Source organism: Panthera pardus, unplaced genomic scaffold (genome assembly GCF_024362965.1).
Source record: "Panthera pardus isolate Hobbes unplaced genomic scaffold, ASM2436296v1 HiC_scaffold_13, whole genome shotgun sequence".
NCBI classification, from domain to species: domain Eukaryota; kingdom Metazoa; phylum Chordata; class Mammalia; order Carnivora; family Felidae; genus Panthera; species Panthera pardus.
This window is the reverse complement of record NW_026526688.1, coordinates 167,354,022-167,480,897: the sequence shown is the minus strand read 5'-3', so window position 1 is coordinate 167,480,897 and position 126,876 is coordinate 167,354,022. Positions and strand designations below refer to the sequence as shown.

General features: G+C 35.6%; 2 protein-coding genes and 1 long non-coding RNA gene across 7 annotated transcripts; 1 reads left to right on the top strand and 2 right to left on the bottom strand.

The window, feature by feature from the left end:
• Window positions 1-6,657: 6,657 nt before the first annotated feature.
• LOC109275571 (uncharacterized) lies at window positions 6,658-19,426 on the bottom strand. The gene is made up of 3 exons (XR_002084254.2): window positions 19,108-19,426; window positions 8,154-8,372; window positions 6,658-7,000 (listed from the first exon to the last, which is right to left on the bottom strand). It is a non-coding gene; the product is annotated as an uncharacterized LOC109275571 (long non-coding RNA).
• An 84-nt stretch (window positions 19,427-19,510) lies between these two features.
• Window positions 19,511-43,846, top strand: GUF1 (GTP binding elongation factor GUF1). Of its 5 annotated transcripts, none has more exons than XM_019412993.2 (17): window positions 19,511-19,880; window positions 21,331-21,442; window positions 21,783-21,931; window positions 22,189-22,269; window positions 23,139-23,216; window positions 24,259-24,342; window positions 26,186-26,250; window positions 27,260-27,463; window positions 29,294-29,433; window positions 30,945-31,068; window positions 31,421-31,553; window positions 32,385-32,528; window positions 33,427-33,560; window positions 36,813-36,914; window positions 38,357-38,476; window positions 40,072-40,108; window positions 41,108-43,846. In XM_019412993.2, exons 1-17 carry the CDS (start codon window positions 19,716-19,718, stop codon window positions 41,243-41,245), a joined length of 2,010 nt encoding a protein of 669 aa, XP_019268538.2. In that variant the 5' UTR covers window positions 19,511-19,715; the 3' UTR covers window positions 41,246-43,846. The 5 variants fall into 5 exon arrangements, 4 of the variants coding, with proteins under 4 accessions (XP_019268538.2, XP_019268519.2, XP_019268527.1 ...); XM_019412982.2 differs by lacking the exon at window positions 19,511-19,880 and adding an exon at window positions 19,905-20,022; XM_019412986.2 differs by lacking the exon at window positions 19,511-19,880 and adding an exon at window positions 19,915-20,103.
• A 298-nt stretch (window positions 43,847-44,144) lies between these two features.
• On the bottom strand, window positions 44,145-74,716 carry GNPDA2 (glucosamine-6-phosphate deaminase 2). Its single transcript, XM_019413010.2, has 7 exons — window positions 74,624-74,716; window positions 71,392-71,553; window positions 64,831-64,932; window positions 62,918-63,100; window positions 56,689-56,873; window positions 50,617-50,791; window positions 44,145-45,165 (listed from the first exon to the last, which is right to left on the bottom strand). Exons 2-7 carry the CDS (start codon window positions 71,513-71,515, stop codon window positions 45,104-45,106), a joined length of 831 nt encoding a protein of 276 aa, XP_019268555.1. The 5' UTR covers window positions 71,516-71,553; window positions 74,624-74,716; the 3' UTR covers window positions 44,145-45,103.
• Window positions 74,717-126,876: the final 52,160 nt, after the last annotated feature.

The window sequence follows — 126,876 nt, the reverse complement described above, 5'->3', positions numbered from 1 at the left end:
CTCTTATTTCTCCAGCAGAGCCCATCATGGATATACTAATGTGATCCAGTAGTGCTTATTTGCAGGGCATGTTCTGAGCCAATCCTGACCATTTCTGAGCCAATCCTGACCACCGAAAAGCATCCGACCCATTTCCATCCCGAGAAGCTACGTGAGTTGGTTCCCTCTATATCTGCAGGTCATATCCAGGAACCTTCTCCCTAGTTCTGACCCAGGTAACCTGGCTAATACTCCCCAATTCTATCTGGACCTGGTGGTTTTGTATCTAATATCAACTTCATGGCTGGAGGTCAAGTTCGTTTACGATCTGCTTCATGCTGATTTCTCTTTTTAGGACTAAGACTTCACATGTATCCAGACCTCAGTAACTGAAATCTGGTGTTCAAGGGTAAATATATTTGGCAGTTAGAAATTTTCAACTAGAGCCAAAGGCAAGAATGGTAAATTAAATAATTTTTCCCCACACTATTTTAAAACATTTGGAGTTTGAATTTCTCTGATCAGAGCTGCCCTTTACTAGGTCTCTACTTAGGTAACCGTAGCTCACACATTTATTGAGGATCTACTCTTTAATGCCAGACTGTGTTCCAGATGTCATACAGAAGTGGACAGACTAGACTCTGTATTTTAAAGAGATATAGTTTAGTATAGATTCTACTGTATCTGCAATAAATAAAAATGACTAGCAAGGCATTGTTCTATGAACTTTAGGTTTAAATCATTTAGGTCTTGCAACGAGCTTATGAAGTATTATTATCCCATTTTAGAGGAAAAGAAATAGACATTAAATACCTTTCCTGGGTGGAAGCTAGCAGGTGGAAGAGCCAATGTTTGAAACCTGTTATGCTAAGCTCAGAGCCCACATTATTATCCAAGATAATTTCAGGAATCAACTGAACTCTATCAAGAAGTTAGCATATGCCATTAAGATGGAAAGTGCAAAGGGGAGAGGGATTCGGTATTCAGTGAAGGCATCTTGAAAAGGTCATTTGGATTGAGACTTGGTTGTTAAGAAAGAAGCCATTTGAAAGACTATGTGAAGAGGATTTAAAGCAAATTCTCTGGGGTGGCAAGGAATTTTGCAGTTTGTGGTTTAGAAAGTGAGCCAGGTGGTAGTCATTTTGAATTAGAGAAAAGTTGAAGGAGATGGAAGGAAGTCAGTGGCATAGGCAGAGGCCAGATCATAGAGGACATGGTAAGGAGTCTAGATTCTATTAAACTTGAAGTGGAATGCCACTGCAGGATTTTAGGCAATGGGATGATATGATCTGTTTTTGCAGAAATTGTTTAGGAGGATGTTGTGGCAGTAACACAGGCATGAGGCACAGGTGGCTTGGACTAGGACAGCAGTGGGCACGGGAGAAACTGATAGAAGATTCTTGGCAGCTGAGGGAAGGATGAATTGGAGGGGTCAAGGGTGAAGCAGGCATGTAAGTAAGTTCATTCTGGGGAAATGATAAGGTGTTCTAAGTGGATAAGGTCCCATGGAGCTAGGACTGAACAGGTTAAAAAGATATGTGGAAAGATTTGTTAGGGTTCAACTTCTGCTGAAAAGGAGGGGAAAGAGAGGGACAATTGTTGAAGATGATTTCTGACATCAGAATTCTGACAGCTTCCTTGTACTAATGTATTAATGTTATAGGAAAAGGCCAAATTGTTATATAGTAGCCAAATTTAGATCATCCTGCTTTCTATTCCTTCTTTCAAAGTTCTTTGTGTGAGAACCCAAGTTCCCTCCTGTAACAGCAAGGACTCAGAGTGTATTCTTTTTTCTGACATACAAATTCACTGACAAGTTTACCAAAGATAACATTTTCAATTTTAGTCCATTGAAATTTTAAACTTATTTTGTGATTTTGTGCTTTTCAAGTTAGTTTTCCTTCATGAAAAACCAGCTTGATTAAATGAACTGCAGAAATACATAGACCAAAAATGGCATATAAAAATGAAATTAATCTAAGCCTCAAGTGAACTATAAGCCATGAAACATTTATAAACCAAATGACTTCATTCTCCTGGTAACTGCATTAATGAACCATTAATACATATGCCAGAATACTGTGAAGCTACTCTTATAAATGTAACATTGTATGTGCATAAAATATGCATTTAAATTTTTTTCCATTAATGAATCATCTAATATATAGAGTATTTGTATATATACATACATATCTCTAATACAGAGAGAGAAAGCTTATTTTATTTTTTATTTATTTTTTAATGTTTATTTATTTTTGAGAGAGAGAGAGAGAGAGACAGAGACAGAGAATCCAAAATGAGCTCTGTGTTGACAGGAGAGAACCCAATATGGGGCTCGAACTCACGAACTGTGAGATCATGACCTGAGCCAAAGTCATATGCTTAACCAACTGAGCCATCCAGACGCCCAGAGAGAACATTTAAATCAATATTATAAATAGTCACAGTTTCATCAGTTAATTATTTTAATTCAACTACTTAAGTAATTATTTCTGAGTTCTGAGTGATCAAAAAAATGGGATAATATGAAAAAAGGTTCTTACCTGATGCAAAGAGCACTATGTTCTGCTTGCAATTATTTTCCTTTCCTTTCCTCTTTTCCCATTCTCTCTCCCTCCATCCTTCCCTCCCTTTCCTCTCTTGTCTCTCTAAACTCTCTCCTAAGGTGATCTTATCCATTTCGTTGGCCCTATACACCATCTCTGTATAGACAGTTCCTGAAGTCATACACAGCGCTCACCTTTCTTCACAGCCCCAGACCATTTGTTATCTCACAGCCATAACCGATTTTAGCCAAACTCGTTTTTAAAAATCTCGACACTCCCCAACTGAATACTCTCTCCTCCATTCCAAGAAATGGAATTGCAAACCATTTACTCACTTAACTCTGAAATCATCTAATTCTTCAATGAATGCTACAGATTCTACCTCTAAAATGTATCTTCCACTAACCAATTCTCTCCATCTCCACTATCACTGTAGGTTAGGCCACCATGTTCTCCCACTTAGACTTCTGTTTGTAGTTACTTGAAAAAGTGATGGGGCACCCGGATGGCTCAGTCGGTTGAATGTCCGATTTTGGCGCAGGTCATGATCTCGCAGTTTGTGAGTTTGAGCCTGATGTCAGATTCTGTGCGGACAGATCTGGAAGACAGATCTGTGCTCAGATCCTGGAGGCTGCTTCGGATTCTGTGACTCCTTTTCTCTCTACCCCTTCCCTGCTCCTGCTCTCTCTCCCAAAAATAAATAAACATTAAAAAAAAAAAAAACCCAAAAAAGTGAGATGTCCCTTTTAAAATAGCACATTGGTAGATTGTAGTAAGTTTACATAATAAAGACTATTGAAATTGTACCTTTAATGGCATAGTGACTTGCCAAAATGGGAGAGGGGGTAGGGAGGGTGGAGGGGTCTCTTTGGTTGTTTCTGACTGCAATTAACAGTGGGAATAAGGAGAATTTTCATCCATAATTTCTTATTCTGTTTCTGGTGATCTGTCAGGTGTTAAAGAGATTGTGAGATGATCAACAGTTTTACCTGAAACAATTCACCCTGTATCTGACAATTAGGCAAACATATATGTGTTAAATTAGAAGATAAATACTTAGATGGACGGATAACAATCACTACTTTTAAATTTTCATACTTAGAGCCCAGGATTTCTAATGGTATGTATCAGTTTAAGAATCACATAAGATTATGACATCCTTACTGTGATCTTTTGGTATAAAAACAGAGGCTCAGAAAGCTACATGACTCTTGCAAACTCACACACCTAGTATGTGACAGAACCTAGCTTGGACCACCAATTCTCACATCCAGCCCTGTTTTCCTTCATTTCTCAAACTGTTTCTCCCAAAAGACTGTCTGTGGCTGTCCAAAATACTGTTGTTAGAAACGTACCTTTTTGGAAACACTAAATGATATTTATGTGCAGCCTTCAAAAAATATTGGCAGAACAGAGATGCCACTGAATGACGATGAGAAAAACGTATCATTTTCTACCCCTGCAGACAAAGAAATGGATTGTTTGTTACCAGTGTTTATCAAGTAATTACTTAATTTTGGCAGTCTGTATTGCAATTTAGTGTACAATGATTCCATTGTAACCATAAATTACTATTCTTATTAAGGTAGAAATAATATGATACAATCTGTGTTCCATTACTTTCTTTTTAGTTTATTTATTTTGAGAGAGAGCACCTGTGCAGGAGCGAGGGAGTGTGGGGGAGGGGCAGAGAGCAAGAGAAAGAGAGAGAGAGAATCCCAAGCTGGCTCACCAACTATGAGATCATGACCTGAGCCAAAACCAAGAGTCGGGCACTTAATTGACTGAGGCACCCAGCAGACTCCTGTTTTTGTTTTTGTTTTTTTAGTTTATTTCCATTACTCTTTTAAAAACTATATTTTGGTCAGTATTCTCTACATGCTCCTTTTGTTAATACCACCTAAGATCTGTTTCTGATCATGTTCCCATTAAAAACCATGCTGCTTCTATTTTATAAGTCTGAAACTGCAGCCCTGAATATTACATAGTCAAATGAAAATGGGCATAAAATTCTGTTCCAATGCATGAATTTTAAAGAGCTCAGTGTGTTCTATGCAAGAAGATAGAACTACAAGGTTTTCCCTCATTAACGTTGTCATAATTTATTGTTGTGTTCCAATTTGGCTATTTCTTGTTAGCTTCCACTTTTGTCTGAGAAAAAATGGAATCGAGCAGAATTATTACTGAACACATGAGGTTTTTAGTTTGGCAATAATTAAACACTAGCAAAAAGATAATTTGCATCTGAAATTATGAAAGTTGATGTGAGTAGTAGTTGAGTTACACATTCTTAGTAACCATATTATTATGAAATCTTTTTAAAATGTAATAACAAAATCCAATTTATATACATTTAGCAGACCAATAAAATTAATTTTTATAGGAAATCTTTCCTACTAATTACATAAATTCCTCCACAAGGTATCTAACCACATGGATCTTAGTGCTCTCATCTGAAAAATAAGAATACAATTAGGGACACCTAGGTGGCCCAGTCAGTTGAGCGTTTGACTCAGCTCAGGTCATGATCTCACAGTTTGTGAGCTCAAGCCCCACACTGGGCTCACTGCTGTCAGCAAGGAGCCCGAGTCAAATCCTCTGTCCCCTGTCCCCTTATCTGCCCCCCCCCTCAAAAAAAAAAAATGAATAGAATTTATACCTACCTGTTAGGGACTATTTATTTTATCTTATCAAATTCATTTTATTTTTCCATGTTTTATAATATACCTAAGTTATTAAAATGAATACACATATGTAACACACATTAGTATATATGTGTGAGTATAAATAAATTTGTGTATAAAACATGAGTTAAATTATACAGGTTTTTGTAACAGGAATAATTAACACAATGTGGAGCAAATAGTAAATCCTCAGAAAATATTATCTGTTATGATTATGCTTCTAGGTGGAAATAAAGTTGGAGAATAACAGGTAACTATATTCACTCTCTGTCCAATATTTATAGCAATTCACCACATAAATATTTATTAATGAATTCTTCTTTGCTATTACATAAATCTACACGAAAAAAATCCATTTCACTAAAAGAAGGTGATGGGTATCTTATGTATACAAATAGTGATTACACATGAAAGATTACTTCAACTTTTACCTCTTATTTTTTAGAAAGAAATAAAGATTTTAATGACAGACTAAGAATGGACTTTCTTGCCAGTACACCACTTATTATTTTGATTAAACTCTCTCAGATACCAATCAGTAATGATGCAAGCATATCTTATCTATATTTCTTTCAGCAATGAAAGGCAAAATCTATCCCATGCTCTGTCATAATTCTACCTTTGCAATTGTACCATTAGATTTTTTCAAGGTATTCCATCACACTGAGTGGGTAAAAGGAGTTGCAGCAGTTTGAAAAATTGACCAAATATTTTACATATATATAAATATATGTATATGTGTGTATGTATATACACATATATATGTATATATACATATATATATTTAAATGTAATTCTTAACATAGAAATTCTATTTCATAAAACAGTAGCTCCACTTTTTGGCACTAGGATATCACTCATTACCTACAGCTTAAATTTTTAATTTAGTGGACATGTAGTCAAACATTGCCTTAATATACAGGTGTCCTTTTACAAACAAGTCTGTACTTTGAAGTATTTATATTTTCATTCACAAACTTGAGCTAGGAAAATTAGTGTACTTAATGACAAAACGATATCTTTAATACAATTTTGTTTCTTTTTAAAAAATATTTTGGGTCTTTGGTTTAAAATGGCACTAGGCTAGAAAGTTGCCTCACAATTTCTAAACAAGATGCTCATGGGGGTTTAGAAAAAGATAAATACTCCACAATCCCAAAAAGTGATGCTTAGAATCAGCCTACTGCCAGAATCTGGGTAGAATTTCTATGATAAACTTGATGAGTCTGCAGTGAGAAAAATGACTTCTATCACATTCTTCGCATCACGCAGGACAACAGTCATTCATATGAAAAGAAGGAGGTAGATTCCTGAGATCCTTGGAGTCGTAGGCTTTATACATATTAGAAGAAAAAGCAGCCGTGCCATTATGGTAAGGATTCTACTTTTTTTTTTTTTCCCAATGTCTATTTATTTATTTTTGAGAGAGTGAGGGAGGGGGGAGAGAATACATGGCGGGGAGAGGGGGAGAGAATTCCAAGCAGGATCCACACTATCAGTGCAGAGCCTCATGCAGTGCCAGATCTCATCAACTGTGAGCCAAAAATCAAGAGCCTGACGCTTAACTGACTGAGCCGCCCCAGGGACCCCAGGATTCTGCTTGAGTGCCAGTGGCAAAATCCGGCCACCTGCTTGTATGCTGATACATACTTAGAGAAGGCTTCTTCTAGTGAGAAGGAGGCTCGGTGTTGGGGAATACCATGAAGAGGAGTTGCAGCAGTAGCACTGGGGTGGAAGCTGTTGATTGTCAAGGCTGATGCATCTTGGAACTACCGTCTCCCCTCTATGCAGCTATTGGTAGTGTCAAAGATAAGAGGTATTTAGTGACAATTTATATTGGGGGAATAGAGCTTTTCATGTCACACAGTACTTTCGCTGAATAATCTGAGGATCCAGCCTACTATAAAAATCCAACAGAAGAACTACCATTTGTATTTATTCTTATCCAATGAGAAACAAACATTAAGCTTTACCAGTATTTTGTATACAAATCTATACTGTACCCTCCTTCTTTTCCAGGGCTCATCTGCAGTGTTAGTGAGGTCTTGAGGGAAGAGTCGGAGCCCACAGCTTAGAGGGGTTGACAGGAGTGCCCGTTTTCATCCCTTCCCTTTTGTAGGACAGCAACATATTGTGGTTTATAAATGCCCACTAAATAGAGTAATGGACTGGATTTGTGTTTAACTTAAATTTTCCTCACAAGATCACACATGTCTTCAAAGTCAAAGTCAGAGAACAGATTAAATGAGAAGACAACAAATTAGAACAAAACATAAGAGGAGGAAGCTGATACCAAAAAGGAGTTGGGTTATTTAGGAAGCATGTAAAGAAGCCATTTAGTAAAACAGAATAATTTAAATCCTCAATGGAAATGATAGAGTATAAATGATAGTTCAGAAATTTTAATCAGGGCTGTAGAGAATACACTTAAGATATTACCTTCTAATTCAGAAGAAAAGGACAAAGAGATTAAAATGAAAGAGAAAATAATAGCAAAGAAATAAACAATAACAGGCAAAAATTTAAAGTATTAATAATTTTAAACTAAAACTAGAATTAACTTTGACCCATCAAATTAACATAGACAAAATTAAGTGAAAACATCTAGTTTTAGTAAATATGAAGGCAATCAGAACTCTCTTAGAGTTTATTTTAGTGTACATTGTATTTAAAAATCCATAGCAGGTAATTAGGCATTGAAACACATTATAAAACTTGTATGTTACCTGACTTATCAAATCCAATGGAAGGAATTTATCCTAAGAATGTAATCAGGGACACACATAAAGTAAAATCTCCTACTGGCATGAATGTCTAAGGGACTAGTTAAATAAATCATGATACACCTCTGCAACTGAACACTTTGTGGTTTGAGGCCCATTAAGGATAACTGCAAATTCTTTGACACTCCTCTTATTAAGAAGTGGGATCTATTTCTCTTCACCTTGGATATGGGCTGGCCTTAGTGACTTGCTTAACCAATAAAATGTGGTAGAAGTGGTGTTCTCAGATTCTCAGAGTTGGGTAATAAAGAAGAAGCTATTCAGCTTCTGCTCGGGTCTCTTGCAACACTCGTTCTTGGACCACTTGCCATATAATAAGACCAGCTATCCTGAGGCTGTCATGCTGGAGAGGCTGTGTGAGGACACCACATGGAGAGGTCCTGTAACCAAAAGAAAAAGAGATGTTGGGCATTTTAAGTCTCCAGGTTTTCCAGCCATCCCAGTTGAGGCCACAGTTATCAGGAAACAGAAAGAACTCATCCCTGCCAAGTCCTGCCCAAACTGCAGATAGATGAGCAAAAGGAATGGTTCTTATTTTAAGCCACTACATTTTGGAGTGGTTTGTAATACAGCAATAAATAAGTAGAACATGATTTGGTGTGTGGAATTGGTATAGGGGCAGAAAATTCTTCCCTTCTTCCTTCCAGATGCTTTGGTTGGCCTAATAATTAAATTGACATAAGCCAAAAAAAAAATAAATAAATAAATTTGTGAAGAATTGATGAGACAAAGAAGTCTGGGCTTAGGATAGTAAATTAGTGAGGAAGATGGCACCTGGGTGGCTCAGTTGGTTGAGCAGTTGACTCTTGATTTTGGCTCAGGTCAAGATCCGAGTCATGGGATCAAGACCCGTGTCAGGCTCCATGCTGTGTGGAGCTGCTTAAGATTCTCTTCCTCTTTCTGCCCCTCCCCCACCCATTGTCTCTAAATAAATAAATAGATAGATAAATAAACATTTAAAAAAGAAATATACTCTCAAATTCATTTGGCAGAATTGATTTTCAGGACTGACCATTTTACATATATTCCTCAAATCATGTAATAGCCTTTAGAACTTACATGAGTTCATTTTAGTTAAATACATATATTACAGTGTTATATATGTTTTACATATATGTTCCTATATACATGAAGTTAGAAACAGTAATAGCTCACAGTAATTAGCATCACATAGTGATAAATTAATTGCTTAGCAAATACTAATGACAAACATTTCTATTAAGAAATAGACGTAAGAAATCCTTGGCATTTCCACAAAGGAATTGAAAAATGTATGTCTATAACAAAGCTACACGTTGATGTTTATAAGCAACTTCATAACTGTCAAAACTTGGAAGCAACCAACAGGTTCTTCAGTAGGCAAATGGATAAATAAACTGTGATACATCCATACAATGAAATATGCAGCACAAAGAGAAAGGAGTTATCAAGTCATGAAAAGATATGTAGGAAACTTAAATATATATTACGAAGTGAAAGAAGCTAATCTGGAAAGGTTATATACTCTATAATTCCAACCATATGATATTTAGAAAAAACAAAATTATGAACACATTAAAGACCAGTGATCTCCAAGGGTTGCAGGACAGTGTTTTTATATGGAAATCTCCTGCCAAGCAACTGTTAAAGCTGTGGATTTTAGGCTGTGGATATCATACTATAGTTCTCATAGAATAATAGTGATATTGAGAGATCTTATTGGAAAGGTTGCTTTACAGTTGTTGTAGGAAGCATCTTATATGGTTCTGATTGATACCAGCATCCTGGTGTTCATGTTTTGTATACCTTTCCTTGAGTGTAATCTGGACAAGTAGCTTGGTTCTAATCAGTAAAACATGACAATGGTCATGGGGGGTAATGGCCACAATTAAGTTACAAATCATTGTGACTTCTGTCTTGTTGGGAGACTCTATCTATTGTCTGCATGGCTTGCACACTTTGATGATATGAGCTGCATTGTGGGAGAGGCCCAGGAGGCATGTAACTGGGAGGGCTCCAGTAAATAGACAGGTAAGAAGTGAGGATCTCAGTCAACCCAATCTGAATGCTGCCAACAGTCACTGAGTGAGCCTGGTGACAGACCCTTCTCTGGCTGCAACTTCAGATGAGATGCTAGTTCAGATGAGATTCCTAGTTCAAACACCTTCATTGCAGCCTTGTCATAGGCTGTGAAAACAGGGGACCCAAATAAGCCATGTGAGGTTTCTTGACCCAGAAACTATGAGATAATGAATGTGTGTTGCTCTGTAACAATAGATAATAAAAGATCCTTTTCAGTAAAACTGCTTTTATGTAAGTCCTTAAAAAAAAACAAAAAACAACTAATTAAATGAACAAAACTCATCTTCATATAAATCATGCCAATTTTATGAAACTCTCCTTTTCTAAGAAAGTCATATAATTCATCTGGCAAGGCAAAACAGTATCTACTATAATGTGTCTTCTAGATGTCAGACACTCATGCTATTTCTCCCTAAATCATCTGTTATGATGAAGAAGGGAAATGGGAGATATGAGATTCATCCAACAAAACCTACATGATACCAGAGGACCTACAGCTCACCTTTTTCTAGAGGGAAGGACAGTATCAAATTCCTTCACTAAGACCACCACAGAGTTTTGTGTCAGAGATTTCCCTAGTCATCATTTCCTTCAGACACAGAGGTGTACATACAATAATGTAAGATGGCTTCTTCCCCCATTTGACCTCAGGCAATTTACTTAGCTTCCCTGGATCTCCATTTTTTTATCAATAAAATGAAGTTTTTGGATTATATGATGATGTATAAAAACACCTCCCATAACTACTAAAATATTGCAAATAAGTGCATCTAAAAAGATGCTACATTCTTGATGTGGCCACTCCAGAAGCTTCTGATAAGAGACTATAATCTTTAATGCAAAGTTGTTGGATGTACAGCCTGAATGTGCCAACAATTTATGCTCACACATTTTATTGCAAACTTAAATCCTCTGCAATCCACAGAGATTCTTTCGAGTAGAGCCTCTAGGCTTTTTTTTTTTTTTTTTTGGACACTTGTTTTTTCATATTCCTAGTTCAACTTTAAAAGTATTTATTCCTCACACAAAAAACCTTAAAATACCTAGGAATAAATCTAACCAAAGACGTGAAAAATCTATCCACTGAAAACTATAGAAAGCTTATGAAAGAAATTGAAGAAGACACAAAAAAATGGAAAGAGATTCCATGCTCCTGGATAGGAAGAACAAATATTGTTAAAATGTCAATACTACCCAAAGCAATCTACATATTCAATGCAATCCCTATCAAAATAACAACAGCATTCTTCACAGAGCCAGAACAAATAATCCTAAAATTTGTATGGAACCAGAAAAGACCCCAAATAGCCAAAGCAATCTTGAAAAAGAAAACCAAAGCAGGACACAACAACCCCAGACTTCAAGGTATACTACAAAGCTGTAATCATCAAGACAGTATGGTACCAGCACAAGAACAGACACTCAGATCAATGGAACAGAATAGAGAACCCAGAAATGGACCCACAAACATATGGCTAACTAATCTTTGACCAAGCAGGAAAGAATATCCAATGGAATAAAGACAGCCTCTTCAGCAAGTGGTGCTGGGAAAACTGGACAGGAACATGCAGAAGAATGAACCTGGACCACTTTCTTACACCATACACAAAAATAAACTCAAAATGGATGAAAGACCTCAATGTAAGACAGGAAGCCATCAACATCCTTGAGGAGAAAGCAGGCAAAAACCTCTTCGATCTTGGCCGCAGCAACTTCTTATTCAACACGTCTCCAGAGGCAAGGGAAACAAAAGCAAAAATGAACTACTGGGACCTCATCAAAATAAAAACCTTCTGCACAGTGAAGGAAACAATCAGAAAAACTAAAAGGCAACCGAAAGAATGGGAGAAGATATTTGCAAATGACATATCAGATAAAGGGTTAGTATCCTAAATCTATAAATAACTTATCAAACTCAATACCCAAAAAACAAAGAATCCAGTGAAGAAATGGGCAAAAGACATGGATAGACATTTCTCCAAAGAAGACATCCAGATGGCCAACCGACACATAAAAAATTCTCAACATCACTCATCATCAGTGAGTTACCACCTTATACCTGTCAGAGTGGCTCACATTAACAACTCAGGCAACAACAGATGTTGGTGAGGATGTGAAAAAGAGGATCTCTTTTGCATTGTTAGTGGGAATGCAAGCTGGTGCAGCCACTCTGGAAAAGAGTATGGAGGTTCCTCAAAAAACTAAAAATAGAACTACCCTATGACCCAGCAATTGCATTGCTAGGCATTTATCGAAAGGATACATGTGTACTATTTCGAAGGGACACATGCACCCCCATGTTTATAGCAGAACTATCAACAATAGCCAAAGTATGGAAAGAGCTCAAATGTCCATTGCTGGATGAATGCATAAAGAAAATGTGGTATATATATATACAATGGAGTATTACTTGGCAATTAAAAAGAATGAAATCTTGCCATTTGCAACTATGTGGATGGAACTGGAGGGTATTATGCTAAGTGAAATTAGTCAGAGAAAGACAAAAATCATATGACTTCACTCATATGAGGCCGTTAAGAGACAAAACAGATGAACATAAGGGAAGGGAAACAAAAATAATATAAAAACAGGGAGGGGGGAAAAAACAGAAGAGACATAAATATGGAGAACAAACTGAGGGTTACGGGAGGGGTTGTTCGAGGGGGGATGGGCTAAATGGGTAAGGGGCACTAAGGAATCTACTCCTGAAATCATTGTTGCACTATATGCTAACTAATTTGGATGTAAATTCAAATATAAATAAATAAATAAAACTAGTAAAAAAAAAAGTAATTATTCCTCATAGTCGTTACTCTAGAAGTGACAATTCCTTTCCTTCAGAGCAAGAAAGAAATAAAAAAATGTTCCACAACAGGGGCACCTCGGTGGCTCAGCTCAGTCACTCAAGCATCTGACTCTTTATTACGGCTCAGGTCATGATCTCACAGTTCATGGGATTGAGCATTGAGTTGGGTCATGGGCTGATAGTGTGGAGCCTGCTTGAGATTCTCTCTCTCCTCTCTCTCTGCCCCTCCCTCTCCCTCCCTCTCTCTCTCAAATAAACAAATAAAGATTAAAAAAAAAATTCCACAACTGCCAAAGAGAAATAAGCACAAAACTGAATGATATTCCCTATGGTAACTCACTTTTAAATAAATTAATATTTATAAGGTGTTTAATGAATCTAAAACTAATGATAGAAGTCAGAGAAATTAGAAGAGGAAAAATAATCAGCACTGTACAAATAATAATTTACAAAAGAAAATCAGAGAAGCAAAAAATAAAGTAGGTAAGAAGCAGATGCTAAAGTGATTTTCTAAAAGACAAATGAAGTCACAAAAAATTAATTCCCTTAAGGAATAAAGATCTATTTTTCCTTGGCATTCTTGCTCTTAGACGTGCACTCTCCAGGATTGTTTAGTAATCCTTTAATGCCTATAGAGACATTTATTAACACCAATATCCACCATTGTTTCATTTACTGTCAGCACCTAGTTTTTCTTTGGGAGAACACCCTGCTGAGGTTTGAGGGCCATGTGGTTCTGACCAGAATGACAGCACATTCTCTGGGAGAAACACTGCAATAACCTTCACTTAGCTATTGCTGTACAGTTTGGGTTCTGATACTCTCTTAAACACTTCTAATCTTGGGGCACAGAGCACATGAGTCTTAATTTCAAGGTCGTGAGTTCAAGCCACATGTTGAGCATGGTGCTTGTGAAACACGGGCCTACGCCGGCCGACTCCACCTTGTTCTGTGTCCCTCACCTTGACCACGCCTCCTCCCCTTGAGTAACCTCCTGCTCACCCATTCAAACTTCCCGATCAAAACATGCCTGGAGACCTGCGTAACATGACTCAGACCCTTCCCCAGCTAATTGGCTGAGGCCACAGCCATTACCTCACCAACTGCCCCTAGGCCCCAATAAAACCTTTGTGCTTTTGAAACTCGCTCTCTCTCCCCGGCATCTCACCGCTGCATTGGTGCAGGTAGGGGATTGAGCTCAAGCTAGCTCGAATAAAGGCTCTGTGCTTTTGCATCGGACTCGGCTCCCTGGTGGTCTTTGGAGATCACGAATTCTGGGCATAACACTTGCACTTCCAACCTTATGCCTCCCCATATTTTAGGAGGATAAAAATTACACATTAACATCCATAATAAATTACTTATTTAGGAATTTAACTTTTTATAACAAAATCGATTAAAATGTTTAATTCAGTATTTTCTTTAAGTAAAATACAAATGTTCACTGATATAGCTTTTGGAAAAAGACAGCTTTCATAGTTTTACTAGTGAAGATCTGTGCTCCCAAATATATGATATTCCAAAGAGTACAGCCATTGTTGAGCATTCCCTTGTAGTTACGAAAGCTACATGCCTGAAGGACACAGCAGCCAGGCTATTCATGTGTGACATAATTTGGTGCATGAGTACTATATCATTCCAGCAGGTCAAGACATTAGGCTAGGTCATCAAACAGGTTTTTGTATACCCAAACAATAAATATAGGAATCCAAAGACAAGTCATTTCAGTTATTTCTAAATCCCTGAATCAATAAGTTTCATGGAGGAATTTGTGAACCAGAAGCTTTGCTTTTAAGGTGTTTTTTTTTCCTCTTATAAGTTTATTTATTTTGGGAGAGAGAGTGCAAGGGGGGGAGGGCAGAGAGAGAGCAAGAAAGAATCCCAAGCAAGTTCTGCACTGTCAACATGGAGTGGTATGTGGGGCTCAAACCCATGAGCTGTGAGACCATGACTTGAGCTGAAATCAAGAGTTGGATGCTTAACTGACTGAGCCACCCAGGCGCCCCACTCCCACCTTTTTTTTTTAAATCATAAAGACTAATACACCATGAAGTAGTTGAATTGTAAAGGCAGTCACAAGAGTCTCACTGGGGCAAAACAAAACAAAATGGTGCCTCTTCCCTTGTATTCTTAATCTTCTAAACCAATAGATGATATCTGTGATGAATGAAAACCACAGGCCAGTTGATACACTTCAAGTGTGAAATAGGAAAATCTTTTTTTTTTTTTTTTACTTTGGTGTTCTAAAAGTTGCCTTTTTCATATTCAATTCTCTTTTCAAGGCAGGCCAATTTTACCTTTTAGTCAAATTTATTTCTTCTCCATCCCTACCCTACCACTGCCCTAATAAGCCATCATCATTTATCTCTCAAACCTAACTTCTAACCTGCCTTCAAGCAGCTGTCAGATTGACCTACATGAAACACTATCTAGCCATGTTACTCCCCTTGCCTAAAACCTTTCCAAACCAGCAGCGGCTGTAACCACCTACAACATGAAGGCCACACTCCTCCTTCCATGGTCTGGCTTCTGATTTCTTTTCAAGCTTCATCTCTTTCTGAATTCTAAACTCCTGCAACCTAGAAGTGCTAGAAGTTTCCTACATGTATCATGCCTTTCCTCACATAGGATCTGGAATGCCATGCTCCACTTTGAATTATCAGCCTAGCTAAGATCGGAACACCAACTTAGGTGGCATAATTTTGTGGCCGATGGGATGATTTTGAAATCTATCAGAGTAGTGTTTGAATGTCCCTTTGTTACACACTATGTATGTGGATTCAAACAAACTATTTAACCTGCTAAAGCCTCAGTTTCCCCATCTCTAATATAGGGGATATAATACTGATTATAGAGTTGTATTGAAGATTAATTGAGAGAGTGTTTATAAAATTCTTAGAGGAATATGTGGCACATACTAAGTCCTTATAAGTGTCTATAAATTCACTTTCAGATGAAGACTCTTCTGAGACCTCCGCTCCCTGACTATGAAAGGTGCCTCCCTTCCATTCTCCTGCAACAACCTATCCACATTTCTATCATAGCAATTACAATATTGTAATACAATTATCTTTCATATAATGACTTTCTTCCCTTGATGGTGAATCCTTTCAGTACCATAACCACATCTATTTCATTTTTGCAACACTGAATTAATACTGTGCTTTTGGATACTTACCGGAATTTCTAAAAAAAATGTAAATGCGCACCTCACATACTATTCCATGACTGTGAACTGTTTCTCTCATTTAACAAAAGAGTATCCTAGTGTGTCAAGTTATTTTCTCAACTAGTTTATTTACTACCCTCTGACTTCAAAAACTCCCACAGTGGTTGTCATCATCTTTTTATGTATGGTTTGCAAAATTCTAGCCCTGAACTTTTTTCCCAAGCACCTGTTAGATACTGAATATCTAAGTGTCACATTCTAGTAAACATCAATTCATTTTCCAGTATACCAAAGCTAGAAAATGTGAAGTCATCCTGGACTCCTACCTCTTTCTACATCAAATTAACCCTGTTAATTCTGTCTCCAAAATACCCACCAATTACTCTTTCATCCCTGTTCTCTGCCAGTGACTCATTCAGGCCTTTAGCGTGTCTCACCTAGATTATAAAAATCGGAGCCTCCCCTCTCTCTGTCTCCATTTCTCTCTCATCACTTCATTTGCTTTCCTCTTCAGTCTACTTACACCCCATTGTTACAATAGGTTTCTGAAAACAAAAACCTGATGTGTTATTTCCTTGCATACAGTACAATAGCTTCTGGGCAGGAAAATGGTGAAATGCTAACTAGCAAGACCTTTTTCAAAGTTCTTCACCAACTTGACTGAAATTGTTTTTTCCACACATAACTCCTGCCACTTTTCTCCCTTTTTCCTCAAATAACTTCGATTTTGTAATATGAAAGTATTTATAAAGCCCTAATTCGAAAATACATGAAACTCTAAAAATTATCACAGATTTTAAAAACTGACTTAAAAAATGAATTCTAAGCTGTAGTTTTCACTGGAGACACACGGTGGCACCATTTTAGCTGCCTAACAGTATTGGAGGTCCTTTGTTAAGGTCCCCTAAATACGCTTTTAAAGTTGTGCATGTGCTTGTGAGGACTGCTGTGATGTCATCCTAAACATTATTAACAGTATGCTAGGGTTAAAATGCTTCACAGTAACTTTGAAGCAAATTTAGAGGTGCTAGAATTATTTACGTATTAGGATTTTATTTATTATTCCCTTTATTATGGGCTAAATTGCCCCTCCCCCACCTCCAAATTCATATGTTGATGTTCTAACCCCAGTACACCTCAGAATGTGACTCTATTTGAGGATAAGATCTTTAAAGAGGTAATTTAGAATGAGGTTTTTAGGGTTGGTCCAAATCTAAAATGACTGGTGTGCTTGTAAGAGGAGATAAGGACACAAAGAGGTACAGAGGGAAGGCCATGCAGAAACAGGGAGAAGACAATCACCTATTATCCAAGGAGAGAGGAGGCCTCAGGAGAAACAAGCCCTGCTGACACCTTGATCTCTGACTTCTAGACTCCAGAACTATGAGAAAATGCATTTCTATTGTTTAAGCCAACCAGTCCGCGGTACTTTGTTATTGCAGCCCTAGCACACTGAGAAGCCCTTTAAACATGTTTTAAAATACATGTATACAATATACATAAATACAATAGTTGTGGATTGATGTAACCAATCCAATGTAACCAACTGATGTAATACTAAGGATGTAATCTCCCTATTATATAGTTATTCATGGGGGAGAGGATTCTTGATTTATGTCAGATTTTAATTATGTGAGTTCTTCAGAAGTCCTTGCCTCAAAATGCCACTGTCCCAAGTCTTGCCCATTTCCCTCTACCGACCATGAATTCAATAGTTCGTATGTTTTTACTTATTTTCCCTTGCTCAACAGACTTTAATGGAATGGTTAAGGGTGCAGACTCTGGAGTTAGACTGTTTGGGGTCACAGCCCACTTCATCACTAACTGTGTAACTGTGGGAAGTTTCTTAAAAAGCCACATTTTTCTCAGATGTCTGTAAAAAATAGTCACAAGAATACCAGCATTCCAGGGCCCTGTAAGGCTTAAACAAGTTGATAAAAACAAAGTTGTGTAGAGTAGTACTGGGAACATAGTGGGTACAATTATGCTGTCCACAATCCCTCTGCTTGGTTAAACTATAGTAAAACTTTTTATCCTTCCAGGCTCAGAGGATAATATACCTCCACTTTGAAACTTTATTGACTCAACCTTCCCCTTCTCCCAGATTGAAAACCAAATAAACTTGTGCTGTCAAAGATATTGCAGAGGGATGAGCTCTGGTTTCAAATACAGATTTTTCCATTTTACCTATTATGTGATTTCAGACAGTTTGCTTAATTTCTTCGAGTTCCCATATCAAGTCCAGTACCTGACACAACAAATGCTCAGTGAGTATTTTTCTAATGAATACACATCCGTGGGTTCGGGAATGTAGCATCAACCCCATAAGATATTGCAGTGTTCCCAGAATGTGGGACTAATGGAGGTACCAAGATGACTTTAGGTGAGACAGACATGGCATCCAGAACACTGAATCATACAGAGAAAATTCTTCCAATTTTATTTCAATACCGCTAATTGAGTCAAGGAGAAAAATCTTTGTTTAGTGCTATGTTTCTAAATTCTTCTGTAATGCCTGCTAATCCATGTTTTCAATCAAGAGAGATTCAGAGCCTTTCACAGGTAAGATGTTAGCATTGAATCACATTTTTTAAAAATTAATTACACTTATTTTTACTGTTTTAATTTATGACAGGTCATTCTTTTTCTATTTATAGTAAGGATACAAATTTTTCTTTTAAAATAAATTAAGTATCAAAGATAATTTGATTTAAAGAAAAATATTAAGTATATAAAAGGAGTATAAAGATATGGTGAAATCGATGAGAATAATATTCAAATTACTGCTGTTTGGGCAACACCGATTTCTGTAAAGTACCACGAATTATCATGTTCATTGTACTTCAAGGTACCTGTAAAGTTTATTCTCTAACAAAGGTGACAGTAATTAGTGTTGTAACAAGTACTGTTTTGGTTAATTAATAGGAGTCCAAGAACAAACTAGAACCAATACAATGGTGAACTCAACACAGCTGCTGTTACCATTCCTCTGTATCGAACACTAGATAGTCCAAAAAAGCTCAAAGGTGATAGTGGGGGACAGACACTGGTCTCATTATCTCTTATCATTACCACCCACCTTACTTAGCCAGAGCTCTGCCCTCTGCAAGGTCAGTATTTGTTGACATCGTAACTTGAAGATGATGGAGACTTCTGGGAGTTCAGTGTGTAACTTTTTTTCACCTTCTCTCCTGTCCCAAACTTTCCCAGGATACATTATTGCAATCAATTTTACCACCCGTGTCCTTACAGGTGCACTAAAATATTAGCAATATCACTAACAACACGGGGACTCTATTTCGACTTTAAGACTTTCAAAAACAGTTGCAATATTATTTGCCATTTGATAGGAAGCTAAATGCCAACGCTGTTTCGAGCTCCAGACTGACACTGCTGGAGAGCGCTTCCCCTCACGTGACTCCCTTACAGCCCCGCGCAGAGGCACGCCGGCGTCACGACGTCGGGCGACGTGCAGGCGCCGAACAGCGGCGCTGCGTCCCCTGTGTCGCACCGGAGTCAGTAGTTGGGCGCAGTTGTCCTCGGCAGCTTTTCTTCTCCGCCGGTGTGAAAAGGTTTAGGTCTTTTTCGCCGGATCTTAGCCGGGGGCATCTTGCAGGAAATCGCGCTACCGGCGATGGCGCAGAACTGTCTCGAGGTGCAGACCTGACGCCTGCGTCGCGCGAAGGGATGTGGACTCTTGTGGGTCGGGGCTGGTCGCACGGCCGCGCGCTAGCAGTGTGGGCCGCAGGGACCGCACAGCGGGGACGCCTGGAGCCTCTTCCCACGCCGACCTGTGGGGCCCCTGCCGAGTTCAGGGCTTGGGACAGGCTCTACACCTCGGCTGAGCGCAAGGTGACCGCCGTTCGGCTCTAATTAACTCTGTTTTAAAACTTGGGAGGGCGCTCCTGGCGGACTTGGACTCGTGAAGGGCTTCCTAAACTACCTGTGGACGCAGGTTGTGATTCTTTAAAGGCGGCAAAGCTGAGAGCTCAAGGTGCGCTCTGGGTTCTGAATCCTCCACCACTCCCCAATGTGACCTTGGACAAGTCACGTTCTGACTTTCCTAGTTTGTAATGTGGGTAACTATTGTTTATTTTATGTGACCCCAAACAAACTTGTTTTCTGAGCCTTTGTTCTTGTGGTGGAGAAGGCACTGGTTGATAACTATGAAGAGATACAGTGTAGGCAGAGAAGTAGAGTAACTGGATGCAAGTTATGAGTAATTGGAAAAAATAAGACTTAAATGTGATTAATTGCCCTTTTCTAAAATGCCTGGGGAATGTAAAATGAATTTATGTTGCAATTTCAAGTTCTTAAAAGTGGTATGGTCCTGTATATCTTTTTAATTGAATGCCAGTTGAAAGATGAAGGGGAGGAGGAATCCACTGGGCAAAAAAATTAGGTTGAGTTTTTTCTTAGAATTTCTTTCACATGTAAGTTGCACCTTCATTGTCTGCTTTGTATTAGAACATTTATAAAGGTCACGACTATTGTGGATTTCACTGTAATTTTCCTATTTTTAATGCTGGTTATGAAATACAGATTTGATTGGAAAAATAAAATATTTAGGGTACAAAAAACCAGACATACTCTACTCGTATACCCACTTTTAGCAGGTTGCAGTGAGGCTTCCTAAAGCATTAAAGATGATGTATGCAACTAAAACTCAGGAGTCACATTCTAAAATGTTTTTAAATTTTAAGTGATAAGAGTTTTTATTGTTTGTTTTTTGAGAGTTTTTTGCGGATGTTAGAACTTTTTTCTCTGTCCAAATAAGTTGTCAAACAACAACAACAAAAATATAAAACTTTTGAAGATAATATTAGGAGCACAGGTTTTTAACTAGATATGATTGCTGGTTAAATGTATTATGGGGGCAAAGAATTTCCTTTTTTTTCTCCTTAAAACATTTCTGTAGCTTTTGTTTGTATGTTTTTGTTTTTGGCCTCAAGAGGTTTTGTTAGACAAGGTGCTTGCTCTAAGCTTTTTCAGGAGCTCTAGGTGTCTTGGGTTCTTCATTCATGAAAGTCATTTTCTCGGTGGTGGGAATATTTATAAGGGACTCTTAATTAGCTAAGTTATCACCTTAACAGTGAAACTCATGTATTTGATGAGTGCTATTTTAATCAATTGTTTGTAATAAGAGTTTAGCTGTATATCTCTTTATTGTCAGAGGAATAATATAAATGTTATAAATGAAATTGTTCAAAGAAGACAAAAGGAACATTTTTGAATTAGTATGTTTGTTTCCTATCATGCAAAATGTATACTCATAAATGTTTCATTTCTCTCTTCTTTCTAGGAAAAAATTGACATGTCTAGATTCTCTGTTGAAAATATTAGAAATTTCAGTATCATTGCACATGTGGATCATGGCAAAAGTACTTTAGCTGACAGGCTCCTGGAACTAACAGGTATTTTCATTTTATAAATGGCCATGAGTGATTAATCATTATTTTTACCATGCTTTTTGAAGTTTTATTTTAATTTAATTTTTATTAAAAAAAAACTTTTAGTGTTTATTTATTTGTTTTGAAAGAAAGAAAGAGCTTGAGCAGGGGAGGGGCAGAGAGAGGGAGAGAGAGAATCCCAAGTGGGGATTCACAAACTGTGAGATCATGACCTGAGCTGAAATGAAGAGTTGGTTATTTAACTGACTAAGCCACCCAGGTGCCCCAATTGGTTTAATTTTGTATCCAGTATTGTGTCTTTTTAAAAGCTCTTAGAAGTATCAATAACTATTTCTATTTATAGGCACAATTGATAAAACAAAAAATAATAAGCAGGTTCTTGACAAATTGCAAGTGGAGCGAGAAAGAGGAATCACTGTTAAAGCACAGACAGCATCTCTTTTCTATAATTGGGAAGGAAAGCAGTACCTTTTAAATCTCATTGATACACCGGTAAGTTGAGAAATAACTTTGTTTTTATTACTAAAGTCAGCCTTGTATTAAGAGTGCAAACAAATCCTTGTTCAGTTTTTGAACTGAACATTAAATAAACACTTATTTCCTCAGTGTTCTTATGTTTGAGTAACTTGTTTCACAAGCATCCACTAAAAAAAGAAACCTATTAACTTTCTATCAAGAGGAGTCAGTAGGTTTGGCATAAAAAATAATTACGGCTGACTTCAGAAGTATCAATAATTTTTGTTCCTCAGGGCCATGTGGATTTTAGTTATGAAGTATCCAGGTCCCTCTCTGCATGCCAGGGTGTTTTACTTGTGGTTGATGCAAATGAGGTAGGTACTTTTAATCCTATGTGGTGTGACGTGCTCCTTGGTTGTTCAAGAGATTTTCCTTAAAATATATTTTGGAAGTAGAATTTTTATGCTTGAAAATACAATTTATTGTATTAGTTAACCAAAATCATATGCTTTGGTCCTGTTAATTTGAAGTTTTATTGCACTAAAGCAGTCTGGAATGGACTAGTCCGTATTTTAAACATTTTATGCTGATCAGAACTGTTAAGAGATTTATCCTTCCAAAAACTCAGTTTATAGTAGTTCTTAATTTGGGGTTTTAATACTAATTTTTAGCAAACCTTGAACATGAATTTATTTTAGAAGTCATTTTGGATAATTTTAAGGTAATAATTTGGGAAATGTTAGGTTTAAAGAAACATGCCAATAACATTACTAAGTTCTTTTGTGGTATAAAGATAAACAAAAACATATTGAGTGATGATGTAAGAGTTGTGATATACTATTTAAAGTAAGCTTTTGATGTATTTCAGCTTCTCATAAACTTTTCATTCTAAATCCGAAGGTATTTGTTGTGTTAGACCTTTCTTGATCTTTTCAGGGAAGGTCAAGGCCTACCTTATATGTATAGTACTAGGTTTTATAAACTGAACTGCATGAATGTGTTCTTTGGTAAGCTTTTAGGGTTCATGTTGCACATTTTTGTCCCTAGTCCGAACAGTGTCCTCCAATAAACGTTTCCTGAAATGAAAGGAATTTTCACAAGGAATCATCCAGATGCATGGAAGTATAGATACCATAGTTTATACCTCTGCTTTTGGGGAAAATGTGTGGGATGGTATTATATTACAAGTTTTATGATAGTTGGTAGGTGGTCATATCAGTATCTTGTGTCTTGATATTTCTAGGGTATTCAAGCCCAAACTGTAGCAAACTTCTTTCTTGCCTTTGAAGCACAGCTATCGGTAATTCCAGTTATAAACAAGGTAATTCCAATGAGACAACAATGCTGTTTACTATTTTACCTTCTAAAAGTAAATTTAGCGTTTGATTATTTGGTATACTATTTTTATATGAGGGATCTTGAACTCTATATTAAATATATTGGTAGGATTTACTTCTTTGAATTTGCACACAATAGGATTGGCAACTCAAATTCCTGTATCCTTACATGTAGTTTAGAAGACAGTCTCCCTGAATTACATGGAGGGATTGAGGGCTATTTCTGCAGGAAAGGAATACAGGCAGGGCAGCCAAAATATGTCTGTTACACTAAAGCATAGATAGGAAGGGTGCCTGGGTGGCTCAGTCAGTTAAGTTTCCCACTTCCACTCAGGTCATGATCTCATGGTTTGTGAGTTTGAGCCCTCTGTCGGGCTCTGTGCTGACAGCTCAGAGCCTAGAGCCTACTTTGGATTCTGTGTTTACCCCTCTTTTTGACTCTCCTTGACTCATGCTGTCTCTGTCAAAAATAAATATAAAAAAAATAAACATGGATAGGAAAAGAAAAGGCACTTATAATCTTCGGGGAAATAATGTAATACATGAAACATAACAAGTGCTAAACTGAGCACTGTTGTTAAACTTTAACTTTTATGTTTTAAAACTAATAAAGAATCTTAATTTAAAAATCTACATTGCATTTAGTTGAATTTTTTGATATTGGAGTTAAATTTAAAAGAGGCAAAGTTGCCTGACAGGTAAGACAGTTTGTTGTCATAAGTTATATCTAACTTATAAAGTCAGTTTACAGTTTGGTTGACAAATTGTTACTGAACACTTCTCCTGCCTTGAGTTGCCAGCTGCCTAAATTTTTTGCACGCTCTGCTATCTGCCCTTGGTTTTTCAATGGCTATACTTGTTAAAATTGTATTGCCTGTATCTAGGTTATTTTAACCTTTTTGAAAAGAAAAATAGAGGGATCAATTAGCTTATAAGTATGCTTTTAACTATTTCCAAATACTATTAATATGTAATACATTTTATTTTTACTGCATTAAGTAAGGCATAATGATTTTTTTTTTAAAGATTGATCTGAAGAATGCTGATCCTGAAAGGGTTGAAAAACAAATTGAAAAAGTGTTTGATATTCCAAGTGATGAATGTATTAAGGTAAGATACCCCCCCCTTTTTTTTGTGAAGACATAGTTATACTTTTAAAAATCTCAGGTATTGGCCTAGTGAAATTTCATAGTATTTGAGAGTCCATCATTATATAAAGTTTTCATAGTTTTACAAAGTTCTTCATATTTCATTTGATCCTCCCAGAAATCCTTGTTACATGGTTATGACAGGAATTTTCTTGTGATACAGTTGTAAGAATGTTTTTTTAATGTTTATTTTTTGGCAGGGAGGGGCAGAGAGAGAGAGGGAGACAGAATCTGAAGCAGGCTTCAGGCTCTGAGCTGATAGCACAGTGCCCAGTGTGGGGCTCTAACTCACAAGCTGTGAGATCGTCACCTGAGCCAAAGTCAGATGCTTAACCGACTGAGCCACCCAGGCGTCCCACTTGAGATACAGTTGAAAGAACTAAGGCTCAAAGATTTTATTCCATTCTTAAGAGTAAGATCTAGAGAGCTAATGTGCCAGGACTAAAATGTAGGCCTTCTGCAATTGATTGCAGTAGTATTTCTTGTTAGCCATTTTGTCCCTATGGAAATACTTCCTTTGACGAGCAGGTTCAAACCAATTTTAAGACATTTGTATGTGTTACAAGTCGGGGAGAGGCAGAGAGAGACAGAGAATCTCAAGCAGGCTTTATGCTCTGTGGAGCCCAACTTGGGGCTCTGTCTCCCCAACAGCGAGATCATGACCTGAACTGAAACCAGAAGTTGTATGCTTAATTGACTGAGCCACCCAGGTGCCCCAAGTTAATACTAGTTTCAATTTGAATTTTCATTTTCAAGTGATGATTTAAGTGTTGAATAGCCACAACCAAACTGTGCTGTGCTAGTGCTTGTGTAGTAACTATGTTAGTGTAACAATGTAATGTTTAGCTTCCACTTTCAGTCTTGTTTGATTTTTGAAAAGGCATATTTCAGGTGATAACTGTTTTTTATCTATTTAACCTTAACACAGTGGTTGATTACATACAACATTGTAATAACTGAAGAGCAGTATTTTTTTTTTTCCTTAGAGACAGATACACATACACAGAATTTAATGTTTTTTATTATAAAGAGGGACCTCATATAGCAGTCCTGGAATTATGGTTTCATAACTTGGGTTATGTTTTATTAAAGTGTAATTAACTATTCTGATTTTAATGCATCTTTACAAAATTTATTCAGGTACTTATTTGGTAGGTGTCAGCTAGGAGCACAGCAGTGAGCAGAATAGACAAGACCCCTGTCTCAGTTCATCAGAGAGGCCTCCCTAAGTTACTCTGCATCATAGCATCTCTCTGAGAAAAATGTCTCATTGTATTTACATTCTCCTTGGGGAGACAGTGATTTAATAAGTAAAGAAAGAAGTAAGCATAGTAAATAATTGAATAAGACAGGTGTTGTCATGGATATTCGTTTAACAAATTGTGGTGTTTTAGGTGGAATGCCATACTTATCATCCACATATATTGTTTATTCTCTTCACATGACGATCTTGAGATTTAGGAAAAATATAAATAATCATTTATTAGATGAGGAACTTGCAGCTCAAAGGAATACGTATTGGTCAAAGTCATGCATTCCATACAGTCATAACTACTCAGATTTTTTAAAACTCTTAGACCACTGTTCTTTCAATACCATAATAGAATGCTTTTGTAATTTAATTAAAGAACTATAGAGTCACCCAACTGTAATGGAAGGACACTTGACGTATAGTATAAGTTTTGTGCTTCCTTTTACTACTTTCTTTAAATTGATAACTGTTAGAATTCTTTCTTTTTTCTGATCATAAAACTCAGTCACCAGGTAGAAAAATAGTATTTAAATGCTTATTTTTTTAAATTTAGATTTCTGCTAAACTTGGAACAAATGTTGAAAGAGTTCTTCAGGCAGTCATTGAAAGAATACCTCCGTAAGTATTTTGCTATTTTTCTATAGTTTGTTTGTTTTTAATGGTATAAAGACTGTCAGTCTGATGTGTTCTTTTAAATTTTTTTTTTTTTAACGTTTATTTATTTTTGAGACAGAGAGAGACAGAGCATGAACGGGGGAGGGTCAGAGAGAGAGGGAGACACAGAATCTGAAACAGGCTCCAGGCTCTGAGTGGTCAGCATAGAGGCCGACGCAGGGCTTGATCTCCGGACCGCGAGATCATGACCTGAGCCGAAGTCGGACGCTTAACCGACTGAGCCACCCAGGTGCCCCCTGATGTGTTATTTTAGATTAGCCCATTCTTGTGGTTGGAGAGGATAAGTTATTTATTTACTTATTATTTATTTAATTTTATTACCATTTTTTTAATGTTTACTTATTTTTGAGACAGCACAAACGGGAGGAACAGAGAGAGAGGGAGACACAGAATCCAAAGCAGGCCCCAGGCTCTGAGCTTTCAGCACAGAGCCCGACCTGGGGCTCGAACTCCTGAGCTGTGAGATCTTGACCTGCGCCAAAGTTGGACGCTTAACCGACTAAACCACCTAGGTGCCCCTATTTTTTTAGAAATATTTATTTATTTTGAGAGAGAGGGTGCATGCCAGCTGGGGAAGGGCAGAAAAAGAAGGATAGAGAATCCCAAGCATGTTTCATGCTGTGAGCCTGACTCAGGGCTCAATCCCATGAGCCCCACTAACTGTGATATCATGACCTGAGCTGAACTCAAGGGTCAGGCACTTAACCAACTGAGCCCACCAGGCATCCCCTCATAAATCATTTTAAAACAGTCATTCATTTAAAACTTAAGGTTGAATTAAAACTGATTTAAAAATAGGCATTGTAATTTATGGGAAGATGTTTTTATCTTGACAGTTATCAGCCTTTCTCAGGTATAAGAGTAAATTAAGCATAATATTTGAGTTGAAAATAGACATTTTATTAAGATTTTAAATTTGTTATGTGTGTGTGTTTTTCCTTATTTTTAATAGTCCCAAAGTACATCGCAAAAACCCCCTGAGAGCTTTGGTATTTGACTCCACCTTTGACCAGTATAGGGGCGTGATAGCCAATGTAGCGTTATTTGATGGAGTGGTTTCCAAAGGAGATAAAATTGTATCTGCACATACTAAAAAGATACATGAAGTTAATGAAGTTGGAGTTCTGAATCCTAATGAGCAGCCAGCACATAAACTGTAAGTAATCTACAATAGTAATTAAAATACATTTGTATGTGTTTCTATCTCTGCCTTTCTTAGATTGATATCCTTAGTCCCAATTTCATAACTCAGACAAAACAAAAAACAAAAAACTTACCATTAAATGCAATTAAATATTAAATGCTTTTGCAATTTCATGTGTGAAGGACAGTATAAATTTGATGTATTTTTATTCCTTTTGACTAGTTGTGACAAATTTTATGATCCTAGTGCACATTGGGTCCTATATTGATATATTTGATGAGACAGTGAAAGAGATGGTTCTGTCACCCATATATATCCACATTATACTGGGTATTAGTTTTGATACTTAATTTTTTATAATTAGATTTTTCAACATAAAAGTAGTGAAGAAAATTTGGTAATTCTTTTCTTTAGTATGGAATTCATGGTAAAACTTTGATTGGGATCCATGGCATGTGGGGATTAGCGAAAAACTGAATTCTGAGTTCACTTACAAATATTTGCCTGCCTACTCCATCAGTATTCTGGGTACTGATGGGATAAATCACCTGGTACATACTTGGAGCATTCGAAGGTCTTTGTTTCCTCATCTGTAAAAATTAAGGTAGTAAATCAAGTGGGTATATAGTCACACTTGATCGTTTAATCTTGTATGTCTAAAACTAGCACTATTTTGCTCGTTACATTTTTTAATTGAGTCATAAAATCTATTTTATTTTTATTCTTTTTAAGTTTCTTTTTTTTTTAATGTTTATTTATTTTTGAGATAGAGACAGAGCATGAGCGGAGGAGGGGTAGAGAGAGAGAGGGAGACACAGAATCCAAAGCAGGCTCCAGGCTCCGAGCTGTCAGCACAGAGCCCGACACAGGGCTCGAACTCACGAGCTGTGAGATCATGACCTGAGCTGAAGTTGGATGCTTAACCTACTGAGCCACCCAGGCGCCCCTTAAGTTTCTTTTTAATGTTTATTTATTTTTGAGAGAGAGAGCAAGACAGGACATGAGCGGGGGAAGGGCAGAGAGTGAGGGAGACAGAATTGGGAGCAGGCTTCAGGTTCTGAGTTGTCAGACTCAGACAGAGCCAGACACAGAACTCGAACCCCCGAGCCATGAGATAATGACCTGAGCCAAAGTCGGACACTCAGCTGACTGAGCCACCCAGAACCCCCCTAGTCATAAAATCTATTTTAATTTTACTCAAATTGAGGTCTCAGTTACATCATATAGATCATAACATTGACTATTACTGTATCTTCACTAAAGATTTTGGTACTTTATCCTAAATGTGAATTAGTTTGTTATCATGTAGGAAATTTGCTTAAAAAAAAAAAAAAGAACTAGAACTAAGGTAAAAACTCTGAAATTTTGGGATCTGCTCTTTTCCTATAAGAGGAACGTCAAATTGACGTCAGATTTGTTTAAGAGTTCACATTTTTCTGCTTGGTTAAAAATCTATTTTTTTTTTTAAGTACATTTGTGACACAATTCACTAATAAAATAGTGTTTTACACTATAGGAAACATTTGGTGTTTTTGCACTTAGTTTTACTGTGTTTACATTATATTTTAGAAGCTGTTGTTTAATTTGCAAAGGTGGGCAGAGTCATGAAGAAGACCATAGACTTGTTGTGTTGCAGAGGTCCTTGATAATGGATTGTAAAGCATGGTATGTTCTTTTGCTGGCAATCCTTAGCATTGAGAATTGTGATATGTAATACTTACTTTGAATTAGACAAGGTTTTGTTTGGAAAGTGTAATAATTTCCTGGAAAGGTAGAGCTAATTATGAGTTTGCATTTGAAACACTAAAGCAGTCAATATTTCCATATAATAATTTTATTTAGATATGCAGGACAGGTGGGCTATCTGATTGCTGGGATGAAAGATGTCACTGAAGCACAAATAGGAGATACATTGTATTTACATAAACAACAAGTGGAGCCCTTGCCTGGGTTTAAATCAGCGAAACCAATGGTATTTGCAGGTGAGGAGCTCACAAATTCAAAGGATGAGGGCCAATTTGTTGTGTAAACTGAAATAAAAATTACTAGAAATACTCATTTTAAATAACAGCTAAACTAGAATTCTCTGCTTCTTTTAGATTTTTTGTGTGCTATTCATGTGTATTAGTTAATTTCATATGTGTAGTGAAACTTTATGTAGGAAATCATTTCCTAAACTTTTAGAACTTAGAAAATACAAGGGCTTAAGAAATAAGCTATCTGATGTATTAAAGAGCATAGTAATATGAATCTCCTTCTTGTTTTCCTAGAGAGTAAGTCATTACATTTGGAATATTTCTCTCTTTTTTTTTTTTTTTTTTTTTAAGTGTATTTATTTACTTTTTGCTGGTGGCAGTGGGAGAGAGAGAGAACATGAGTAGGGGAGGGTCAGAGAGTGAGGGAGAGTGAGGCTTTGCCTGCCAGTGCTGAGTCTGACACGGGGCTTGGACTCGCAAACTGGGAGATCATGACCTGAGCCAAAATCAACAGTGGGATGCTTAACTAACTGAACCATCCATGAGCCCCTGGAATATTTTTCTAATTAGGATGTTTTTATCACTAATTATCAGTGGACATTTACTGAGTGCCTTCCTGTTAGTTGGACTTTCTTTAATACTGTACAGTGCTGAGGGTGCTTAGGTGGCTCAGTTGGTTGAGCATCTGACTCTTGATGTCCACTCACGTCCTGATTTCGTTGTTTATGAGATCAAGCCCCTTATCAGGCTTCATGCTGAGTGTAGAGCCTGCTTGGGATTCTGTCTCCTTCTCTGTCTGCCCCTTCCCCACCTCAGAATAAATAAACTTAAAAAAAATATATTGTACAGTGCTAGTGTAGATAGTGGATAGTGGGGATAGTGTTACCCCTCCTGTGTATAACTTCACAACCTTTTACTACTGTGTGGTATTACAGACGTTTGAAAAAGAAACACCTGATTGAACGTCATTAAGTTACTCTATGCTGGGTATCTAGCGTTTGGTTTTCTCCATTTAGGATCTTGCACTGGGAAGTAGGAAGTTTGTTTATGCCCACTTTTAGGCAAAGTCAATCATATCTTTGGTTTTAATAGATTATCTGCCCTGAAGAATTAAGGATTTGGTGTAGTTTTTATTTTTACTTGTTTTTTTTATCTACTAATGGAGTTTCATTTGTAGCTGTGGAATGTCTTCAACTTTTGTTTCTTGAAATATATTTTTCTTACAATAGGTTTAATTTTCATGGTTCTTCTTTATTTTAATTATATTTGTGCAAACACATAAAAACATCACTTGGAGTGTGAATCCAGTTGTAAATTCATAAGGCTTTGAAACTTAAAGATATTTAAAGCCAATGTAACTTAACATTCAGTTTTTTTAGCATGCCAGTTCTTGTGGTCAGTGAAATATAGGGAAGTAATTTAAAAGGTAAATGATTAATTTTGATCTTGGAAGCATTGTATATTTAGCTTTTAGGCATATTTTCACATGTGATAATTAGAAATCATTGTGTCCTCAGGAATGTACCCTATAGACCAATCTGAATATAATAATCTGAAGAGTGCTATAGAAAAACTGACTATAAATGATTCCAGTGTGACGGTTCATCGAGATAGTAGCCTTGCCTTAGGTGCTGGCTGGAGGTAAGATTCTATTACACCGTAGTGTCAGATTTTTATTGAAAAATGAAGTTTAAGTGGTTTACTGCTCCTGTACATTTGATTACTGAGGATAAGTTCTTGTTAGTGTAAAGCTAACTAAAACAACCATCTGCCTATTTCACCCTGTATTCATGTCCTGTGGGTAAGTTTTATAGCAATTTTAAATAGAATCCCAATGGAAATTTTGAGTCCTATTTAATAACAGCATTTAATTATGGTGTGAATTGCTTGAATGACTTTTGATTCTACCCTTCCTCCACAAAGTAAGACTATGTTCATCAAAGGAACTAGACCCCTGAGACAGATATTTGGAGCTTGGCTTTTTCTCCCCCAGGTTGGGATTTCTTGGACTTTTGCACATGGAAGTTTTCAACCAGCGACTAGAACAAGAATATAATGCTTCTGTAATTTTGACAACCCCTACTGTTCCATATAAAGCTGTTCTTTCATCAGCAAAATTGATAAAGGTACTGTTGTGAACCAGCATACATGGGAAAACTAAATACGTGTGTGTGTGTGTGTGTGTGTGTGTGTGTGTGTATGCGGAATGCAAGAGAAACTTTTTAGTACACCATTAGCTGAGTAGCTATTATGTGAGCTATTTCTTGATTAGTAGATATTAAAAATTGACTTACCTTATGACTAATGATAAAGAAGCCGCTTAACTAATCCATGCAGTATTTTTCTTAACCTGATAAAAATCTGTATATTGTCAATATTAGCCTGTTACTGAGAGTAAAAAGTAGAATTAGTAATTTAAATACTGTTCAAAATCTAGCACAAAAATGAAGAATATAATTTTGGTCATAAGTAGTTTATCTTATGAAAAGTGAAGCATTTATTGCTATCTGGCTGTAGGAAATTTTAGATTTCAGGTTAATGAGAGAGACAATACTGTATTCCATCTAAGTGGTAATATATTCATTCTAAACAAATTTTAACATTGGCATCTGTAAATATCTTCCAACAAAATTAACTTAGGAAGCTAATGCCTTATAATGGGCAGATTAAAATGTACTTTCACATCATACTATTTCTAAGTGGTACATGAGATGTATTTAGTAAATGTCGATGAACACAATATATTACTTATGAAAAATTGTTACTAAGTGGTTATAATTCGATAGTTTTAAAATATAAAGCATGTTAAGGTAATAGTCTAACCTTGAGGAATTATTTTGTTTTTATTCAACAAGTGCAATAACAAAATAAATGCTAACATATACTGTAAAAATTGAAAATTTTAAAATGTAATTATTAAGATCTTGCTTAGCTATTGGTGGTTTTCTTATTTTTAGGAATACAGAGAAAAGGAAATTACAATCATCAATCCTGCACAATTCCCTGAAAAATCAAAAGTAACAGAATATTTGGAGCCAGTTGTTTTGGGTACCATTATCACACCAGATGAATATACTGGGAAAGTAATGATGCTTTGCCAGGTATAAATGTAATACAATTTAATATAAAAGTAAATTTAGTCCTCCCTAACTGGTTCCTGCTCAGGTTTTGAAAGATTTCCTTCTGCAGAGCACATTGAATTTATAAGAAATTTTCACAAAGGTCTTATCTACATGTGTATATATAAAGAGAGAGGTGTATAGATATCTATACTTTTAAAATCAGTTTGATTTTAAGTAAGAGAAAATAGAATTGCAATTTTGATCATCTGTCTTAATTTACTGAGTTGATAGTTTAGCAAAGGAAACAAACTTGATGCTTATTTATACTGACTAGCTAAAAGAATAATTTAGCCTTTTTATACTTGAAATTGAGGATAGTTTGAAGGATAACTATAATATTTGAGACTTCTGACTCAAGTTTTTGCCACATTGTAATAAATGACTTAATCCACAAATCACAGTCCTCAAAACAAACCTATTGAAATACTCTGACCTGTATTGGAAAGAATTCTAAAATGATTACTAGTGGACTTGCACTTTAATTCTGTATTCACAAATTAGAAAACTTTGGTCAGTCACTTAATTTCTTTGGGCCTAAGTTTTTTTATTTATAAACCAAGAAATTAGAACTTTTACTTTATCTATAATTACATTTGGTTTATTTTTGCATACTATGTAATTTTAAAAAGATAAAATTCTTAGATAAAGACAAAGGATTAAAAGCTTTAGTAATAAATATGTTATATACAAAATAGTCCTCTGTATTATAAGTATTGTTTTCAGAATTCTAGTAGACCATTAAAGAAATATTCCTTCATTTTGCCACTCTTTATTAGGATTTGTAAGGAAATTTTTAAATTAGTAATCAACCTCTTTCTGTATTCATTTTAAACCATTTAAATAGGTTATCATTAAACACATTTTTTTTCTTTTTTAGGCTCGAAGAGCAGTTCAGAAGAATATGATATTTATTGATCAAAATAGAGTTATGCTTAAATATCTTTTCCCTTTGAATGAAATTGTGGTGGATTTTTATGATTCTTTGAAGTCCCTGTCTTCTGGATATGCTAGGTAAAAATTTAATGAGAAATTGAGATACCTGGACAATTCGTTTGAAATATTGACCAGCATGAGTATTCTAATACTCTATTTATTTAATAATCTCTGCTCTCTTGAGGATAGTTGAGAAACCACTCTAAGGATAGAAAGTCTTGGAGCAACCTTGTAAGTGTTAGGGAGTACTCATAATTTGCTTATGGAAGAATGAGTTCCTTTGATTCATCAAGCTATTACCCTGCTTTTAGGAAAAAAAAATATTGTAGTATCCCCTTGATAAAAAGAGTGTACTCCCCCAGTCCCTTAGAATTATATGTAATTTCAAGAAGCTACTATGATGGAGTGCCCGGGTGGCTCAGTTAAGCGTCCAACTTTGGCTCAGGTCATGAGGTTCGTAAATTTGAGCCCCGTGTCGGGCTCTTTGCTGACAGCTCGGAGCCTGGAGCCTGCTTCAGATTCTGTGTTTCATTCTCTCTCTGTCCCTCCCCTGCTCATACTCAGTTTCTCTCTCTCAAAAATAAATAAAACATTAAAAAAAAAAGCCACTGTGATCTCAGTGGCACATTTAATATATATTTGTAGTTATGTAATCCTAAGAGCACCTCTATACATTTGGAAAACAGAAGTACATATTTAGTCTGTAAAAAATGGTCGGTGTGCCCTTGTATCTGTGAACACTTTAATAACTTGTTCTTCCCTGGAATAAGTGATCCACATTATGAAAACCATGGTCTCATCCCCAGGAGTACATGGAGGAACAGCCCTCTAGAAGTGAAGGAAGATTTAATACTAAGTAACAACTCAATGCATAGCATTTTGGGAATAGTTTATATTGGGGTAAATAACTCTAGATGCCCTGAGTATCCTGAAATCTTAAATTACTGGAATATAAATATATTTTTATAAATATATATACATTTAATTTGTATATATTTAATTTAATATAAGTTTAATTATTTAAATTATAAATTATTTAAATATAAAATAAATTAATATATTTAACTTAATTATAAATATATAAATTACTGGAATATAAATATATTGGAATACAAAGAAAATATAGAATATGCTGGGGGAGTAGAAGGGAAAATGAATATTCACATCTGTAAAAAACACATTCAAAGAAAAATTACAGTACTCAAAGAAACATGCTACAGTGACCTGGAAATTTAGCTTTATGAAAAGGAGCTTTTTAATGAAAAAGTCATTATAACCCTTGATACAAAGGAGTATTCTTTGTGTGCGTTTGTATTGAGAAATTATTTTTTTCTGCTTTGTCACCCAATATTTTTCTTCTTTGTCTTCTTTCAGACAAGAACTTAAATAAGTGGCAATGGGATTTAAACTAAAATGAATTGAGGCAGCATGTTATTAAACAATTACCGTAATTAAAAGATCACTAAGCTAAGTGGTTATAAATAACATTTTAAACAAAAGCCTGTCAATTGTAGTTTGCATTTGGATACCACTGTGTGAATTAAGTGATCTTAAAATCTTTTAATTTAGAAACTTAAATTTCAGATTAAATGAGAGAACATGTTTAATTTTGAACTATGTAAAAATAAAATAATGCCAGCTTCCAGAATTGAGGTAATTTTTATGTTCAAAATGTATCTTTTTTATATGCAGTCAATTCCTTACTTAAAAAAAAAATCCATCATAGCCTAGGTTATCGGCTTCTCATGGATTGAGATTAGGAACAATTTCTCTTAAACCAAGTGGCAAGAATCTTCTGCAGCTGGGTCAGAAGAGGAAATTCCTTTCTTATATAAAGACTATATTGAAGCTGCTTCTGACACTTACTTTGATAGACCTGTTTGCCCTCAAACCCCAAGTAGCCTTTTGGAATTCTGAATGTGTTTCCTTCATTCCAGTGGTACGCTTGAATGAATATTTTGAATAGAGGTTAGGTTTCCATTGGGCTGGCTTAGAAATACAGACATTTGTATAATGGCTTCTTTTGAAAAAATGAGTGAAGAAATTGTAAATTTTTGGAGCACAGAACATTTTTAAAGTTGTAAACGGGTGATATCTAGGGACTATGTCTAGGTCTTCTTACCTCTGTTTGTGTTCTGCATAGTCCTTATGATGGTATATAATAAATGCTTAATAATGTTTGTTGAAGAAAAAGGATTTAGCAAAACTTGATAATAATCTGGTTTTAGAGAGTATGAGTATCAACTTGTCACCTTCCTGCTAAAAGCTTTAGAAACCAAACATTTGCAACTCTAGGCATGAGTTCGTTTTCCAGTTAAGACAGTTTAAGACTATCCACGTTCTTATCCATAACTGAAAAGACATGCAAGCATAATTAAAGTTTTCTTTCTCATTGGACCTCAGTTTTGTAAGTTAACTGTGTTTTAATTGGCGTGATAAGCTTTGACCATATTGTTTAATAGTAAACAGCTGATGCTAACCAAGTGCTTCTATGTGCTAAGCTAGGCTCTGTTCTAAGTAGCTTGGGGGCGCCTGGGTGGCTTGGTCGGTTAAGCATCCGACTTTGGCTCAGGTCATGATCTCACGGTCCGTGGGTTCGAGCCCCGCGTCGGGCTCTGTGCTAACAGCTCGGAGCCTGGAGCCTGTTTCAGATTCTGTGTCTCCCTCTCTCTCTGCTCCTCCCCTGTTCATGCTCTGTCTCTCTCTGTCTCAAAAATAAATAAACGTTAAAAAAAAAATTTAAATAGCTTGGTTTTTTTTGTTTTTTTTGTTTTTTTTCGTTTTTTTTGTATTAGGTACTATTCAAATGCTTTATATGTATTAATTCATTTCATCCCTAAAAAAGCAGATTCAAACTGAATAGCAATATATGAAGTCCGAAAGTCTTATTTATGACGACTCTTTATCAAAGCCATAACATTTATTTTACTGGCAACAGAAAACTAAACAGAAACCCAAACTTAGTGAAATTCTGAGAATTAATATATTCTATTGTCTACAGCCAGCAAGCAGCTGTTGGGAGGAAACGTTGGGAAGAATGTGACATTTGCCTTCATTGTCCCATTTTCCTAGACTGGCTTACCAATTTCTTTTCCTTTCCCCCATAAAGCATGTTCCCCTTGCTTTTGCCTCTCATTTCATAAATGTGAAAAGATGAGGGAGTTTGTTTCTCACTCTGGTCATTTAGATCTGTTTATGTGAAATGTATGCTTAATATTTTGATAGAAAGTTGGGTGGAGGATAGGGGAAGAAAAAAGATATTTTGCAAAGAGAAATAATCTGTTGGGAAGTATAACATTTATCTACCACTTGGATATTTTTCCTTCATAGTTTTGATTATGAAGATGCAGGCTACCAGACTGCAGAACTTGTAAAAATGGATATTCTGCTGAACGGAAATATTGTAGAGGAGCTGGTAACTATTGTTCACAAGTAAGTTGAATAGAAATTAGCATTCATGGAATGTGAAAGTAACCACTTTTGACATGTTTTTAAATTATTGATCATTTTTATTTGACAATGACATTTTGAAAACTTAAGAGTAATTCATTAAATTTTCTTGTACTAGTTTCTCCTTCCATTCTTTTTCCATGCTTCTTTTTTCCAAACTATTAAATATGAAAAAAGAGAATTATAGTAAAAAAGGATAATGTCATGGAAAGAAATGTTTTCCTTACCAAAATAGGACAAAATAAATGATTTTTAAACTTCATGATAGGTTTAAAATTGAGAACAAGTTTTTATCTTCATAAAAAATTTTTAATAATGAAAAATGAAATGCCTTACGCATTGAACAAATAGATTGATAAAAATAATGGAGCACTTGTTTAATAATCATGTTATGTTAAACCATTCTAAAACTATATTGCGGAGTACTGTTAAGTGACAAAAATGCCTACTAAATAAAAAGCCAAACATATATACATTATGTTCCAAACTGTAAAATAACAAATATAATATATATGCAGAAAAATAGCTGGACGGATATATGTTTAACACAGAGATTCTAAAATGTTTAACATTGGTTTTCTATGGGTGAGGGGAATGGTTTTTATGTATGTTTTTCTAGATTTTCTGTAATAGGTCGTGTTATTTTTGCAATCAGAGAAGTCCTATCATTCAGAGAGAAGCGATGTTTATGACAGATGAGTTCCATTTGAACCTCCTGAAGAAATCACCTTTATTGGGCACCTGGGTGGCTCAGTCTCTCTCTTTTTTATTTTTATTTATTTATTTTTTTTTGAGAGAGAGAGTGCAAGCAGGGGAGGGACAGAGAGAGGGAGACAGAGAATTCGAAGCAGGCTCCAAGCTCTGAGCTGTCAGGCCAGAGCCCAATGTGGGGCTCAAACTTGTGAACCGCAAGATCATGACCTGAGCCAAAGTTGGAAGCTCAACCGACTGAGACACCCAGGTGCCCCAAGGTCAGTCTCTTAACTCTTGATCACATCAGCTCAGGTTGTGAGTTCAAGCCCCGTATTGGTCTCCACACTGGGCATGGAGTCTACTTAAAACAAGAAATGGATTAATCCAAAAAAAAAGAAAGAAATCACCTTCATGTTTATTATACATATAGGCTAGAAAGCTACTTTGTTATTATTTTTAGTTTTGAGAGAGCGAGCATGAGCTGGGGAGGGGCAGAGAGCTTGCACAAGCAGGGGAGGGACAGAGAGAGAGGGAGACAAAGAATCTGAAGCAGGATCCACACTGTCCGCGCAAAACCCGATGCAGGGCTCAGGGCTTGAACCCGTGAACCACGAGATCATGACTTGAGCTGACACTGGACCCTTAACCTACTGAGCCACCCAGGCACCCCTAGAAAGCTACTTTAAATGTTTGTATTTAGGATGTGTAAATAGTTGCATTTTCTCTCTCAGAGACAAAGCACACTCTGTTGGCAAAGCCATATGTGAACGTCTGAAGGATTCTCTTCCTAGGCAACTGTTTGAGATAGCAATTCAAGCTGCTGTTGGAAGTAAAATCATTGCAAGAGAAACGTGAGTTGAAATTCATTTTTGTTCCCTGTTTTAGAAATGATAAATGGTTAGAAATGATATGACTTAAGAATGAAATAATACTGAAAAATTTAACTTCTCATTGGCCTAAGCTTTATTCCTACTCGGGGAAATACTAAACTGGTTTTTAATTCCATTTAATTAAGTGATGACTGTTATAATGATTTACTTAAATTTAACATTTTAAGCTATATTATGTATAATTATTAACATAATGGACATTGGTTTGATGAATTGCTTTATTTCCATTCATTTTACTGAATGACTACTGAATTTCCTGAGTTAGGAATAGTGTATAAGCTACTAGCAATTGAAACTTTTGAAGAAGTTTTGAAAAAAAAGAATTGTTGGAGATATTCTTCCAAAAGACAAAATTAAATTATGATTTTTACTTAAAGCACTTAATATTACTTCCTCAGAGTTAGCAGAATTATAAATCAGAAAGATGAGAGAAGAATGCTAATGTATTAAGCTTTGTATTGTAGGTTGATTATGTGATTCAGTAGACATGGAAAATAGGCTAATTTATGTAGGAAACTGGTCTTTTTTATGATATGTGATCTATAAATTGGGACATGGAATAAGCTGTTCTACTAGTAACAGTAAGTGCAAGAACTATCTGGTAGCATATTTCTTTCCTTGACTTCTGGGAAATCAGAAGTCTTTCCTTAGCTGGAAATTGCTATTCAGTTGTAGTTTAAACCCAAACTTGCATGTGTCAGTAGTGGTGAAGTGACAACCACCGTTTTTATATAGTCTTTGGATAAATTTTATGCCTGTATTTGTAACAAATTTTTCTTTCCTAACGCAATTTAGCTTTAGTTAATTGTTTTGAGTTTCGTGAATACCCGGAGATTGGTCAGGAATTGATAACCAGGGAACATCCTGGAAAGTGCAATTTAAAATATCAAATAATTCTAACATAAGTGTGTTGAAGTAGAATACCTTAAAGGAAAAAAATAGATTTTTATATCCTACGAATATATATAAATGGAGCTTTTTTCAAATTTCCTGTCTTCTACCAAATGCTGTAGAAATTTCTTAATTCTTATCCTTTTAGAAGCACTATAGAAAGATTAGTTTATAACTGCTTGAGTGGATATATTAAAATTATTTACTTTTCCCAGAAAAGAGTTTTATAAAAATAATATATTCTTTATATTCCTAGTCACTCTTCACCCACATTTGGTAGAGTTAGTGATGTGATGATAACCATTTTTAAATTTTTTGGTAGTAGTGCTTAGTAGTAGTTTTAGGTTGAGCCAGAAATTACTTTGTATAATTCTTATAATTAAGGTCATATAATTAAGGCTTGAATTTGGCCTAATCAAGAATACACACAAGCCTTGACCTTTTTTTATTTTTAATAAAATTTATGTTGATGTTCATGCTGAATTCATTTTCTATTTTATGTCAAATACACCCAAATAGATACAAGAGCATTTGAGCTAATTTTACTTACATATAACATGATCATTTAAATCTTTGGTAAAGGAGAGATTGTTTTTGAAAATAAAGTACTTTTAAAGAGTGTAATGAAATTATGTAATTCTTATATAAAATTTCCTCTTTTACAGTGTGAAAGCCTATAGGAAAAATGTTTTGGCAAAATGTGTACGTATCTACCTGTATTCTACTTTGAATAATAGATCTATTTTATGGGTTTAAAGTCAAAAGCAGTATAAATATATTGGTTTCCATTGTTTTTACAATAACTTTTTATTTCATCTCTAGGTTTTTGGTTTTTTTTTTTTAATGTTTATTTTTGAGAGAAAGAGTGTGAGCAGGGGAGGGGCAGAGAGAGAAGGAGACAAAATTTGAAGCAGGCTCCAGGCTCTGAGCTTTCAGCCCAGAGCTAAACATGGGGCTCAAACCCACCAACCATGAGATCATGACCTGAGCCGAAGTTGGACGCTTAACCGACTAAGCCACACAGGGTCCCCTAGTTTTTTTTAAATAGGTAAATCTCAGGTTGACTAACATATTGATTTTGATAACATTCTTATTCCATCTTATTTATAAAAATTTCCTTATATTAAGTACTGTGTAAGATAGTATTTTGTAACAGTTAAGATCAGGATAACATTATTGACCTAATTTCCAAGGAGAGATTTTGAAGACAATGACTGTGGGAAGAGTATGGCAGTTTGAAATCCACCTCTCTTACATTGCTTTGTTGAGGTGTCTTTTCTGTTAAAACGTTTTCTTAACTCAGTTATGAGAATTAACCAGTAAATGCCTTTTCTAAATCCTTAGCATAGGGACTGGCACATTTGTGCCTATGTGAGTTTATTGGACTATAGATAAATGATGCAAAATTTCAAGACTTGAATCAGTAAGAGGATTGATAATTCTTCTTTGACATGCATAACATAGTACTAGATTTCATTGGTGAGTTTCATCTCATCCAAAATATAAATAAAGCCTTTATCATTCTTTGAGAAGATGTTAAATTGAGATCTATGAAAGGATTAGAAAGGTAACTGCAGATGTGTATCTCATGGGTAATAATTGTAAGGTTATTGTAATTGTGTTGATGTCTGTATGTAATTGTATGATTAATTTTCTATGGAGTAATTTGTTGGACTTCAAATTTTTAAAAATATTTTTCAGTATGGTGGTGATATTACCCGAAAAATGAAACTTTTGAAGAGACAAGCAGAAGGAAAGAAAAAACTGAGGAAAGTTGGCAACATTGAAGTTCCAAGAGATGCCTTTATAAAAGTTCTAAAGACACAATCTGATAAGTAATTGCTGGAAAAAAAATATAATGAATTTTCATAAATTAAAATTTGTGTATCTTTTTTCTTAGTAGCTGTATATGTTGACAACAGAGTGAAAATTATAAAACTTGCTTGTTGCTTTCAGGGTTTTTGGGTTTAAATAACCTATTAGCAGGGGCACCTGGGTAACTCAGTCGGTTAAGTGTCCTACTCTTGATTTCGGTTCAGGTCATGATCCCATGGTTTGTGAGTTCGAGCCCCACATCGGGCTCTGTGCTAGCAACTCAAAACCTGCTTGGGATTCTCTTTCTCTCTCTGCCCCTTCCCCACTCATTCCCCACCCCCGCCCCCTCAAAAATAAACAAAAATAACCTATTAGCTTTTCTTTGAAAAGGAAGTAGTAGATGGATAAGAGCTTGGATTCTGAAGCCATATTGTCTGGTTTCAAACTTCTGTTCCACCACTCACTGGCAAGGTAGATTGTTACTTAATCTCTGTTTACTCTTTAGTAAAATCAGGATTATACTATTATTTACCTCCATAGGTTGTTGGGAAGTTCATATCAGATAGTATGCTTAGAATATTCAGAAGAGTGTATGACACAATAGTATGTACTTAGTGAATCTTAACTATTTTGTTTTCACGCATATTTTTTTAAAGTTTATTTTGAGAGAGCAAGCACACATGAGCAAGGAAGGGACAGAGAGAAAGGGAAGGAGAAAATCCTGAGCAGGATCCTTATTGTTGGGGCAGAGCTTCAGGGGGCCCCATCTCACGAACCAAACTGAGATCATAACCTGAGCTGAAATCAAGAGTTGGACGCTTAACTGACTCAGCCCCCCTGATGCCCCATGAGTATTTTTCTTACACTGAAAGTCCCCATACTTAAGATTCTCTCTAGTTCAACCCCAAGATATTCTCAAAATCACCTTATCAATTTATTGTTAGCTGGATAAATTTAGATTTATAGGAGTTATTGAAGTCAAATAGCATACTAGCTGGACATGTGCTGTTTAGTTTTTGTTAAAATTTTTATAAATATTTGGAACTAGACAATTTATATACACATCTAAATTAAAATTAAGGGTAGGAACTGTCTTAATTTTATAATTAAAATGCATTTGGTGCAAAATGATGGGTATTTGGTATTAGCAGCAGTATTAATAATATTATTAATTGCTAGATTTCATAATTGAAAATTGGAGCTTTAGTTAATTTAGTTGAAGTCACACAGGCAGTAAATGGTTGTCATGCTTTAAAATATGTCCTTTTAACTACCATGTTTACCAAGTTAATGAACAAATGAGAGGGCAGATGGTATTACAGTAAGAGAAATAATTTAGCGATTTAATTTTGTCCTCTACCTTGAATGTACTGAATGACATGTCTTTTGGGGATAAGACTATTGATACATGTTATACTAAGGTTATTACATTATGAAGTAATTCTACAGAAGATAGGATTTATTAAAATTGTGTATAGAAGTTAATTACCTGTGATTTCATTCTTATATAACCTTAGATATCTTTCCTATCTCTTCTAGCTGTATTAGAACAGATGAAGTATGAAATTCTGTAACAGTATTTTGGAAAATGGCAGTTTATTTGAAACTAGAAGAGCATTTACATATAATTTCTAATACAGAGTGTTCTGTTCTACCATTACTTTCAGGAGAAAGAAGCTGGTACCTGACATGAAGTATACACGATGTGTGTACTATGTAATATTTGTGTTTTATTAGTAGGCATAGAATTTGGACACATTTAATTTTCTTCCTTTAAGCTCTTTTTAGGAAGCAATTTTACTTAAAGTAATAAAATATATTTTTCAAATTTTTTAATATAAGCTTAAGTTCTCTCCCCTGGTCACTCTACCAAACAGATGATTTTCATGGTTTAGAGTTGTGTGCCTTCTAAGTGTATCCCTGATAGGACCTTGCTATACTAAGATTTTTGCAGATACTACAATAATGTAAATGAGTATTAGAATAGCCACCATTTATTGAGTTTAATATTTGACAGCCACTGAACTGAGCTCCATAGGCATCGCGTCATTCAGTCTACACACAGTCAAGATACAGATACTATTACCATCCTATCTTACAGGGCAAGAAGCTCAGACTCCCACATTGCCAGTGTCATTGACAGAGCTAGGATTTAAACAGTGGTTTCTTTATCCAAACCCCACCAGTTCTTAGCTACCATAGTTTATTGCCTTGTGGAAATATCTATTAGCCTTCTTAGTTCTTTACTTAGCAGCAGCTTGGCCTCTGAGCTAGGGAGCTAGAGTCACCAGAAATCAGTTTGCTTGAGGACCTGAACCTAAAACCAGCACCTAACATCAGGGGCAGTGATGGAAAGATCTTCTAAACTGTGTTTCAGCTATCCCATTTAAAGCACAGAAGTTAACTACTGAACCATGTACTAAAACAGGTATCTTTAGCTATTTCACTATAATACTAGGACATTCTTAGTTCAGATTGTTTGTAGTAAACGGTACAATTTTATTACCAGGTGTGTGACTGGAAGATTATACTGACATACTAGTCATTTAAAGACCATCTGTAACACTTAAGGTTATTGTAACTGCATTACCTGTAATTAAAGGAGCATATTTTATTTTAAATGTTGTATTTATTTTTAATTTTTATTGTTAATACATTTCAATCACATTTCAATTAAGGTATGCTTAATTATGTTAAATAATGTTCTTCTAGGTGCAAACAAAATATGCAGAAGGGAGCATTTTTTATTCCCCAAGGAGTGACTAAGAAATTATAGGTAGAATCATTGCCTTTTCACTTAGATCTCCCCAAATGCATGATGGCAACAAACAAAAATAAATGCAGGCTCAATACAACTATTAATGTTGGAATCTCTCAGATGTGTGTATTCAGTTTCACTTCTGGAAATAAAATTTAGATGGCATTTGTTTATTATAAGCTTTATTTGAATTAAAGATAGAAAACAATGTAGTTTTATTTGCAGTTTAATGATGCAAGTTGTTAATGGCAATCTAAAATAGTTTACAGTAATTCCTTTTATATATACTTTATCATGTTATCTTTTTAGACATATAAGTAAGGAATAAAGCTAATCATTTATGAAGTTTAACAATAATCAGAAAATTGTCTTCAAAAGAATTTCCTTAAGAGTGTTGCTAGGTATAAAGTTCATAATTGCCAAAATACTTATTAAAAGCATGAACCCAAGTCATTAAATAAAAATAAGAGCACATTTGTAAAAAAAGTGCTGTAGAAGGTGGTGCACAAAAATCATGCACTTATACATACTTTCCAAAAGGACGTAAACTGTACTTTTAGGCACTGTCATTTCTTCAGATTTTCTGTTCCAACAATATACAGCAGGACTTTTCATGTCCAGATGCCACTGCAGGAAGGGGACTAAGGCAACCACGTGCAGAAAAGCTTGTGTGTAATGCACAGAAAATACAAAGATTACATTCCAAAACTAAAGGTTTGCAATGATTTTTTGATACCTGAAAGGTGGAGTGTCTTTATGTGATTAAAAAATAAAATTCTTGAGAATGCCACCAGATTCATATGAATGATACTTGATGTATATTCTTCACATTTAAAATGACTTGAAATTTTTAAACAGACATTTCATTTCTGCACTGTTTTATAGAGTGGCTGTGTGGCTTCTGTACTTTACAATAACAGCTATTTGTGAGAGCCAACTATTTCTCCTAAACCTTAGTATAAAATGGACACATTGTAAATATGGAATGTTTAACATATAGGTATTGGACTTCAAAAATGACAGTCTTCAAAAAATCCCCATGTTTTATCATATTGCATAGCTGAAAATTCATCTACTTATAAAAGTGTTCTGTTCATTCAAGCAGAATTTTGCTCCAATCTCCTTCAATTTCCTTCTTTCATACTGTATAGTGGATCCACAAGTTTATTGTGCACATGCATTAAACCTTAAAGAAAAAAAGCACAGTTCTAGTTTTATTTTTAATTTTGAATTATATCTCATTTACTTTAGAAACTAGAAGAGTTTATAAGACACAATAAGTATATCATTTCCTGTCTGATACAGAATAAAGTTTTATTGAAAAATGAAAATAGAAGTGTTCTATAATGGTTAGTTGTAACTACCTAGCAAACAGCAATTTACAGTATTTATGGAGCTGTAGATCTAGGATGTGTACAGATTCTTTGGGAGTAACCAGAAGTAGAAGCAGTTCTTGTCTTCAGAGCTTCAGTATGGCAAAAATCACAAATGTGAATACTGACTTGATGAATACACTTTAATTGTATCTGTAAGTGTGTTGAATTTGATCCTCTGGCATTTCCTCTACCAGACTCCAGCTAGGGACAGAACTGTTGTTACACTAGGATAGTATTACCCTATTCCTTCATCTGGAAAATTATTTTCCATTATTTTGGCGTGTGTGTTTACAGTAATAAGCCACACTGAAGGAAGTTAGTGAAAAAAAAAACAAGGTACTATTAAAAAGTTGGACAATCCAGGGGCGCCTAGGTGGCTCGGTCGGTTAAGCATCCGACTTTGGCTCAGGTCATGATCTCACGGTTCGTGGGTTTGAGCCCCGCGTTGGGCTCTGTGCTGACAGCTCAGAGCCTGGAGCCTGTTTCAGATTCTGTGTCTCCCTCTCTTTCTGCCCCTTCCCCACTTGCACTCTGTCTCTGTCTCAAAAATAAATAAACGTTTAAAAAAAAAAGTTGGACAATCCATATTTAAACGTTAACAAAAGAGTTAAACTTAGAATACAAGAAAAAATAGAGCAGTCAGTACTGAGCCATCTCTGACTCCCAAGTGCTGAGAATTGGAAGCTGCCCACCTGGCAGAAATCAAGTACAGCCCCAACTCTTAGGATGTAACAGAGCTAGAGACGGTTCAAGGAGTCTTTGAATCTCCCACATTAATATACAAATGTGTGTGAGCATGTGTGCATTTTTTTCTGAGGACAGTCTCTTCACCAGATTTTCAAAGTGGCCCATGACCCAGAAAGTGAAGAGCCATGACATGAACCCTGGTTTTTCTTTTTGCTCTTAACCCCTACCTTCCATTTTGCTTTAAAATTTTTGGAGTATAATCTGCCTGGCTGGCTCAGTTGGGAAGAGCAGGTGAGTATTGATTTCAGGGTTTAGTTCAAGCCATACGTTGGGTGTAGAGATTAAAAAAAAAAAAGTATAATCTAGCCCTGTTTTATCAATACACTTTAATGGTTCTCTGTTCTATTAACAGGAACTTTTTCTGCTGCTTTGTTAGCTCTTCCTTACATTTGTGCTATTGCTTTTGCCATTTCCTCCCAATCTAAATGCTACTATCCATTTTCTGGGGCTTTGAATCCTATCAAGTTAGAAGTTAAACTATGCTATTTAACTCTTTCTCCTTATTTAATATCCTTTGGACTTCATGGGGTTATTTATAGAATTCACTGCTTAGATGGTTTCATAGTCTTGTGTTCTCCCATCTATCTACCTATCCGACTATCCACCATTTATCAAATGCCTCCAGTATACCAAGCAAACTTCTAGACAGTGAAATCATGCAGTGAAAAAAACTTAAGTCCCCACCTCTATGGAGCTTTTATTTTAATGAAATACATTTTATTTTCTCAAATCACTTAATGAGCCAACTTTTTATGATACTGAGTCACCTACTTGCAGATAGGTATACTTGTTACATTTCTTTTTGCTAACACTATGGGAGACTATGTATTTGAAGGCACTTAAGCCCCTTGGCTGATGACACTAATTGGTAAATATACTTTTATGTTTACCAAAAATATACACTAAAAGGTAATGTGTATAGTGCAGAAGAAATATTTGCTAATAAAAACTATCAGATGATATCTCCTATTTAAAATAGGATTTAACTGAAAAGTTTAATTCAACAACCAATATGTAAAGAGCAGTAAAATGGGGACTAGAGAAAGCCAGGAGGAGAGGGAACAATAAAGACAAAGGTAATTTTAGCCACTTTGTTCAGAAGATGTATTCTCTTATGGAGAAGTAGCTATAATAAGGTTCATTCTACTTGATACAATTCATCTATCATTTACTTACAGCTTTGATCATGGAGATAATACATTAGAGACTTAAAACACAAAACAAAATAAAAGTTCAACTCTATAAGATTTAACTATATATTGGCTGTAACTTTTAAACTTAAGGCTGTTTCCAAACTAGAAATTATTTTGAAAATTTTATTACTTGCATTTTGGAGGACACAAAGAATTTACTATGACCTAAGGTTAAACTGACAACTTTCAATACAAGAATTTGATAGAAACAAACCATTGCTATTTAAATCACTAACAGACAAAAATAAATTGAATACTAAAACGTATAGACTTCCTGACATGTTGCCAGAAGAAGTGAAATGTCATAGATTCTAAATGTCAGTTTTATGGTTTTGGCTCAATCTGAACTCATTCAACCTCTGTCAATCTATTGGAGCAGGGCCTACAAAGGATGAAGCCAAAAAAATGTTCACTATGATGATGATGTCTTGAAAATACATTCTCTTAACATAAAATAAGTTTTATATAAAATTAGCAAAAACAAATCAGAAAACATTCAATATTAAACTATATTTTCCTGTGATTTACTGCTATCTTTTAAAAGGTATACCTGTATACTGAAATAAACTTCCATTAACTAATGATTTTTATTTTAGATGCAGTTAACCTAGATTTTCATAGAGAGCTAAATAATTAGAACCCTTTTAGGCACTTTTTAGTGATGGTAGAAGAAAGAGTAGTGATGTGAACACAATACGAAGAATTATAGACGGTAACCACAAGATTCATATTCTCCAGTACATCTTGAAGTGATAGAATAACTCAATGAAGATATGGAAAATATATAAAACTACATTTGAATATGCATAAATCTATGAATATTCAGTTCTACCCTGTATTAAAATACCGTACTATGAAATGAGGTCTGATATAGCCTGAACAAGATCTCAATTCCATTTTTCTCCATATTGGAGGCACACTGACTGAGGCTGATACCCTGAACCTCTTCAGAAATATATGCAGCTCCCCTGAGGTACAAAATACAGTGTCTTCAAAAGAGCAGTGCAGTGATTTTCTCATAGTCTACACTTCAAGATGTTTCAGAAGAACTTAATCTGATAGATGAATTAAAAGAACAAAATATATATAATCACCTACCTCCTGTCTGTTTTAAATTACCTTTAAAATAGGTCGGAAGCAATTATTTTAGTATGAAAACTAAAATTGCTTTTGGAAGCAGTTGTTATAGTATGAAAACAACCCAAACAAACAGAAATATGGTTTAGATAGCCAATTTATACCTATTCTATGAGGCAGCGTAAGAGTGGACAAAAGCCTAGACTCCAGATAAGCGTGGTATCACTTAACCCGCTCTACCCACATACAAACTGACTTTGGGTGACAATATCTATATTAAGCCTGTGAACTCATGTATAAATGGGATTATATAAGAGTATCCACTTCATAGAATTGTGCAAATTAAGTAAATCAAGTATAATCCATTTAGAATAGTGACTGGTCATTTAATTATTATAGGCTATTGAGTATTTCATTAAATATTTGCTTCACATAAAATGTAAACTTTTTCTATAAAAAACAAATGGAGAAAGTCTGATAAGCACAGGGGTTTGAGGATTGCTGGTATATTAAAATATGAGAATGTTAAAAAGAATCTCCTTAAAACCGGCATTAAATAAAATATGTGGATAATGGGGATTCCTCCTGTTAATTTTTTCAAGGAGTCTAGTATTTGTAATGAAATCCAAAAGACTACATACATGGGTAAAACTCCATCCAAGAGCTCTGTCATATTCACAACTCATGACAGATATTTCTGCTTTTACCTGCTAACTTATTAAACAGAAATTTTTCAGTTTAATTTGATATCTGTGTGGCTTGGCAAAAAAAAAGTAATTTTGATGAAAATATAAATACTGGCAATAATAAGGAAATGTTTAAGTGAATTATGATACATCTACTTGACTATTATATAGTCATTAAATTTACTTTTGAAGATTATTTAGTAAAATAGGAAAATGCTCACAACAGTTAAGTACAAATAGAAACCATATAAACATCAAAATTGTGTTTGTTTACTGTTCATCCAACTTCCATCATTTGTGCATCACCTTCAAGATTTCTGCCACATTCACACATTTACATGAACTATAGAGTTAATTTAAAAATTTCCTTTAAATTGACATAAGTTACATACTATATTTCATGAATGAGACACTGAAGACTATAAGACACACATTATTTTATGTACCATTAAGAAAAAAAATGCTACCAGTAACTGACAGTGACACGAATTTTAAACATATCCCAGTTTCAGACAAAACAGATGAAAAAAGATGTCTTAGAGGCAATAAAATATGGTAACTTCTTTAGCCCTGTCAAAGCAATTATATTCATGAAATATAGGTTTGATTGGTTCAGTATATTTTTCCTAATACATGTTAAATAAATACCTAGTTACTAGCGTAAGAAAATTAAAAATACATATTCATTCATGTAATAACAGTATTACACATAACTACATACTTTGTGAATTACTGACATGTGTGTGTCTCTATATATATGACCAGTTATATTTTCGTATCAGCTACAGGTACTTTATAAAGAGCACCTATTTATACAGCTTTTCATGTGTATATGTGGAATTCACTCTTAAGCAGAGAACGGGTTCTAAACAGTATAGTCCTTGAAAACCTGTTAAATCACCCATTACATCAAGCACTTGTGGTTTCATGTATAAAACCTGGTACAGCAAGGTTTAAGAATTACTGAACTAGACTGCAGGAAGAGTCAAAAGGAAAATCTACATGCAGAAGTCTGGGCAGTCAAACCCTGCTTACTTGCAGAGTTTATTCCATACTGTTGACACAGAACCATTATAACTACATGGGAATAATTTGAATTTGTGAAGATTAGATGAGATAGTGGGTGACCCAACCTATCTGCTGATTAGGTTCCATTTTAAACATAGCTTGGCGAGGAAGATGGAACAGGGAAACAATGGAAAAATCAGAACATATATACATTTCCTTTTGGGTTATCTAATTTTGCATATACAATTATGAAAGTAAATATTTTATTAAATTTGGATTCAAGAAAAATATTGTTCACTGAAAATACAGATTGAAGAGATTCTCTTCATGAAAAAAATAGGAAAATATTCTGAAAGCAACTATTATCTGCAGTGAGACTTTTCTATTTTCCTTAAAAAAAAAAAACAAAAAAAAAACTGGCTAGTGTGTTGGTAAAAAGCCAGTTTTCAATAGGCACAGTGCAGGATGTAACTCCACAGTCTCATTAGGTTTTAACTGTCATCTATAATGGAACGTTCTCACAATCTGCTTCTGAAATTTCAATGCTCACCTTTAAAGTATTTCACAGTTTTAACTCTTAATTCTAAAGTAGCATCTTCATCACACACAAAAATAGTTCGGGGATGCTGCTGGAAAGCGGAAACAGTCCACATGTGATTTACTCCTTCTTCTATTGCTTTGTAGAGAGCAAATGCCTTGTGTGCACCTGTTATGAGGATCATTACCTGGAAAATCATGACCATTACATATTAATTCTTAAAACATGTTTCAAATGACGAAAAAGCTTTTTTTTTTTTTTTAAAGAAACAAAGATGCTAGCACCAATATTCTTCTGAAGGCAAAACAAAAATAAATAGCTACATATTTCTTCACAGTTCAAGAGTTTTATTTCTGTTCAAGATAAAAGGAAAGCATAAACTGTATCTCTCTTCTGGTATGAAAGTAAAATAGTATCTTATTATAGAGTATTGCTGAATATACCATAATGCATAGTTATTAATATATTAAATACTGACGTGCAGAAGAGACCTGGGAGAATGAAGAAGAAAGGAAAGGGCTGTTTTGCAAAAGCAGAATTACAAGTCAGCAAAGAATTTATATAACCAAGAATGATATACCAATTGCTCTAGTCCAGACAAGCAATACAGTAGATATTACTTTGAAAGTAAGAGAAAGAAGCCTAAAGACTATTTCATTGAACATGTGCTATCTAAAGTTGTCTTGAAACAAAAACTAGATTTAAAAAAAGGATTAGGGATCTACTGAAATGCAAGAACTGCCCTTCAGGCACACATGACTGAGAATACCCTTATGAACTATAGAAAATCCAAGCTCTTGGTCCCCAATTCCTACAACCTATAATTCAAAGAACATGTGCAAATGAAAGTGGCTATGCATCAGAATGAATCCCTACCATTTTTAGCACTAAATCAATCCTATTTTGTAAGTTAATCTAAACAATATATGTAATCTTTTAAACATGACTTTTTCTCACTGGAATGGTTAACTAAAAAATGAATATTAAGGTGGTTTTAATTCAAAAATATTGTAACAACATAAAAATTCTGCTTTGCCTATTTTAAAACCACACTTCTAAACTAGGAAGAAATTAAAGATCAATGAAACAGATACTATACTTATTTTATCAAGATTTAATACTTTTCATTTTGAAGCTATACATACTCATTACTATTAGAGCCCATGAACTGAGAGATATGTATGAATTTCTACAAATGTTCTTACTGAGATTTCTTGTTCTTAAGTATAAAGATCTAGGCTAGTGGAAAATTCATCACATAAAAGCTTTTGTTTTTTTAAACAAAAACTGTATTTGATATAACAAGGTAAGCATAACACAGATTAACAGATTTGTTAATTAGTTTTCCCTGCTGGATATTAACCAGTGTTTTGTACTGTTTTGTTTCTTAAGAGTAATATATGTGTTATAGAGGCATTAAAAAAAATACAGGTTCTTTGTTTCATCCTGTCTTTCAATTTATAATCTTTGGAGTTAGGACCCAGGAACCAGGGTCCCCTAAGTGATTATTAAGCAATCTGGCAGAAGTCCTTAGACTAACACCTGAGAAGTCTCTACCAAGTTTCTTTCATGCTTTCTTAAATCTAGTGATTACAGCATAAAAGGATACTTTCTCAAGTTTTATTTTAAGACACCGTCAAAATATGATTTGGTGGTTACAAAGTTCAAACACTGAACTTAGCACTTTCCTTGAATTACCTCATTTATCTCCTCAAAACAACAGCATGAGATACTGTTCTTACTCACATTTTACAGAAAATGAAATAGAAGCACAGATATTCTGCAACTTGCCCAATATTCCTGTAAGACTAAGATATAAACAAGTCTTATTCCAGGGTCTATATCCTTAACTACATTAGATTGTCTCTTGAGAAATAAGGAAACTGTTAAAAAGTCTGCCAATTAGACAATATGAGCTAACTGTCATTACTGAAGCAAATAATGTAAAATAGTAATGGGAGAAGTGGCAACAAATTTCTGTGTTGAATGTATACTGTGAAAAAACAAAGACAAACATTTACCAATGAGTAAGGGTAAATACACAGTATTATGAAAAGAGTGAAATGAAAGGAAGCTGCTGAACGTCCGGTGTGGGATGAAGAATTACTCATTAGTGTGTGTGCAAGCCTAAGACATACATAACTTTTAACTGAGAATTAAGAAATATCTAGAAGAAATGAAAAAAATATTGCTCTCGGAATGTAATTTGATGGTGGTATGTGATTAGTTTTACTCTACACACTCCAGTATTCTCAAGGAAAGTATTTCTCACATGAAAAAGCTTTAGAGTAGCTCCTATCTGAAACCAAGTCTTTAAAGATAAGCAGGAAAGCTCCACACAGGGGGCATGTCAGACAGTTATGGGGTGGTCAGTAAAAAGCTAGAAATTTGATAAGGCTGGAGTATAGGAAAATGAAAGGAAATGCTTGAACACTGGTGGAGATCTGATAATACAGAATCTTTTTATGGCAGAGAGGCTAGGCTTCATTTTTTGATAGAATAATAGGGCATCAGAGACTCTTAATTACATAGGTAAGTAATAAACTGAACTATGGTTTTGAAAAAAATAATTCAGAGTGTAACACACAGAACGTGATAAAGAATGGATATAGCCATGATTTAGAATGGGTTTGCAATAATTCTTGAAAAAACTGATATAGGCTTAATAGGCAGTGGTGATGGAGGGAGGGCAGGATCCTTATTTACCTTTAAGTAGTTTATTAAATAGTTGGAATTTGGTGACTCATTAGATGTAGAGAAGATGCTGAGAATGACCCACGTTTCAAGCTCAGATAATCTTCATGGTGAGTGCTGTTATTCACCAAGAGAGGGAATATTCAGAAGGGAAAGGCAAATTTGGTAGAAAGATAAATTTAAATTTTGGACAGTGTAAGTATATAAGGAGTCTTTAAACATCTCGATGTCAGCTAGAAGTTGGAAATATGAAACTTGAACCTTCAGAAAGTTAAGATAAAGATATGTATTATTATTACTGTACTGAGAGTACTTTATCTTTTTGGAATAGTAATAAAACTACAGAAAGAAGGTTACAAAGAGTTACTGCTGTTGACTTATTAAAAAAAAAAAAAAAAAAAAAAAAAAAAAAGTCTTGCTCTAAATCATGCAGAGTGGATATACAGTTCCAGGATGAAACCCTAGGGAACAACAATATTCAAGACGCAGATGAAGGAAGAACAGCCTGGGAAGCAGACTGAGAAGGAATGCTCAGAAAGAAAGAAGAATGCTAGAGTTTTATGATGGAAGGAATGGTCAACAGTCGTAGATGATGAAAAGACACTCAGTTGGACCAGAACTGCAGAGAAGATGCCAGTTTTAGCAATGAAGAAATCATTGGTGACGTCAGTGATTTCTAGTAAAGCAACAAAATCAAAAGCAGATTCTTAAGTTTTATTAGTTTTTCTTATGTCATCTTAAGAATAAATATCTAAAGCATTACAATAATATATAACAAATATAAATGTTACAACGGTGAAAAAAATTTATCTTTTCTTTTGAAATTACCTTTAGAACATATGACAATATCTTTAAATATACCTCAGTAAAAACAAATTTGAATCCTTTGAAGGCAGATTTAGCTTTTGACAAAGAGCCAAAAGTCAATAAAAATCAGATCTGATGGTTCAAGTAAATAACCAAGCTGTGGATAGAACTAACCTTGTCTAACATGAATCATGAACATAATGCATTAAAACTATTTCCCAAAGTTATTAAATACTTATTATATTGCGGGCATTGTAAGGTACTAGATATATATGACCTATAAACTCACAGGATTGTAAGTTAGTAAGAAAAAAGATATTAAACCAGTAAACATACAAGAACAATCAGAAATTGTGAAAAGTGCAAATAAAGGAAAAGAACAATGGTCTGAGAGAAAATAGAAAAAAGTAACTCTGATTATGAGGATTATGGTTAAGAAAGGGGTTTATGAATGTTGAAAACTGCAAGGTGCCATTTCAGCTAAGCAAAGTCCAGAGTAGAGCATTTCACACACACCATTAGTGTGAAGGCCTCAAGCCAAGGAAAGAGTGATAAAGTAGTGAAGGGTGTGGTTCCTTATCTAGTTGACAATTCCCAATCTTAAAGAAACCTGTAATAACTTCCAGGGTGTCACCTCCAGGGTGTGTACAGAGGTCTTCATTAACTGAGTTGCCAAAATGAGGCTGCTTAGTGATGAACTAATTAACCACTAAGGAATTTACTTTCCTATTCAAATGTACTTTCCATTTAACAGTAGCATCTGCCCCATACATTGATTCAAAGTTCTACTAAGTGTATTTTTAAATTTTTTTTAATTTTTTTTTACATTTATTTATTTATTTTTGAGAGACAGAGAAAGAGCACAAAGCAGGAGATGGGCAGAGAGAAGGAGACACAGAATTAGAAGCAGGCTCCAGGCTCTGAGCTGTCAGCACAGAGCCTGACACAGGGCTCGAACTCACAAACTGCGAGATCGTGACCCGAGCCGAAGTCGGACGCTTAATCGATTGAGCCACCCAGGCGCCCTTAAGTGTATTTTTTAAAATATTTTATTTTTAAGTAATCTCTACACCCAACGTGGGGCTTGCACTCACAACCCTGAGACTAGAGTCGCATGCTCTACTGACCAAGCCAGTCAGGCACTCCTTAAATGTATTTGTTCTTAATGAAACTGAAATTGAAGAGCAGCTTACATCACAGCTAATACCACTGGCAAATGAAAATCTGTACACATTAAGCTCCTTAAAATTAAACGTAAGAAAATCATTAAGTACCATGACATGATATTTATTTCAAAAGAATGCTATAAAAATCAAAGTACTAAGGCTCCTGGGAAAATAATAGAGTCCTACAATAGTTCTGCCATAATGATTTATAATCATGCTGGGAGTGAAAATTGTGAGGTGAGTGAGTGGCATCATAAAATCTTGTTGGAAAAACTGACCAAAAGAAAATCAATACTTGAACAACCCTCTGGTCATTCTAAGAATTAAAGTAAGTACGTTATAACTTTCATCTTATTAAATGGAAGAAATCTATTTGTATAACTTTCATATTTTAGAAATACAATTGCTCTAAAATCTTTTTTCAACTTATAAAATTTCAATCCTTAAAAGGCCTTTCTTCATATAGTGGAAGTGATAACTTCCACATGAAAAACTACATTTTGAATGACAGTTCCTAGGTGTACGTTAAAGTCTAGACATATTTACATTAAGATCATTTACTTACTCATCATAACTTTTCTGTACACTTTACTCAAAACCTATCCCATCTTGTTGCCACAAAAGAAAGGAATTTCCATATAATGTAGCCACTTAGAATCATGAGCTGACTATAATTTTTTCTGTTATTCTCAGGGAAGGAAATGAAAGCCCAATTAAAAATTAAAAAATTAGGGGGCGCCTGGTGGCTCAGTTGGTTAAGTGTCTGACTCTTGATTTTGGCTCAGGTCATGATCTTGCAGTTTGTGGGTGCAAGCCCATGTCAGGCTCTGTGTAGACAGTACAGAGACTGCTTAGGATTCTCTCTCTCAAAATAAATACACTTTAAAAAACATGATGGTTCTTTTAAAAAAAAATTACAAAGGAGGGAAGGTCTGTGCAGAGTTCTTGTCTTTTTAAGTATACCAAATTTAGAACAGATCCAGCCTTAGACGGGTTCTTTTTCTGTTGGAAACTAACTGGCTATCCTCCTACAGTCAAGATGTACTTTACACTGAATTATCCCAAGCCTCCAAAATTATCTACAGCCTAGGGCTGTAACTAGCCTCATAGTCCTTTCACCAGATTATTTCACTTAGAAACAGACCATTTGATCAGTATAATTTTAGAAACTCAAACTGTAACGCAAGGAATAGGCACATGAAGCAGTACTCCAAAAGGGATGGTACCTAATTCTTAGTTTACATAAGCTACAAAAACTTAATTTAGTTAAATTTTAAACACTGCAATGAGACTTACAGAAGCTACTGAAAGCTAGATAACAATTTACATTGTGAATAGGATGTAACCAAAATATCACTTATTTGGTGCTGTTATTTCCTACAAAATCTATAGACATCAAAGAATATTTAATTCTTACTTCTCTTGCATCCATCACTGTCCCCACGCCAACTGTTAGAGCCATAGTTGGCACCTTCGATAAATCTCCATCAAAATATTTAGCATTTGCCAAAATGGTGTCCATCGCTAGAGTCTTTAATCTTGTCCTTGACACTAAACTGGATCCTGGCTCATTGAAAGCGATATGGCCATCTGGACCAATTCCTTTTAAAAGAAGTATACATACACATATACACATAAAGTAAATAAGGTTTCCCAAAGTTCAAGTTGTTTTAAAGAGCAAAGTCATAAACACGCTCACCTTGTTTTATTTGATAGCCGAATATCTAATGCTGCATGAAAATATTTGTTCCTGTATTTGATTCAACAAGTATTTCAAAGTTTTCCACATGCTTAGCACTGAGCAAGAATGATTGTAATAGCAGTAAAATTAAGTATTACCTTATATCAGCATAACACTTCACAGTTTATAAAGCATTTTTGCATCTCAACAACACATATTTAAAAATCTTTAAGATAGTCTTACTAGGCCTATTTATTTGCCTCATCTCCCCAACCTGTTTTTGAGCTCAAAAGAAAATTCTGGGGGTGCCTGGGTGGCTCAGTTGTTTTGAGGGTCTGACTTCAACTCAAGTCATGATCTCACTGTTCGAGAGTTCGGGCCCCACATCAGAGGCTCGCTGCTGTCAGCACAGAGCCCGCTTAGGATGCTTTGTCTCTGTCTCTGCCCTTCTCCCGCTTGCACTCTCTCAAAAAAAAACAAAGAAACTCTGGCATTCAAGGGTAATACATGACTTATTCAAGATAACAATTTAGTAAATACTGAGACAAAACTGAAATCTAAATCTTCTGATGCCTAACACAGTGGTGTTTAATACTTTAACTTGGCTTGGTTCTAGTCTAGATGGGGCAATTAACTACTGGACCTCCCTGTAGCAGTTTCCTCACTTACAAAAATGTCTAGAACGGATAATACTGGGCAGTAGTTTGCTTCAGACTTTTTTGACTAGAAATATATATGACACTGCAATCTAGTAATACACATGTAAACACATAAACACAAACCAAAGTAATTAAAAACAAGAACGCATGAAACAATACTTACCCCTGCTAGGAGCCATTCTATTTAATTCTATTTCATTAGCAAAACACACAAAAGGGAAATGCTAAATGTGAATGACTATATTGATTTCATGACTTAATAATGGGTGACAACTACAACTTGAAAACACTGCTTTAAACAGACATACTGACAGTTCTAATATTCTAGGATCGCCTCTAAATAATAGATGGGAACATGACATTCTTTATTTGAATGAAACTGGAAGTATATCTTTTTGTAAAATGAAGAATCTCTATAGCATGAATAAATCAAGTTTTACACATGGGTACTCTAATAGATTTCTGACAACCTCAATGAAAAAATAAACTCATACGTTCTGAGTCAAAATATCTGTTACATTTATATTTTCATATTAACTTTAATGATAGATATGTGTATTTTACTGACTCTTAACCTACAAGTCTAACCAATTTCTCCCAGATTACAACAAAGCAAAAATGACAACAAATAACCTGGTTTTGATGGAAGAAATGAAATCTAAGGGAGCAGATATAAGCTACCAAAGCACTACATTCTAGAAATTTTTAATGTGGTGACCTAAAGTCTGACCTACATGTCAGTGACCTACATGTAGTGACCTACATGTGGTTAATATGTATGGACTTTTTCCATTAGTGTATATCTGCTTGTTAATAAAATTTTTAAATTAAAAATATGAATTTCTCTCTAGATTGGTAAAATTGTTCTGTTTCTCCTCTTAAGTGTACATCGGTGCAAATATTTACATTTTTCTATTTATGTATAAAGAAGAAAGGATAGAACCATGAAAATAAAAGTTCCAGAAAAAATAGGAAGTCCTCAAGGATCAACACCAGTGTTGTCAGTGGTGATGTGGGTCATACAAAAGTGTACAGTACGGCTGAAATTATCAGTAGTGTCAATACAGCCCCTTACTAACCAACAGTAACTATCAGAAATTGAGCTTCCTGATATATTTTAAAAGTGTTCAGAATGTTTCATAAAGCTTTATAAAACTTTCTTTAAAATAATCATGAAATGTAACAACCATGGCAAATTCTCAGTATTTAAGTCAACCTAATACATTAGCACCTTTATGAAATATCTCTAAAACCTCAGGATCTAGATTACATGCCTTTCCTATGTCCCTAAAGTTCTGTGGGGTAGAATGTAAATTTCACTGGAGTAAGGACTCTCTCTATAACCTTACTTACTTACTTAATTACTGTATCCTTACCTCTTAGAACAATACAGGACACATAGGAGGCCCTCGATAAATAATGGCTGAAGAGATGAACAGATGGTTGCTATTCTTTGGTATGCTCAGTATACTTTCTCCCTCCTCCTCCTACACTGCTCTGCTTCCCTCACAATGGAGGGGACCTTAATCTACTCTATATCTCTCTGAGGGAGGATGACTGTGGTCTAGTGATAAATACTTGTCCCCAGCTGAAACAATCAGAATTTCGCTCAGGAAATTCTGAAAATTGAGCAAGGATGCAGAAAAGAAAAAAGGTATCTAGAGCTGAGGTATTTGATGATAGCACTGCAGGAGAGGGTCCATGAGTTCCTACTTTGAAGATCTCAGGCTCCTTCATTCTTGTTCTTCCAAAGACTTGGCTGTTTCAACCCGTCTCCAAATTCTGTGAGTTAGCCTAGAATCATTCCAATGAATTCACTTTTGGTCCCAAAATAAGTCACAGTTACTTTCAAACCAAAGAATCTAATCATGTAACCAAAGAAGAAGGTTAAAGTTTTCCCCACTGTCTTATTTTTATTTTTTTAAAAACAGTACCTTAAAATAATTTTAAAGTTAGTAATACCTTTAGTTTATTTATAAAATTTCATATTTGTATATTTTATTGCTGGGGGTAGGTAAGGGATTGCACGACACACTTTGCTCTTTCTCTTAACAAATCTGTCGTCACAGAAAGAATGAGAACTTCAGAGATTATACATTTTCCTTTTTTCCTTTCTACTGAGGAAAGGGAATTCCTATTCTATTTACCAGGAGTAAGAAATGATGTGTTGATAGTCTTAAGCTCTTCTTATCCTACTATTTCAAATTCAGGTGTAAGGAATAGGAAAACCCATTTTGGCCTCAAGCCCAACCTGAAATCTCTAATCCAACTTTACCTTTATTAAGGCTGTTATTTTGATCCCATTTGGCTCAGTTCTTAGTGTTTTTATTAACCAACAAACCCTGGAACAAAAGAAGGGTAAGTGATAAGACCCAGATACCAAGCCTCATCTTGAAAATCCAATAACAAACCTAGATCAACAAAAGCAAAGAATCAAATGAGATTCTTTCATGAGTATACATCCAATAATAGGGTACCCCCAATAGGAAAAAGTTCAAAGAAAATGCAATAAGCTAACCCTCCTCCCTGTATACACAAAGTAATTATGTCCTTTGAATGGACCATGACATGACTACAGTGAAGATGTTAATGTAAGAGGAAGGAAATCATCTTTTTATATATGTGTGTGTGTGTGTGTGTGTGTGTGTGTGTGTGTGTGTGTGTGTGTATGTCAGGGGAGAATGACTACAGGAAGCTTAAGAACAAAAATTGGTTAGAATACAGGTTCTTTCTAGAAGTAAGAGTCAGTCATAAACATAAATAACTATAATTTATACTCTATCTGTTCCAAATGGAAAACTAAGGTGACTTATAGTAAGGTAATATACCAAAATCTAAAAAGAAATGAGAAATGACTTAAAGCTATGGGGAAAGAAGAAAGTCTTACTAGAAATCTTTGATACGAGCACGTGGGTGGCTCAGTCGGTTAAGCATCCGCTCCTGGTTTCAGCTCAGGTCATGATCTCATGGGCTGTGGGATCGAACCCCACGTTGGACTCTGAGCTGACAGCACAGAGCCTGCATGGGATTCTCTCTCCCTCTCTCTCTGCCCCTCCCCCACTCTCTCTCTCTCTCTCAAAATAAATAAATAAACCTAAAAAAATAAAAATCTTTGACAAGGGACATTCAACCTTACACATCACTTTAAGTTATAAATGCTTTCTGAGAAGCAGACAGAAAAAGAAAATGGAGTTTAGTTCTTATTTTCTCCCCCCAACCCCAGTAAATTCTATTTCCTAGCATTGAATCCCCAAGGGATTTGTCACATGGATCCTTATGTAAGGCAAATAAATTAACAGGAAAAAAGATATTCAAATGAAAAAGCAAACAAGATATTTTTCATTAAGCCATGTTTAATAATGAACCTCTAATAACTACCATGCCTTTTTGTATGATGGTAAATGAGTGCAAATATGTCTTGATATAACTAAAATATAGACACATTATGTATAATTATATTACAGTAATTAGGTATACATTATAGTAATTCTACTTGATTTTGGTATGTAGTTTAGAAAATATGAAGAATGCATGGGTAATGCATTCCTTCAACATTCCCCAATACAAACTGCCTTAGTCTTGATACTGACAAGTACAAATGGTAATTATCTCAGAATTAAGCCATATGGACAAAACTGGAATGCAAATGCTTTCCAGGAATACTGAAATATTAGCAAATTTTATTAAAACATAGATAACTTTCAATTTTGAAAAGCAAAACAGCCTAGCTTGGATTCTTGCTCAGAGAACAACCATCCCATCTATAACAGAAAGTAAATGACACTGGCTCTGCTATGTGGAGATAAAAATTTCCTCAAAGAGAAAATTTCAATCTCACTCAATACGCTTAGAAGTAACCCAGTAAAAAAGCAGGAAATTCAATAAACTACAGAACAATTATTTCAGTATCTACAGTTCAGAAAGAGAAGACTGATGTACCAACCACTATGCAAGATGTTTTACATGTTATAACATAGTTAGTTCTCACAAGTTTTGGAATGGTTAATATTAATTCCTGTTTTACAAATGACTTAATTATACTGAACTTCAATAAATTTCTCAAAGTCATACAGATAATAAGTGGCCAAAACAGAATGCAAATTTATGCCTGACTGTAATACCCAAATTTTCCCCAAGGGCAATCAACCACCTCAACCATACTTGCCCACCTCACCCATAAATTAACGTCAATGTACAGCTCTACTAAAGGTCTAATTCATGTACTTTTAAGCAATCTTCTAGTAAATTAAATATAAGATATATCCAGAGAACTTAATGTTAGCTTAGAGCTTTGGCATGTTTAATTGCATAATAAAAACTCTGGCAAAAATCAATTTTAGCTCCAGTTTAGTTGATGTTATTCTTATGGTAATTAATTAGCTGTCCCAGAGGCTTCATAATAATTACAGAAAACCATGTTGTCATTGCAAAGAAAGACACTTCTGGAGCACCTTGGTGGCTCAGTTGGCTGAGCATCCAACACTTGATATTGGCTTGGCTCAGGTCATTATCTTGCAGTCATGAGATCCAGGCCCACATCAGGCTCCACCACTTGGAATTCTCGCTCACCCTCTCTCTGCCCCTCTCCCTTCCCTACTTGCATGCACGCGAGTGGGCACACTTTCTCTCTCTCAAAATAAATAAACATTAAAGAAAAAACATTCCTCCTATTTTCAATGGTACGTCATGCACACGTGACGTGCACACGCGTGCACATGTGTATATATTATATATGTATGTTTGTGTGTATATGTATATACACATATATGTATACATACATATATACATATTTTAAGTGGAGTTCAGCCAATTAAACATTTATTTATTTGGAGTTTATAAAGATAATTATACAGCTTAGTTCATATTAACTAAAGGGTGATGATAAAGTCTTGTATCATTCTTAACTGACTTTTTAAGTGAGATGAAGCCATTTAAGTGATCAGTACAGAAATGCTAAAATCTATCTGTTCCACATGCAAACTTTTAGAGACTCAACCCTGTAATTTGGTAAGAAAGCTGAGCTGGAATTGTAAAGAAATTGTAAAAAGGTAAGAATAGTATTTAGTTAAAGAAACAGCATGCATTTTGTAAGATGTGATTAATTGTGAATTCTACACAGATAATAGAAAAGTTTAGCAGGCATTGGGACTTATTTCTCAAGACATAATTTAAACAATTCTAACTTAGAACCTTAAGATTACTGTTGATGAAAATAAAAAATAAAAATCAGTACGGATATTATAGACAGTTACAGGTGTTGCCCGCATCACACAAAGGTAAGAGTAATGACAAAATGTTTTACATACCTCCAACAAAAAGGTCAATTCCTCCAGCTTCTTTTATTTTTTTTTCAAAAGCATCACATTCTGCTTGTAAATCTGCAGCATTCCCATCAAGGATATGAGCATTATTAGGATCTATATCAATATGCTTAAAAAAGTTATTCCACATATAAGAGTGGTAACTTTCAGGATGATTTCTGGGAAGTCCTAAATTAAAAGTTAATATATAAAAATGTAAGTATTTCCAGGAATAAATCCAAAGTTTGCTTTTCTGATTAAGCCACAGATGCTATTTAAAATATATAACTTTTCTACAACCATATTCAATTTAAAGGCATTTTTATGTGGAATATATGCTCATTATATTCCAGACATTGTATTAACCACCTTACACGTATGTATCAATTCAAATAATTTGTACAACATCTATGGAAATACTGTTATCATTCCTATTTTATAGATGAACATCAAAAGCACAGAAAAATTAAGTAAACTTTCCCAAGGTCACACAGCTCACAGAGAGGCTGGAATTCAACACAAAAGTCTAGTTCACATGCATTTAATCACCGTACTTCACTTCTCAAACACAGAAAATTTTACCAATGGAACTGATTTGTGTTAAGCTCCACAGAAATTAATCTGCCATACCTCTGAAATGTTGGTCTATGTTTCTAATCTATTCTTCCTGCATGCATGCAAAGTATACTGAATCCTAACAGTTCTTTGACTATCACTTGGGCTACCATTAAAAATGTATTCTTGTGTTTCCTGTTAAGCAAGTTAACAATGAATCATAAAATCTTCACAGCCATAAATATAAATACATTTATGTCTGAAAAATCTTTATTTTACTAATTATTTTTACATACATGGTACTCAATCCGTCTCCACAAAACCAGTTTTAACTCTGCCTTAAGGAAAAAACAAAGAGGGGCGGGGGGAGGCAACCCTGGGTGGCTCAGTGGGTTAAGCTGAGGTCTTATTTTTCTTTATTGTCCATGTCATGTAGCACTATCAAACTGATTTCAATTTTATAAAACCTGTAAAAGAATCACATTTATAAAACAATAAAATCAAGACTCAGATGAAGTATCCAAAGCCAAGATCCCATTTCCCAGAAGTCATTTTACTTTATACATTTTAGCTAATACCTGCTGAAGATAACACAAAATAAGACACAGAACCTCCAGTTAAAATCATAAAGGCTAAGGTTCCTCAGCTTAGGTGCCTTCAGCTCAGGTCATGATCTCGTGGTTCATGAGTTTCTCATGAGTTTCAGAGATCCCCTGCACTGGGATCTCTGCTGTCAGCACGGAGTCCGCTTTGGATCCTCTGTCCCCCTCTCTCCGCACCTCCCCTGCTTGTATTCTCTCTCATAAATAAATAATAAAATATGAAAAAGAAAAAAAAAAAAGACTAAGAACTGTGAAGGGACTGGCTCAAAGCTGCATGGCTGATAAGTGGCAGAGCCCAAGATGAATACAGATCTTCTGATTTCTAGTCCCATATTCCTTCTGCTATATCATGCTGGCATCACAAAAATACAGATTTTTTTAACGTTTTTATTTATTTTTGAGAGAGAGACTGACTGAGCACAAGCAAGGGAGGGGCCGAGAGAGAGGGAGACACAGAATCAGAAGCACGTTCCAGGCTCTGAGCTGTCAGCACAGAGCCTGACTTCAGGCTCATACTCACGAACCGTGAGATCATGACCTGAGCCGAAGCTGGATGCTTAACCGAATGGGCCACCCAGGCGCCTCCCCCAAAAATATAGATGTTTTTAATATAAACCCCCAACCTCACCAAAAGGCAGTACGTTATCTTCTAGAAATAGTCATATTACATTCAAAACATAAATTCAAATAATGTATTAATTCTGAAACTATATTCTTTTTATTTAACATATTCAAATAATATATTCAAACAACACAGCTTACCTACATATTCATCCATGTTAAAGGTCTTCACATATTTAAAAGAAAGGTCTCCATTCTTGTGATATTCTATTAGTTTTTTATAACATCCTAATGGTGTACTCCCTAAAACAGATAAAGATTCCATTTTCTAACTTAACATGAAAAATATATTTTTTAAATATTTATATTAACTTTATTCTGTTAATGATTTCTAATTTACTAGGGAAACCATTATTCATTTAAATACATATTCAATTAACAAATATTTTTTGAATTATACACACATTTGCAAAGTACCTTAAGGCTTAGTAAAGTAGAATTTGCTAAAGAAAACTAGAAATCTGTCAAAAGAAATCATAGTTTGGAAAATGATTCTAGAGTTGTTGAATATTTGGAAATAATGGATACTCCAAGATTAGAAACTTCTAGGAAGCATATGTGAATTAAAAGAAAAATAAACACCCCACCTTTTGAGAAAAAGCTTTTTTAGAGAAGGATCTGTAGCATGAATGATATATAAATAGGTCAAGTTGACCATTTAATGAAATCAAAAGGGAAACCAGAGCTAAATTTAAGTATTGCCTCCACTTTCAAAATAGACTCAGAACTTGGCAAGGACTCATTGAGGAACCTTAGCCTTTATGATTTTAACTGGAGGTTCTGTGTCTTATTTTGTGTTATCTTCAGCAGGTATTAGCTAAAATGTATAAAGTAAAATGACTTCTGGGAAATGGGATCTTGGCTTTGGATACTTCATCTGAGTCTTGATTTTATTGTTTTATAAATGTGATTCTTTTACAGGTTTTATAAAATTGAAATCAGTTTGATAGTGCTATATGACATGGACAATAAAGAAAAATAAATTAAGCCACTTGAAGACAGCCTCTGTTTTTGAAATTGCTGTATTTTTTCATTTTAACTACAAATTGGAAGGGTAGATTGACTTCATCCGTAACAAGTGACCTGGCCCTCCCAATCCTAGCTGGAGTATTGATTAATTCCTAATCTATTCATCATCATAAAACAAATTATACAAAAAACAAAACAAAACAAAAACCAGCATGCACACAAAATTTCTGCTAAAGTGGCAGACAGAATATGACAGAAGTAATCAGTCTTCAACAAAAAAAAAATACAAAGCGAATTCTAGAGTAGTAAAAAGACTGCCTTTCACTTGAGATGAAAGAATAATACAAGTGGCTGCAAATAATACATCATATAGATTCAGAGAACAGAAGTCTAAAAGAATTTCTTAAAACTAAAGAAAACATACTGTTTTCAACTCTAATTAATAATTTAATGGTCAAATTTTATAATTGATCTCTAAGAACTATGGTCCTCTAATATAAAACTTATCTAACGGATGGATAAATTGCTTTTTTTTCTTCCTTTCTAGAAGCATAAACAAATCTGTGTTTGTTTCAGTGTCAGGAGAATAATTATAGGATTCCTTCCTTAACTTAAGAATATATGAATAAAAAAAGTAAGAAGTTGGGGCACCTGGATGGCTCAGTCAGTTGAGTGTCCGACTTCTGTTTAGGTCATGATCTCAGGGTTTTCCATTTAAGCCCCACGTGGGGCTCTGTGCTGACAGCTCAGAGCCTGGAGCCTGCTTCGGATTCTGTGTCTCCCTCTCTCTCTCTGTCCCTCTCTCACTCAACTCTTCCTCTCTCTCAAAAATAAACAAACATTAAAAAAATTTTTAATAAAAAAAAAAAAAAAGAGGAGCGCCTGGGTGGCTCAGTCAGCTAAGCCTCCAACTTCGGCTCAGGTCATGATCTCGTCGTGGTTTGTGAGTTCGAGTACTGTGTTGGGCTCTGTGCTGAGAGCTCAGAGCCTGGAACCTGCTTCAGATTCTGTGTCTCCCTCTCTCTCTGCTCCTCCCCTGCTCACTCTCTGTCTCTGTCTCTCAATAATAAATAAATGTTAAAAAAAACTAAAAAAAAAAAGTCACAATGGTGATGACAAAAAATAACACGTTCACTTTCTAGTTTTTAATCAAAGTGGCTGAAGAAAAAAATAATGAAATATATGGTACATAGTGAACTGGTTAAAGAAACTTCATTTTAGTGTCCACTTTGCAAAATTTACTAACATAATTATTATCAAGTGTTTACTATGATTCAGATAAAACAAAGATTAAAACTGTTTCTATCCTAAAAAAAACTCACAAGATAAGATTAGGCAAATACAAATAACCATAACAAATAAAAATGTTGTAAATAACCTATAAGAAGTTTGCAGAACTGTTGTAAATCGAAGAAGAAAAGATTACAGTTTTGTTTGTTACAGGAAGGATCAAACAAGATGACATTTCATCAGTCTTGAAGAAGGGGTAGAATTCCAATAGTCAAAGATAGGGTTGAGTTGTAATTGAGAACAGAAAAAAGAGGGAGGAGGTTCAGAGATAACATTTGTATGCTTACCTTATGATAGCTATACTAGTATTTTTTTTAAAGTTTCTTTTAGTGTTTATTCATTTTTTTGAGAGAGGGGCACAGAGCATAAGTGGGAGAAGGGCAGAGAGAGAGAAAGATACAGAATCTGAAGCAAGCTCCAGGTTCTGAGCTGTCAGCACAGAGCCTGATGCGGGGCTCAAACTCACTAACCATGAGATCATGACTTGAACCTAAGTTGAACGTTTAACTGACTAAGCCACCCAAACACCCCTTAGCTATACTGGTATTTTTACACATCAGCTCATGTAAATCACACAACCTTGGGAAATTGGCATGATCTTTCCCATTTGGAGGACTGAAGAATTGGGTCAAAAAGATTAAGGAATTTGCCAAATATCACATGGCAGTGAAGCCAGAGGTTCAAGAGATTCTGTCTGGTTCCAAGGCTCACATAGTTTTCATTACTTAATATACTAGCAACATGAGTGAAAGTAAAGCCAGCAAGTTCAGGTCTATTCTTTGAACTATAAGCAGTCTAATTATCCTATCATGATTCAGAGTAAGAGAATCAGGGAATAAGTTTGAGAGGCAGGAAGCATGCAGGCCCTTACATGTGAAGCTTGTTAAGATCACATCAATAAATACCAAGTAGATATTCCCCAGAAACTGTGCTTTGTGGAGGGAGAATTACAATACAGCTTGCTGTCTGCAATTACAGAAATGTATACTCAGGGGCACCCAGGTGGCTCAGCTGGTCAAGCGTCTGACTTCAGCTCGGGTCACGATCTCACGGTTTGTGAGTTTGAGCCCTGCATCAGTGTCTATTCTAACAATGCAGAGCCTGCTTTGGATTCTCTCTCTCCAGTCTCTCTCTGCCCCTACCCCACTCATACCCTCTCTTTCAAAAAAAAAAAAAAAAAAAGAAAAGAAAAAAAGAAATGTATATTCAAACTTCAAAAGCAAGGAGGAGAAGAGAGCATGATTAACATTGACAATGGTCAATGAAGGAGGAAAGTGAAAAACATCCACAAAGGTTTTCCAAAATACTCCTTGGCAAGTGCACTACTAGGCAGTTAGACTATCTAAAACTAAAGCAAAAGTTGTAGATCTAAACACACAAAAGCATGTTTAGGACTGCTTGCATTTATGACTTTGAAGATTTCCTGCCCCCAAGCTAAAATTACTGTTTAGTTATACATCGTATTTAAAACAGAATAATCAAAGCAACTAGCCTGAGTGTAGCCCTGGTTTGCAGTAAACAAACAGATAAGAGGCCATATTCAACCACTGGGGCTCATGTATCAAAAACGTGGGTGCTGAGGGGGCCAGTCTGGTGTGTACAATTTTTACAAACCCTCCTTTGCCTGGACCAAAGACAAAAAGCAAAATAACAAATGAATGAGCTAAACAATACCTTTCATGAAAATTACACAAATGGAAAAAATTATGATTATAGCTTTTATGTAGTTAGCACATATGGGGGAAGGAGCAGAAGGAAAAAAATACTGTTTTAAATAAGACACACTTATGGGAACCTTAAATTCACACAGTATTAAAGTACACAAAGGAGTGGAACGAGCACCACCTTATCTGTGCCTCAAACAGCATTATCAGCTATTAATAGCCTCATCTTTCTTAAAGGTAAGGAAACCAAAGATCAGGGGTGAGGAATATATGCCTTGCAGTCACCAAGAAAGTAGCAGCTCTGATTCCAGGTCCAATACCCTTTGCTGTGGAAGTCAACAATATCAAATTAAGTGAGATCATGAGATCAATAACACTACTTGGTTAATTTTTAAGAAAAACCTTAATAGTGAACTAAATACAATAAAACATGAAATTAATACTTAATGTTTATTATCATGAAAACATATCAGTCTTCAATTTTTCACTCTTAATACTTCTATAATAAAAAGAAAATACACACAGAAATAGTAAAGGGCTAATAAGATAGTAAGAGTATATGAGGCAGAGAAGATGAAATGAAGAGACAATAGTACATACTTTTGGTACCTCTTAATGATTATTGAAAAGACTAATTCTACTAATTATATGAATAGGAAAAGCAATATCCCTCAAAAACCATACAATACCTAGGAATAAACCTAACCAAAGTGGTAAAAGATCTGTACATTGAAAACTATAGAAAGCTTATAAAAGAAACTGAAAAGGACACAAAGAAATTGAAAAACATTCCATGCTCTTGGATCACAAGAATATTGTTAAAATGTCAAAACTACCCAAAGCAATCTACACATTCAATGCAATCCCTATCAAAGTAAAAACAGCATTCTTCACAGAGCTACAACAAACAATCCTAAAATTTGTATGGAACTACAAAAGACCCTGAATAGCCAAAGTAATTTTGAAAAAGAAAACCAAAGCAGGAAGCATCACAATCCCAGACTTTAACCTGTATTACAAAGCTGTAATCATTAAGACAGTATGGTGCTGGCACAAACACAGACACAGATAAATGGAATAGAATAGAGACCAGAAATGGACCCACAAATATACGGCTAACTAATTTCTGACAAAGCAGGAAAGAGTATCCAATGGAAAAAAACAGTCTCTTTAGCAAAAGGTGCTGGGAGAACTGGACAGCGACATGCAGAAGAATGAAGCTGGACCACTTTCTTACACCATACACAAAAATAAATCAAAATGGATGATAGACCTGTGAGACAGGAAACCATCAAACTCCTAGAGGAGAAAACAGGCAAAAATCTCATTCAACATCGGCCACAGCAACTTCTTACTAGACATGTCTCCAGACCAAGGGGAATACAAGCAAAAATGAACTACTGGGACCTCATTAAGACAAAAAGCTTCTGCACAACAAAGGAAACAATCAGCAAAACCAAAAGGCAACTGACAGAGAGGGAGAAGACATTTGCAAATGACATATCGCGTAAAGGATTAGTATCCAAAATCTATAAAGAACTTACCAAACTCAACACCCAAAAAAACAAATAATCCAGTCAAGAAATGGGCAGAAGACATGAGTTGACACTTTGCTAAAGACATCCAGATGGCAAACAGACACATGAAAAGATGCTCAACATTACTTACCATCAGGGAAATACAAATCAAAACCACAGTGAGAAATCATTTCATACCTGTCAGAATGTCTAAAATTAACAACGCAGGAAACAACAGATGTTGGCAAGGAAGTGCAGAAAGGGGAACCCTCTCGCACTGTTGTTGGTGGGAACGCACACTGGTGCAACCACGGTGGAAAATAGTGTAGAGGTTCCTTAAAAAATTAAAACTAGAACTACCCTAAGACCCAGCAATTGCACTACTAGGAATTTATCCAGAGGATACAAAAATGCTGACTGGAAGGGGCATATACTCCTCCATGTTTATAGCGGTGCTATCAACTACAGCCAAATTATGGAAAGAGCCCAAATATCCATCAAGTGATGAATGGATACACTGATGGACAAATATCCATCAACTGATGAATGGAATACTACTTGGCGATGAAAACAAATGAAATCTTGCCATATGCAACAATGTGAATGGGTCAGGAGGGTATTATGCTAAATGAAATAAGTCGGTCAGAGAAACACTAATATGTTTTCACTCATATGTGAAATTTGAGAAACTTCAGAGATGAACATAGGGGAACGGAAGGGAAAATAAGATAAAAACAGAGAGGGAAGCAAACCATAAGAGACACCTGAAAACAGAGAACAAACTGAGGTTTGATGGGTAACGGGCATTAAGGAGGACACTCTTCAGGATGAGTACTGGGTGTCATATTCAAGAGATCAATCACTACCTGAAGCCAAGACTACATGTATGTACGTATGTTAACTAACTTGAGAATTAAAAAAAAATCCCTAAAAACAAAAGACTACTAGAAAAAGGTACAAAAAATACTATGACCATCACTTAAGTTAGGATATTTCCTTTTGCATTTTGGAGATGCAAGTGATGTATAATTTTAATACAAGAAATTTCCTTTTGCATTTTAGAGTGGTAAGTGATATACAATTTTCATACAAGAAACAATAATGAAACATAGATACTAGATAGATATACACATTTCTGGCTGTATACACTAACATGTTCAATCAGTGATATGGCTAGAAATAAAGGGGAAACATATTTTACTAAAGGAAACCCTTCAATTCCATGACCTTCAGTATCTAAAATGGAAAAAATGGTGTATTACCTGTTGGTAAACCCAGTGTAAAATATCTGTCCTGTCCAGGTTTGAACTGAATGATGCGATTACAGATGTATTTGGCTGCCCATTCACTAGCCAAGTCATAGTTATCAAGAATTACGAGCCTCATTATGGTGATGAACAGTTTCCAGGACAAGTAGTTCTAACCTGAGAAAATTCCATTGTAGAACACTTTAAGTAATTTGCAGATATTCAAACAGAAATGTAATATACTAATGACTTTAAGAACATTACTTAAGAAAAACATGCATATATACATAAATACAACATGTACTTTTAAAATACCAATAATAGCTGCTCTCTTTTGAACAGACATTGGTTCTGGGCAGTGGGCTAGGTAATTTAAATGCATACAACAATCTTCTAAAGTAAATATTTACAACACCCAGTTTTAGATGAGAAGAAGGGCTCACACAATTTAACTGAGGTCACATAGTTACTAAATGACAAAGAATTCATATCAAGGCAAATTTAAGTCTTTGTAAGATAGCATAGTACACTGTCCTGACAGATATTATATAAAGCAACATGAAACAAACCTAAAGGCAAACAAAGCAGTTCTCGTTTTTTAAAGGCAAGTTAATGTTAATAATGATTACTCAGCAACCTTTAGGTTACTTACTAAAATCCAGAACTTTCTCTGTAAATACCATAATAACCAAACCTCTCTGTGTTAAATGTTTTTATAAAAATTATGCCTGCACTTCTTAAAAATTTCTTTCAATATAGAAAGGTACAAGAGGAAGAAAAAAATCAACCCAAATCCTAACTCAGAAATAAAAAACTATTATTATTACGTATATAACATTCCAGATGTCTATTTAATGCACACATATAAATAGAATGTATAGAAATAATTTTTAATAATGAGATCATAATAGACATGCCATTTTTAATAAAAAGCATAACATTTCATTCTTTCTGAATTTAAACAAAAGAAAAAGTGAACTAAAACTGCTGATCTCTGAAGAAAAAAGAAATTCTTCATAAAAAGCAATTTTAGTTCCTTAAAAACAAAAAAGCAATTTTAGTTCCTTAGAGAGTACTCTAAGGTTAAGACAAAATACTGCACAAATATTAAAGATCAGAGTCATTTAAAAACTGATTCCACTTCAGACAATGTAGACTGACCTACTACCATGAGAGATGATAATTGTACTCTTACACTTCCTCACAACCCCTGATTTCTGTAAAATGTATTATTTTTACATTGACAAGATTTGTAATATTTACACTGTGTTCTATAACCATAGTTTCCAGAATTTAATTCTTAGTTTCATATTTAAATGGATCTGTCACCCACACCAATCCTTTTACAAATGGCTTCAGCAATCCTGAGTTCCCATACACTTTCCATACGATAATAAATCAAATTCCTGAAATTAATGGGAATAGTAGGTGAATATACAATATACAATTCATATGAAAATACAATTCATATGAATATACAACTCATATACAGTGAATATATGAAATCTGAATGAAATTCTTAAGAACAAAATGATTCAGAATTCTGGAATAGTAACAAGAAATTATCACTATGGTATAGAATTCTGGCATAGTAACAAGAGACAAATAGCATTTACAGACAATAATGTACACAGTAAGTCATAAATTCACTTCAACAAATGGACTCCGCCTGTATTTAAATTCATTAATGATCTAATGCTAGAAACAATTTCAAAGTTACACCAAGAATCAGAAATATTTTCTGGTCATAAAGAGGTATACTTACTTCTAACAAGTATGACCATCAAGAGATACACTTACTTCTAATAAGAATATTCAGCATACTCATTCATAAAAAGGAAAAAAAAAACCTGTAAGGTACGGAGGGAGGACATTAGAGCTTTCCAAGTGTTTTCTGTGTTCTGGGAATACGATTCTCTTTTTCTCAGTTCAACATACTTGTGAGGGCCTATTAAACGCCAACCACCAAGTTCTGCAGTCACAAAAATGATTAAGATATGGGCCCTATTATTAAAGGGCTTGGATCACTGAATAGTCTCTGAGATAGAAATTATCATCCTCTTTTCTCAGATACAGAAAACTGCAACTCAGAAATTTATTGCGTAAGTTATAAAGCTATTAATGGTAGAGGGTCTTTCTGATGGAAAGATCCATGCTCCAGATGTGCTATGTAAGAATCACTTAGGATGCTCCTTAAAGATCTAGATTTCCCAGGCTCCTCTCCCTGGACACAGTGTTTCAACAGATGTGAAATAGATCAAGGGAATCTGCACTTTTAGAAATCTCACAGGTTGATTATTAAAATCAGGCTAAATTTCAAAAATAACACCACAGGAATCGACCTCATTAAAAGAAGTTCTTAAGTCTCTTAGATCGGGTACAGGCAAGTTTTGTTTGTTTTAAACTCCTCAGACAGCTCCGAGTTCATTACAAAAGTCTCAAATAAAACCTCCCAAGCAGAGGAAATCAGAATGTTTTTGCCACATTAATGCAGATTAAAAAATGTGTTTCTGCCAGTTTTTGACAATCCTCATCAATCCAAACTGCTGTGGCTCTGGGCAATTCTCCGACATCAAATCCAGATAACACGCAAAAAATGACAAGGCACCCCCCTTCATTCCCTCATTTTCCTCTGGTGCTGATTCATTCTGAATGTGCATTAACTTGGAGACTGGGCAGCTGAATACAAATCTCAGAACTTCAGAGCTGGATGGGAACTTCCACACGACTTAGGCTGCACAGTTAGTCTAGAATCTACACTTGCATCTAAATTAACAAAATCCCTGCTCTGTGCTTGTTTCCTACAACCTGACCTGAAAAGGTCGCTGAAGTGCAGGACGCGGAAGCCGCATCCCTGATGGGGGAGAAGCAGCAGAGAAGGCTGAGGTCCCTGCCCGGAAGGCCAGGGCTGCAAACCCACCTCAACTGCATGGCTGCTGGGCCCTATCTGTCCGCCAACTATAAGGAATACAAATGAGGATGGCTGTTACTGATTTTTAACAAGTGTCGGGAGAAAGCCGCCAGAGAAACAAAGATAGGAAGCCCCTCCCGGAGGCCCAATTTCGGAGAGCACCAACAGCCTCGGCCCACCCTCCGCCCCGCCTCAACGCTCCCGGGACCCCAATCAGCCGGGCCGCGCGTCCCCGTCTCGGCACAAATCCCACTCGGGGGAGCAACGACCCACCCGGTCCCCCCTCCCCCGCCCCGACTCCCCTTCTTGCCCCCCCGCCCCCCCGCCCCGACTCACCTGTCTGCCACCCACCCGCACTTCCGACGTTGGAACAGCGGAAACAACCAACACCCAGCAACCCTGAGCGACCCCAGCCGGCTAGAGTAGCGCGAAGCCCAAAGACCCGGATGTAACCCAAGGCGCTGAAGGAACGGCAGCGCAGCTTGAGGGTGCTGCGCATGCGCGTGCCTCTAGTTCTCTAGGGATGAGCTGTGCTAAGGTCCTGACGAATTCCGTGAGGCAGGAGCCCCATCCTACTTGGGACTCTCCGGTTCCTGGGCCATCACCTTGCCGCTATTCTTTTTATCAACTCTCAGAGGTTGAATTGAGGTAGATTCTTTGGGTTTATGAAACTTAGTATGTAGGGCTGCAGTGCTCATACATAAGCATTACTTAAGTTGTCGCTTATAATGGCAATATGAATTCATCTCTAAGCTATTGAATGTTTACTGTGCACGCACAGCTAAGAGCCTTTTATCAATAAGCTCATCAAAGTTATGTTTGTTACATGTTGCAGAAAAGCGAAGCGTATACCTTGGGAAGCCTTGGAGTGGCTCAATAGGAATAAGCTGTAGGACACTGTAGGGCAGAATTCTTCCTCTACCCTTCACAGTCTTTCAGCTAGCTGGCTTAAGAATTCAATTTTTGTGACAAAGAATAACAGGAGGAAAAATAAAAGTTTTATTACCCATGCACAGAAATTGGGACCCAAAGAAATGACCAAGTCAGGCAGTTTTTATACATTTTAGACAAACACAATAAAATTGTCAGGAATTTACAGAATAAGGAAAACAGGTGTTTGGGAGCTTAGTAAGGGGCTGAGGTAGTAGATTGGTCAAAATGTAACAAGGATTATTTCTGCAGCTTTCTCTACTTTAAAGTCCCTATCTTTGGGGATAAAGGTGTCTTTTTATTTAGTACAGGGAGGAGTATGGCAGAGTGGTTTCCTGCTTTGGGGGTGATACACGAGGGTCTCAGTATCCTTGCACTAGATTTTTCCCCAAGTAGCTTCAATTCAAAATAATTAATATACCATTGTGGTACATTTCCAGGCGGCTTGTCCTGGGCTCCTACAAGACTGTAATAGGATATGGACTTGTGCTGAATCATTCTAAGAGGGGTAGAGGAAGTGGAATCAGCTATGAACTAGGTATCATAGATCTTTGTTCAGGATGGGGAATGATGGAAGCACGGATAGGGAAGTTGTTGTTAAGACAGCAATGACTCAAAAGAAGTTTGGGTGGCCTTATTAATGTCCCGTTGGAAACACTGTTTAGGGTTCTGTTAGGAATAATACAATCTGACTACAATCATGGGGTGACAGGTAGACTCAAGGTACTGTTTCCTTGGACATGACAAAATTAGGATAAATGAATTGTCTCTAAACTACTTATCTGAAGTTCTGCACATGGGTTGTTAATCCAGCCTGTTTCTCAGAGTCAAATGATGCCCTCTTGCTTAAATTCTTTAGGTGAGAGTGGGTGTTGCATTCTCAATGGTATCAGGAAACTGATTTTCCTGAACTGATCAGAAGACAAGATTTCTTAGTACTAGAGCCTTGAGTTTGTTTTACAGAAGCAAATTTTAACACCTTCCCAGTACTCTACTTGTCATCTAACAAAATCTATTGTACATCTATTGTGGTCAAAAAGACCTTCAATTAATAAAAAAAGAGCTTTTCAGGGAATATTATTGGAACATAGAAAGATATTTGTGTAATGTATTCTTTCCCAATGGTTTTACTTCTTTATGTGTTTCTGACACTAGAAAAATAAGTTCTGTCTCTAAGTACTATGATTAATGTGCTTTATTTGTCCTATATCATATCCTGTCTTCCTTTTCTCTCAAGTTGGTGTTTCTTACCTCTTGCAATCCATATGCCATTCTCTTTGTACCAAGATCAAAGCAAGAAGTTACTTCCATTAAAAGAAAAGTACCTAATACTAAATGGAAAAGTTACTTATGACAAGGGCAGGGACATTTGAATTATTTGTTTGTTCATTCAATAAATACTTGCCAACCCCCTATTATGTGCCAGACACCAACATGAGTAAAACAGACCACAGTCCTTGCTGTAAACTAAGTCTTGTGGGAATATAGAAATCACCCAGTAAATCCTAAAAAGGCCAAGTATTCTCGGTCATGAGACTATAATTAAGGTATTCCTTTATGTTTGGGGATGACCTGGGCATAGAAAGGATCTGTGTCTTCTCCAAATAAAGCCCCAAGGGATGGCAGGATTAACAGAAAGGTCCCCTGAACCAAGGCTTTGGATGAAGAGTTTAGAAGAAAAATTTTAATAGGCTGTCACCCAAGGAAAGTGACAGATTTACAGTAGTATAGGAGCATTATAGTAGAGGTGGCTATGTAAGTGACAGGAAAATGTGCCTGATGACAACACTGGTCTACTACAGGGCAGTGAGAAAAGCATCAGGCAACAGTCATACCTGTAATCCTGAGTAACTGATGTATAGCTGAGGTTAGCTGACATAGAGCCTGAAGTGGTATTTTAGTTAACATGGATCATGCCAATGGAGACCAACGGACAAAAAATGTGTCAGCAGGTATCAATTGGGATATATACTAAGAGACTAAAAATACACAGGTAGAGATGACTATCATTTTAGTGGATAGCAGAGAAGAGAAAATGACACCAGTTACAGATGCCTCCATGGATGTAAACACCAGTGGTCTCTCTACCTTAGATGCCATCCTGTATCAAAGGTAGGGAAGAGGGATACTCAGAAAGGACAACATTTATATTTGAAATGACTAAGTAAATACTAAGACAATTTAGTGAACCTGAAAATAATTAAGTTTCCTGTTGTCATGAGAATGGAGCTTGAGGGAAAGCTTTAAGTAAAAGTTTTATTAAAGACGTAGGTTACATAGATATATTAAAAGTCAGACTGGCATATTGGGATTTACAGCTTATGAGATTTCTGTATGCTACAGGATGTTTTAGTAGGGTATACCATGATCGAATTTGTATGTAAAACAAAAATTGTCCTATATGCCTGTAAAATATAGGTTGAAGTTGGGACAGGAGTAGATCAGAGTAAGCTGGATTTTTTCAGAAAGAGAATACAGAGGAGGACTTTTTAAGCCCAGGAAATAGCTTGCACAAGGTATGCATACAGAAAAGGAAAAAGGATGCATAGGGAATTCTGAATGACTTCATTAACTAGCAGAAATTGAATCTCGAGAGAGAGATGGAGATGAAATGAAGTACCTCGTAGACTATGCATAGGACTTAGACTTTATACTGTAGTCAGTGGGGAGCCATGTAAACTTTATGAATGCGGTAAGAGACTAACAGATTGGGTTTTAGGAAGAGGTAGAATGGGCAAGGATTGTATTGTAGAAACAAAGATCCAGACATAGAAAGATTAGGCTCATTTTGTATTTTACCTGCCCCAGCTCTAGTATCAGGCATTTCACTAAGGCTGATGGTTTTTATTATTTTTTTTAAATCAAGAATGGACATTAGGTTTTTACCAAATACTCCCTGTATCTATTGAAACAATGGTGTGGTTTTCCATTTTAGTCTGTTGATGAATCAGACATATCTGATGAATGAATATCACTGTGAATATCTGAATATCACTATGAATCAATCAATAGTGATTGATTTTTGAATGTTAAATATACCTTGCATTGCTGAGACAAACCTGGCTTGGGCATGATTTTTCTTGGTCATGGTCTTTCAACCAGAAGCTACTAAACACTTGGCTGTGAAGTTTTTGACAAATGCTCTTTCCCCCCCAGGACTAGCTGTAGCCCTAGAGGAGAATTCTGAGTTTGACAAGATACAGACAGGACTTTCAGTGGCTTTTTTCAAGGCATGTCCAGTATTTCCATAGTAAGCATCTTTTCCATAGGCATGCCCACACATTTTCACTGCATAACTAATAATTGCAGTGAATTGGCCATAAGGAAATTTTTCCATAAAAGATTAAAAAAAAAAAAAAAGAACTGGTTGACAGTTTGGTTTCATCAACTGGTTGAAGTCTGGTTTCATTTCATTTCTCTATTAGCACACTACTCCCATTTTTGTATAATGATCTGTATAGTAGTACAGAGTGTCGATCTCACTTTTTTTTTTTTTACTGTTTATTTATTTTTGAGAGAGAGAGAGAGCCTGAAATGGGGCTCGAATTCACAAATCGTGAGATAATGACCTGAGGCAAAATCAAGAGTTAGATGCTGAACTGTCCACATCACCCAGGCACCCTGTGAACTTACATTTTCCATAGACCTTTGGAACACCCATTAATGGACATATGACAATATGCCAAGAGCAAACAATAGCATTGAAGACTTTCACAGCACAATACAACACTCAAGTTACAAATATGCATCCTGGTATCTGGAAACTGATACCTCTCTTAATGAAGGAAGAAATTTGAGCTAAAAAAAGAAAAAAAAATGTGATGCTGAAAAAGAAGACAAATTAACAAGCAAAAAAAAAAAAATGTATAGTACTATGAATGAAAGACTTTAAAGAAAAGTGCTTAGTTACAATGCACCAAAATAAAATCGGTGCACAACATTGTGCACAACATTGACATGAATCTACACACATTTAAGTATATTCAAATATTTCATATTTCACAAGTCTTTTTAATTTTGTTACTTTTTGTGTTTCATTATGTCTTTTTTAATGAATGACTTTTTATTTTTTTATGATTTTATCTTTTACAGCAAAATTGCCTTATGGCCAATTAGTTATGTGGTGAAAATGCTTATAGTGAAACTACCTAGAATGTGTGAATAGACCACTTTATCATTATGAAAGGATCTTCTTTATCCACAGTGGTACTCTTTGCTCTCCTATCTCTTTGACATTAATATCAACATTCTAACTTTCTTTTCATTAGTGTTCAAATGGTAAGTATTTTCCATTCTTTTACTTTTAACCTATCCATGTATTTATGTTTTGTTTCTTTAAAAAAGAACTACATTGATTGAGGTATGAGTGATATACAAAAACTGCATATATCTAATGTATACAATTTGATATGTCTGGGTATATGCATACACCCATGAAACCATCATCACCATCAAGTAAATAAACATTCCATCACCTTTAAAAATTTTCTTCCCTGCTCCCTAGTTTTTTGTGTGGTTAGAACAGCTAATGTGAATTCTACCCTCTTAATAATTTTTTTAATATTATAGACATTATATTACACAGTGCATCTCTAGAACCTATTTATCTTGTATAACTGAAATCTTAACATTAAACAAAAAAAAAAAATTGCCATTTCCTCCTGTCCCCAGCCTTTGGTAGGCAGCTTCTGTGAGTTTGGCTATTTTAGACACCTCATATAAAGTAGAGCCAGGCAGTATTTGCCCTTCTGTTACTGGCTTAACTTTTTTAGCATTATGTGCCTCAGGTTCATTCATGTCATTGCATAGGCAGAATTTCCTTCATTGCAAGACTCAGTGCTATTCCATTGTATGTATATATCACATTTTTAATCCATTCATCAGTTGATGAACCTTTAGGTTAGTTTTTTATTTGAGGTATTCTGAATAGTGCTGCAATGAACTTGGGACTGCAGCTATCTCTTTGAGATTCTGATCTCTGTTCTTTTGGATATATATCCAGAAGTGAGATCGTTGGATCAGATGGTAGTTATATTTCAAGTTTTTGAAGAATCTGCATACTGTTTCCATAGTGGCTGGACTATTTTACTTCACACCAACAGTGTCCAAAAGTTCCAATTTCTCTACACTCTTACTAACATTTGTTATATTGTTTGTTTGTGGATAAAGCCATCCTAACTGGTATAACATGATATCACATTATGGTTTTGATATGCATTTTCCTCATGATTAGTGATATTGAGCACATTTTCACATTGCCCGTTTCTGTGTCTTCTTTGGAGAAATGTCTATGAAAATCTATTGCTCATTATTTAAGTGAGTTATCTGTTATCTTATTATAGAGTTGTTGGAGTTCCTTATATATTTTGCATATTAGCCTCTTATCAGATAATTGGTTTGCAGATATTTCCCCCCATTCTTTAGACTGTCTTTTTATTCTGTTGATTATTTCCTTTTCTGTCTAGAAATTCTGGGGTTGATAGAGTCCTGCTTGTTTTGTTTTGTTTTTTTGCCTGTGTTTTTGGTATACCCAAGAAATCATCGCCAAACCAACGTCAAGAAGCTTTTCCTATGTGTTTTCTTACAGGAGTTTTACAATTTTAAATTTTAAATTTAAGTCTTGAATCCATTTGGAGTTGATTTTTGTGTCAAATTTCGATTTTGCATGTGGATATCCAGCTTTCCCAGCATCATTTGTTGAAAAGACTATTCTTTCCCCATTGTTGATTCTTGGTTCCTTTATTAAAGATCAGTTGACTGTGTGATGTATGCATAGGCTTTTTTCCTGGCTGTCTATTCTGTTTCATTTGCCTATATAACCATCTTATACCAGTTCCAAACTATTTTAATTACTATAATTTTGTATTACAATTTGAAATTGGGAGGTGTGATGCCTCCAGGATTGTTCTTTTTCTTATTGCTCTGGCTATTTGGAGACATTGTGGTCTAATATGAATTTTAGGATTGTTTTTGTTTGTTTTGCTTTATTTTTATTTTTTTAATGTTTATTTATTTTTGAGAGGGGGCGGAGCAAAGAAAGAGGGAAACACAGAAACTGATGCAGGCTCCAAACTCTGAGCTCTCAGCTCCGAGTGGGGCTGGAACTCACAAACTGTAAGATCATGACTTGAGTGTGGTCCAACACTCAACTGGCTGAGCCTCCCAGGCACCCCAGGATTGTTTTTTTTTTCTATTTCTATAAAAAATGCCATTGGGATTTTGATGAGTATAGCATTGAATCTATACATTGCTTTGGGTTGTATGGATTTTTTTTAAAGTTTATTTTGAGAAAGAGAGAAAGCGTAAATGGTGGTGGGGCAGAGAAAGAAGAGAAGGAGAATCCCAAGCAGGCTCCACATGGTCATCTCCAAAGTGGGGCTTGAACTCAGGAACCATGAGATCATGACCTGAGCCAAATTCAGCCACTTAACCAACTGAGCCACCCAGGTACCCCAGGTTGTCTGGACATTTTAACAATACTAAGTCTTCCAGTCCATTAACATGAGATGTCTTTCCATTTGTTTTTGTCTTCTTTCATCAGTCTATTGTAGTTTAAAATGTATGTCTTTCACCTGCTTGGTTAAATTTATTCCTAATTATTTTATTCTTTTTGATAATATTGAGAATGGGATTGTTAATTTCCCTTTTTGGATAGTTCTTTATTAATGTAAAGATCTGCAACTAATTTTTATATATTGGTGTTATATCCTATAACTTTACTGAATTCATTTATTAGTTTTGACAGTTTGTGGTATCTTTAGAGTTTTCTGCATATAAAATGAGGTCATCTGCAAACAGAGATAATTTCCTTTTTCCTTTAAAATTTGGAAGGCTTTTATTTCCTTTTCTTGCCTAATTGCTCTTGCTAGGACTTCCAGTATTATGTTTAGAAGTAGTGAGAGTAGGCATCCTTGTGTTGTTTCTGATCTTAGAAAAAAAGCTTTCAGTTTTTTACCATTGAATATGATGTGAGCATGTGGTTTATCGTATATGGCCTTTATTATGTTCAGGTAAATACCTGAACTTATTATTTCATTCCTTCTGCTAACTTTGTGCTCGATTTATTCTTCTTTTTCCAGTTCTTTTGGGGTGTAAAGTTAGGTTGTAAATTTGAGAACTTTTTTCTTTTCTAATATAGGCATTTTGACTATATACATCCTTCTTAGAACTCCTTGTGTTGCATCCCATGTATTTTGGTATGTTGTGTTTTCATTTTCATTTGTCTCAAGATATTTTTTGACTTCTCTTTTTATTTCTTCTTTGGTCTCTTTATTATTCAGGAAGGTATTGTTTAATGTCCAAATATTTGTGAATTTTCCTTCTGTTATGATTTCTAGTTTTAGTCCATTATGGTTGGAGAAGATACTTGGTATGTTTTCAACTTCTTAAGTCTGTTATGACATGTATTGTAAACTAACAAAATGCAGGGTATTTTCCAATTTGGACATTGTAGATTTTATATCTAAACATTTGGTTTGAGGGTTTTTTTATATTGTCCATGTTTCTACTTAACATCTTCAATCTTTAGTTTCTTGAACATGTGGAATATAAGTCTAATAACTGCTTTAATTTCCTTGTCTAAGTTTATCACTTGTGTTATATCTGGTTCTCTTTCAATTGATTGATTTTTCTCCTTATTATGGTTCCTATTTTCCTGTTTATTTGCATTCTTGGTAATTTTTATTTGACTTTCACATCATGAATTTTACCTTCTTGTGTGCTGGTTATTACTATTGTCTAAAACTATCTTTTAGATTTGTTCTCGGACATGGCTAAGCTACTTAGAAATAGTTTGCTCCCTTTGGGTCTTGCTTTTAAGCTTTCTAAGGTAGGGATAGAGCAGAGGTTTTACTAAAGTTAATTTCCCCTACTTGTAAAGCAAGAACCTTATTAGTATTATAACCTTACCTCATGAATTATGATATTTCTATTCTAGTTGTGGAAACAGGAACTATGTCTGTTCCTATGTGTGCTTCAGACCTGGTTCCCTCTAATCCTTTCAGGTGGTTCTCAGCCTCAGGTAGTTTCCTCACAAGTTTGTACTGATTGGTACTGAACTAAATATTCTGGGAACATTCCAGAGATCTTTTGAGTTCTCTGTGCATTTTGCTGTTCTTTGGTACTCTGCCTTACCAACTGTGGCTACAATGGCTTTCTTGGACTCCCAACTCTCTCTCCTGAACACAGAGACCATGAATCTCCACCTGAGTTCTGTTTCCTTGTGTTACATTGTGGGGATTTTCTCCAGGCATTAAGCTGGGACAATCTCAGGGCTCACTTTTTGATTACTCCAGGATTACTGTCCTTCATTGCCTAATGTGCAGTGTTTTGAGAGCTGTTATTTCATATATTTCGTCCATTTTTTTTTTGTGTAAATCAGAAAGGTGAATCAGATCTCTCTGAATCCATCTCAGCTAGTTCTAAAGAATGGTTGGATCCTTGAAATACCATTTAATGAAATTTTATTACTCCAATTCTGTCTAATGCTGAGAAGTGAGTTGCTGTGGCTAGTGGAAAAGTAATATATTTTCTTCTGTCAGTGTTACAACCTATTTGTTTCCTATAGAAGTGACTATTAAACTTTCAGAGACGTCTTCATTAAAAAGTCATTATCAGGGATTATTTATAGCTAAACATAAAAATCAATAAAAAACATGTTATGTTCATGGAATCAAGTTCAAATTCCTCAATAAAAATAAAAAAGATTTTATTTGAAAGTTTTATACAAAATTAAAATTTAGTATCTTTTTTAATGCTATATATATGTCATTTTTCTTTTCTGAATTATGTAATATAAAGAAGTTAATACAATTTTCCAGTAGTTTGACATAAATGTCCTCAAAACTCCTCTAGTTTACTTCAGTGTGCTGTATGTGTATGATCTTTTTTAATGTGTCCTATTACATGAAAACATTTGTAAGCTCTTACATGGAAAGTGAGTCTAAATCTTGAATGATCTTTTGCTGTAAGTAGCAACTGGAGAGATAGGAATTAGCATGATTGAGCTCATGAGTGTTGGTGGGGACACCCAGAAAGTTTATGTGTGCATGCATGTGTGTTTTAATTTTAGAGTTTATAATTAAAGCAAAAGTAAGGTCTGATTTGATTCATAAAGGAGATAATTTTATGGTCATTATTACTGGATATCTTGTGGCATACTGATTGCAGAAATGGCTTCAATTCTCTATCTTCCCTTATATCTGCACCTTTTCTAATATGATTGGGCATGGTGGTGGCTTATTTCACATTATTGTTATAGCAATTGCTAACTGATATACATCTGTTGCAATGCATTGGAGAAAGAATGTGATCATGTATGGATCCCTCCACACTCAAACATGATGACAAAACTTGTACAGTTGTTGGAAATACCTGCTGAAGTGGGTTTCATGACTTCCAAGCAGAGATGTTGTCTTCCCTTTTGCATCACACAGGAGTAAATGTTCCACAAATTAAGTTCCTTGGTTCAAGACTTAGACCTCCAAAGAGAAAGCAGGCATTGCAGGAGCATTAAAAGTTGACAAGATTTCATTCATTATTTTAGCCAGATATTTAAATATAAACAGTAAGATGGGCAAAAGCATTCCTAAAAGAAAATGGAAAATGTTCATATCATTCATTTCTTAAAGAAAATTTACAAGGTCTGAGAGGGCAGTGGGGGCATTTAGATATTTTAATGTAAATGGGAGTTTTAGTCAGTCATTTAGTTGTAAAGAGAGACTGGGGAACTTGATTTAAAGCTATGTTTCCATAGCAGGCTCATTGTTTTAAATTAGAATGTAAGTTTATGTGGGGTCATTTGGGCTTTGATACACGAAGAAGCATTAAAGTCACCACTCATAGGACTAGCCTTAACTAGATACTCCCCCAAAACATTGCAGTAGAATAAGACAACACTCTTACAGTAAGAGTAAGAGGAATTGAGCAATTGATTAAATGAGAAATGCCCGGTGGGTCTTCCCACTTAGGAATGACAGCACAATCTCCTGATTTAACTGCTAAGGGTGAAAAAATAGTCTTTGTGTAATCAAAAGCTAGAATGGATGAGTATTGATTTAAATGTTTCATTAAAGTCAAATTCTCCCAAATATGCCTGCCATGGTTTGTATCTTATATTTGTATTCATTACAGGAGGGTTAATTCTGGGCTACATAATATGTCATCAATATGTAGCCATCACAATTGATTGGCCATTCCTTTAATAAAAGCAAGGACTTTTGTTTTTGAAAGCCACAAAAACCAGGTAATAAGATTTGAGGAATTTATATCAGCACTGAGATTTTTCTTATTTTTTTAGATAAGATTCATAAAAATGCAGATGGTAAGAACATATAATGAGATTTAGGGAATTTTAGTTTTAATAACATAGACTAAAGTATTGTCTCTTGTTGGTAATATAATAAAGAAAGTCTTCCTGGGATTATAAACTGTGAAATTATAGCCTGAGAGACTTCTCAATGACAACTAACGCTGAGATTAAATAACAGCTTTAGAATTAAACATCACAACGTACTTTATTGAAGATTATATCTTTGTAAATAATAGATATAATGCTAAGTCAGTGTGTTATGAAATTTTTATCACTAGAAGTTAAGGAGAAAAGTTTAGGGCCAAACTGAATCAATAATTTAACATTGTAGGCTTAAGAAATTATTGACAATATTTCTTTTGTAACTGGTACAACTATTTGTACCATATAATGAAATGTTTAACCTTCATACACAGATTTTCATATAGAATTTACACTTCTGTAATAATTAAAATAAGTCCTAAATAATCTCCTTGAAAATAAGGACTTTGTAGGTCTTATCCACAGGTGTATCCTCAGCATAGGACCCAGCATAGAACCTGCAACGTAGTGGGTGTTAGTTTTCATCATTTTTCAATTTAAAATGGGAGCTGCTATGCTCCACTTATACGCAAGAGGGCATGATTGAACTGATATCCAATAGGCTGTGCTGATAGCAGCATTTTCTTATAGTGTGGGTTTTGTTTTTTTCCAGCTGTTCTTTATAGATAGCAGCTCATTCTGGCTGACCTTCTAAAGCATAGCCATAACAGAAAATAGAGACTATAAAAAAGTCCATTAAACTGAAATTTACTATAATATAAAACTTAGTATCTACTTTCATGTATAATATTTTAAAGATTTACCAGAGAACAGAAAAAGAAAAACGTAAAATAGAGTGATATAAAATTTTAGGATCTTGTTTTGTGAATAGCAACTCTTCCACATGAGCTGGGACTCTGTCTCAGATCACTGCCACAGGAATTGTGCTTTTATTTGGTTAGCATATTCCTTAAATTTCATTTTTCTCCATTTTTGGGAGTAGTGAACTGAAGGAAATTAGTGTAAGAAAATTAACGTTAATAAATAAATATGCATTCTTCATAATATAAAATAGTGATAAAAAGCAAAAGGTAGAACTGAGAAGTGACTCTCAATATTTTATATGTGGGGAGAAGGAGAGAGCTCTACTGACCATCCCAGGTTTTTGGCAGGTGACTGTGCTGGTTCTACAGTGATCCAAGGCACAGACACTTCCTGGCTGTTGTATGTTACAATTGTATTACCATTATTGATCATTCATACTCTCCTGTCTTCCAGCTCCTTCCTGTGGGCTTACATTGCCCTCATAAACAAATAACAGCATAAGAAATAACTTTAAAAAACCCTATTTCTTTCTAACTACCCCACTATGTGTTTTTCTTTCTTGGCAAAGGTTACTGTGACATATTTGTTGCTCATATTGGTAGGCACTCTTCATGTTACTTGATTTCTGGGAAGCACTTAGTACCATCAAACTCTCTTCCGTCTTAAAATATTTATCTCTCCTGCTTTCTTTATTACTTTCATGGATCTTCCTTTTCAATCTCTCAAATGGGATTCTCTTTCCAAGATTTACTCTTTGGCTCTATTCTCTAACTGATTCACACACTGTCTCTGGACAAACACTTTTTCTCTGTGACTTCAGTTATATTGTCTCAAACTTATAACTCTAGCTTAACTCTCAATCTTGAATTCTAGACCCCTATGAAACTGAGCTAGGGGCTTTCCTACTAGAAATTCAAATGTGTTCAAATGTGTTCTTCAAAGAATGTGTTCCCTGCCCCAAACCTGTTCCTCTTGCATTGCTTAGCTCAGTGAATGGCAGTACCATCTGGACAATGGTCCAAGCCAGGTGTCTAAGCAGTTATTTTGATTTCTTCTTTCTCAGCCTCCATATCTACTCAGCCACTCTGGAAGACGCTATTGGTTGTCTCTCCATAGCCAATCCCAGGCTTCTTTTCACTGCTATTAGAACCTTCCTACCATTATAGAGGCTAAAAGGGCCAGATTTCATTTTCTCAACTTTACTTGCATTTAAGGCATGGACATTTGGCCCAATCTGGTTAATGCAACATGAGGGGAAACCTACTTTAAGGCTTCTGGGAAAGACCTTTCTCTCCTTCCTGTTATGGGCATTACTGTTTGAGGATGTGATGTTCCAAGCTGCTGCTTGAGCAAGGCATGTAGAAGTCAATAGAGTTCTGACAGGGATGTAGCAACTGTGCCTGTCTCCATTCTTTTTATAGAAGTGAGGGATCCCTAATTTTTCTCTTACTTAAAGTTAAAATTATTCTAACTCAAAGATGTAAAAATATGACTTGAATGTCAATTGATTTTAGTTCCAAAATGTCTGTTAAATCTGTGCCTTTCTCTCAGTTCCATTTGTTAATACCTTTATTTGAGCCTTTATAATTTTTTATTTGGATTGCTGCAAAAGCAGTCTGACTGATTTATCTTCTTCCACTCTTGTTTCGTCTTTTCCAGTCCAATTTTCTCTCCAGTACAAGAGGGATTTAATTCCAAACTTCATGTCAGATCATGGTTCTGCTCTTGTTACAAAAATTTTCAATGATTTTTCTTACTTAATAGTTATGGTTAAGTGGTCAAACAGCCCTTAGGCAGCAGCCACTACTTCAGTTGATAGACTGACCTGGTTCCTACATTTCCATAAATTTGGTCAGTAAAGAAACACTGAGCTTAAGTGGATCAAGACAGTTTATTACTCATGGGGCATCAGCCAGCACGAGCTTCATGACTGCATTGGTCCCTCCTGTGCTCCCTTAATCACCTGTGGGTGATGCAAAACAGGTCCTGGTAGACATCGTGCATACAATGGGTTTGTGTCACAGCTGAGGAACACTGAGTTTAGGAAACCAGTTACAAGGGAGTTCCAAGCTGCAGGCCAATCTGTTCAATCTTTGCTTCCAAGGGAGACATTACTTTAATTATCTTGATCAGGAAACAAATCAGCCTTTCAACCTGAAGAGAGACACTCTCTCCAGTTTCTAAGGATGTAGGGTGTGTAAACATCCTTAAAAAGGTAATATGAGACATGTAGAAATGCAATGGAAAATTGCTTTCAACAGTTAGGAGCCGGGTTTAGGAATCAAACTGATCTAGAATTAAATTTGAATGTCAATGGCTTCCAAATCTATTTGTCCAGCCCAGAGTCTTTCCACTAAACTCCAATCTGGCATATACAACTTCCTACTTGACAAGTACATATAATATCAAATTTACCATATCCAAATCTAAGCTCCTGGTATTTCCCATCAAACCTCTTTCTCCCAAAGACTAATAGCAACTTATCTTTCTGGTTGCTCAAGCTTCAAATCTTGCTGCTATTTTTGATTCTTCTCTTTTTCCTGTACCCCATATTCAGTCCATCTGCAAATCCTGTTGGCTCTATTTTGAAATACTATGTTGAGATATCTTGCCACTTCTGTGTTGCTAACACAAGGCTTTACATTCTGATGCCTAGGCTATTGAAGACATGTTCTCACCCGCCTCTCTCCTTCCTCTCTTCAGATTGTGTTTGACTTCTCCAAAGTGATCCTGTTAAAACATGTCTTCCCAGGATCAAAACCCAATTTTTTGTAATCAGGAACAAATGCCAAAGACCTGACTATGAAGTATAGGAGCTGCCCCTCTCCACCATTACCATCCAGATTTCATCTACTGTTGTTCTTCCCTCCTCCCACTTGGCTTTAGCCACACCAACCTGCCATCTCAGCACCTTTCTGTTTGCTGTTTATTCTTCCTTAGATACTTTTCCCTTCAAAGTCTGCAAGTCCAATTCCTTCACTGCCTTTAAGCAATTACTCCAGTGTTGCCTTCTCTCGTATATTCACTGCCTACTCAACAAATATACTTGGATGCCTAACAAGTATATATATTATATATATAATATATATACTTGGATGCCTAACAATATATATACTTGGATGCCTAATATATATACTTGGATGCCTAACAAGTATGTCAAATTTAACATGTTCAACATGAGCAATTTGTTGATTATCTTAATCAAAATTTCAATCTCACTTTCTTCTATTTTATTTCCATGTTTCATTTATTTTCATTGGCATTTATCATGATCTATTATATATATATATATATATATATATATATATATATAACAGAAAACATAGTGTAATATATAATAATATAAAACAAAATGAACAAGATAAAAAGTATATATATGTATATATACATATATATACTTTTTATCTTGTTCATTTTCTGTTTCCCTTTCTATAATATAAGTTTCTCAAAGGTAGGTATTTTTATCTTTTGTCTTCACTACTGTAACCTCAGGATCTGGAACATGTCTCATACACAGTAGGTGCTCAATGATAAATCCATGAAAACAATGAATGACCTATGGCTTATCCTTCATTTTTCTTGGGCCTTGGAAAAATTAGTTAGCATATTTTTACATAACCCTTATCTTTCTCATCAGTTAAAAGAGAAAATAGCACTACCTCATTGGTTTATCGTGAAGATTAAATGATATAATATGCATGAAACAGTATGCATAGTACCTGGCAAACAGCAGGCACTCTGATTTCCCAGGAATGGAAATACCTCACCATCCCCCTTCCAATTTGTGTTAGCCATGGATCCTCATAGCATTCTGTGTCTTATATTGTATATTAATTGTTCAGTTATTGTCTAATTCTTGTTTGTGTGCCTGTCTTGGTGTTTGACCTATAGTAGGAACTGAGGGGGGAAAAGTGATTTGGCACATTACAAGTTGCTTTAAATACATTATCTCATTTGATCCTCAGAACTAACCCATGTGGGGGGTGGCCTGGTAAACTCATATAGAAAAACTGAGGTTTAGAGGGACTCATAGTACATTGCCAGATCTTATCTGGTGATGAATTTTTCATTGTTTAGATAAAAAGAGTCTCATACTTTTTTAAAAGTTACTGAAATGAGAGAATTTTTGAAATAAAAGCAATCTGTATACCCATGAATATTACTTTGAGTTCTGCGGGTTCCCAACTGTGTTTGACTTTCACAGACACCTAAACACATTTTTACTGTCTTGGTGAAATTGCGTTAGAAGTGAGATAACACCTTTATTCTCCTTCTTTTATGCTTCACTTACATACCTATTATTGGAAGATCAAACACACAATGCCTAATTTTCTTAAATAGTTTGTTTTTAGAGAAGAGATAAACTCACAACAAAAAACAGCAGGTTTGTTGTCTCAAAAATAAAATATCTAAAAAAAAATTGTGTGCTATTTGAGGGTCTAAAATATATTTTGATTCTAAATTTGTGTCTGAATGACATTAATTAAAATAGGTGTATAGTTATGACTTAAATATTCATTAAGTCTTCAGCAATATCTTTTCTAGTAATTGTTTTGACAAAGCAATTTATAGAAAACGTCACTATCTTATCAGATTATAATTATCATCTTCCAAATAAAGATAGTTTGGGAGTACTGACAAGTGATTGAAATAGGAAAAGATATTTGATAAGGGAGGATTTCTGCACTTTGGGTAAGGTTAGAATAATTTTCACGGGAATATTAGTTTCCTATTGCTGCTGTTAAAAATTGCCACAAACTTAATAGCTTAAAACAACACAAATGTATTATCTTATAGGTTTGGGAGTTCAAAGTATGAAGTGGGGTCTCACGGAGTTAAAATTGAAGTATTGGCAGGGCTACATTTCTTCCTTGGAGGTTCCACAGGAGAATCCATTTTCTTGTCTTTCCCAGCTTCTCCAGATTTCCTGGATTCCTTGGCTCATGGCCTCCTTCAACCTTCACAGCCAGCAGAGTCTCTCTCATGATGCTATGTCTTTGGTTCTGACCCCAGTGCTTCCCTCTTCCCCATTTGAGGGGACCTTATGATTACATTGACCCACCTGGATAATCCAGGATAATTTTCTTATTGTAATTTTGTCTGATTAGCAATCTTCAACCCATCTGCAACTGTAACCCACTTGTCATGTAACATAACATATTCACAGGTCCTAGAGATCAGGGTATGGACATCTTTGGGGACACATTATTTTGCCTGCCATAGTGGGTAAAGCAAAGATAGAGGGCGTAGGTGGTATACAATTATACCATATAGTTATGGTTATTTGTTTAGGTAAAGAGCTCAGGGGTGAATATGCACTACAATTTAATACTTGCTCACATCTCAGTTCACTACTTATTTTAAGAAGTTCTAATCATTTTAGTAAGTTCTGATCATGCTTCTCTATAACTGTTTGATCCAAGTGGAACTCATCACTGGCAATCACCTTAAGTACTTGCTTTTCTGCTGAGTTGCCACTTCTGTTTTTTCAGCAAATGATTTTGCAATCCATAATATGTGTCTGTTGATTTGATATGAGCTTTCTCATACTTGATATCCTTTTATTGTTACATTCTGGCAGGTAGAGAACAATTTTAATCATCTTACTAATGTTAGCTCATATATATTTCTACCCACCACCAAGGGATAGGGATTGTGTTTGGAATGGGGAGGATGAAAAAGTAAGTAAAATTTTTGAACATTTTTTAAATTGACAGAACATTTCCTTCAAATGATGTATTCTGTGGAAGTCTATAGACTGTTAAGTGAAACAGATAAAAACTGAACTTTTTATTGGCAGAGGCAAAGCTCTAATCTCACTCATCCAGTACACTTCCTGCTCTTGGTGACTCTATATTGAAAAAGAGTAAATTCATGTATCCTCAGGAAGTGTATAAGGAAGTTAAGGATAAAACAAATAAAACCTTTTATTTTTTATTAAAATATGTTTTCCTCAACTTTATTCAGATTATAGTTGACATATAACATTGTATAAGTTTAAGATGTACAATGTAATGATGATATATTTATATCATCTGCAAAATGGTTACCACAATGAGATTAGTTAATACATCTGTCACCTCACGGAGTTATAATTTTTGCTCTTTGTGGTCAGAACTTTTTAAAAGTACTCTTGTAGCAACTTTAAAATATACAATACAATATTGTTAACTCACCATGCTGTACATAACATCCCCAGTACTTATTCACCTCATAACTCAAAATTTGTACCCTTTGACCATCTTTACCTATTTCCCCTGTCCCCGGGTCACCACTCCCCACCCTTGGCAACAGATGAAAACTTCAGTAGAAGGCAGAGTGGAATAAGTGACAAGAGTGAGATACAATGTGGAGAGGAAGTTTAAGAAAAAGAAAAATCATAGTAAGTTTCTGGAGTTGTTGGATACAGGAGTCATGACTTGGAGGACCGGTAAGATTTTGGAAGAGTCAAGATTATGAGGAAGAAGCACAGGCAGACAGCAAAGAGGTGAATGAGGGTAAAGAAACAAAGGAGGACAGAGTATGTTTGTGGACAGCACAGAGATCACTTGGATGCCAGCACAGGCTAAATTTAAGAGAGGGTTGAGAAATATGGGTCGGGATATGAAATGGGGAAGACTGGGGAAAGCCTTCAAATATCAGGGTGATAAAACTGGATTTCTTTTATTTATTCCTGGTAAACTTGCAGTAAACATAGGAGTCAGGAATGAGAAGCAGATTGAATTACAAAAGTGAACCTCATTTATAAAACCAGTTGATGGTATGACAGTCTCCTTTGAACTAAGCAAAGAATGTGTGTTTAGGGACCATGGCAGCTACTGTGACATCCTTTCTGTCTTACAGTAGCGTGTCCTAGTTCATGACAGTGAATGCTCTCTGTCACTTTCCCTGACCCCAAAGACTTTCTCTCTCACAAACCACTCTGCTCTTTTCTATAATAGCACATGTGAAATTTTCCTATTCCTAGAAGGGCCTTTAACTTGATTTAAACAGCAGAGCTCAGTGAATATAAAACCTATTTATATAGCATCCTTGACAATGGTTTCATTTTGGTGAATTCCCACAAGAAGTTTGATTTGGCAGATGTGAGTGGACTTTATATTGCCTCAGACCTCAAAGGAAATCATAGCTTGTTTTCACACATTCTGTCACTGTTTGCTATAAAATTCAGTAGATTACACTGCCGCATCTTGCGACATATAGTTTTCAATAACAACTTTAAAAAAAATTGAGTCTTATGTTGAATATTCTACCATAGTTCTTTCAGTTGCTATCACTGTGTTGTTTGTGTGGATTTATCTTTTGGACTACTGGAAACACGCATGGAAATTTTATTCACTTTCTGGGAAAAACCAGCGAGGGGTCCTACTGGCTTCCTCTATGTAAATGGCACCATTATCATCTCAATTTCTTAGGCAGGAACCAGGGAGTCATTATTGATATTTTCTTTTCCTCTTATCCATCAGTTCTGTTTCAAAAAATGGTGACAATTATCTACTCTTCTCTGTCTCTACACCCTTTAGGAGATGACTTTACAGATCCTCCCATCAAGAGATGGATTAACTTTGGGGCACCTGGGTGGTTCAGTACATCTGTGTGTGTGTGTGTGTGTGTTTTATTATATAATATACATAACAATATATATTTATATTTTTCCTTGTTCCAAATATTTACACCTTAAATGTGGACATTTTTTTTCCAGTATCAAGTATAATAGCCATATTTGCAAATCTTTAGTTCCAAGGTCATCCCAGTTTCCTTTTATCTTTAGCCCAATAAATCTTCCTTTAACCTAACAACTTTATTGAGATACGATTCACATTATAAAATTCAGCCATTCAAAATGTAGAATCAAATAAGTTTTAATATAATCACAGAGCCATGTGACTATCATTATAACCAGTTTTGGAACATTTTCATCACCCCCAAAAGAAACCCTGTTAACTGTGAATTAACAGCCACTCTCCATAGCCCTTCAATCCCTGGATCCAAGGCAACCACTAAGCAACCACTAATCTATCTTTTATCTTTATAGTTTGTTGATTCTGTACATTTCATATAAATGGACTCATGTAACGTGGTTTTTTGTGTCTGACTTCTTTAATTTGGCACACTGTTTTCAAGGTTATCAATGATATCTTAGGATTTTATTTATTTTTTTAGTTGCCAAACAATATTCCATTGTGTGTGTGTGTGTGTGTGTGTGTGTGTGTGTGTGTGTGTGTACATATATATACACTACTTTTTATTTATCTGCTCATAAGTTGGTAGACATTTGAGTTTTTCCACTTTTTTGGCTACTAGGAATAATGCTGCTATGAATATTCATGTACAGGTTTTTCATGGACATATGCATTTATGCCTTTAGTTTATGCTTAGAAGTAGAATTACTGGGTCAGATGGTAAATCTGTTTAATTTTTGACGAGCTGCCAAACTGTTTTCTAAAGTGGTTACCATTTTAGATTCCCACTAGCAGTGTATGAGGGTTCCACTTTCTCCACATCTTCACCAACACATGGTATTGTATGACTTGTTTATTATAGCCATCCTAGTAGATTTGAGGTGGATCTCATTATGGTTTTGGTTTGAATTTCCCTTATGACTAATGATACCGGCATGTTTTCTTGTTCTTATTGGCCATTTGTACATCTTCCCTGGAGAGATGTCTTGTAACTTATTTTGATTAATAGATGTTGGAGCTATTTCCAAGCCTAGTCATCAAGCAACCTTGCATACTTCTCCTGTTCTCACCTAGACCTCTGTCCTACTGCCTTGAGAACAGGCCAGGGCTAGCCTGTTGTATGCAAAGGATCATGTAGAACAGAGCTGAATCCAGTGATTCGTCACAGCTGAGGCCCCTGATATGCAAACCCAGCCAAGATCAGCATAGCTATCTTACAGCTCACCTACCAGTTGACTTAGGCACATAAGCAAGGCTCTTCTAAACCTTCTTGGCCCTAGCTAATCCATAAACTTCATATTAAATAAATGCTTCTTATTTTAAGCCACTAAATTTTGGAGTGGTTAATTATGTGATAAAAGCTAATGGATACTGCCTCCTTTATTTAATCAGTCTCTGAGTATCATTGCTCTATTTCCTTAATATAATTTCTCTGCATTTCATTTTCTCCTTCTTTACTGCCTTCTATCTCAGTTTTAATTCTGTATCATTCTACTATTAAGATAGTGATAATCTTCTACTTAAAACCCTTTAATGGCTCATCATTTTCAATGTAATGTAGTACACACTGCTGAGGGGAGTCATCCTAATTGCTAAGAGCCCAATTTTTTATGTCAGAATCCTGGCTTTTCTACTTTCTAGCTATGTGACCTTGGGCAAGTAACTAAACTATTCTGTGCTTCAGTTTCCTCATGCTTAAGGTGGAATAAGAACACTATCAAACTGATGTTTGTGTGTGTGTATGTGTGTGTGTGTGAGAGAGAGAGAGAGAGAGAGAGAATCAAATGAGGTTATGCAAGTAAGTCTAGAATAGAACTGGCATATCATAATTCCTCAAATATATGTACTACAGATTTTACTCCCTAGGGTGAACTGGCTCTTTTATTCTCTCCCTAAAGTCATATTTCACTATGACTTCTTTACAATGCAAGCCAAAGCCCTCAGTTCTTCCAGTGTGTACCGTGTGTTTAAAGTCTCCATATTTTTATTCGTGTTGCTTCAGTTTTTCAATACTTGGCCCCTGCCTCTCTTATCTCCTGCCTGCAGTCCCCCTCTCTGCCCATATGATTACTTCTCTTCCAGTATTTTCCTTAAGTAGTACCATCTTAATAAACTCTTTTCTAGACTCTGCTGGTATAATCAGTCATGCCCTGATATATGCCCCTGTAGTATCCTGCTCATATTTCTTGCACTGCGTGTATTGGCTTATGCGCTCCAGACTGTTGGTTACTTTTGGGAAGAAACTGTGTCCTATTTGTTCTTATTTCTCCATCACTTAGAACATTTTCTGACACATATTGTGCACTTTATAAATGCTGGTTATGAATTTAGGACATTTTAAAGAGACAAAAGAAGTAGTTAAGAAGAAATTGATCAGGCGCTAATTTTCTGTTTCCCAAATGCCAAAGCCATGGGTGCTCTTGGAATGACTGCACATAACTGTAAGCAAAGAGGCCAGTGGGGTCGTGCTGAATAGAGGCAAGAGGGTGGAGGTAGGAGGGCTCATGTGAGTAACACTGTAGATCTGTACGGAACTTGAAGAACTTGGAAAGTGATCATAATACTAAAACCCTAAGAAGAAGTTGGAGTCCAAGAACATGGCAACACTAAAGGCATGTAGAAATTACCCAGTTTGGTCAGAATAGAAGGGTTCCTACCACATTAGCCACTATGAATGAATACAAAGACAATTTAAAACATGGAATCTTTTACAGTAAAATAATTTTACTGTGTGCTAACTTTATGCTTGTTATATATTTTTCGTTAGTATTTTCTCTTCTTGTGAATGTTCCAAATGCTGGAAGGAGGGATGGGATACATATATGCTGAAGAACAGTCTCAGGAATGTTGGGATGGGAAATATTAGATGAAGTTAATTATTCCTGGATTTATTGACCCAAGATTGTGATTTCCAATGATTAAAAAAAGCATTCTGATAGATTCACTGTGCATGAAACCAAATATCATATATCTCAGTGGAGAAAGGTGGAACTCTCTGTCAATTACACAATAACCCTCCGTAACTCCTCCCACAACTGAAAACCATCATTCTACTTTATGTCTCTGATTTTGACTACTACAAATGCCTCATATAAGTGGAAGCATATACAATCTGCCTCTATGTGATTGGTTTGTTTGACTTAACTTACGTCTTCAAGTTTCATCCATGTTGTGGCATATGTCAGACTTTCCTTCCTTTCTAATAGAGCTTAATCATGTTCCATTGTGTGTATATAAAATATTTTGTTTATCCATTTATCCACCAATAGACACTTGGGTTGCATCTACATTTTAGCTATCATGAATAATGCTGCTATAAACATGAGTATACAAATACTCTTTGTGAGTCTACTTTTGCTTCTTTTGGTTAGATACCCAGAAATGGAATTGCTAGGTCCTATGGTAATGATATGTTTAGCTTTTCACCACACCATTTCCACAGCAGTTGTGCCATTTTATATTCCTGCCAAAAATGTTCAAGGGTTCTAACTTCTCCATATCCTCAACACTGGTGTTTGTTTGTTTACTTGTTTGTTTTAATAGCCAATAGACATGTGAAGTCATGTCTCATTGTGGTATGTACAAGGTAGAATTTCAATGTAATTTTGATTTGCGTTTACCTAGTGCTTGGTGATTTTGAGTATATATTCATGTGCTTATTGCCATTTGTATGTTTTTGGAGAAATATCTCTTGAGGTCTATTGTCCTTTTTTGAATTGTTTATTTTTAATTGTTAGTTTTAGGAGTTCTCTATTCTGGATATTAATCATTTTTCAGATATATGATTTACTAATATTATCTCCTATTCTGTGGGTTGCCCTTTTACTCTGTTGATAGTGTCTTTTGATGAACAAAAATAAAAAAAAATTAATGAAGTTCAGTCTGTTTTTTTCTTTTATTGTCAGTGCCTTTGGCATTATATCCAAGAAATTATTGCCAAATTCAATGCTGTGTATCTTTTGCCCTATGTTTTATTTATTTTTTCCTGAGGGTTTTGTAGTTTAAGATCTTATGTTTAGGTCTGTTTTGAGTTTTTATTTATTTATTTATTGTAGATGCTATTAGGTGAAGGTCCAACTTCATTGTTTTGCATGTGGATATCCAGTTTCCTCAGCACAATTTGTTGAAAAGAGTGACCCGTCCCCATTGAATGGCCATGGCCCCCTTGTTGAAAATCATTTGAGTATATATGCAAGGGTTTATTTTTGGGCTCTCTATCTCTTCCATTGTTCTGTAAGTCTGTCATTATGCAAGGACCACACTGTTTTGATTATGGTAGCTTTGTAATATATTTTGAAATCAAGAAGTATAAGTCCTCCAGCTTTGTTCTAAGTGTCTGATACATTTTTATGACATCCTGATCCATGGGAGCACTTAACAGCACTTACCTCAAAACTTACCTCAAAATACTTGTGGATTTAATGATAAAACTGCTACTATTATGTAATGTGCAACATGCTAGGAGACTTGCTCCCATCTTGCTAGACCTAAAAGAATTTCCACAGAACTAATTTTAACAAGAAAATATCAAAACACTTCTTCATTATATAAATTATTCCATGTACTACTTACTGGAAGCTGCTATTCTGGTAAAGAACGAATTGACTTATTATCACAATGTTTTGTCCTCTTTTATATTCATTAAAATTCAGGTGATTTACAGAGAGAAAATCTCTTTCAATTTAGTCATGGATTCTGAGCATAAAGTTTTTCAAATGCTAGAAAATTGATCTGACAGAATTTCTTATCCATAGAAAATAGCATGATCTCTTTATTACAGTTTTCACTTAACATTATGGTATGGATTAAAAGCCTAAGGAAATATGATGTTAAGGTTATATTTAGCAATGCCATGATATAAAGAAAGACTAAATGATTAGAATCCAGGGAAATGGATATCAGGTGATGTACATTTCAAATCATCTTAGTAAGAGAAGTCTAGTGCTGGGGATTCTAGTTTTATTAAACCATACTTTGTTTTTTTAAATTTATGAACATAACACTCATCACCACTTAAATTTTCTGATTAAACTTCAGAATTTCAGAATTTAAGGTCTTTAAATGTTCACTGTGTTAATTAAGCTAAGGTTTGTCTGCTGTGACAGAGAACTAACAATAAATAGTTTAGTGGCTTAAAGAAAATAAAAATCTAATATGTTTTCCTCAGTGCAAGTTTTTTGTTTTAGGTCAGACCTGGAAGAAGTGTCACTTTTACTAACGTTCCCTTGGTGAAACTCTGTCACTAAGCCACACCTATGTACAAGGGCCGTTGGGAAATGGAATCCTGTTTAGGCAGCCATGTCAGGTATAGCTCTCTTACTATGCAGAAAAGGAAAAATAAATTTCAGGTAACTATCAGTGTCCTCCACAGTCACCCAGACCAAAGCCCTCAGTTTCCAGCGAGAGAAGGGAAGCTGGAGACACATTGTCATTCCCCATCTATGTCATCTTTGACATATAGCCTTTATACCACCCATCTGACCTTGAATACCTAACCTCTATCATTTATTACATATGTGACTTTGGGCACATAATCTTTACCACTGACTCTCCATGACTTAGACTCATGACATCTACCACATAAATACCTTTGTGACCTTTGACTTCTACTCTTTAGTACTTAACACCTATATGATATTGGTCTATAACCTTGCTAAGCAGATTTTTCTCTTCTTTACCTCATAGGATTGTGTTAGCCAAGATAATTAATATAAAGACATTAGAACAATAGCTAGCACATAGTGCTCAATGAATGGAACTATTGTTGCTGCTATTATTAGTATCGGTGTTACTGCTCTTTTTGTTATCTAGTTAACAGAAAACTAATAGACATTGTAATTAATCTTTGATTGATCATATAGAGGAATGTTTCAGGGCCTCAAGGTTACTTATATGGATTTTAGTTATTGCTAACCATGGAAATGCTCCTGAATAAAAAGTTATAGTCGATATAATACTGCCATGACAGACATTTAATATACCTACTTCAACAGTATATAGTATTTATAGTCTCAGATTAAGTGGAAAAATAACAAATTTTTATATTCTGGTTCTGTTTGCCAGTTATAAAATCGAATGACTTGTTTATTGGGTATTGGTCCTGTAGGGGAAATTAGAACATCACAACTGAGATAATTTATTCTGAATATATTCTTAGAGTTAAATCAACCATAATGTGTTTTATTCATCCGTTTGTTATGCTAACATCTCAGGGAAACTAAGTGACCCTAATGATAATTAGCTCAATGAATAAACCATTTAGTTGGAAACAGAAGTCCCCAAACTAAAAAGCCCAAGTAGCAGTTTGCCAGATTTTCCAAAACAAAAAGTTGTGTTAATTTGTAAATATGTCTTCACATGTGAATGATCTGTCCCTTCCCACACACAGCAAATATTTTGGACAATTGAAGAGTCCTTGTAAATTAAACAGAGTAAACAAATTACAGTCAAAGTCAAAGTTAGTTTTTCTTTGTTGTATAGACCTCAGAGTAAATGTTTTAAACATTCGACTTCAAGTGATGTCAGCTTGCTTTTCTCTGAATCACTTTGTTTATATTACCAACAGTTCCCTTTCAAATTGTATTGATACCTGTTACTCTACATGAGAGTTAATAGTTGTTGGCCATGTGTGCAGTGTGCTTTTCATGTAGAGTGTGAAGGTGTATGTTTTGATGTATATTTTAAATCCCAGCACTAATTCAAAGTTTTATGGATTACAGAAGATCCTTGATATTTGCAAATGATTCCATCTGTATGCATGCATGTGCACCGCCCCCCGAACACACACAGACACACACACACACACACACAAAGATTTGATGGAAATGTATTACATTGAAAATAGACCTGAAAAGGAAATGAAGATTTTTGTTAACGATGACAATAATGACCAAGTAAAGAATCTTACAAAATGACTTCTTAGAAAATAGAAACTTGGGATAAATTAAGACAAGGTAGTCAAATTCGGTGGTGGCTTGGCTGTTATGTCATGAGCAAGTCCACCACATGTTTTATATAGAAATGTGAAAATGTGAATCATGATATTATTTCAGTAAGTGCTCCAGGGAGAATTAATTTCTGTAGCTTTGTAAGTGAAAAAAATTAGAGCTATTTTATAAAATCCAGAAGGGTGAAAAGACGCTAGATGTTTATAATTATTTATTATACATTATGAAGGAAAATATAGGTGTTATATTTAAGAATTTGAGGAGTCTTCATAGCCCCAGACTACATGGCAATATTTATTTAGCAAAGATACAATCATTGCACTCACTATTGGTCTCTTGCTCACTGAATGCTTACAACATGGATTGTGTTTTGCCTGGGTTTTACTGAAGTAGCACTAACATTAAAATATAGTTTATAGTCAGCTATTCTTAAAAAAATCTATATTCATAGTTTAAAAGTTTATGTTCATAGCCAAAACTTTAAGTCAATTTTCAATTTGATTATTTTTTAGAATATAGTCAAAATGAAAATATGTCACATTAGAATTAAATGACACTGTTTAATAGCACAATAATGAAACAAGAACATCCCACTTCTTATTAGAGATAGGTCATTAAAATTCAAGAGAAAACCATTTGGTCTCTTTTATATTTTAATTAAGTTATGGGTTTACTGGATACTACCATGTGACTATTAATCAACTTTCTTGTGAATAACATCCCATTTTATTTCAGTTCTTCAGCTTGTAGGTACTAACAAGTTTTGCCACTGGGGGTCACTATTTATCTATATTTTGCAAAATCAGTTGCTTAAAGGTAAAGTGATGTAACTGAATAACTTACAGTTCGTGGTTTACATTTTAAAGAAACATCTCTGCAGGAAGTCTAAATTTAGACCGTTTCCTACAGATTAAACTAGCATCCTTGATAAATTAAGTGATTCCACCAAGCCAATGATTTTTCTAAAAATTTTATTCAAAGATAACTAAATAGTAATTATGTTCAAAGTAGCCATATATGTATTTTAGGTGAGTTAAAAAGGCTTTGCCAATTTGAGGCAGTTTTGGACTGGATGCTTTCCAAGGCCCCCAAGAATAATGGAGTAGGCATGGTACAAGGAAATGGATAAATGTGCCTGAGGACTTGGGAAGGAAGGCCAAGGTTCCACTCTGGCTCTGTCCCTCCCTCCCTAGGGACCTGGTCCAGTCTCTCAGTTTTTTCCTTTGTAATGTGAGGGTGACAGTGTCCATGATTTCCGTAGTCCCTCCTGGTCCTGTCTTTTTGATGTTCATTTATTTTTAAGAGAGAAAGAGTGAGAGAGAGCTCAAGTGGGGGCAAGGCAGAGAGAGGGAGACAGAGGATCTGAAGCTTTGTGCTGATAGCAGAGAGCCTAATGCCCGGCAGAACTCACAAACTGTGAGATCATGACCTGAGCTGAAGTCAGATGCTTAGGTGACTGAGCCACGCAGACACCCCTGGTCCTGTCTTTTTAAGAATACTTGTCAGTATCTGTCTGATTTTAAAGTTTTTGGACAAAAGGGAATTAAACTATTTTTACTCTTTTATCTCCATGATAGACAAAGAGAGCAACAACCAAAAAAAGTGTGATTTTTTTGTTGTTGTATCAAACATTTTATGACAGCAGGATGAATTAAATGTTTCTAGAAGTTCTTCTTTCAGATCACTGTAAAGTACAAAGGGGAAGCTACACCCTGGAAAGTTTTATCACGTTTTTGGTCAGGTTAACATGCTTTTGATCAGTTTTGCTTAATGAATGCATTTATGTTATTAATGCCTATTTTTCCAACTAATTTATCCAAAGGAATAGAGATTCCTGGCTCAGGAGCTGCTGGATTCTTTTTCTTTTCCAGCCTTTGGTGGAAGATTCACTCTCAAATTCACTGACCCTTTACCTGTCATCTTCAGACTTGGTGTTGTTTCAGTGTCTAGCCTTAGTTCTAAGCCAGGTATCCCCTGATCTTGTGCCTCAGATCTTTTAATAATACAAAAAATAACTAGTGTTTGTGGTACATTCTATAAAGAATTTCACACATTTTATTTTCTTAACAACCCTGTGAAATGAAGCAAGTAGTATTGCCAACCCCTGAACCTCAAGGTCAGGAAATCAGGATCCAGAAGCAATAGATAAGTTATCCATATGATTTGTCCAGTTTGTAAGCTAACTCCTACTTGAACCCAGATCTTTAGTTTCCGAATTTCATATTCCCTTTTCTTTCTTTTTCGAGACCCAGATTCTCTTTTATACTAAAGTTCAGTTCACAGCTCTCTGTTCTGGCATGTTTCTTTGTTTTTGAGACTCTGGACAAGTAGACCATCTTTCTGTGCCATTCATTATGGGCTGAAGTGTGTGTCCACAAAATTCATATGTTAAAGCCTGAACCCTCAGTACCTTAAAATGTGACTGTATTTATAGATGAGGCTCTTAAAGAGATGATTAAGTTAAAATGAGTCTATTAGGATAAGCCCTAACCCAATTTGCCTGGTTTCTTTATAGGAAGAGGAAATTTGGGCACATGTCTAAATGTTCATGCACAGCGGACAAACTAAGTGAGGACAAAGAGAGAAAGTGACCACCTGCAAGCCAAGGAAAAAGGTCTGAGAAGAAAACAAACCTGCTGACACCTTAACTTGGATTTCTAGCCTCTAAAATGGTGAGAAAATTAAGTTCTATTGTTTCAGCCACCCAGACGGTGGTATTTTGTTATAGGGGCCCTAGCTGATTAGGATACCATCCATCCATCCATCCATCCATCCATCTATCCATTGTCCACAATGACTTAGTATCCAGCACTGTGTTGATTTTTGGGATACATACATAAAAAGTATAGTCCATGTTTTCAAGGCCCTCACAGTCTAGTGTTATGTGTACTTATAGTGGTGATCTGGGGGGAAAGGGAAGTAAACAGCTAATACTGTAAGGTGGATGTGCTGAGCTTTCATAGGGGATGCACAGAGAATCATGGGAGTACTGAGAAGGAGATGTTTTAAAAAAGTATTCATTTTAGGGGCGCCTGGGTGGCTCAGTCGGTTAAGCGGCCGACTTCGGCTCAGGTCATGATCTCACAGTTTGTGAGTTCGAGCCCCGCGTCGGGCTCTGTGCTGACAGCTCAGAGCCTGGAGCCTGTTTCAGATTCTGTGTCTCCCTCTCTCTGACCCTCCCCCATTCATGCTCTGTCTCTCTCTGTCTCAAAAATAAATAAACGTTAAAAAACTTAAAAAAAAGTATTCATTTTATTTAAACTAAAAAAAAAGTATTTCACACATTTCTCCCGTCCTCCACCCCCCATCTCTTATAACCACCAATCTGTTTTCTGTATCTATAAGCTTGTTTTTGTTGTTTTTAGATTTGATATATGAGAGATCATGTGTTTGTCTTTCTCTGTCTGATTTATTTCCCTTATCATAATGCCCTTGAGGTCCATCATGTTATCTCAAATAATATGATTAAATAATATATATGTATATATATTTGAATATATGAGTATATGTATATATACATAAATATATGTATAGCATATGCTATATTATATGCTATGTATAGCATATATAATATGCTATATATATAATATAATATAATATAATATAATATAATATAATATAATAGTGGAAGTTAGGTTCCCCCTCCCCCATAGACTATTTTATTGGATCCAGTCATAGTCCTGAACTGCATCGGATAAATTTCAGTTACCTGCCAAGACATTCTTGGCAAAAACCTTTGGTTACTCTGTTGACAAACCTAATAGATCTCTGATACCTATTGTTTGCCTGAAGTACCTACACCCCCCTTTCTGTCAAAATCCTTTTGGAAGCCATGTCTCAGCACATGGAACTAGTACTTGCCATAACTTGTGAAAACTTGTAATTCTATGTTCTAGACATGTTATACTTTCTTCTACTGAGTATAAGTCAACTAGCCCATTGTAGACCTTGTTCTAAGATCTAACAGTTTTCTGTATGGAGTGATACAGAAATGATACACGTTAAGTATAGTGATTCAGGCTTCCTACAAAATACCCCTTATTTATGGACATCTCCATGAATTTTTGCAGCTCATCTTTATCTAAAGGTCTTTAGAAAATTAGAGAGAAACATGATATCATCGGTATGGTTACATTGTTGAATACAGAGAAAATATCGTGTACTGTGAAATAGGTTTACGATGTGCGTAAGTAATATAGGGCTTCAGAGAAGATACCATCATGGAACTTGTGGTTCTATACCTGGATCTGCTATTGGGGTACTAACTCTCTGGGTATACTTCAACAAATTGTAACCTCTTCTTGATTATCTATAAGTAAGTGATTAGACTAGATTATCATTATGGACTATTGTGTTTTTTTCACCATATTATTTTCTTTCCTAAGGCTATTTCCTCACAAATTCAAAAGCAGTCGCCTTTCTTTGTCAGCAATACTTGTTAATTATCTGCTATTTTCCAGCAATTTTATTAAATCCTCTATTTTTAAAATTTGCGTTCAGGCTTTAAGATATTCTAACGATGCCATCATTGTAACAAACCCATTTAAGTCTGTGATTCCATGACGACTTTTCTCACCACGGTTTCAGCCATGTACCTTTTAATCTCTAGGTAGTTCCAGTTTTAGTAATGGTAGGGTACCTAATATATGACTAACTATCTCACAGGTATCAGTTATAAACTCTAGATAAGGTACAAAATAAAAAAAAAAAACAAACCTATTTTAAGACTCTGAGATCAACCCAAAGCAAATAAGTCTGGAAATTATCTGGCCCTTGAAATAAGGGAAGTCCCCTAGGTGAGTTCAGGATGTTTATTTCCTGAGGGCACATCCTTGTCCTTGTGGTACTGGGGAGCTAAGACTCAGCTAAGACTGCTAACAGCTTAAATGGTTAGGGCTAGAGTTTAGGTTTGCTAAATCAGTTGGAAATTGAGGAAGGAAGTACTGAAAAGGAAAAAGCCACAGAAATCTGTGTATAAACTTCTTCTCATATCTTTGGATAAACCTGAACTGTGTATGCACAGGGCTGATGCCTAGGAATGTAGGCAAAACAACAGCTTGTAGGCTGAGAATGTGAAGCGAAGATTTGAATTACAGCCTACCACATGCAGTGACAGGAATTGACATTTAAATCTTTCCAAATGCGAAGAGTTTTTCATTGAAACCCCAGAAAGGCTGTGACTAAGGAATAATTATTATTTCTTCAGGTTTAAGCATTCTTCCTAAGGTGAAGGCTAAGGCTAATCTGAAACAGACCCTTCCTAACCAAGTATAAAAGCAAACTTCCAAAAATTCAAGATATGTAGTGAACAATTTAGGTGTCTGCTAATCAAAAATCAACACTCTTTTGAAAAAGATTTCAGAATCCAGAGTTTTACTATGATCTACGATATACAGTATACAATTGAAATTTACTGCACATGTGAAAAAAAGGAAAATGTGGCTCATAATCAAAGGAAAAGTCCATAGTGGAACATTCCTTAAGATGATTCACCAGTTGGAATTGGAAGACTTTATTTTTTTTGTAAGTTTATTTATTTTTTGAGAGAGACAGAAACGGCACATAAATCGGGGAGGGGCAGAGAAAGAGGGAGTGAGAGAAAATACTGCCAGTACAGAGCCCTATGGGGGCTCGAACTCACAAAAGTGTGAGATCATGATGTGATCTGAAGCCCAGAGTCAGATGCTTAACTGACTGAGCCACCCAGGTGCCCCAGAAGATAAGGACTTCAGCTATTATAGATATGTTCAAGGCTGTAAGGAAATGATGTGGAACAGATGAAGAATCTCAGCAAAGAAGTGGATGTTTAAAAAGGAAAAAAATGAAAATCCTGCTTAAAAGTGTAATATTTGAAAAGCAGAATATGCTGATGGGTTTAACAGTAGATAGAAAATGGCACACAAAAGGATTGGTCAGAGAACTTGAAGACTGATTAATAGAAATGATACAATCTGAAGAATAGAAAAATAAGTGAAAAAAAAGGAACCTTAGTATATGTGAAGACATATCAAACTGTCTAACGCAATATAACTGATTTTACAAAATGTAGAGAGATAAAATGAAGGAGAAAAATATTTAAATGATAGCTAAATTTTTTTCAAATTTGGTGAAAAGTATCAATGTACGGAAACATAAAGCTGAATAGATATAAGCAGCATAAAGACAACACATACAATAGTAGGCACATCATTGTCAGATGATTGATAAAGAAAAGGTAAAGAAAGTTAAGGAAAGAAATCTTGAAAGCAGTGGAGGTAGGAGAGAATACATTTCTTAATGGAGAACAGTGATAGAAATTACCACTGACTTCTCAGGGGAAACAATAGAGCCAGAAGATAATGAAATGCTGACTTTGAAGTTCTCAAAGGGAAAAAAAAATCAATCTAGCATTTTATACCTGGCATTCTATATCAAAAATACAGATATATAAAAAATCAAATCAAAATAGGCATTTACAGATACAGAGAAGTTGAAATAATTCAGTTTCAGAAGACCAGAAGGCCTGGAGTAGAAGAAATGCTAATGGAAGTTCTTTACAGTAAAGAAAATGTAAGCCTGTATCTATAGGCTTTAATAAGAATTCTAAAAATGGTAAAATGAGAGTAAATAGACTAAATTTTTTTCCAAATTTTAAAAAAGATTTCTGACTACTGCACTTTATACTCTTGGATTGTGAGGTTATAACACTTATAGATATAAATTATAAAAAATATATAACAATAGCAAAAAGGTCATGTGGGAAAGGGTAAATGGAATTATATTCTTGTAAAGTTCGTACATTTTACATAATGTGGTCTAATATTAACTCTAAGTATGTTGTTATAGAAATGAGTTTTGTAATCTCTAGAGTAACTAGCAAAGAATACCAAAAGTTAAACCTAAAAGGCACTGGAGGAATTAAAAATAAATTACTGAGGTGCCTGGGTGGCTCAATTGGTTAAGCATCCAACTCTTGATTTCGGCCCAGGTCATGATCTCACAGTTCGGAGTTTGAGCCTCACATCAGGCTCTGCGCTGATACAACTGAGCCTGCCTAGGATTCTCTGTCTCCCTCTCTCTCTGCCCCTCCCTGCTCATGCACGCTTTTGCTCACTCGCTCTCTCTCAAAAATAAACATTTTAAACAATGTAAAAAAATTAAAAAATAAATTACTAAATATATTTGAATATTTTTAAAGAAGTCTTGAAAATAAGAGAAGCATGAACTAAAATAGATCAGACTAATAGTAAACAAACAGAAAAATGTTAGACCTAAGTACAACCATATTAATTATATTATGAAAAAAATAGGATGGAAACGCACACCAAAAAGCAGAAATTGTCCTACTGGATAAACAAAGTAATTCCCAACAATATATCATTTATAAGAGATTCACTTAAAGTATAAAACCCAAATAGATGGAAAGTAAAAGGATAGAAAAACATAAACTGTGCAAATGGTAACCATAAAAAAGCTGATGTTACTACACTAATATCAGACAAGATATATTTCAAAACAATATCATCTGAGATAAAGAGAGTCATTTCAACATTTCATAATGATAAAAGGGCCAATTAATCAAGAAGACATAATAATTATAAATATACATAAAAAACCCAGAACTAATTGGAGAAATTTACACATGAGCATAGTTAGAAATTTTAACATTTGCTCTGTCAATATTTGATAGAATAAGTATATGTAAATCAGTTTTACTGATTTTACTGATTACAAGATTTTAACTTTGACCTAATTGATAGTTAGAGCACTTCATCCAACAATTGTGGAGTATATATTCATTGCAAGGGCATGTGCAACATTCCCCCAGATAAACCATATACGGAGCCACAAAATACACCTCAATGCATTGCACAAGATTGTATTTTACAGAGTATGTTCTATATCATAACAAATATATTAAGAGTTTACCATCTTGTGATGGAAAATGGGGAAGAGAAAGGGGCTTTATTATAAATCCAGAAGCTATGCTTATGCCTAAAATTATGTTTGGTAAATTGTATCCAGAGTAAGTATCTAAGTCAGAAATCCACATTTACCATCTATTTCTGGAGAGGCCTTTCAGTTAATAATTCATAGTGATAGTCTCACAGAGGCTTTGAAAAATCCTTTAATACTGCCATGATCATGCTGAGATTGGGTGCAGGTAGCTGGGCTCCTAAGCACTGACAGCCTGATGTGCCTCTCCTGTTGTTTTCTATTGTTTTATTTCCCCCATGCTGCTTAATTTGTCTTCCTCTGCATGGCCTTTCCTGCTCATCCAAATCATCTGTCAAACTCAGTTTTGCTGGAAAATACTACATCCAGTCTTGATTCAATATATCTAGTTCTTCAGAAAATCTATGTCAGCTCCACTAATTGCCCAGATTTAAGGACACATTATGTTGTTTTCTCTGAATATCAGTAAAATAATTGGTATTCTCACTCCATTCATACTTCCTTCTTTCTTTCCTCCTTTAAGCAACAAAATCTGTTACAAGAAAGTTATTTCCTAACTAAAGAGAATATAGAAGTAAACAAAATAAAGTCCTTATTCTAATAGAAATATTAAAAAAAAAGAATATATCACATGATAGTGTACTGTCACTGGAGGAGGTCAATGAGAGAATATGACTGAAGGTTAACCAGTGAGAGTGAGGCAGCCTTGAGAGAGTAAGGTGTTTTTGAGACCATCTGGACAGTGTATGTGACCAAACCCAGTTAAGGTTAAGGTCTCTACATACACTCGTAAGATTACTGCAGGCGGGTGCAGAGATCTACTAGTCTTATAGCCACCCAAGATAAGCCTTCTTTGCCGGTTCCTTGCTTATTAAACCTACTACCTACCAATCTAGCCTTTCCCTTTCTCTGGTATCTCCTTGCCTTTCATGAACTGCTGCTTGACAGTTTCATATTTTACCTAGGGAATTCCCAAGGTTGCAAACTAACAATTGAGGAGCCAGCCAGAATACTAGAAAAATGGGTCTTGAGAAAGGGACATCCATGGGGGACATCCTTGGTTGGCCATCAACCTCTATGTGAGGAAGGATGGCCCTTATGTTAGAAGCTTGCAGATAGCTACATGATTTTTCAGGGAGTGTCCTGAAAACTCTTGCTGTTTTAATGAATTTGTTTGAAGAACTGTGAAGAGTGTACAGAGGCAGAGAAGGGAAATGAATGGTGGCTACAGTGGGCTAGCCTCTACTGTGGGCAGTTCTGTTGGCCCCTGCTGCCCACTGGAGGCGGAAGCTTAGGTTAGAAAGTTGGAGGAAGAGCTGAGGTTAGAGAAGGATGTATGGGTGCCCACTACTCTGCTAGCTTCTGGGCTGGAAGTTAAGGTGAGAGAGCAGGATAATAAGTTAGAGACCTTAACTTGCTGTTTTGCAAAGCTAGGAGGGTGCAAACTACTGTGGATTAAGTTCTGAGTGCTTGTAACACAGCCTGATTGGGACACTAAGTAGGGAAATCCCTGTGAAAGTGAGCAGAGTGAAGAGGAAGATGTTGTCATGATTGTGAAGTGGACAAAATGCCCCTGCTACCTGACCCCTAATATGATAGAAAGCAAAAACACAGTAACAACCCCAGCCGGTGAGGCAGCCCCCAATTGAGGAAATGTTCATGATGAAAGAATATAGTCCCACTGAGCTTATTGATATGGCTGCCAAGTTCCAGCAAAAGGCCAGGGAAAGTAGCCAGGCATGGTAAATGTGGCTATAGGATACAGGGAGTGATGGCTTTTCTCTGACAGGGCAGGAAGCAGAGAAAATGAGTATTGTTACCACACCACCCGCCCTCTGGCAGTGCCTGCATGGTGCTCTGGGAGTTCAGTTTACTCATTCCCTTACAGAGTGAATTATTTTATTCTGTGGGGAGGCTTGGTTCAATGAGGAAGATCCCTCATTGCGCGTGGGACCCTGGAACTCTATAGAGGATGTACAATAAGTTCTTAGGGATCTGGCAATGAGACAGGCTATTTACTCCCCTGTCCTTGAAGGCCCTGATCAGGCCACATTCACTGCCTGAGTGAAAGTCAGGATCCTCTAGTCTGCCCTCAGTACCTGGTATGAGATGCTGATATTCATGTTAATCCCAGATGTAGGATAAGACATTTATGATATTGGGCAATACATTGCTTATCTGGGGGAAACTGACACATTCTGGGAATGGACATAGACTGTGGGAGAGACCCAAGACAGGGAGGGAACTCAAGAAGCCATAAAGCTATCCTAATTGGCTCTAATGGGTCTGGTAAAAGTAATCCTCAAACAAATGTGGTTTGACCTCATTGCTGATTGAGACCCCACCTGAAAAGATAGGCCTGCAACCCAACACTGTGTTGGTTGATCTGTGGAAAGCCTTAAAATTTGAACAACAGTTCAGATCTGCCCCTACTGTCACTAGGGCCACCTTCTCCAGCAGAGACCTTAGGGATATAGTCCTATTCAGGATGGATGCCTCCCATGCCCCAAGTGTAAGATGCAGGCCAAGATGACCTCCAGGTAAGGCCCCATATTGAGGTCACTGTTCAGTAGCCCCCCAGAAATAAAATGTGAAATCGCTGGTTGATACTGAAGCCAAATGTAATCTTTTTATTTTTTCAAGCAAATGTACTCTAATACATGGTAATGCTCAGAAGTTTTCTGACCCCTCAGTGCCATCAGTGGTTGTAGAGGGTAAATGGTTATGGTCAGGAAGGTCCTTTTCATACTGAAAATTGGATGCTCTCTCCCATGGGAATGTAAGGTTTTTCTCCCTCCAATACCAGAGGGCATATTGGGCACTGACATCCTACAAGGTCAAACTCTGAAAACTTTTATCAGTGAATTCTACTTCTGAGTTAGAGTACTCCAACCACTGCTGAGGGAAAACACCAACCAGGAACCACCCTGCAAAAAAATCTATCACCTGCAAAAAAGTCTATCACCCTGCAAAAAAATGGTAGCTGTCAAACAATATACATTTCTGAGGTAAGAGGGAGCATAAGGAGATATGAGAAACTGTTTGAGAACTGCTTTGGGTGGGTATTGCACACCTTGTTCACAGTGTTTTCAACATCCTGGTATGGCTGTTAAACAATAATAATTTTTATGATGAATAAACAATTGTAAAGATAAATGAAGATAAAGCCATGGGGGCTGGGGGAGTTGAGGTGGTAGCTGGTACTGTTTTGTAGAGGATTATGTCAGGAAGGTGACTGCTTGGTGTATTAGAGCAATAGCCCTGGAGTCTCATGAACATGGAGAAGCCAGCAGTGGTGGCCATAAGTCCTGAGAGATGTCATGGATTATAGATAGTGGGTTTGGGATTTTACTGTAAGGAAAATGGGAAGCCAGTGAAAGGTTTATTATGTGCAGAGAAGTCTTTTAGATTTAGTTTAGTTTTTCTGCTAAACTTTCTGAAATTCATAAAATTGGTTACGTATTCTAGTTCCAATTATGCTAGACTTTATATTCAAAAGTAGAACGAATTGGGGCACCTGGGTGGCTCATTTGATTAAGTGGCTGGCTTTAGCTCAGGTCATGATCGTGCAGTTCGTGAGTTCCAGTCCTGTGTTGGACTCTGTGCTGACGACAGCTCAGAGCCTGGAGCCTGCTTCAGATTCTGTTTCTCCCTCTCTCTCTTACCCCACCCTGCTTGTGCACATTCTCTCTCAAAAATAACGAAATAAAAAAAGAATACTGTGCATCAAACATAACTTGTTAAAAAATAGGAAGAAATAAACTTTTATGTATTAAACAATTATAAATAAACAGTATTCTGGGGAGGAATGTAATTTCCCCGAAGTAAATAATAAGACATCTTTAGTTGATAAATAATAGTAATATAACTTTATTACAGCTGTTTTGAGCTGTGTATTGGAGCACTTGGTGCACTGTCAATTACTAGCAGGAGTAAAGAGTGTAACTTGAAAATTACTCCTTTTTTAGAGTTTATTCAATTATTTTAAAGAGAGAGAGAGAGTGTGCACACGAGCATGAGTAGGGGAGGGGCAGAGAGAGAGGGAGAGAAAGAATCCCAAGCAGGCTCTGTGCTGTCAGTGCAGAGCCCAATGTAGGGCTTGATCTCAAGAACCATGAGATCATGGCCTGAGCTAAAATCAAGAGTCAGACACTTAACCAAATGAGCCACCCAGGTGTCCCCAAAATTATTACTTAATATTTCCTCTCATAATAAGCATTATACTTAAGTATTATCAAACAATGTTAAAATAAATGTGGTGTTTTTGATACTTTTGAACTTATAAGACCAGGCTGAGTCTGAATCTTTTCTTTGCTACATACTTTGTGGCCTTGAGAATATCTCCCCAGTGTCTTTGTGTCTCAGGTTCTTTATTCCTAGCATGGGCATAATAGTCTCTAATTCATGGGTTATGTATGTTAAATACTTACCCCACTTTTTACCACATAGTAAGCATTTAAAATAATTATAGCTATAATAACTATATTATTTTTGTCTCTCCTCGTATTGTTACATATTAAACAGACTAAAATAGGTTACAATGTTTGCAATCTGTTCACTTAAGCATACTTATTAATATAGCCTCATTTTTTGATATTCTAAGGATCTAAAAGTAATATGTACAGAAGTAAAACAAAGAAACAACCACTATAAATTAAAATACTTTAGATGGCTAAATAATACATTCTTTACAATATGATGAAATTTTAATTTCAGACTCTCCAGTATTATTAGGACTTAATTTTTGTTCAATTAGTTTTGTTCAATGAACGTTTGACAATTGCCTTATTTATCTGTGACTCACTTGGGCATCTTGTAGATAATAAATGTTCAATAAGTGCTTGTCAAAGCGTGTGTGTGTGTGTGTGTGTGTGTGTGTGTGTGTGTGTGTGTGTGAAAGAGAGAAGGGGGAGGGAGAGGGAGAGAGAGGGTTTAAAAAGTAAAACATCTTCTTGAAATTGAGAGTTTTGTGCCCTATTTATAGGAATACAGAATGGTATGAGCCACTAGAAAACAACATAGCAATTCCCCAAAAGTTAAACATAGAATTATTACATGATCCAGAAATTGCACTTCTATGTGTATACTCAAAAGAAGTGAAAACAGGGACTCAAACAGGTATGTGAACACCAGTGTTTATAGCAGTATTATTCACAGTCAGCCAAAAGGTGTTAACAACTCAAATGCCCATTATCAAATAAATGGATAAACAAAACATGGTGTATACATACAATGGAATATGACTCAGTCCTAGAAAGTAATGAATTCTGATTCATGCTACACCATGGACAAACCTGGAAAACATTATGCAACTTGAAATAAGCCAATCACTGAAAAGCAAATATTGTATTCAGTTACATAAGGTGTCTAAAAGTGGCAAATTTATAGAGGCAGAAAGTATAACAGAAGTTACCAGAGGCTGGAGGAATGGTAGAATGGGGAGTTACTCTTTAATGACTACAGAGTTCTAGGAATGGATAGTGATGATAGTTGCACAAGTTTGTGAATATACTTAATCTGTTGGAATTGTGCACTGAATATGGTACATTTCATGTACGTTTACTTTACTTCAGTGGAAGTAAAGCCATGCAGTTTGGGGGAGAGGAATTGGGTGTTCATATTTCTACATCCTCCAGAGTTGTTTTAGCCTATCAGGGTAAGTTGGTATTTCTTGACATAGAGATTGCTTCAGAGATGGACTTTGCCCAGGTGTAAAATGATACATAAAGGGTTACAATATTAATGTCTACAAAAGGAGCATGGCTGTAGAGTAACTACATCAACTAAAAATGCAGAGTTCCCTGTGTTCTGGACACTTTTATAGCCTAGCATCATAAAACATAACCAATCTATAATAAAGCTATGTTTCAAGTAAATGCACTGGCATGATTAAATATTAAAGGCTCATGTGTCCTCAGATTAAGTATCAGTACTTTGGTATTTTTTTAAATATTAATTCTTGAGAGAGAGAGAGAGAGCACACATGTGAACAAGGTAGGGAGGGGCAGAGAGAGAGAGGGAGACAGAGGATCTGAAGCAGGCTCTACAGCATGGTGATCTGTGAAACGATCTGTGAGATCATGAACTGTGAGATCATGACCTGAGCCAAAGTCTGACACCTAACCGACTGAGCCACGCAGGTGCCCCTGGGTAATTTTTAAATTTAAACTTTAATTTGAGAGCACTGCTAGAAAAAAAGACTGGCAAACAGAAGGAGAAGCATGCAAAGCAAAAAAAAAAAAAAAAAAAGAAGAAGTTCTTTCTCTTTCTCTTTGTTTAATATGCTAAATGCAGAATAGTGCTAGTATATTCCTAGGTTATCTAGCTTAAACTCTAATTCTGGTCAAAAACATTCAGAAGAGAATGTCCATCCCATCCCCAACCCTCCTTAGTTAAAGTGAGAAAATCTCCTAAAGCAAACAGAGACAAATTGTTCCTAGTCAAAAATAAATCACCTTTGGTGGAGGTGGGAAGGGCCTATGACTACAAAGAACACAATAGCTGAAGTTATTTTGGTTCTGTTTCTCTGTTCAGTAAGTGCAGGCTTGTGTCCTTTCTTCTCCACTCCTCTCCTTTTCCATGATCTGTTTCTCAAAAGAGAAACAGCAAAAATAAAGATAAAATAGTAAATAAAAATGATAGAGACTATTGAATCAGATATAATCTTAGAGAAATAGTGTTTAAATTCTGAATTTGCTGTTTTAATAATGCAAGTATACCCAACATTCATTTTAGTATAATTTTTGTAAAGGGAGATGTTTTCATATTTAAACTGCTTGCTATAAATACATGGAAAGGAGGTTATATTGGAAGGGCTACCAAACAGGAATCCTAATGTTACACATCTTAAGATTTCAAAGCATTCGACCACTGTCACCCTGAATGTCTAGTTGAGGAGAATAAATTGCCAAAAATTGTTATACATTTTTCTAAATAGTACTTTGGTAAGTCAGAAAAATGGCATTCAAGGGGAGATAAATGGTTGAAGGTTTTAAAAGAATGAACAGAAGAGGAGTGATGGAGCAAAACCCTAGAAAAGTGTTGAGAAGGTATGGGAATCACCATTTGACAGGGATTTTGGAGAAAAGTGGCTTCTCACTGCTTTTCACTTGAGCTTTGAGCAATTGTTTGTGCCTTTTAGTTTAAATATGTACATATGACTTCAAATTTTCTGTAGATAAGGAAAGTGTAAGTTTCTGTTTTTAGAAACCTAATTGAAAGATTAGAGGAATTACTCCTCTAAAGCGCTAGAAATAAAAGGGGAAATGAATCTAACAACCCAACCATGGGCAACAAGTGGAGAACTTTCTGTTCCTTTAGAAGATGATCTAAAAATATTAAAATGATCCCTGCAGCCTTTCAGCAGATGTATGTGGTGGGAGGGGTCAAGGTGGGCAATCTGAAACTGCATTTGAGGCTCTCCCAGACTAAGGTGTCCATGGTGGTTCCAGAACAGCTCTGGGCAAATGACTTACTCTTGCCTACTTTGTAACTCCCCTCCCACCGCATTTTCCTTTATATGTATTTATTAGGCAAAGAAAATTATAATGAGTTAACAACTTTGAAAGAAATAGATTCACTCAAAGCTCCATCTCTTAAATGATTTTAAATAAGTTTGATTTGTTTATTTCCATGCTCTTTTAAGGTATTTATTGTTCATATGTGCCCATTTTTAAATAATCTCAATCCCTTCACAGATACAATTTTGAATTCACAGTCATTTCACTCCAGCCTTTGTTTATAAGAATTACTCCATGTTCCTGTTAATTTTAAAATAATCTCATTAGTGGCTATCACTGCCTATTTCTGTAGTGTTTAACAATTAAGTTTTTTCATTCTTTCATGGTCATAAATAATATTGAGAACAGGTACTAAAATGTCTTTTAGAGGGTAATTGCTTTTATAAAAATATATTGCAAAAGCCTGAGGCACAAGGTGAGACATTAAGACTTTGGCTAAGATCAAGAATTCTGACAATGCACAGTAGTACACGAGAGAAGCATAGATGAGAAATTATTGAGGATCCTTGTTAGACAATGGAAAGTGAGTGGTGAAAAGAGCCATTAGTACTGATATGTTCACTGCTGATTAGCTTTTTTTAAATTCTTTTTGCTTTATCTTATTTTTATTACTTTCCTTATTTTTAATTCAATTTTTATTCTTTCTTTATAAAGATTTAAAGAAACAATATATGCCTGATAACAATTGTTATTCATAAAAAGTGCCAAATTATTTATAAAAGAATTTGTTGTTGACTTTTCCATCAACATAAAGAAGAACAGTAAATTCCCCTCAAGGGGCACCTGGGTGGTTTAGTTGGTTAAGCGTCCAACTCTTTATTTCAGCACAGGTCATGGTCTCATGGGTGGTGTGACAGAGCCCCACATCAGGCTCCTGGCTCTGCAGTGACAGAGTGGAGCCTGCTTGGGATTCTCTTTCTCTCTTTCTGCCCCTCCCCTACTCACATGCACATGCACTCTTGCTCTCTCAAAATAAATGTAAAAAAAAGAAAAAAGAAAATAAATAAACTCCCCTCAATATTATTAGCAGCCACAGTATTTAAATGAACTGAGTAGAATCTCATGGTAAGAAAAGGACCTGCCTGAATTGCTTTGGAGAGAAAGGAACAGTGTGGGTGTATGCTGTGATTATACTTGCCAGTTGTATTATATTCTACAGTACTTGGCTATTGTGTTGTTAGTTAAAACTCTCTTCTTTAGAAACCCTTGCCTCATGCATTCACATGGATACAGTGAGAGTTGACATATTATTGCTACAAAATTTTGTCTTTCGTTGTAATAGTGGTTTGGTCCAGATATGAAACGTTGACCCATTTGAATTGTTGACTGTATTCCCTGGGACTGCAGATGAAAATTAGAGTCAACTTATCCTTGGTTCCAAAATTATAATTTGAGAAGCCAATGGATTATTGTCTGGTGGTTTCTGGAGAGAAGGAAACTGATGGTATTTGAGCTAATTGTTCCAATTCTTTCTATGATACATAAATCTTGCATTCTCCCATCTTTCCTTATCTACTCTTGAGGACTCCTGGATAGATGCACAGTATGCTTGTACATTTTTTCTGCCTGAATGGTGACCTACTACTATATAGGAATCTCATCCTTCTCAGAGATGAATTTTGCTCTTGGTTAAACCTACATCAACTATTAGTTAAGAAACTTCTTGCTTCTGGGGGTGCCTGGGTGGCGCAGTCGGTTAAGCGTCCGACTTCAGCCAGGTCACGATCTCGCGGTCCGTGAGTTCGAGCCCCGCGTCAGGCTCTGGGCTGATGGCTCGGAGCCTGGAGCCTGTTTCCGATTCTGTGTCTCCCTCTCTCTCTGCCCCTCCCCCGTTCATGCTCTGTCTCTCTCTGTCCCAAAAATAAAAAATAAAAAAAAAAAACCAAAAACGTTGAAAAAAGAAACTTCTTGCTTCTGGAAAAATAATTGTCTGACAAACTAATTCACAATGAGTTGTAAATATAGGTTAATAGTTTAATGCACATTCCCAAATCTGTTAAATAAGAATTTTCTAGAAAGATATTAAAATTTTCTGTTTCTTTGTTATGCCAGTTATTTCAGAGAAATTAGGGAGAATCAGCAAAACATGAGGCCTCGACATAGTATGGATTGGCCTCTTTTTTTTCTTTTTTCTTTTTTTAATTTTGAGAGACAGAGTACACGTGCAGGGAGAGGGGCAGAGGGAGAAAGAGAGACAGTCTTAGCAGGCTCCATGGGGCTCAATCCCATGACTGAGGATCATGACCTGAGCCCAAATCAAGAGTCAGACGCATAACTGACTGAGCCGCGCAAGCGCCCCTGGCCTATTTTTATCTCTGCCTGTCTCTCTCTCTGGACTTGCTACCTCTCTTTTCTAAGACTTTATTTTTGCTTTTCTTCAGCTGCCTACATGTGACCTCTATGAGGTGAGAGGATGGAGGGTCTATATACAAAGCTGACAAATTTCATATTTGGTCAGAAATGAACAACACAATTCTACTTGGACTCCATGATCATTCCTTAAAAAGTAAAGTCCCGTGCCTACCTGATAACACCATTCTTCACTCTTCATTTACGTATGATTTGATACATCCTGACTCGGCCACATGGTATGTTTTACTTTTAGAACCACTGATAATCAGCATAGTCTCTCTGTATCCCCTGTACCATTGGCTGAGAGACAAATTTGATTAACAAAATTTATAATTTCACTTAGCCTCATGAGTAACATACAGACTCATGGATTGAGCACCTTCTCAGGTGCTCATTAGTGATCCAATTCCAGTGTAAGAAGTATGGATTTACAGAGAATGAACCATGGTCACTTAAGCATAACAGAGAAATCCTCTTACAGGGACTGAGAAGACATGGTATTAAATGATCTTGTGTCTTTACTGAAATCTTAATTGATCTTAACCGTAAAATGTGATAAGAGAAATAATTTTTAAAAATTGAGTAGATAACCTAATAAATTCCTTTCTGTCTCTTCTCCTTCCTCCCTCCCTTCCTCCTTCTACACACACACACACACACACACACACACACAAACACACACAGTCTCTGGAGTTGCAGTTAATGATACTAGTTTTTCAGAATTAACCACGAAAAAACCCACAATTGTGGTCTCTAGGTTGACTTGGATCTTTGGAGGCATGTTTAGTCTTAATTTTCTTTTTCACTTATCTTCCCCTTCTCCATCAGGAAATAATATAGAACAGCACAATAGAAAGAAAACTTGGAGACCAACAACTTAGATCCCCTGACTACCACCAACTATCTAAATGTCCTTGAGAAGTCATCTAAGTTTACCCACCTCCCTCCCTCCCTCCCTCCCTCCCTCCCTCCCTCTTTCTCTCTTTATGTATATATATGCATATATTTATATTTAATGCAGACAAAAGGAAAATTTGATGACTCTAATACTCAAAGTGTGTGTTTATAAAATTGTCAGTTTCTCAAATATGAGTTGCTATAGGTCCAAACTTTTGAGTACCAATACAAAAATGAATAAATAATCATTTATGTAATTTATAATATCTAAAAATAAAGAATAATTTCTGGTTCTAAATGAAAATAGCATTTATTTTTACTGAAATGAAGGAGCTATTCCTTCCACGGGTCCTCATAGAGAAGGCATCATATAAATATAATAAAAAAAATTCCTAACTATATCCTGAAAATAACTACAGAAGTAGTCGTTCCTGCAATCATTAAGGGTATAGGGTCTGAGTGACCTTGAGCAAATTACTCAATCTCTTTGTCGTCCAGATTTCTTATTGTAAAATAGAGAAAACAATGGCATCTAATTCAAATATTTTTGTGAGGATTACTTGAAATCTTGTGCAAATGATTCTTATAATAGTTCCTGACACATAGTGAACACATAATAATAAGCTATTATTATTTCTGAAATATGGTTTATTATTTTAAAAAATATGTCAGGGGTGCCTGGGTGGCTCAGTTGGTTAAGCATCTGACTCTCAATTTCAGTCCAATATCAGGCCATGATATCACAGTTTGTGGGTTCAAGCCCCATGCCTGTGCTAACAGTACTGAGCCTGCTTGGGATTCTCTCCCCTTTCTTTCTCCCGCCCCTCCCCTGCTCACACTCTATTTCTCTTTTTCAAAATAAATAAATAAACATAAAAAAAAATTTATGTCAAAGAAGACAATGGCTTAAGCACCAAATTGGATTTGTCTCACAATAAGGTTTTGAACAAGCCAAAATTTTCAGTGTTCTGTGATGGTCAAACTCAATCCTGGGAGATACTTTAAAATAGACAAATGAATAGACTACCTGTTCTTCAGTCATCCACAAATAGTTTCGTTCAACCTAGTTTTTGATAGCTATTGATCAACTGTGATTTTGTGGTCATACTCTTTGAAAAGTACTTGGAAAACAGCTTTTCTGAGTTGTTAATTAGGTGCAAACCTTGTGTTTTAAAGGGGCTAAAAGGAGATTTCAAGTTTAGGGGCTTGATAAAGACACATGTCTGAATAGAAACCCTCTATCTCAGCATGGAGATGTACAGAAGCTATCTGGGGCAATAGCAACATTCTAGTTAAAATATAATTTGGGATTTGACCCAGCATCTAGATGAATGTATAGTTGAGGCTCACACATTTTGGCCAGAGAGCAGAGGCATAATGATGTCACCTTGGAATGTTTTGAAAGCAGGTGTAAAAAAAATGCTCACCTCAGCCATAAATAAAAGCCCAGTGAAATACTCATAGAATGTTTAACCTTGAGCAATATTCATTTCTTGTATGTACTCCAAATATATGCCAAAGTAACTAAGTGGGCTTTATATACTGTACAGATTTATTGATTAAGAGCCACTTAAGAGTTACAGAATATGTTCCCAAAATAATCATTTTGGTTATAGAATGTTTCATGATACAATTTATGCTTAAAAGTATGCTGGTGGCTGTTTGTAGACTAGATTATTAGAAGGCAATGGTAAAATCAGGAAGATAAATTAGGATGCTATAGCAGAAATATGGGTGAGACATTTATGGCTCTAGGTAAATCAGTTCAAGGATTTGTAAAAGCGTATCATAGACAAATCCACAAGATTCATCCCTCATCCTGATGTTCCTATCCCCAGGTTCAGCTAAATCCCTCAAAGAATATGGGAAATGAAAGCTAAAATGTCATCAAACCAATCTTTTTTGATCTTAGCAGTGGATGTGTGTCTTGACAGGGGCAATGTGTACTTGTATACTTTAAAATGAACCAGGCACAGCTTGCCAGGGAAAGGAACTGAAATTGGATGAGTTTGCAGTGGTATGAGCCAGGTGACAGTCCCTTTGCAGTTGATGAAGATAAGGATGGCCAAACTACCTTTCTTTTTTCATTTCTTTTGTCTGAATGCTGGAGATTTAAAAGTCCACAAAAAGTCCACAAAAGTCCACTATGAAAGTGAACAGATAATTCCTCTTAAAGTTCAAGTTTCTTGCTAGAGAATAATATCAGAAAAATATTCCATCAGCATTCTTCTTTTTGCCTGTCCAACTAGCCGTATTTCAGAAAAGAAACCATAGTACTTGAAGGTTATGATACTGGGAACTTCTATAGGAAGTTAGGAAACTTCTGAATCAATGCATATATATTGTCAAACTGGCAACATTATGAGATATTACCAATAGAGAAATTATCTAAAGGCAGATGAGGTCATATGTGTCAAAATATTAGTTTTAAATTTGGAAGTTTATCAAGAACTGTGAAAGATTTGAGATTTTATCCTACTTGCAGGCTGACAAGTTGGCCTCTCAAAGTTTCATGGATATGGGCAGAAGACAAGAGACTTCTGGTCAGAGACAAAGGATTTTATTACTCTTGGCATAGCAGACAGCATGAGTTTCAATTTGCATCTGACCCACTAGCCCTGACCCCCGCCAAGTGCCACAGGAGCAATGTAGGGGTAGGCCCTGGTAGATGCTTGTGTGCATGATGTATTTGTATCATAGCTAAGGAACCCCAAGTATGAGGAACCCCAGTCTCTTACAAGATAGCAACAAGCAAACCTGCCCAGTCTTTGCTCTAAAGGGAGACATTTATCTATATTATACTTGACAGCAAACAAATCTGCCCTCTGCTTCAGATGTAATATATGTCTTCTATGGCTGTTTGCTATCCAGACATTCTTCTAAAGGTAGTCCAGAAAAATTTGTCATCATTGTGAAAAAAAAAATCATTGTAAAAATGCATAGCCACCAATGACTTGTGACACACACATATACCATTGAAGTACCTGGGTTGAGAAGCTATTTTATATATGATGTAGTTAGCCTAAATTGGGCTCTCCCATCTCGATCAACCAAGAACAGGCAAGTGTTCTTTTGGGATCTTCAAAGGAGTGGAGCAAGTCCAGTCAGCCTTCTTTGTGAGGATTCCATTCTGTCTCTTCCAACTACTTCTATTTTCCTCTACTTGGTTTTTTTATTACATATAACAGCTAGATTAAAGGTCCTATTGCCTGTGGGGAATGGTGAGGGGGCTACAAAGAGAGAGAGCATGCTGTTTTTTCATTTCCACCATGTATGATATTGAAACTATGAGATTATTGAAAGTGATAAGCCGAAAACCAAAACAATATGTCCTAAAAAGTAGCAGCTTTCCTGAATTATATCCTAAATTCTTTTCCCTGAACTTAGAATAGAAACACCAACTGTTTATAAATGAAGAATAAATGCTGTTAGCAAAGCATACCTGTATCTGTAGGTTTCTTATGGTGAATCTCAGGGCTGTAGCTAATATCCATATTTTTCAGAATTAATCATGGCTCTGGGGCTCCCTGGTGGCTTTGAGTGCTTACTTAGTTATTTGGAGGTATGTTAGGCTTGCTACTCTTTCAACAAGCTATTTAGCACAGCATTAAATGAATTGTAATTATTTTGTCCTCTTATTTCACTTTCCTCTCCACTAAGCTAATGCCACACATTCTAGATTTTTGACATAAAGTAACTCAAAGTAAAATTAAATTTCTGTAAATTAATGAAATGTAAGTGGATAGAGAAATGTAGTTACTGTACTTTTTAAAACTAACTTGAAACCTTTGGAAATACATGATAATGTAATGTACTAAAAAATTGCTTGTCAAATTAGGATTCGGTGAGTCAGATGTAAAAGATTAGAAAAAAAAGGAATGAGAAACATTAAAAGATTTTGTAGTAATATTCCTTACAACTGACTCTAAGTTGTCCTTTCGTTTAAAGAAGGGGTGTTGTTATTGAAAAAAAAATAAAGAAGGGGTGTTGTATGGAAACCAATTTGACAATAAATTTCATATTAAAAAAAATTAAAAAAATAAAAAGATCTTACAGTAAAAAACCAAAACAAAACAAAAAATAAAGAAGTCTACTGGAAACCCCAGATATTTTATTTTGTATGTGGTTTATTCATGAAGAAGGCACTGAGCTACAGCCAGCAGACCTATATATAAGGGTTAGGCTTTGTCATATGAAATTTGGTGAAAGAATATTTGTCTGTTTATCTATCTATTTTTTTAATTCTCCATTTTAACCAATGTTTTCAATTACGTGGTAAATTTTGGTGATGGAAGGTATGGGGGGGGGGATGGCTTCCTTCTCCCCAGGTGGCAGTTAGTGGCATGGGCATGCTTTTAGCCCTTCAGAAGATTTGCATATGTGTATTCTGACCCAGTCTGTGCTGATTTAAAATGTGATCTTTTGAGGATAATTCATTTCCCCCCCCGGAAGTTTCTAGGGGAGAGAGAGAGAGAGAGAGGTAGCGCACTCTCTTACACAAAGCTGGTAAACTATGTATGTAGGTTTTTGTTAGTTTTTGTTTTTAGCTTAATTTTTTTTTTCCTTTTTCACTTAGAATTGAAGTAGGAACACTTACTTATATCATGAAGTCTTGGAAAATGTGATTTTTGGATTATGTAACATTTCACCAAAATAATACCTTTTAAATTTACTTTAATACCCAAGTTTTGGGCATTTAGGTTGCTACAAGATTTGTATGATTATCCTCTGTTCTTGTTGTCCAATTATTCCTATGGCTAAGTCCCTATAAATGGAATTGCTATTTCACAGAGTATGACAAATTTTCAGACTCTTGATATATGTAGCCAAATTCCTGAATAGAGCTTATTCCAATTTATATTTTCCCCAGCTAGTTTATTGCATCCTATTGAACAATATGTATCAACATTTTTACAATCTTTGTCAAATTGTTAGGCAAAAATCGTGTTTATACTACTTTAAAATACATTGGTTTCAAGAGGAACATTTCTTCCATATGCTTATTGATCATTTTTCATTCTCTTATAAATTGAATAAACTCTGCAAATTTCTCAGGAAGATACGATTGTGGTTTGTTATATTTACTGCAATTATTTCCCCCAACTTATTGCTTTTTTAATTTTATGGTGTTTGAAATTGCACCAAACACTAACAAAAGTAGAAGTATGGAAATTTCAATGTTACTATTTAAATTCCAACTTTTTAAAAAACATTTAAATTATTAAAGGGCTTACTCATAATTAACGGTAAACAAATTAAGCAATCCCTAGATGACTTGATTAAAGCTTATTAGTTTCAAAGACTGTCATAGAAAAAGTGAAGAAAATGATGACTGATTATGACTTTGCTGTAGCAAAATACTGCTTATATAGTGTGAAATATGTTTACCCTCCTGAAAAAAAAAAAACTCAAAGTAGTAAATCTACTTTTCTTTTTAATTTTTTTTTTATTTGAGAGAGAGAGTGGAAGTGGGGGAGAGGGGCAGAGGGAGAGAGAGTGTCTTAAGCAGGCTCCACACTCAGTGTAGAGCCTGACACAGGGCTCTATCCCCTGACCCTCAGGTCATGACCGGAGCCAGAATCAAGAGCTGGACACTCAACAGACTGGCCACCCAGGCGCCCCAGTAAATTTACTTTTCCTTGTTGTTTAGCCATCCAAGAAAATCCCAAATATCCAAGTTGCAGTATATTACGATATGCACATGTAGTACATCTTTTAGTTGTCTGTGTGAATTTCTGAAAGATAAGGTCTCTTCAGGTCAGGGCATACTAAAAATATGTTTCAAAAAGTAAAAGAACACAAAAATCTGAAAAAAAAAAGCCTTGCTGCATTTCATACAAGACTAAGTGAAGTATGATATATATTTGCCAATTAGATGTAAAAGTAAATCTCAATAGAAATGCCATCACTTTCATCACAAGAAAAACTAGTAAGATATAAAAAGATACACAGTGTGACATAGTGTAAACCGTACATATTATATTAAGCTATAAAGGTTTGAGACATTTTAAAAGCATCAATCTTGCAAATTTACTTTATAAAAAAGGAGATGGGGATCTAGAAAGGGAATTTTTAAAAATCTCCAAGAGTTCCTAAAATTTTAATATAGTAAAAACTTAAAAAGGGCTTTTTTTAAAACAAGATATTTTTCCTATACTCACATGGAAACAGAGAAGTTACAAGGAGTCCTCTTTTGATTTCAGATGAAGAAGCATTTTCTAAAACTCTTTCCTAACAACTTTTTGAAGGATTAGTTTTCCTCTTACGCTGTCTGATGCCATCCTCTGCTGCGGCACTACCTTTGCATTTTCTTTTTCGTTGCAGATGTTTTATACGTGACAACTTGAGTTTTCCCTTAAGGGGAGCTTACTGTCATCTATCTCCTGTCCTCATGTCTTGCTCTACCTTTACTCCTCTTTCTATTGTTTAGTGTGAAACAGCTGCCATAAAATGTCTGAAACCTGAGCTTCTGAGGGGCAGGTGCAGAAGGTGTGAAAACAATAGAGGGATAGCTGCTTTCTTAATGGAAGTCCGTTTATTTGCCTGTGAAATAGCACAGTCAGATTCAGGAAAGGAGAGAAAAAGGTCCGCCCACAACTAAAGAGTTGGCATTCAGGAGATTGATCATAGGGTGAATTAATTGGCTTCATCCTTTTACAAAACTGAGGTATAATTTACATAAGGTGAAATGCACAGATCTTAAATATACGCTGATAAATTTTGACAAATGTTAGCAGACATGTATCTGACACCATGATCAAATTATAGAATGTTGTCACCAGTCCGGGGTGCCTGGTGACTCAGTTGGTTAAGCGTCTGACTCTTGATTTCCACTCAGGTCATGATCTCAGGGTCGTAGAATGGAGCCCCGTATCAGTCTCTGTGCTGAGGATGGAGCCTGCTTAGGATTCTCTCTGTCCCTCTGTCTCTCTGCCCTTTCCCAGCTTGTGCGTGCATGTCCGCAAGCTTTCTCACTCTCTTAAAAAAAAACAAAGAATATTTTCATCAGTCCAAAATGTTACCTCATGGTAGCTTCTAGTCAATTAGCAATTGCTGTTCTGGTTTCTACTGCCCTAAATTAGTTTTGTCTGTTCTTGGGGTTCATTTAAATAAACATGCAGCACAAATTATTTTCGATTTGTATCTTTCATTTAACATAAAATTGTGGTAT

What these genes read in the sequence shown, in the direction of transcription:
- GUF1 (XM_019412993.2), top strand. Translation starts at nt 19,716, where the DNA reads ATGTGGACTCTTGTGGGTCGGGGCTGGTCGCACGGCCGCGCGCTAGCA. An exon ending in ACACCTCGGCTGAGCGCAAG is followed by an intron (nt 19,881 to 21,330) that starts GTGACCGCCGTT and finishes TCTTCTTTCTAG; the next exon opens with GAAAAAATTGACATGTCTAG. An exon ending in GAGCAGCCAGCACATAAACT is followed by an intron (nt 27,464 to 29,293) that starts GTAAGTAATCTA and finishes AATTTTATTTAG; the next exon opens with ATATGCAGGACAGGTGGGCT.
- GNPDA2 (XM_019413010.2), bottom strand. Translation starts at nt 71,515, where the DNA reads ATGAGGCTCGTAATTCTTGATAACTATGACTTGGCTAGTGAATGGGCA. An exon ending in TACACTGGGTTTACCAACAG is followed by an intron (nt 64,933 to 71,391) that starts GTAATACACCAT and finishes TATCTGTTTTAG; the next exon opens with GGAGTACACCATTAGGATGT. An exon ending in CAGTGATGGATGCAAGAGAA is followed by an intron (nt 50,792 to 56,688) that starts GTAAGAATTAAA and finishes ATGATTTTCCAG; the next exon opens with GTAATGATCCTCATAACAGG.